Below are 144,179 nucleotides of genomic sequence, written 5' to 3'. Positions count from 1 at the left end.
TAATGTCCAGTGTATTATACTGAAGTTAGATTTTACAATTTTCTGGAATTTTGTTTTTAGTGCTGTGTGGTTGTTTGCCCCCCATAACACTCTATATGACGATGGTAGGGTGTTGTGGGTGGTTGCCACGGCACTGTTCGGTGGTTGCTAGGTGGTCAAAGTCAAAAGAGCACACCCCAAGTCTTTATTGATATGCCGGTCCCTAGTTTTGGCTCAGGTCCCTCCTTGGTTTTCATTAGGTGAAAATTATGAGTCTTACAAGCTAAAGTTTAAAAGGTTAGGGGTTTGTTCAATCCCTAACCCTAAGCATACACAACAATAATAGTGACGCTTGCTTTAGGAAAAAGAAAAACACTAATAATTTAAAAACTAGAAATTACATACTTAGAGAATAATAATCTGTGCGTGGGCAAAACAATTCTGTAACTTGGTTTCACTTCTATAAGGACTCCACTATTAACTCAATAGATGAGATCTTTGCGTAAACCACAGGGCAAGTGCAAACTGCTTTCGCACACAAGCCCATGAAACCTGTCAAATCTAGCCCATCATTAAAAGAATTGGGCTCAATTGGTTTGTAATTACTATGTGAGTGCCGAGTGTTGGGTTGCCTTTGTCTTTGATCGTGGCTGATTGAATGGGAAGCTGGTTAAAATGTGTGCCTTGTTGAGATTCACAGCCCTGGAAATGAGCCTTTGTGAATATGAAATTCCTCTGTGGTTCTCATTATGGCTGATGGATGATAATGGTCCAGAGAAAGTAGACAATACTGACATACTCAGCCGCTTAGCCAAAATAACAATCAGAAGAAAGAGAAGGGAATTAGAGATACACAGTCGTTACCTACTGGAAAAGAATGTAGGTGCTTTTATATTATAAGTTTCACATTTCTGCCTTTAAACCCTCATTCACTTCCAGTGTTGATGGGGTATAACTAGTTTTGAACTGAATGCTCCTTTAAACCAGCATAAGCTGGTTTGCTGTCCTTAGCTGCTTTCTTCATCTGGTCTAGCTGATCTCCCAGCTTGTCCACACTTCTGACAAGCTAAAATGTGCCCCAAACCCCTAAAAACAACCAACTGACCAGCCACACCATGCCTGGAGACCGGTAGGCTGTTTTAAGCTTTTTAATCAGCATTGCAGTTGTGTATTAAGTGGGATAGTCAGAAAAGAGCTTAATATTGCAAAATAAACATTTAGGCTGATACAAGACCTCTGTACGATTGTACATTATCCCTTACATAACACATGCATCCAGCTACTATACGGTTGCTTCCTGTATTGACTGTCATGTTTGGAGTGTACACAGCAAGCGAGCGAGCCCTTAAGTAGACTGAGTCCCAGCCCGATGCAATGAATAGATGCTAAACAACCTCTGTTGGCCGTGGGTGTATTCGCTGGGCACCTCTCCCTCTAATCCAAACAGAAATGCTGTGCGCTAGCCCTATGCTCTTGTTATTAATAGGCAGGCTAAGCATTTCACCTAACAGGAAGCGGCTGCTGGTGCTTCCTAAAATGCCTGGCTGAAATCAAACAAACACTTGCTTATTTCTGAGCGGCGTGTTTATGTAAGGGGGGCAGGTGCTGGATTATATTCACACAGATGGTCTCTTTTTGTTTGTTGTGTCGTAACATTAAGTGGCAGAGAGTTGGGCTGGTGTTGCACTAGTGTGTGTTGGTTTGAAAGATGGGGAAAAAAGATGTGGTTTATGATTGTGTAATTTTCGGAGAATTCAATTTCACAAGACATATGTGAAACAGGAAGTAGAGGGTCATCAGATAATGTCCAGAGTCAGTTTGAGGTGCCAGTGACCCTCTCTGGGTGGTAAACATGAGGTCTGGTCCACTCAGTCCACTGAAACTCATCAAGGCAAAGGCCTAAACACTTTATAAATACTTGAATATTAAATCCTTACACCAACTGGTTCATTGAAGATTTACTCAAAGTAGGTCAAAAAATTGCAACTTAGATGTGAGGTGTTTAATTTCTGCACAGCACTGAAAGGAATAATAGTTCTGGTGTTAACAGTATCTATTCTTTAAAATATACATGATTGAAAACAGACAATGGAAGTGCTTCCAATGTTTACTGAAAACCTTAATAAGTTGACTTTACTCAATTGATTGAGTAAACTCATTCCCTCAGTTGAACTGAGTAATGGCATCTCCAAAACTTGTGTAAATAAGTTCTCTTAACTTGGTGTTCATTAAGAATGAACTTAACTACTTAAGTTAAGCCAACTAGATGCAAGTAGACTTAACTCAGATTTGCTATATTGTTTAGGTCAATCATTAAATAAACTTAATTCTCCACAGAAATGCATATATACCTGTAATTCAGTTGTAAATGCACAAGGTGAACTGAAATAGAGTTAACAGGGTCCAACTTGAGCAAAGGGGACACAGATCACCCCAATGGTGACATCACATAAAACAACTAGTATTTGCAACAAAACAACATAATTAATACTACAAAAGAGCTAAAACCTCTATAAATTCTTAATAACAACTATTTTAATGCCCCATAAGTACCCTTTGACCAAGGAAACATAAATAAATAAAGCACAAGGGATTGTGGATATTCCCCATAGGCTCAATTTTGTACTCAATCGTTTGAGTTATTAACACCTAAAATCTTAAGCCTATAAATTTTTAAGTTAAATAAGTTCAAGGAACGTAGATATTGATTTATGAGCCCAAAACTTGACATTTCAAGTAATGTTTAATTAAGACAACTTGAATTTTACAGTAATGACAACATTAGGGTAACAGTGTAGAAGAAAGTTAAAGCAAAGTTCAAGGAATTTTTAAAAACAGTGACTAGAGGGGTACTGCAATTTTGTTCCTAGATGTTTTTCCTGCATCAGCTATTTAAGTTCAATATTGAGGAAACACACACACACACACACACACACACACAAAATGCTCAGTCTATGAAAATGCAGAATATAGCCTTTTGTACTTTCAAGTTATCAAGAAAAGAAGGAAGGAAGGAAGGACATATAAAAAGAAGGAAAATAAAATAAATCCATACCTGCGACAGAGGCCCCTCACCTGAAGGCCTTGTCATTAAAACCATTTTAGGCCCCAGCTCAACCCATAAAACCAATTGTGAGTCATGCATTGAGATCAAGCAGACAAGCAAACATGAGTGTGCTGTACCCTGGGGGATAGACAAGGCCACCTGAGAGTTATGGAGCAATGAGAAATGACAGTTAGCTGTTGCTGGGTAGAGAATCTCCACCCCTCCATATGACTGGCTGTCACTATGTTTGAAACACCGCCCCTCTCAAAGCTCTTGAATTAGGGCACCGGGGACACACTGATGATGTAAAGGAACTTAAAAGTCAGTGTTACTTGTTATGATCATTGGAATATCCTCTCAAGGGGAGACTACTGCATTCTGTTGCAAATGTTGAGACATGGAAAAGACACACAGATGGATATGTTTAAGGGTGATAAGGTGGCTGAAGGGATAGTTCAGTCAAAAATGAACATTCGATCATCATTTATTCACCTTGTGTATTTTAAACTTTTGCCATACAGCAACAGCTGGTAGTATCCAAGGCTGTCAAGCAACAAAAAGGGAACAAAAAATAAATAAATAATGTAATCCATATGATTTGTGCGCTATATTCCAGGTCTTCTGAAGCCATTTGAAAGGTTTGCATTGGAACAGACTGAAATGTAAGTCATTATTCACTGATAATCGTGCAACCAAAATTTAATAATTGTGCATCTTGTTTGGTCACTACTAGGGCTGTCAATCGATTAAAATTTGTAATCGAATTAATTACATGATATGCCAGTTAATTATTGGAATTAATTGCAATTAATCGCATACATAAATATTTGCTGAGAAAGCCCCTCAAATAACAATACTTCAAAATATAATGATTAAATAGTCATAAATAGTTAGATTTAAATAATTGTAAATATCATATATATTAAAAAAATAATACAGATAATTAAAATGCATTACATTATTGTGGCAGACGAGAAAAGTATTGATAAGATAATGCAAAAAGTGGCCTTAGAAGGCAATATATTGTATATTTCCATTTTATTGAACATAAGCCTATCATTGGCCTACAGTCTTCAGCAATCCATTTTGCTTTTGAATAATTTAATATGTCTGAGATAGATTTATTATAAGGGCTTGTCTAAATATGCGTTAATGTACACATGCGTCATACGGATGCTTTTGGAGCGTCTTACTTTGGTTGCATCACATCATAAACACAGCTTTTTTTGGTCGCTGTATAAAGTTAAATGTAGTTTGAAACAGAAAAACCCGTTTGATATCCCTGCTTTTGGAATTGCACTCCATCCATCTGTGTTTGAATGCAAGAAAGCAGTCTTGTACTGTCGCTAGTGTCAAGCATGCGTGTGGTTTGTTGTCCGTACAGCTGCGCCTTGCCTATACAGCTGGAGTTTTTCTTACTGCCCCCTGCTGAAAACAAGTGGTACTTCAAACTTGAATTGCTCTGATGGTAGGATTATTCAATATTACGGTCCTGGGATATGATTAATTGTGTACATTTTTTAATGAGTTATTTTTTATAGAATAAATTACACTGAATTAATGCATACAATTGACAGCCCTAGTTACAACACAGTTTTTGCTTTGACATCAATGACACTGAAGATCCGTTTTTGAATCTGGACACAGACTAGACGGGCTAGACGCAAGTTTCGCCGGAGGTGAAGATAACTCTACAGTAGTTGTATTAAGTCTACAGTATTTGTTAAACAAACACAAGTATGGAAGTTATGTTAAACACAAGATGTTATGTTGATAGATTTTAAAACAATCATACAGACTACCTGAACTTATTGAATCAAAAGGTTCTGAATGATGATCTGTGCGTCTCTTCTACGCGCAACATTTAAACAGCTGAAAATCAATTTTATAAAAATGTAAAAGCCAATCTAAACTATAACTTTAATTTGACTGCTTTTCTATCTCCCAAATATGCTGTTGGAGCAATGCAGTTTCCCTTGTTTGAAAGAGGGGTTTTACTAGTGCAAAAGTAAGTAGTGATTAGTTGGCAAAGCCATTAGAGAATTTATTCTTCACACAGTGTAAACTGTCATGTCCCATACTATTTGGAAAACTGATTACATAAGAAGCTTTGTGTGCAGTGTTATCAGTATTAAACATGCTGTTAAGTAGTCAGACATCATTTTGAGCAAAGACAGAATGCCCTGAAGAAATAAACAGCGCATGAACATATGCTCTGAATAGTAATTATGTTTTGTAAGTTTAATGAAATAATATTAATTGAACTTCAAGTTAGATAAGAGAGTTTTAAAACAATGGGCATTGCTCTGCATCCAGCATCCACACATTTATTACTGTTGTAATAAAATAAAATTAAATTAAATTAAAAATTAGATTAAAAATTAAATTAAATTAAATTAAAAAAAATGCACTAATCCTATATTTCTGCAGCACTTGTATTATGTTTTCTTTTGGATTAATTATTTTTGCTTGAATAATACTTTTTTGCACATAGTCAAGTCAAATTTATTTGTATAGGGCTATTCACAACAGCCAATTTTTCAAAGCAGCTGTACATGAAATTATGCTAAAATAGAAACTGAATTAATATAATGCCAATATTAGTTATACATGTTTAGAACTATTAGTGGTTAAAATAAGTAAACTAAGTAAGTGTTGTGTGTCAATGGTTAAACAAAATGATTTTGTATGAACTATAAGTTTTAGTGTTTAAGTCCTAGAAGTCTTCCTGAATTTACTAAGGAATACACATAGATGCATTGTTCTTTGATTTTGGCTGATAAAGGCTTCTGTTGGTGGTTATTTCATTTTCTATGTAATTCTTTTTTTTTTTTTTAAAGGCAGTTGACCCTTCTTTGACCAAGCTGATATAGGTATCATTCAGTGAGGAGCATCGCAGTCTGGCTGGAAGCTTATGGCAGGTAATTTTGGTGAACTTCTTTTCTGAGCCCATGCTTCAGACAGTGGCTGATGAAGAATCCCATGTCTTTGAGTTTGCATCAATTCATCCTCTGTGAAGTCTGTCTTAGTAGACTGAAGTAAAGTCTGGCTGACACATGCTGCAGTTGGTCATCATCACTCAGTGACTCGTAACAGTGGGAGTCGGACATCAGGCAGGATTGAAAATGAATCTGGCAGGCTCCAGTAACTTCGGAATATAATCCTGAGGTTTAGACAGGGATTGAAATAGATTAAAATTATCATAGATGCCATTCACTTTAAAGCAGGGTTAAAGAATAAGAGAAGTATTTTCGGTTCCGGCAGACCTAACTAAAGCAGCATAACTATGAATTGAGGGATAAATTAGGTTTATGCCTAGCTGAATAGATAAGTCTTTAGTCTAGACTTAAACTGAGAGAGTGTGTCTGAGTTCCGAACACTGCTTGGAAGACTACTCCAAGGAGCCAAATATGAAAACATTAAAAATATCACTGTAAATTGTAGCAACACCTCCTCCTCGACCTTTCAGATGAGGCTCATGTTTATAACTATAACCTGAGGGAGTACACTCATTTAAACGAAACTCTTTAATCCTGGTTTCAGTCAAACAGAGCGAATCCAAACTATGATCTATAATAATTTCATTTACAATGAGTGATTTGGATGAAAGTGATCTAATGTTTAGTAGCCCTACCTTTATTTGATGTTTATCTTCAGTTTTTTTGTTTGTTTTTTTTTTTAAATTTGACATCAATAAAACATTTTCTAAATGACTTAATGAGGGTTTTGTGTTTGGTAGTTCGGGGAACAGACACAGTCTCTATATGATATATAGGTGATACATTCTCTATTTGTTGTAGTTTATGTGACCTGTGTGATGTTTCAAGGCAGCTAGCAGACATTCGGATTAGCCAGTTTGTCTGCTTCCTGCCCTGGGCCACAGTTAGTCAAATACTATCACTATTAAGACCATATCAAGCCAAATTACTAGAGAGGAGAGTGCCACCTTCCCTGGAGAGATGGAGTCTGTCTCTCTTTAGCAGGTCAGATCTTCCCCAAAAACTGTACCCATATTCCAATTGTCAATGAATCCTTTGCTATTCTCCGGACACCACTCAGACATCCAGCCAGATTTGGATAAAAGTATCTGCTAAATGACTAAATGCAAATGCAAAAAAAATAAATAAATAAATAAATTAAACTGATGGCATACTAGTGAAATATGCACTGGACAAGAAATAAACAATTAACAAATCTGTATGGATACATCCTGCAAAACCTTCGGAATAATGTCAGGTTTTTAAAGCTATGAGATCTTCAAACCAATGCCCAGGCCCAAGACACTCAACATGTTTACTTTACAATGCTCAACAGATATGACAACTTGAGGAGCATGAAGCAGTGTGGGCTGCCATTATGGATGGGTAAACAGCTGAAAGCACAGGGAGAAATAAATTATGAAGACTTTTTTAGCATCTCTATGCTGCAGAGGTCAGTATGCAATGAGATTAGTAAATCTGGCAGTAACCCACACTTTTAGCATAGAAGGATTTCAGAACCATGAAGAGAAAGAATTTTAGACAGACTCCTGCCGAGGTTCAGTTATGTTTTTTACCAGTCACTACAGGATAAGAGATTGATTTTAAAAAATATAATTAATTCCTCTTACAACAATAAAAATTCTAACTATATTTTTATATTTTCTAAAAAAAAATTGTAAGTAAAAGAAGTTCCTATGATGCTAGGGTATCTAATCTCAGCTAATTTTGCATACACTGACTCACATCTATAATATTTTAAAATAAACATGCCTGGTTTATGAATGAATGGGTTCAGTATGAATTAAACCTGTTCAAAAATGGGTTAAATGTCTTGCTGAAACACAACACTACGCAACAATCCAAAAATATCTTCTAGGGTAAAAGTCCGTACCATAGTATGACACATTAAACATCTCTGTCGATTGGTGGACCTCACAAAACACAGGTGTACTCCCACCTTTGGCTTTCAGATGACCAGAAATGGCGAACATGAACTTCTGTAAACCAACAACTGCAGAGTAAACTCACGTATGCCAGTAAATTAACCAGTCAGACAAAAAATCCACACTTGTTAGGAACACCTACTCATGTTAAGGTCACAATGTTTAACTATCACTGTCACAAAAAAAAATCTGTTATTATTTACTCACCCTCAAGACCATTCATATTACCATGACTGATAAGTTCACACAAAATCCCCCAAAAATCACTACAGATATATCTTAAGAGTAGTCCATATAACTTGTTATTTCCATGTCTTCTGAAGCCACACGTTAGCTTCGAGAAACAGACAATTTAAATTGTTCTTCACTGATAATCTTCAGCTCTGCAGACGCTCATGTCTAGCCCATGTTTGAATCCAGAAATTAAAAATGCCGTGTTGCATTCAGGTCCTACATACGTAAAAGCAATGCCATTTCAGCATCAATGACATCGCCGTGCCGTTTTTTAAATCTGGACACGGACGCTGGCAAGACAATAGTGAAGATTATCAGTGAATCACAACTTAAATTTCAGTCTGTTTGTGACGCAAAGCTATCGTATGGCTTCAAAAGACTTGGAATATAGCACTCTGAAGGCATACAATAGGTTTTGGTGGGAAACAACCTGAAATTTAAGTATTTTAAAGTTAAAATCTTGATGTCAGTGCTTTCGTGAGCACAAGAGAAGTTGGTCCAAATTGGCACGCATTCACACAACAACTTGTGTTCTTCAACTTGTGTTGATACTTTTAGGTCCTTTTTCACTATCCACTTATTTTGTATTGAAAAGATGGCTCGCAATATTCATTAAAACATCTCACTTTGGTTCTGCATATGAAAGAAAGTCAAACGGTTTTAAACAACATAAGGGTGCGTAAATTATGACAAAATATTTGCTTATGGGTGAACTATCCCTTTAACACATTTTTAAATGCAGAACAATGAAGTGAAAGCCATTCTCTAAGCAACTAAATGTCAAAGCATATGAAATAAATAAAACCAAAAGGTTGTCACTATCTTATCACAGCCAGTAAAACATGAAGCTGTTCAACAGGGGGTCATTCACAGCGATCTGTGTAAACCATGTGCACTCTTCCTTCATTTTTCCATGCAAATCCAACACCCCCTCCCATCCCTTTGCTCTGGTCCATCCATCTGTTCCTACTCACAGGGGGTATATGGATAATTCTTGAGCGGTACAGGAGGAAAAATCAGCAGGAGTTGGATAAGGACTATCAGATATTTGCAATGCAAACAGCCGGAGCGTGATGTGGTTCCAACCCCTCAGGATTCTGGTCTTTGGCAATCATTTACTAGATTGTAGCGAAAGAGGACTTGAGCTCCTTGTATCTAAAGGGCATTTGGAGTGCAATTAGAATGTCAGCTGCATTTCATGTAACAAGAGTTTAGCATACACACCTGACAGTCACAACGTATACGAACAACCTCGCTGGCAGCTTGCACACAAAACATAGGGAAATTAGTGGTAAATCATTTGTGGTCAGGTTAAAAGGGAAAAGCATATGTAGGAAAAAGTATATAGGCAAGACTGGGCCTAGTTGTCACATGAGAAAGTTGTCACAAGAGCCATATATCTCAGTAACTATTAGGTTTTGAGTCAAAAGTCCAATACACGATACACAAATGCATGTTTTCTTCAGTAGTGGTTTTGTATGTTGGTTTCATTCACCTAGTTCAAAACTGTCATAAATTAGGATATCATCATAAGTATAGTATCATTATATTTTTGTCAAAGCTATTGAAATGAATGGAATAAAATGACACTGGGCTACATTAAGGAGTGAAGGTAGATATTAATAGGAAGGTTTTCAGAACAAGAGTAGTTTTCATAAATGTAAGTTCGGGTCAGTGTTTTTACTCACCCTCTTGTTGTTCCAAACCATATGGCTTTCTTTTATATGTAAAGCACAAATGGATACATCTTAATGAATATTCCGGTCCATAATTTCAATACAATGGCTGTTGAAAGTGACTGACTTAAAAGTAGGTGGCGATATGCACGAAGAATGCGAATCGCCAAAAAACAAAAGAAGAAGAATGTGGAAGTGAAAGTGGAGATTTATAGTAAAAAAGGACTTAAATATTGATCTGTTTCTCACCCACACCTATCATATCGCTTCTGAAGACATGGATTAAACTACTGGATATGGATTACTTTTATGCTACATTTATATGCTTCTTGGAACCTTCAAAGTTTTGGTCACCATTGACTTGCACTGTGTGGACCTACAGAGTTGAGATATTCTTCTAAAAATCTTTGTTTGTGTTCTGCAGAGGAAAGAAAGTCACACATCTGGGATGGCATGAGGGGGAGTAAATGATGAGAGAATTTTCATTTTTGGGTGAACTTTCCCTTTAACGAATGGAAACTTTTTGTAAAGTGTTTCCATATTAACTATAATATGTTCCTTCAAGTGTTGTCATGTCAGATGTGTTTGCAGTAATGACATTAAATAGACTGACTAAGCAAACAACTCCATGACTTTAAATATTTGAAGGGTAGTACATGATTGGCAGTTCAAACGTGGAGACCAGAAAGCAAAGCAAACAGCATTTAAACAGTCAGTACTGGCTATGAATATTGCTTATATACATTGGGAATATAAGACGCGGGCACAGTTATAATTTCCCCAGACTGATTTAATGAGAGCCTTTATCTCACATTTAATGGTACAACTCTGTGGAATTAGCCGAGTAGGATAAATTAATTACTTTGGGTGTTGATCAAGGTTTGGTCTTGCTTGACTGTTCTAGAAACAGCCTCTCTTAGCCCCCTAGTGACACATAATAGCCATAGCACCCCTTTAGTTCCCATGTTAAAAGGGATAGTTTGCCCAAAAATAAAAAATCTGTTATCCTTTAGTCACTTTCATGTTGTTCAAACCCGTATGACTTTCTTTCTTCTATGGGACACAAAACAAGATGTTAGGCAGAATGTTAGCCTCAGTCACCATTCACTTTCATTACATCTTTTTCCATACAATGAAAGTGAATGGTGACTGAGGTGAGGCTAACATTCTGCCTAACATTTGTGTTCCATGGAAGTGTAGGGCATCATTGAGACTAAGCAAAGGAAGGTAGAAGCCAATTGGTAGTCTTAAGTGCAGGGAAAAGGTAAACCCAGGACAACAGTACTTGGGTAGCAGACAAATGAGCCAGGCAAAAGAATATTAGTTGAGACAGGAGGGCTGACAAACTCCTGAGTGTAAGCACAAGCACTGCATTGACTGGCTCCCCGGCGGGAGTTGCGTTGATATTGCAGTGAGTGGCACAGTATAAGCTGGAGCTGCCAGCAAAACTAGGGAACCAAAAAATGTAGAGTGCTATAAAAAAATTATGCAGCACTTTTTAGAGAGCACATTTTTTTCTAAATGTTTCAGCAGTGCTATCCCTTTCCAGAAGCTGAACTAAAAATCACATTGAGGGGGCATTTGTGGTCAATATTTTTGTATGTAGCACATGGAACAGAAAAAAGAGAAATCTATTTTTGCATAGAAACCTAAAATCATAAGTTTGTGACCTTGAAGGAGAAATGTTAAATGACTACAAGGTAAAAAATTAAAATTAAAATTAAAAAAAAGCATCTAAAGGAATTGTTCACCTAAAAAAGAAAATTCTCTCATCATTTACTCACCCTCATGCCATCCCAGATATGTATGACTTTCTTTCTTCTGCAGAACACAAATGAAGATTTTTAGAAGAATATCTCAGCTCTGTTGGTCCATTCAATACAAGTGAATGGTGACCAGAACGCCAAAAATCATATAAGGGCAGCATAAAATAATCCATATGACTCCAGTTGTTTAATCCATGTCTTCAGAAGCGATATGATAGGTGTGGGTGAGAAACAGATCAATATTTAAGTCCTTTTTTACTATACATTCTCCTCCCTGCCCAGTAGGTGGTGATATGCACGAAGAATGCAAATCGCCAAAAACAAAAGAAGAAGAATGTGAAAGTGTAAGTGGAGAATGATAGTTAAAAAGGAGCCACACCAGAGATTATTTAGCAATCCATTTAAACTGAATGGGAGAAATTGGAATGCCCAACGGTCAACGGATGTAGAAATGAAGTCCCGCCTTCAGGTAAAAGAACGAATCACCTTTTACAGACAGACATCACCTGTCAATCAACGAACGTGCATGCGCATTAGCTATACAAGCTGGGAAAAATTCATTGATTAGCATATTCTGAGGTAAAGAAGCACAATTTATGATTCCATTCAAGTAGATTGGAGCTGCACTGGCATGCTGCTTGTTTACATAGAAAAATAGCTCCCCATGAGCATTCCAAAGATGGCCACCGAGTGAACTGACTTGCTATAAAGACTTTGGTCGCACTTATCATATTGCTTCCGAAGACATGGGTTTAACAACTGGAGTCGTATGGATTAATGCTGCCTTTTTGTGGTTTTGGAGCTTCAAAATTTTGGTCACCATTCACTTGCATTGCAATTTAAGACTAATAACAATTTGACGAGTTAAAATAACAAGGCAATGTGAAACGGGAGATGTTAAACAGGTGAGGCAATCATGTCATAGTATATAAGGAGCCTCCAAAAACAGTCTAGTCCTTCAAGAGCAAGGATCATTTGAGACATGTCAATTTGCCAACAGATGCTTCAGTAAATAATCCAGCACTTTGAGAACAATGTTCCCCAAAGACAAATTGGAAGGATTTGGGGCATTTCACTGTCTACAGTGCACAATAGAGTTACAAGATTCAAGGAATCTGGTCAGATCTCAGTGCTTAAAGGGCAAGAAGAAAACCGCTTCTGAATGTGCGTGATCTCTGATCCCTCAGACATCACTGTCTTAAAAAATGACATTCCTCTGTAATGGATATCATGAACATGGGCTTGGGATAACTTTAATAAACCTTTGTTAGTCAACACCACTCGCCACTGCATCCACAGATGCAAGTTCAGACTTTACAATGCAAAGCAGAAGCCATATATCAACACTGCCCAGAAGCGCTGCCGACTTCTCTGGACTCGGTCTCATCTTAGATGAAAGTAGAAGAGTGGAACCGTGTTTTTTGGTCCGATGAGTCCACACTTCAAAAACTTTTTTAAAAACACAGCCGTCGTGTTATCTGGGCCAAAGAGGAAAACGGCCATCCAAGCTGTTATTAGCGTCAGGTCCAAAAGCCAGTGTCTGTATGGGCCAGGGGTGTGTCAGTGCCCATAGCATGGGTAACTTACACATCTGTTAATGCAGACAGATATGTACAAATTTTGGAGCAGCATACACTGCCATCCAGCACAGCACTTTCAGCAGGTCAACTTCAAACCACATACTGGCCGAATAATCAGAGAGTGCGGGTGCTAGATTGGCCTGCCTGCGGTCCTGATCTTCTCCAATTGAGAATGTGTGGCACATTATGAAGCGCACAATAGGGAAACGAAGGCCCTATACAATTGTGCAGCTGAAGACCTGCAGAATTGATGAATGGGGAAAATTCCACTTTATAAAATTTACAAACTTGTGTCTTCAGTGCCCCAATGCTTAAGTGTTATTAGAAGAAATGGTGATGTTTCACAGTGGTAAACACTCGACTGTCCCAAATTTTTTGGAGCATGTTGCAATCATCTGATTTGAAATTACTGTACATTTTCAACAAAAAAAACCAAACAATGAAATTCACAAGGTAAAACATCATATAATGTGTAGTTGTAGTGCTTTCAATATAGCAAAGGGTGAATATAATTTTACATAATGTCCCAACATTTTCAGAACTGGGGTTGTAAATGTATCTTGTTTTAAGGATATTTATACAGTTATACTTGAAAGACAAAAATACTGAGTAAGAAAGGGATTTTTTCTGCAAAAAAAAAAAAGTAATGTTTTGCAGTGAGGTTTTCAAGTTGTTTTCAGTTGTGTTTAATCTTTGTTCAGTTCAGTTCTATTTTATTTTAGATTTTTTTAATGATTTATGATTTTTGCACTTTAGCAAGTCACTTTAGTAAGAAAGCATCTGCTGAAAACATACATGTAAACGTATAAATGTCCGAAATGCTATAGTAAAAAAAAATAATAATTGGATAACAGTAAAAAATATATGATATATTCAACAAAAATGTGTTTTTTTAGATATAAAAAGTATGAATTTACAGTATAATTAATGGTAAAAATTTATAATTTATATACTTTTGAGGTAAACTATTGTTAAAAAATTATGGTGAAAAACAATAATTGGGCATTCCCAGAAGTTCCTGGGTGACCCATAACATTTTATTATATTTTATGGAAATAGTTATTTTTCTTCTTATTTTTGACATCATATATGTACATTGGGAAGTTTTGTTAAATTTTTTGTAGTTTAGTTAATGTTTATTGCATTATTTAAGTTACACATGTGTTACACTGATGGTGTTTTGTGTTTGGGTGAGTGACACTGTGCATTGTGCATACATGTGTATTGGTTATTGCTCATGAAAGGGCCACACTTCATGAACTTTATGTCATCATGTGGCCTCCTGTAGTTACTACGGTTTTTAACAGTACATTTAAAGTGAAAAGCAGTTCTAGTTAGTATATCAAGTTTATATAATTTAATAATATAAACAGTATCATATGGCAGGCATCAAAATAAAACATGGTCACTGTATTGTTTAAGGTTAACTTCTGACAACCACAGCTGCCGGTATTTTACTGTAAATGTAACATTATTTTTTTTTACAGTGCTCGTTATACCAAGTCTGCATGGTTAACTGTTCATTTGAGGTATATTATGCCATCATTTTGACTTTTATTTATTGTCATGACAGAAGTTTTACTTTCTTAGAAAGTTTTAAACACTTTTAATAGTAAAATGACTGTCCAATGATTCTGCTGAAGGTTGTTGTTGTGCACAAGAGATTTTGCTAGTGACCGTGTGGAAATAACACACGGTATTCAAGTGCATGCTTCAAAGTAAAATTTAATAAGTGTATTGTTGGCATAACAAAGTGTGAAGATTGATTGACAAATCCTGGAGTATGGCATGACAAGCTATGATGAAAAACACTAAAGCACAATGTTTTGTGCTGTTGATTTCAGAAGTTTAGATTCAAACCAGGTCTTGTAATTCTTTACACCTAATTAGATAATTGGATGAATTAGGAGTTTGTCCTGGTCACAACTCTTAGAGTGTCATTTGCACTATAAACAATGGTTAAAGATACTCAATGCAAGCACAACAAGGGTAAACGGCTTAACATGGAAGAAGTAGATATTGCTTAAGTTAGCAATATACTATCAGCAGATTCCCAGTAATCGCTAACAGGTCTTTTAACAAGACACAAACATCTTGTCAATGGACTAAATATCCTTAGAAGATGATAGTTTTTTGTCTATCTATAATCTTGAAAAGTCTGAAAGAACATTTGCTAAGAACATTTTGGAAACATTATTTTTAAGTTTCGTCCACACTGGATAACGACCTTCTCACTATTCTCTACCATTCTAACTGAATGCAAGAAATCAATATGAAACATGTCTGATTTTCTAATTACAGGATATCTCATTAAAAGACATTGCCATGCATTATTTAAATTGAATTAAATGTCCTGTAGCTGCCTATAGTGCATGCACCAACAAGCACACGGTAAGATTGGACAGTGGTTATTAGTTGAAGCGTAAATATATGCTAAAGCTTAAGCTAAACTCGTTATTCCATGTTAACTAATATTGGATACAGACCACATTAGCATGCAGCACCACATTACCACACTTAGATTGTGTTGAGGGAAAGCTGACCCTAATCCCTTACTATATACTATGTCTGTGGGTCACAATGGACAATCTTCTTCTTAGGTGGCTTCTATTCACTCCTTAGGCTTGGCTTTCTCTTGATTAGCGCTACTATTCATATATCTTCAAATCCTGGGCTCTGCCCACCGGTGCACAAATCCACTCCGAACTCATCCTGTTCACCAGGTGACCCCTGCTACCCGGCAAGATAAGACCACTTGATCATTTGCTAACAGTACGTGAATAGTTCTATATTTTTGTTTAAGATAAAAAATGTTGATAAGAGACTTTCATAGATTTTTAAATTCCTGAAGAAAAAAAAATGTGAGTGGTGCTTGCCCATAAAAAACTTGTTGCCAAGATGCTAGAGTGTTTTGGTTGGTTAGAAGGGTGTTGCTATGCAGTTGCTAAGGTGTTCTGAGTCATTTTAGTTGGCAATTGCTGGGGTGTTATTGTGGTTGCTAGATGTTTGCTAGTGGTCAAGCTACTCTTTTGAAAAATTAGTTAACGGTAGCTACACTAGAAGTGACTGAGAAAAATGTACATTAAAGCTACACTGAAAGAATGATTTTGTGGTAAATATAGCAGAAAAAGTAAGTACCTTCAACACTGAATAAGTGAGTTAAAGCGTGAACTTGAAAATGTTAAGTAAATTCTACATTTGCACTCAATTCAAGCAAGTAAAATTAATGATCTGGCTTCTAAGTAAATATTATTTTTGAATGGTTTGATATCTTTACAATCTGTCATCATGGATCAATCCCAAAGTAGAAGACCTTGTCATATTTATTCGTTAATGAGTAAATTTTACTTAACCTTTCAAAGCTGGAGTTCCCAACATGCACTTTTTTTTTTAAAGTATTTTATTTTTAATTTTTTTTATGTAAAGTGTGTGAGATGTGTTAGTTTAACGACACTACCCGTCATAGGAGAATATACTTGCTGCTAACCATTTGATAACTTTTAATTTGACATGGAGGAAAGAAACAAAAACTACTTGTTGAGGGAATTACTGCAAGGAAAAAGTTCTCCTTGGGAAGCTTGATAATAATATCACGTCAGAAGGTAAGAGGTGGGTGAATGGGAAAGGGTGGCGGAGGCTGTCTCCGCCGTGCCCAACTCCAATAGGGATGTGGATGGGAGAGAAAAAGAAAAAGCGTTCTAATGTTATTATTATTATGTTTCAATGAACTCTAAAGATCGCGGAGAGAGAGAGCGCTATATGCAGCGCATCCATTAGCATGATTGGTCACCACATTAAGAAGCTTCAAAATAACATTTATTGTTTGAATTTGGTGATAGCATTTACAATATCATGAATCACAAAACAGTCAGAAACGTGTTTTGGTCTAAAATCACATTTCTACATAAACAGCCCATTGCGACTTCAGACTCAACATGAAAAACCCAGTAAATTCATTAAACATCTTACCTTTTAGAATTTAAGACAACTGTGAGGTTATACTAACTTTAAGATATTATTCATGACGATGTTTAAGAAAAAAAATTTAAGAAGTTTTTGCCAACTTCATAAGAAGTTTTTTTGGGAATACACAATATGCTTAACTTTTTTCTTAAGTTAGAAATTAAGAAGAGAATGTAGTTAAGAAGAAATTTCTTCTTAAGAACGTTTTGTGAATCCGGCCCCAGAACGTTAAAATTGCTTACAGCACCTTTTTTTTCTTTGTTTCTCCCCAATTTGGAATGGCCAATTCCCAGTGCACTCTAAGTTCTTGTGGTGGCATAGTGACTTGCCTCAATCCAGGTGGCAGAGGACAAATCTCAGTTGCCTCTGTGTCTGAGACCATCAATCCACACATGGCTTGTTGAGTGCATTACACAAGAGACATAGCACATGTGTGGGCTTCATGCTATTCTCCAGAGCATTCAAGCACAACTCACCACATGCCCCACCAAGAGCAAAAACCACATTATAGCAACCACAAGGAGGTTACCCCATTTGACTCTACCCTCCTTAGCAACCAGGCCAGTCTGGTTGCTTAGGAGACCTGGCTGGAGTTACTCAGCACACCCTGGATTTGAACTCATGACTCGAAGTTTGGTAGTCAGCATCTTTACTTGCTGAGCTACCCAAGCCCACTTACAGCACCTTTAAGTTTCCCTTTGGAAGGCTTCCGGATGTCATGCGGTACACGATTAAATGGGTTTATAAGGAAAGTTCTAAATGTGAAATCGTCTAACAAAATTTTTATTTAAAATGTACTACATTTATTTAAGAAGCATGTACATCAGATTTGTAAGTAAAAGTTGCTGTATTAACTGAAATGATTCAGTTAAATTTACTCACTAACTTTAATCAATATTATTTCTTGAAATTAAGTAGATTTGAATTAATTTTATATACACTACCAGTCAAAAGTTTTGAAACACTTGACTGAAGTGTTTCTCATGATCTTATAAATCTTTTGATCTGATGGTGTATGCTTAAATGTTTGAAATTAGTTTTGTAGACAAAAATATAATTGTGCCACCATATTAATTTATTTCATTATAAAACTAAAATTTTATTTAAAAAAAAATAAATTTTTTGAAATGGATGACTTGGACCAAATAATAAAGAAAAGCAGCCAATAAGTGCCCAACATAGATGGGAACTCCTTCAATACTGTTTAAAAAGCATCCCAGGGTGATACCTCAAGAAGTTGGTTGAGAAAATGTCAAGAGTACATTTCTGCAAATTCTAGACAAAGGGTGACTACTTTGAAGATGCTAAAATATAACACAGTTTTGATTTATTTTGGATTTTGTTTAGTCACAACATAATTCCCATAGTTCCATTTATGTTATTCCACAGTTCTGATGACTTTACTATTATTCTAAAATGTGAAGAAAAAAAATATAATAAAGAATGAGTAAGTATTTTAAAACTTTTGACCGGTAGTGTATATAAAAAAACTGTGTACAAAAACTTGCCAAATAAAATGTAAGTAAATCTTACTAAATATAAACTAATAAAACACTTAAATAAAGCAATAAACAGCAGGAAGTAACTAAATATAAAAAAGTAGAAAGTTCTGGCAAAACTTTCTCTTTATGTGATCTTTATGTGATCTGAACTGTCTGAACGAAACGACCCACTTAAATGAAATGGAGTTCCCAGCGCTGAATTTAAGTGAATCGTTTATTTTAACCATTTCATTTACATGAGCTGTCCAAAAGAACCAATTCACTTAAAGGATTTAGATCACACAACAGTACTACTGAAAATGTAGTTAAGTTATTAGTGGCTACTTGAAGTTATTTACCCCCTAACACTGGTACTTCCTGTTCATTTTTACAGCACAAAATGTTACCTTCAGGTCAAGTCAACCATGTATCCTGCGTTGCAAATACACAAAGCTGAACCAGCAAAACCAGCCAGTGTCTCTAAGTTCTAAAATCTAAGAGCAAGAACGTGCTCTTCCTCCCTCAGCTGATATTGTATTGTATATTTATATATCATGGGAGTTCATTAGCAGAGAGTAAAATAGCACAGGCAAGAGTACATGAGGAGATCCAGAACGACAGGGGCTTTGGGAGCGTCAAACACCTGGGAACATGAGAGTCAGTATTGACTCTGAGCACAGACAAAGGGAGGAAAGGAAGGAGATGCAGTCTGGCCTGCTAACTGTGCAGAGTTGGGTTGTAGGAATCCCCAACTGAGTTCATTAAATCGTCAACACAAGAGGCAATAATAAAGTTTACTCTACTACTATACAAGAGGTAACACTCACTCACACTCTCTTTTTTTCTTTTTTCTTTTTTGAATGTGTTGCCATCACAAGTCTCCACAAATCTTCATGACTTTGTGAACAAATAAATAAAATAAAAAAAACATACACACACACTGCAAGTATATTGTGTTGTACTCCCAACCAGTAGAGGGCTCTAGATTGCTCACAAAAAAGCATTGCCAAGAAATAGATAAAATCATGGATGATATTGTTTTTGGTTCAAGTGTAAGTGCAGTGTATTCTGTTGTATACTTCACATTTTGGCAAATAAGTCATCCGGGTATTTAATGCATACAGAAACGTTACAAACTATACATTGCAGAAATGGTACTAGTAGTACTGTTCTATGCAATTCCGAACATTTAATTTGTTAACAAATTCTTTTAACAATGCAGTTTGTATTTAACAATGCAGTGACTACAGAGAATTTACTAGACCAAATTCAGTGATCTAACCAGTAGTGATAATGCAGTATTAGCATGCTAGTTAGCATGTGTGGTTTAGATGTTATCGAAGGTTATGCTGCCAAGAATGTTCCCAAACTGTTGATATAGCAGGGATCGGCAACCTATAGCACAATGGAGAGAGAGGAGTAGACTATTTTGTTTATATAAATTCCGTATCTGCATTCCAATCTACATCTTGATGTAATCCTTCCTCATGATCATGCAGCATGTTTTCATGAGCTGAATGGGAGGTTAATAAAAAGTTAAAATGTGACGAGACTGCAGTATACCCAACAGACTCCTGCAGCGCATGCAAGCCATTCGCGCATCACGAGCCGACAGCGCTTCACTTTTGGTTAATCGCGCGAGTAAACCCGCTTTGCTTCGGTCAGGCTGCACAGATGACAGCCTTCATTCCGTGTTTCCTTTGTTTCTTTTTGCTTTCAGAACAACACTTGATGTAATAAGGAAAACACCACTATTAATCCTTGAGATTTCCAACCCAGCATACGGGTACACCGTCCTTAAACTGTAGTCACACTCAAAATTACATTAAACGATTAAAAGAGAAAACACAGCCATTGACCAGGAAAATAAAAAACGGCACTCCATTTAAAGGTTGCCAACCCCTGATCTATAGTGTCATCTGCAATATAAATAGGTTGTTGACCCCTTGCATAAATCCAGAGTTCATGGCAAATTTGACGCAAACATGCCGCAAATTCACTACAGATAATTTTCCCATGCAAATGAGCTTTGCGGCAAACTTGCGGCAAATTGTCCATTGTTGCCAAAGGTTTGCTGCAGGACAGGTTCACCACTACTGGTGAAGACCTGCAAACTTCTGGCAAACATTTGCAGTGAATCACAAGCTCATTTGCATGTGAAAATGATGAACGACAACAACAAGTTTGTGGTTAGTTTGCGGCTAGTTCGTCAGAACTCTAGATACTTGTAAAGGAAACAAGGTGGACCTAGATGATAAAAATTAAAAAAATTTTAAAACACGTGCCAAGTTTGTAGAAGTGTTATATTTGTGTTAATGTTGGTTTCAGACATTTCTGAAAAACATTTATACCATTTTCTACCATAAAAATAAAAAAGAATAAATAAAAAGCACTTTAACATCAGTGAATATAAACAATGAGTGACAAATATATTTTTTAAACTTCACACACAGTCATGAGGGTCTAAAGGGTCCTCATTGTTTAATGATTTCTTGTCACATGACAACAAAATGGCTGCTGGCATGTTGGTTTCACCACCTGACTTTGATTTTGTTGACAAATGTTTTTCAAATATTATAATTTTGAGCAAAATTTGCTTCACTGCTTAATTTTAAATAAGATAATTCCAAAATACTTATCTTTTCACTTCATTTTTCAAGAATTTCAGCTTTTATTGAGACTTATTTATTTTACTGTCTGTGGACAGTTACACCTTTTCAACATTTTTTACTTTAACCCCAGAGGAAAAAAAAAATATCAAAATGACTTTGAACTCAGAAAACATGTTCATCTGGTGTATTCATAGGTGTATGCAAATAATATGGAAAAAAAGAACATTTGAAATTATTTATTAAACATTCTAGTTTTACATACCCTCTATTCTTGTTGTAACGGTCACAAACGGAATCCATTCAACTCAAAACATATGAAAAATATGCAAGCTGCACCAGCTGATACATCTCTTGACAACTGCTTGTCCTGCAAAAACTCGTCCACAAGACTTCTCATATTTAATTCAGAACTACATTAAGCAAGAGTCAGCACTGTCTGCTGATAACAATACAGCTTCTTGAAGAAAAGTCACATTCATATACACCCACATACATATACACCAATATACACACTTTTAAATTCAAAGCTGACTTCCCTCCACATCCCATGGGGTCTGATTACCATCCAGATGTCAAATGGCAGCATTTTGTTTAGTTGTCTGATTATTGCAAAGCAGCCAGTATCTAAAGCCACTTTAGATCGGTTTGAAAGAACGGCAAAGACAAAGGAAGGGGAAAGAGAGATAAACTGATGTCTTGCAATGGCACAGCAATGTCAAAACTGCTTTTATATTTCTCTTTCACACCTTTTGCCTCCTATTTTGAGTTTGTATGACATGCAACCTTAGGCAAAACAGCAGATGTGTTAGGAGCCAAATCAAATCTGCATACTTGGTGTGTGAATCATCATAGGAACACTTCTTTATAAAAGCACAGTTGCATTTACTATTTCAGTCAGTGTAACAAATTACTGAACAATTAAAATGCAAATTAACTGTTAATAAGAACTAATAAGAGAACAGCTCAGAAGAATTATCTGTGTAATTAAGAAATGAATCATTATGGGCTAATTCCAGGGCTTCATTATGTAAATATGCTTTATTTGTAGCAAGAAAATTAGGTCATAGTACAATTTTTAATGTTGTCCCAATGAGACCTCCACATTTTTTTTTTGTTTTTTTTTTGTGGTGAAGTAAATATAGCAAAAAAAAAAAAAAAAAAAGATTAAGTACTTTCTACTTGGAATAAGTTAGTTTTAGCATGAACTTGAAAATATTAAGTAAATTCTCCATTCAAACATGTAAAAATTAATACTTTAGCTAATAAATAAATATTATTTATGATTGTTTGTTATCTTTACAATGTGTCATCATGTATCAATCCTAAAGTAGAAAACTTTTCTTATTTCTTTGCAAATTTTAGTACATTTAACTAGTAAAAATACTACTAATAATAATAATAAACTTTTACTTAGCTTTTCGAAGCCAGTGTTCCGAACATGCACTGGGTTTGAATAATTAATAAGTTTGCATGGGTTCACTGTTTGCAAGTTTATTTACACCGTTTGTATTGTTAATTTTGTTGTTACAATTCACCGTCAAGCACCATGTTTTGAGGTCTGCGTGTGCAACTCTATACCTTGTTGCTATCACCAATAATGCAAGGTGATGCTGTTTCACAGACTACGTAGCTTTCATTAAGTTTCCCTGTGAGAAGGTAAATTTACTCACTCACTTTAATCAATATTATGTGATGAAGTTAAGTAGATTTTACTTAATTTTATACCATTAAGATTTACTTTGAAAAACTGTGTGCAAAAACTTGCAAAATAAAAATGAGTAAATCTTACTGGGTTCAAAACAAGTTAAGATCAAATTTTTTTGGAATACTGTTGATTACCACAAAAAAATAATTTCAACTTGTCCCTTGGTTTATTAAACACACACACAAAATGTTGTTTACATAAATGTACTTACAATGGAAGTCTAAGGGTCTCTGCATGGTCCTGACAGGAGTTGAAGATTGGATATAACTTTGCATTGACAAGGTTAGTTAATATTTTTATTTTTTTACACTGGTCTCATGTTAAAACATGTTATGTTTAAGGATTGTTGCTATACTTTTGAAACTGTGTGTATTTTAATGTTTATTCCAGTGTAATGCCTTTACTCATTGACTTTCATTGTAAGTGAATTGCTGAAAAGGTGATTTTTGTTTCATTTTTACAAACTGACGGACATGTACAATTATTTTCTGTGGTAATCCAGTGCATGCAACAGATGCTCACACTGAACCTAGAACTTTTCTTTATCAACAAGTAAGTCTGGTCCAAGGGGTGGCGAATCCAGTAAGTTTAATTGTGCAGGATAATATTGGGACAGCGGTGATATGAACACAGATGCAAAGGTGCTGGTAGATATCTGATATGCTGTCTGCTGAGAGGTCCAGTTCAATCATGGTTGGGGACATCACTTTGTCATTCCCTTCCAGGACCGTTATGAGTCACAAAGGTTCTCAGACTCTGACCAATCACAGCAAACCAATGGGTGAATCTCATGCTCGTAGCAGTGTTTGGCTGCTATCCAAGGTGCTGAAATCACATGAGAGGTGAAAGTCAGGACAATGCTGACATATTCATAGAACACTTGCCATTACACATAATATTAACCGAAAACAAAAAGAAAGTATGTGTGCCTAAAAGGTAAAAAGCTAAATTTCAGCATAACTTCAAAGTACTTCTACATCTAGTTTGAGATTAAATGTAGACGCTTAAAGGCAGACAGCCAGTCGCCCAAAAACAATATGATCATGCAGGAAGTCGACATGTTGCTGCCGAATGTTCTAGTACCCTGAAATTGACCTCATTCTGCCAAGTTATCGACAAGTGCCATCTCCCATAAGACATTTTTGCATCAGTTCAAATATGTTTACCTTTCCCTGGGGTGCTACTGATAATACATTGTGCGAGCAGTCTCTGAGACACAGGTTCTGGTCCCATGGAAACCAGGAAGTAATCGTGTTCACATAAACAATGATGAGCATGATTCAGAGGTTGCATTTTTCCTCCAAGATTACATTTTGACTCCACTGATGGTTTTAACTCACTGGACAATTAAACTCACTGGATTCACCACCCCTTGACACATTAAAACCACCTGCCTAATATTGTGTAGGTCTCCCTCGTGCCGCCAAAACAGCACCAACCCGCATCTCAGAATAACATTCTGAGATGCAATACTTCTCACCACAGTTGTACAGAGTGGTTATCTGAGTTATCGTAGACTTTGTCAGTTCGAACCAGTCTGGCCATTCTCTGTTGACCTCTCTCATCAACAAGGCGTTTCCGTCCACAGAACTGCCGCTCACTGGATGTTTTTTTGTTTTTGCCACCATTCGAAGTAAATTATAGAGACTGTTGTGTGTGAAAATCCCAGGAGATCAGCAGTTACGGTAGTACTCGTACCAGCCCGTCTAGCACCAACAATCATCCATGCGATTATCTAATCAGCCAATCATGTGGCAGCAGTGCAGTGCATAAAATCATGCAGATACGGGTCAGGAGCTTCAGTTAATGTTCACATCAACCATCAGAATGAGGAAAAAATGTGATCTCAGTGATTTTGACCGTGGCATGATTGTTGGTACAAATATTTAGGAATACTCTTACAAAATTACCTGAACCTTTACGAGGATACTGCTGCAGGTGAATGAGTTCAATGCTCAGATACAATCCCATAGGGACATTTAGTGTTGTTCAGATGTAATAAGGTTTGCTTTAAGATGATGTCAATATGTTGATATTGTATGTTTCGGTCTCCATGCAAACATACAATAATTTAATGGTAGAACTGAGATAATAAGATAACGCTGGTACTTCTGTTTAAATTCATTTTAGTCAACTTTTAGGACTACACTAGCTTATACATGGCCTCAAAGCTAACTTTGATTTTGATTTCATTGGATCAACAGTTTCTAATACATATTGGCAGTCTAATGAGATACAGGAACAACCTATTAAGAACCCAAATGAAAATAAACTGTCATATGCTGTCAAAGGGTTCACCCTAAAATGTGGAAACAGATGGTGAAAGTGTTTAGCAGCACTGGTCAGTGATACAGTACTTGATCTCTGATCTTAATTTTGAAGGACTGTCTCTGACACATGGCTAATGAACCATGTGTCTGCATGCCTCTGAGGAGATCAGTGCTAATATAACACACACACACACACACACACACAGCTTCTCGCTCTGCTTTTAGCCCACTCACTATGTAAAATTCAAAGCAGGTGAGCAGCAGTCCCCACAGCAAACTTGTTTACCCAGCTTGTGACGCACATCAGAATGAGTGGGAGAGAGCAAGCGAGCAGGATGGAGCTGATGAAAGGAGGAGGAGACAAATGGGAATAGAAAAGAGAGAGATAGAGATACTGAGAAAGCCAACACAGTGATCCATGAAACGGGATACAGGGTGCACAGGTGGTGAATGTAGTTGATAAATTAAAGGGAATGTTTTGTGATCCAACGCACACACCTGTCCCTCTTAAAGGAATAGTTCACACATAATATACATAATAAGATTTTGTTATCATTTATTCACCCTTAGGTTTTTTCAAACCTGCATTACTTTCTTCTATGCAACACAAAATAAGACACTCTGAAGAATCTTCAAGCTTCTCTTTTCCATACAACTAATGCACACAGTGACTAGAGGCTGTGAAATTTCTAAAAGGACATAAAGTACCTCAAAAGTTCCATAAATATGCGTGTGCATATTTAAATGCATCATGCCATGACACCAAATTCCACTGGTCTAGTAACCGAATGCAACATGCGAAGTTTAAAATGCACATACGCAAATGAGATTTGAGAGCTACGGCAAAGGGACTACCCTTTTAAATTTCGATCTATTTCTCACACAAAGCTATTGTATGGCTTGAAAGGACTTGGAATATAGTGCACAAGTCGCATTGACCTCTATTAGGATAATTTTATGCTGCTTTTTTGTCCATTTATGGTGCTTTTTTGCCACTATATACTTTTATTGTGTGGAAAAGAGCTTGGAGATTCTTAAAAATGTCTCCAGTTTTCCATGGAAGAAAGGAAGTCTTAAAGTTTTGTAACATGAGGATGAGTAAATGATGACAGAATTTTCATGTTTGGGTGAACTCCACAGTAGTCAATAACTACAGACTGGTCTCACTCCTACCTTTCCTAGCTAAAACGCTTGATAGGGTTTATTCAACCAGCTGTCTGCTTTTCTTTTACAGAACAACCTACTCAAAAAAGGGCACTCAACAGAGACTGCCCTCTTGTCAGTGGCTGAAACCCGCGACTACCAAGAGCTAACTTCAAATCATCTGTTCTCATCCTCCTTGACTTGTCTGCTGCTTTCGACACAAAGAACCACCAGATTTTCCTGTCCACTCTCTCTGACCTGGGCATCACAGGAACTGCGCTTGGGAGGTGTGAGTACCTCACAGGCAGATCATTCAAGGACACCTGGAGTGGAGAGATGTCCAAGTCACACCAGCTGACCACTGGTGTTCCTCAGGGATCAGTGCTTGGACCCCTCCTCTTCTCAAACAACACTACACGCAGACCGATTGTAAAGGCACATGGTTTTTTCTACCACTGCTACGCAGATGATATGCAGCTCTACCTGTCATTCCAGCCTGACGGCCCCACCGTCACAGCTCGTATCTTTGCCTGCCTTTTGGGGATCTCGGCCTGGATGAAGGAATGGCACCTTGAGCTAAATCTGGCCAAGACAGAACTACTCGTGATCCCAGCCAACCCATCGGTTGACCACAACCTCACTATTCATCTTGCTTCAATTACACTAACGCCAACCAGGACAGCCCGGAACCTGGGACGGGTGGTAGATGACCAGCTTGACTTCACTGCCCACATCTCATCAACCACCCGTTCTTGCGGATTTGTGCTTTACAACATCAGGAAAATCAGACCTTTCCTGTCTGAATATGTTACACAGCTCCTAGTTAAAGCTCTGGTCATTTCAAGACAGGACTACTGGAATGCTCTGTTGGCCACCCTACCAGCTAGTACGATTAAGCAACTGCAGATGGTCCATACGTTGTACCGCATCTGGTCTTCAGTCAGCCAAAGAGGGCTCACGTCACCCCACTCCTGATTTCACTCCACTGATTACCAGTAGCTGCTCGCATCAAATTCAACTCTTTGAATCTGGCCTTCAGGACAGCCATTGGAACTTCACCCTCTTACTTCAATTCACACCTTCACCAATCAGAGAATCACAGCATACAAATCACGCCAAAAGTGCTCTGCAGTGACAATGACACAATCATGTTTAAGTTCTAAAATTACAAATTTGTTTGTATATATATCTGAATATTTTGCAATAAACTTAAAATATATTGTTTATATAGTAATAATCAACAACTTTAAATCAATAGCTTTATATTTTGCCATAGTTTTTAATTCAATTACATCATTCAAAATGCTTCATGAGATTGTAGTTCAATCCCTCATTAAAGATGTTAAGTACACACTACACAGTCTTATACTTTTGTCTTTTGGTCAGATTTTCAAATACGTTTTTGCTTTGTTTGTAAGATTTTGATTCACCTCAGAGCTGGTTGGATTGGTTCATGGCTTAGCATGCTCTTATTAGGGATTTTATCAAATCCCTATGGAAAAAAATAAATGGGAAAAATACTTCCAGAACCAAGACAGCTGAAAGAGGTGGCTCAGCAGTTAAGGCTCTGGGTTACTGACCAGAAGGTTGGGGGTTCAAGCCCTAGCACTGCCAAGATGCCACTGTTGGGCCTTTGAGCAAGGCCCTTGACTGTATCATGTCTGACCCCAGCTTGGCTAGGATACGCAAAAAAAAAAAAAAGAGAGTTTCACTGTATACGTGCTAATGTATGACATAAATGAAGGCTTCTTCTTAACTGAAAGGCTGGACTTTTTTCCTATAGCCACTAGATTGAACGCTGCAATTTCTCCCATTTATTTTATAATGCAGTTAGCTTTGGCATCCTCAGCTCTGTGACTGGTCCAATCCTGACAGCACTGTCAGATATGTTGTACCACAATAGTAGGGCCTAAATCTATGTGATTGTTCTACCTGTGTGGGTATACAGTGATTGCTTAACCTCAGCTGCCATTTACAGCCAACGGAATCCCTTGTTCCTGGAATAGCTCTAAAAATATCCCTGGTGGGGCACTAAATTGCACCAAGGGTACTTCTGATACTCAAATGCTTTCTTGAGGGTTTGTTTGAGTGGGTCATGACTTTAAATTTCATTCTCCTCCAGGGAGGAATGTACGTTTTTTTTTTTTTTTTTTTTTTGAGGACGTTGGGTTACATGTGACTGGTCTTATGTTCCAAGACACATGTCAACCTAATGAGTACATTCTGTGCTTTGTTAATGGTGCTTGCTAAGACAGGCATTACTATTAGTTTTTCATTACTCAAAACCATAAGTTTTAAACTTTGGCTGTTTGCACCATAGACATGAATGATATCAAAATTATGTCTCACTATTTCTTTTCTGAAGGATTAAAAAATTTAGGTTTTTAGTCTGACTGATGACAGAACAGGTGAAAATTATTTAACCAAAAAAGCATCTTATCTAGTGAATGTCAGACTTTAGATTAGGCTGTTTTGACTTGGGTCAGCAGGCAACCACCTAGCAACCATTCAGAACACCCTAGCAACTACATAGCAACTAGGACTGGGCGATATGTCAAATATTCACTATATAATTGTAATGATTTTCCTGGCAATACATAATTAAGCATTATCATGAATATTGTGATGATTTTAATGTGCTTTTAAATTGGTCACTACATTTCCTCAAGATTGTGTCATTAGTCTAATTTCACAATCCTTCAGAGTGCACAATTAAATCAAATTAAATGCATTTTCAGTTTCTGCTTAAATAAAAGCTCCAGATGAAGGTGCAGTAAATACTTGTTTTCATATATGAAACAATGCTAATCCTCAAAATAATAATACTAATAATCCTTCAGTATTATATTATAATAATAAACATGACTGGGTCCCACAATAATAATTCAGTTAGAATAAATAAGTTAGTGTAGTTGTAGTTTTTGCATACCCTGTTCATTCATCAAAAAAATACATATTTTTTTGTAAATGTATATGTAGGCAAAAAAATTTTTTATATTCACTCTGTTTATTATTATTTAATATAATTCTTCCTTGTGCACATTTAGTGAAAAAAAAAAATGGAATTATCATTATTTTTAACTAGATTTTTACTTGAATCTACATGGCTACAGTGGCTGTCTGGTTGAAAGGATAGCTGCTCTGATTTAAAAAAAATATATAAATTAAAAAAAAAAAAAAAAAAACCTTGCATGCCATTTCCACACAAATACATAATTATTGAGATATATACAAAATATATATATAGTTAATAGTCTGAAAAATATTAAGATAATTTCTGTAGCCATATAGCCCAGCCCTAGGCACCAGAATATCATAGAGACTTTAGGGTGGACTATTTTAACTTGGGCCAGATAGCAACCACCTAGAAACCACCAGAACACCCATTGCAACCATCAAGAACACTCTAGCAACCACACAGCAACATTATAAAACCACACAGACCATCTTAGCAACTGCAGAGTAAGTAGCAACCACATCAACCATAGTATCCATATAGCAACATACTAAAAGCTACTCAAAACATCTTAGCAACCACATAGCAACTCCCCAGCAACCAAAGACAACACCCTTGTTGACATCCTGGGGGCGAGATTTGCACATGCAAGCAGCACACTCACATTTTCTTCAGGAAAAATCTAGTTCCCTATCTGTCACTCACTCGACGTTGTGTCGATGCTGGTATACAACCACTCATTCAGATTTTCTCTTTGGAGCCAAGCGGTTCTATTCATTGAAGCTGAATTCATCCGCGAGTTCATTCACCTCATTTCAGTGGCTTCTCCCCCTCTGCACCTGTGGAGTGCAGAGTACGCCCCTGGGTGCTTCGGCAGAATAAAAAAAAGTATATTTTCATTCTAAAAGAGTGGCACACACAGAATGTCTTTTTAAAGATGCCTTTCTGTTTGTGGGTTATTTCTGGTTGCGGTCATTATCTCTCTGCTTCTAATGGCCACGAACGCTGTCTTACGTGTCTCCGCTGGGTAAACCCCCACGGACCTCCCATTCCCCAGCATGCTCGCTTGCCCCAGTCAGGCTCTCGGATGAGACCGCCAGCTTGTCTCACGGCGAGTTAGACCTCTTATTCGGAGCCCGGGAAGATGATGAGTTATCGAGCACAGCATCAGAGAGTGGGCTTGTCCACTCTGACGTTGATGCCTCGGCTGGGCTCCCTCCTTCGGGTGTGGTCGCCCAGTCTCAGGCCGACGCGGAGATGACGGACATGCTTTCCCGGGCAGCCGCTAGCGTCAGGCTAGAGTGGAATCCTCCACTCTCCCCTGAACGCTCGCGGCTCGATGATTGGTTCCTGGGCCCAGAGCGCCACTCACGGCCATGCCCCACCCTGGTCCCTTTCTTCCGGAAGTGCATGTGGAGCTGACAAGATCGTGGGGGGCACCTTTTACTGCCCGATCCCGATCTTTCAGCTCCCCCGCTCTCACTACCCTGGATGGTGGGGCGGCCAAGGGGTATTCAGTGATTCCCCCAGGTGGATAAGGTGCCCGAAGCTCCCATCTAGGGCCTGTAGGTTTACGTCATCCCTGACGGCTAAGGCCTACGGTGCGGTGGTAGACACGATCACTCCCTCTACGAGGCGCCTGTATGCTTTGAAGTGGCGTCTGTTCGCTAAGTGTTGTTCTTACCGACGTGAAGACCCCCAGAGATGCGCAGTCGGATCGGTGCTTTTCTTCCTGCAGGAGAGGCTGGAGGGGCGGCTGTCCCCCTCCAAGGTGTATGTAGCCGCTATAGCGGCACACCGCTACACAGTGGACGGTAAGTCCTTAGGGAAGCACGACCTGATCATCAGGTTCCTGAGAGGCGCTAGGAGGTTGAATCCCTCCAGACCGCGTCTCATCCCTCATGGGACCTCTCTGTAGTCCTTCGGGATCTACGGGGAGCCCCCTTCGAGCCCCTGGAGTCAGCTGAGCTTAAGGCACTCTCTTTGAAGACTGCCCTCATGACTACACTCACTTCCATCAAGAGGGTAGGGGACCTGCAGGCGTTCTCTGTCAGAGAAACGTGCCTGGAGTTCGGTCCGGGCTACTCTCACGTGATCCTGAGACCCCAACCAGGCTATGTGCCCAAGGTTCCCACAACCCCATTTAGGGATCAGGTGGTGAACCTGCAAGTGCTGCCCCAGGAGGAGGCAGACCCAGCTTTGGTGTTGCTGTGTCCGGTGCGTGCTTTACGCATCTATTTGGATCGCACGCAGAGCTTTAGAAGCTCCGAGCAGCTCTTTGTCTGCTTTGGTGGACAGCGGAAAGGAAGCTGTCTCCAAACAGAGGATCACCCACTGGGTCATTGACGCCATCGTGATGGCATATCACTCTCAGGACGTACCGCCCCCCGTGGCGCTACGAGCCCACTCTACTAGGAGTGTAGCGGCCTCCTGGGCCCTGATCAGTGTCACCTCTTTGGCAGACATCTGCAGAGCAGTGGGCTTGGCGACACCCAACACCTTTGCGAGGTTCTATAATCTCCGGGTTGAGCCAGTTTCGTCCCGTGTTTTGTCAGGTCTGAACAGGTAAGTTCCGGGACAGCTGGCCGGGTGTACCGCTTGCGTATAGCGCCTTTCCCCTCCCATGAGGTGAAGGCGTGCGCCTTTGACTCCCGTCGTGTTCACAAGTTGTGATCCCTGGATGATTTTCCTCCTTAGCCCTGTGGCAGACGAGTTTGCGGAGAAACTCACTGCCGGCCCAGTACATGTGCTAAATAAGCCCTGTACTGGGGTAGGTGCTCCACATGCGCTGGTTCCCCATAGGTGACCCCATGTGATATATCTTCCCTGTCAGTAAACTGCGTCTTCCTTGGGCAGAGGCCCCTCTGCCCCCGGTCACCATGCTTGTAGAAACTCCTCCCCCCTCAGGTAGGACCTACCAGGCGACATCTCCACAGGACATACTTCCAACAAGACTCTGTAAGACCATGTGACGTATTTCCACTCGAAATACCCCCCCCCCCCCTTCTCTGGGTGGGGTGTGGTCTCCGCAGTGTATTCCCCTTGGGAGTGACACCCCCTGACGTAGACATTTATGGCCCCCAGTCGGTTAACAAATTCCACTCTTTTTGGGGAGAAAAAAGAGGAAAAGAGGCCACAGCTGGGCTAGCCTGTCCCTATTTGTTGGGCAGTCGACTTGTTCCCGAAGGACCGTTCGACGCTCATAAGATCGTTGGGGGAGGTTACGTGACGGCCTGGTGTGCTGGCTACGAGGCACACAGAGGTCTGTCCGTCTCGCACCGCTAGTCCACGTAACACAGTTCAGTAGTCGTGGCATTTTATATAGGGACCCCTAGTGTCACTACATTGACACAACGTCGAGTGAGTGACAGATAGAGAATGTCCTGGTTACTTTCGTAACCTCCATTCCCTGATGGAGGGAACGAGACGTTGTGTCCCTCATGCCACAACGCTGAACTACCCACTGAAATGGCCGGGACCTTGTCTCGGCTCCTCAGCACAAAACCTGAATGAGTGGTTGCATACCAGCTCCTTTTATACCCATATGTCCGGGGGAGTGGCATGCCAATTCCACTTGCCAATTCCCATTGGCCTTTTTTCAAAGATCAGAGGTGTTTAGGGCTCCCAAGAGTGACCCCTAGTGTCACTACATCGACACAACATTTCGTTCCCTCCATCAGGGAACGGAGGTTACGAAAGTAACCAGGACGTTTCATCAAACAACCGTTCTGTTTCCATGCCTGAGACATTGTAGAACACTTCTTTATTCTTCTGGAACTATTATGTACTGTTGACCTGTCAAAGTCCTGGACTGAATTTGTTCAGTGTAATTTTTTAACGTCCCATGACAGGCTTTGTTCTAGCGAAGTGTTTCGGCTGCTCTTGTTCCAGTTTGGTATTCCGCAAGCCCCTTTGTGTTTATAAGCACTGTTCTCTCGGCTTTCCCCCAGAGACTGTCAGGATAAATTTAGGGGCGCCTTTGTGAGCCGAGCAAAAAAACATGCTGAATACACACACACACACACGCACACCCATGCTTGCTTGCTTGCTTTCTTCCTCTAAATTTGGAGGACTGCAGTGCAGGGATATTAAAATGCCTGAATCATTACAGCCTTTAGAGTCCTGATAATTACAGACACATCAACGGACGGATAGGTCAACGGATGGACGGTAATGAGAGGGAGAGACAAATAAACAAACTGACTATGAAGTCGCATTTACTTCATTTACAATTAACTGAAACACACTGAATGCCTTAAAGGAACAGTTCAGCAAATGGAAAATTCTGTCATCATTTAGCCTACTCAAATTTCAAACCTGTATGACTTTCTGTCTTCCGTGGAACACAAAAAGATTGTTTGCAGAATGTTCACACAGCTCTTTTCCAGATAATGAAAGTGAATGGTGACCAGGAGCTGACAACCTCCAAAAAGGACCAAAAAAAAGCACAGTAAATGTACTATATATGACTTGGGTACTATATTCCAAGTCTTCGAAAGCCACAAGATAGCTTCCCTTTCAAAAATCCCAACTAGCCACAAACTTGCTCGTTATTTTCACATGCAAACGAGTGTGTGATTCACTGCAAATGTTTGCCAGAAGTTTGCAGCTCTTCACCGGTAATGGTGAACCTCCAGCAAACCTTTGGTAACAATGGACAATTTACCGCAAGTTTTCTGCAAAGCTCATTTGCATGTGAAAATTATCTGTGCCGAATTTGCGGCAAGTTTGTGAATAAATTTGTTATTCACCGATATTCTCTCTAAAATCTTATTTGTGCATACGCATATTCAAATTGGGCGCATCACTATGTGTCCCAATAGGTTTTCACATAAACCAGACGCGATACGCCAAGTTTGAATATGCACAAGCACGAATGAGATTTGAGAGCTATAAGCAACAATTAGTGTGTTTACTATGCTGATAACTACCATAAATCAGCTTGTTTTTTGACGTCAAACAGTAAACAGGCATGCTCGCAACACTTGTGCACATTGGATAAGCCGATAAGAATATTGGTAAAGGTGTTTACATGCAATGCATAATTGGGGTAATGAGCAAAAATACTACCTATAATGATTAGAAAACTGTTTACATTACCACACACACTGATCGTTGCATGTAAACATGCTCGATGACTGCATTTTCATTTTTAGGTGAACTATTCCTTCAATAAATATCCTCTTATATTAAAGGAGCAGCTTGTATTGAAAGCAATACAAATTTCATTGTTATTATTGTTATTGTTTTGGCACAGTGCCTTTTGTGATTCTCTGATAAGAATGAAGGTTTTACACATTTCTAAAGTAATAACAGCAGCACATGCACAAATGACCAAGCGATGATAAACAAAGCTCTGTAGTGTGACACTTGAGCTGAAGTGTGCGTATAAATATAAAGATAATGACGCTGTGAACGAGACCTTCACACTCTTTCCTCAAGCACATGCACACAACCCTGGCCAGACACACTATCATCTCACCTATATATACATCATACAAAAGCACAAGGTTGATAGTAGCAGTTCTATGTATAGAGCTCTCTCCTAAGGGGAAGGACATCCCCTTAAATCTCTTGTGATGCTCTGATTCCATACTTTACGTCTACAGCAGTGGCATAGCCAAGGGTGGGCTGGGGTGGGCCTGGGGCCACCCAAATTAGACCCAGGTCCACCAAGAATATTACAGATTATTATTTGACTTCAAATAGATATTTAAAAAAAGTTTTAAAAATGCATAGATTATTATTTCTGAAAGTGTGAAAGAACTGTTTGAATGTGCCGCTTCTCTGTTGTTAAGGAAAATTTGGTCAAAACAAATTTGGGCGAAAACTTGGCCCATGCATTTTTATTGAAGCCCACTCAATAGTAATTTCCTGGCTACGCCCTTGGTCTACTGTCTCACTCTCTCATCTCGAGCTCCTGTGAGTCACAATTCCTGATAAAGCTACAACAACAACCCTGACATTGTTTCCAGACTGCAAGCATGCAATTATAATATTCACACATATACAGACTTGGCACTTCCTAACCTTGAACTTAATAGAGAATGTGAAATGTTCTAAAACTATTAAATAAATATGTAGTTGTTAAAGGGATAATCTGGAGAAATTTTAAAATCAAAACACACATTGTAAACCATTACAAAAGTGTAGTACAGGTGTACTAAAAGGCGGTCTCTAGTCCGGATCCGGACTGAAGGACAGTTCAATCCGGACCGAGATCTAAATCTTTGTAACAGTTATCGGACACCTGGCTAAGTAATCGTGTAGGCATACACGTGTAGAGTGGGAATAAAGCTCATCCAGCGCTACGCACTTATTCCCGCTGTGAACTTGCTTTATTCCCACTCCGCACACCTTGCATAAAGCCTGAACTGTTCGTAGTTGAATGAGTGGTTATTTTAACAACAGTAGCGGAGACACCGCTACAGATACTGCCATCTTTCGCTTAAGCACACTGCAGAAAACAAAAATGAAGTAAAATGAATCAGCATGTTACGAGCCTTTCATAATAAACAAACAGATTTTTGTTCTAATTTTGTGAAAATTAATCAGAGATGTCATCATGGCATGGGTGGAATTTATACTTAAATTAAGCAAGTTATGTAAATTGTTTGTTTGTTTGTTAGTTAATAGATTCTCACTTTAAGGAAACTATAAAAATGGTCCATTCAGACATTTAAATTTTTATAAACGTTCTCTCAGGGGACACCCTTGAACCTCCATACAGTATTTTTTTATCCATCAAAAGGCTTCCTATGCTACGTCCCATACCTATATTCTGAATGAAAAAATATTTAAATACAAAAACTGGACTGCTGTCATTCAGCTTCAAAACGAATTGTTAATCTTGTTTTGAAGAGACTATTTTGACTGTTTAGGATTTTTTTTTTTTTAACAAAGTACTATTGCTGCTAATGTGGAAAGTTATAAAAACCATTCAGAAATATATATTATATAATTTCAAAGCCATATGACACTTTGTAAGCTACGCATTATTATCCGGACCTTTGCTGGGAAATGTAGAGACCGGACCTCTTTGAACTTTAATTGGAGTAGTAAATCAGATGGTTATACAATTTTACTGAATGATTATCATATTTATATACCATGGTATTCACGTGATACACCATACGAATACTATTTTGCTACTTTTTTGTAAGTGACATTAAAAAAAGAATCAAATTATACCAAAGGCAAAAATTTTATCCCAATAACCAAACATGATGGGGTTGCGGGATTCTATTGTGTAGCAAAGTACATGAGTAGGTGGGTGAACAAACACACACAAACTTGTTTTTATATCATTGTGGGGACTCTCCATAGACTTCCATGCATTTTATGGATTTTATACAGATCTAACGATAATTTCTATCCCCTACCCCTTTTTGTATTTTTACATTTTCAAAAAAAAAACATTGTTTAGTATGTTTAATAATCACTTTCCAAAAGGTAGGTGATCTCAGGTTTTACTTTCCTTATGGGGACATTTGGTCCCCACAATGTAGTATAAACATGTACACACACACACACACACACACACACACACACACACACACACAAAAGCCTCAGAGAGCAGCTGGCTCTCTTATGTAAGTGCTGCAGCTTTGTTTGTGTTGATCAAGCTCTCACTATTTTACCTTCAGCTGCATGTGTAATGCACTATTTGTTGCTGTGGGCATGGGAACAGTGCCATGCTGCCAACTGCTGGTAAAAATACCGTATGACATTTTCCAGTATATAAACAAGAGACGATTTGACCCGAGATGGAGCACTTGTATTAAAATGAATGGGAGAATTTGGAACACCCAATATGGCGGATGTTGAAAGGAATTCCCACCTTACAGGAAAAAGAACCAATCACCTTTTAAATACAGACATCGCCTGTCAATAAACTAGAACACGCATGCAACATTACAGTAGCTAGACCAGTTTAAAAAAAAAAAAAAAAAAGTGTATTTAGCGTGATCTGGGGTGAAGAAGCACAATTTTTGATACTACTGTTATCAGATTTTAAAAATCTGTAAAATTGTCAACATTAGCCATGTTTCCATCCAATTTAGTTTATGCGAAAAACCCTAAAATCGCAAAAACAATGCGTGAATACAGCCGTGTTTCTATCCCATGTGTTCAAAACAACAAATTCTTCACTTCCGTTGAAATTTTAGCTACTGTGACTCTTTTATTAATAAAATACTTGCAGTTCAGGACACGCAGACAAAATACTCTAAAGAACTTCTCATGTCTGGGAGCGACAGCGTGTCACACAGTTCTGTGAGCACTGTGTGTGTGTGTGTGTTTTCCTACATCCTAATGACTTTAAAAATGAATAAAAAAAAGTTTTTAAAATGAATAAATAAATGTATCCATCTCAAGCGAGGGTATTCGTTTTTTATGCGCATTTTGTTGATTTTATTTGAATCTTGGTGTTTCCATCCAGTAGTTTTAATGCGATATCCTAAAATGCACTTAACAATACGTCGATGGAAACCCAGCTAATGGTATCATAAATTGTGCTTCTTTAGCTCAGATCATGCTAAAAAAAAAAAAATTTCAGGCTGGCCAGCTAATGTGCATTCTTGAGTTGACTGACAGGGGATGTATGTATCTAAAAGGTGACTGGCTCTTTTACCTGTAAGGCGGGGCTTCGTGTTCTACATCTGCCATATTCACTGTTCCAATTTCTCCCATTCATTTTAATGGTCCCTTTTCACACTTTCAGGTTTTGGAACGTGGAAGTAAAAGACTGCAGGGTAAACCTTGATAGCAGTGAATGGGAGATATAATATAATGGCAAATATAATTTTTGCTTCTCCATTTGTTCCAGCATCAAAAGAAAAACGCTACTATTTCATTTCCTCAACTTTTCAAATGAAAAAAATTAAAAATAGAGAGCGAAGGATTACAGTGACAAATAAGACTAATTTTCTCACTAATTTTCTCTCAGCAGCTGTATTAGAAGCCTCATCGCATCTGTGTTAACTCGTTTTATAAAACTAATTTGAGTGTAATATAATACAAAGTTCAATGTTATAAATTTGCACAAAACAATAAAAAAATTGCAAATATAAAACAATTTTGCTCGATTTACGCCACTAAATGAGGCAGAAACGCATCATCACAAGTCTGTGAAAAGGGTACATAGACCTTATTCACAGTAGCGTCATCTTTGATTCTGAATGAAAACGAGGCTGTGAGATATAGGCTTACCATCTCTTTAATGGCACACATGGTATAAAGCTGTTTAAAGCACCTAGATCCCATATAATTTTCCACAACTCAAAAAACAAAGTTTTTTTGCCTACTGAATGTGCTTGGAAAGATATTTTTCAATGTTATGTCCACGGAACGATCCAAAAACACTTTAAACTGCAGTACAGTCCACTGAAAAGACGGTACGTCTATCCCTCACAACCTCGTTGTCACTCCCGTCAAAAATCAAAGATGGCGCGCAAGGTCAATAGAAGTGCCCTGTCTTGAGTTAAACAGTCTTTGGTAGAGCCCATTCTATAAAAAAATTTAATTTCCTTTCACTTACTTTTTTTTTAGTTTTTTTTTTTTTATGATAACTTACATTACATTATAAAAAGAGATATTAAAACATTTCATGTAACATTAAATATATTCAATAAATGCTTTCCCCATCAATCTGTGTATATATGAATTATATATATATATATATATATATATATATATATATATATATATATATATATATATATATATGTTTTTTTGTTTTTTTTAAATGAATCAGTCAAACCAACAGGCAACAAAGGAGTCATCGGTCTGACGTCTGAATCGTTCAAACAACTCACTTTCTCACTGAATCGGCTGAGATAACCAGTGTCCGTCTGAATCGAACTGAGCCTTGTTGTTTAGCAATGCTAAAATGCTAATTTGTAAGGTAAGAGAACTTAAAATCAGTCTAATTACTGACTGGTTGTTCACATGTAACGGGAGCCAGCTGGTACGTGATAGCTGTGCAGTGTGTGTAAACATCACTCCCCTGGTCTCAAGAGGCGCAATAGCGATTGACGCCAGGGGCTGTAGCCTTTAGCCTCCTCGTTAGTGCGTGCGCCTCCCATTCCGGCTGATGCCGGTTCGAATCCCGCTCGGAGTGGGTCGAGCAGGACCAGTTACAGTGGTGCCATGACCCGGATGGGAGTTAGGTTTAGGAGAGTGTGCGTAAAGGGAGCCTGCTGGTACTTGATAGCTGATCAGTGTGTAAATCTCACTCCCCTGACCTCAAGAGGTGCACTAGCGACTGATGCTAGGGGCTGTGGCCTTTAGCCTCCTCGTTAGCGCGCCCACCTCCCATGACGTCTGACGCCAGTTCAAATACCGCTCGGTGCGGGTCAAGCAGGATCGGTTACACACACAAAGAATTAAACAGTACCATAAACATATGTTTAAAATGTTGAGACTTCCAGTCAGTAGTAGGCTATTCCAATACTGGAGGTACATGTTTTGCAAATGACTTGGTAGGCAAATGTATACTGTGGGCAAAACAAAATTAACCAAATGTCTGTCAGCTTGCAGCCTCGCTGCAATGTTGAAGTGTCTAGTAAGTAAGGTTCCTGATAATGTCTGTTAAAAAACATTTAAGCCTCTTGTTTTTGACAGTCCTTTTACATTCCCATACCTGAAAATATGGCTACATGACCGTGTAAAAGCAATATTGGCATTGTGAAGTCCGATTCATTTGTAAATTTGTTCGTTCGGACGATTCATTTCTATGAATTGGTTCAACCGAGTCATCAATCAGAAGTGTGTCCAGAACAAGTAACCGTGCTGCATTACATTTCGATTTTGTAGTCACAATGTTTTCAACTAGGTTGTAAAGATAATCTTACAACAAATCTACATTTGTTCCATAGTTTCTGCTAAAACACCAAATAATACTTCCATATTTACATAACTCTATAAATGGGTCTGTGGAGTGTTTTTCAAATGCTTTGCGAATCGGTCTAAACGAATCATTAAGAACCGGTTCAAAAGAACGGCTTGTTCGCGAATCGGACATTATTAGATATCTAAAACACATTTGAGAATAAAACCAACAAAGAATGTAAATTTCCAATTAAAATGAGTTTAATAGATTTTTAAAATAATGCTATGATGCAGTTTTAGCAAAATTTTTACAAGAGAAAACACAATAATGACAAGCTGTGGCATGCACAACAAGTCCAGTAAAATCTGAAGGGAAATAGCGACAACACACGCACACCCACGCATACAAATCCATTCACATTTCCCAATTTGATGCACACACACATATACAACCAACCACCCAAAAAGGTGGCAATAAACAGAAATTTTAATAAACAAACTGCAGTGTACTTTATATAAAAAAAATAAAATAAAAAAAACATGCATAGCTTCATACAATAAGTGGTGATTTCCAAATGATCAACAGAGGTTATATGTCACATGCTGTCTAATGCTGTCAACATTATTAATCAAAATCCTTCAACATGAAAACACCACATAATCGCTTCGTAAAAGTGTCTGATTTAAAAGAAACAATACTGTTCTTGTTCATAAGCATGTAAAAGTTACATTCTGAACCGCAAAGTTCATTACAAAAAATAAATACTGGAATGGCAACAATGATATAAAGATTCCCTTTATGTGTCAGAATAGCAAAAAAAAAAAAAAAAAAAAATTGGAAAAAAACATAGCCCAAACAGTTTTTCCCATTTACACATAAAAACTCCAACATTAACATTGCATTTGTTTCAACAAGACATAAAGATACAGATGAAAGTGTCTTACAGACCAAATACAAAATGAGCACAAAGCTCTGATTAGAATTAGAAAACTGAGAATATAGTGGCCCCAAAAATTATTCGAACATGTAGGTCAGTTAAAAATGACTTTGCATAAGATAACAAACCAAGTTGCATTTACTGTAAATAGAATATGGTACACTTTTAACAAGATTAAAGTTTAAAATGTATAAAACAACAGATATACCATTCAAACTGTATATTTGGACACTTTCTGGTTGTCAAACGTTAGTGGAACATGTCCATAGTTAATGTAATGAACTACACTTTTTTTACCTGTGTGAACTTGATGGGATCTGACTTTATTCATCCACATGATGCCACTTAGTTTGACATTTTGTTACCTAATGCAATGACATTCATGCATTTTGATCTGTGGCCTAAGTGTCAAAATACTTTTAGGGGCCACTGTACATACTGCACACACTCAATTATGGACAAGGGAACACTGGCTTTAAACAAACTTTAGACAAGACTGACATTAATTAGATGCTTAGTGCTGACGCAAAAAAAAAAAAAAAAAGAAAAGAATATTTGACACAAGTTAAACAAATATGTTATACAATCCCTGTCATTTATTTTATTTTTTACTTTTTTTGTTGCAAATTTCATCCATCTGTGTCCATTCAAGAGAATCACATAACATCAAAAAGCCTTGGCAATGCAAAATATGAGAGTTACAAAAATTAGGCTGTTTAGTTTTTGTTATTTCTACATTTCATCCTTTGGTAAAAGGGCAGACCCTCTCAACTGAAATAAATGCTATCAGATGTTGTTCTTTCCAGAAGTTAGCTCATTTTAAAGTTTGTCTATGTTTGTTCTTCAAAGTGCCAGCAAGCTCTAGCATGAGGGAAGCCCTATGCTTCTAACACATTTTACACAAAAGAGCTCCAGGGCTCTTTTTAGGAATGATACAAGACTAATGCAGGCGAGAAATCACACTAGGAGCACGCATACAGATGCACACACCATGCCTTAAGGTGCTGAGACACCACTCACAATATCTATGCCGTACAGATAGCAAAAATAGCTCTCTGAGTTTCTGTATACAAGAACTACACAATGCTCCCACTGCCATAGTGCAGAGAAAATCTCTCCATCTGTCGCTGATCAATATAAGACGACGCAAAAAAGAGGTGATGTGTTTGTCACGATGTAAAAATACTTCCTTCTATCTCAGATTAATATACAGAGACAACTGAAAGCCATTCAAAGACTTTGTTTTGTTTGTTTTTGCATCCTGACCGGCATGAAACAGCAACATTGGCTCAACCAATGGCATGACCTTGGGGTGGGACTTTCTTTTTGATCGACCAATGGCAAACAGAGTAGTGTTTGGGAAACCTGTTTGAAAAAGTCATTATCTTTGCAATTCCATTTGGTGACGCTAGTGGAATGGAAATTACACACTTCACCTCAAAGTAGTGACACACTTGGCCAAGTTGTAAACTGTTAGAACAGAATTTTCCAGACTTTTTAACACAGAAAAAGTGACATTTGTGATACAGTTGTGGACGGACTTGCGCTTTTAGTGTTGTCCTTCAAGTCATCATTTTGTTCCTTCATTTCAGCACTGACTTCTTTTCACTGAGTCCCATTAAGTATAAAAGCCAAATTCATATAAAACAAAACAGTTAAATATACCTTTAAACTAATACTGAAGAACTCATTGTGATGTAATAATAATATCTGTATTAATAAGATGAAAAGTATTTTGTAAAATAATAAGCCCATGTGGGGCTGACCTAGACGTCGAGTTCTCTGTTAAACCCGCAGCAGTGATTTGTCAGTCACTCACTGCCTAATGCCACCTGCCAAACTATAACATAACTGCGCTCAGGTTTGGCAGGAGCCGACTGCAGTTTCAAAGTGGGTTCCTCCGAGTCCTCATCCTCATCTCGCCCCAAACCAGCATCCTCATCACCTGTGAGAAAGAGAGAGATAAAATAACAGAATATCCTGTCAGTAAACCACATACGTATATTCAACCGATATAGATTTTGTTTATGGCTGACACCAATACCGATACTGAAGGAGCTGGGTGACCTACTGCGATATAAAGCCAACATAATTTAATGATAGCAAAATGAGACTTTCACAAACGTACATCTGTTTTCACAGTAATTACTCAATACACATAAAAAAATTTTAAAAAAACAGAAAGAAGCAGAAAATTTGATTGATTGTGGGACTGTGACACAAGCGAAATACCGCATCTGTTAACTGGTAAAGTGGGCTTATTTATTGGCCAGTGTCGATCATTTTAAATTGATAAAATATTGGCCAATTACTTGACCTGGCCGATATATCAGCTGATCGCTACCAAGCAGCTACGGGATATAGCAATGTGACCGATAAAACAGTCTCAATATTTATCAGGGAAAAATCCTCGATATCGGTGATAAGCTTTTGAGTAATTTTCTACATTTAGCCTATGTTCTACATCTAGACGATCAGGTGCGTGCTGCTAAAAACGCAAGCAGTTCAGCAAAGATAGGGGGTGGTTTGAGACGCACAATTAGTTGGCATAAATGTCGTTCTCCTACCAAAGATAAGATGTGTGCTACAGTTGTTAGTACCGCACGTATCCAGCTGTCTCGCTTCACTGCAGCGGTCCATTTTCTGTTGCTTTTTCAAAGATCGAAACACTTTGTTTCCCATTAGTTCCAGGCATCCAGAGAGCATCCAGACACCGAACAACATGGTTCACATTTTAATAATGCCATTTCATGACAATCGTGTTAACATTAGTAACGTGTTAAAGTCACTATGAATGAAGCGCCTCCTGCTGTTGTTTTGAATGGGTATAACAACTAGTAGGAAATGTTCAAGGAACAAAGACGTCACTTCCTTAAACCAATGAACAGTCCTTGAAATGGTTTGTAAACACAAATAATTAACTGAATCAGTTATGAAATCAGCCAGTTAGGACGTATTAGCGGGCTAGTGGCTACCTAGCCCTGGTGTCATGTCAACTAGTAATGAAGCTAGGTAGCTATTCGGCTACTATGATCTCATTGTGTACCGAACAAGAGAGCACTGACAATGCAATGCATCTATCGACTGAACACAACATAGCAATTCCGACATCAACACCATTGCAGTTTATTTATGTACTATATAGTTAAAAGTTTTTTTACATTTATTTTTTATGATCCATAGTGCTGTCATGTCCGCTAATTTTTGACACAGGCAAGAAAGCGTTTCATGGACATAATTGGTGCATCCCAAACCACACACTTCTGCACAATTGTGCATCCTTTTGTGTAAAGTAGTGCGAGTAGTATGTTAAGACTGAAAATGCAACAAAAAAATTATGATGCATTTCTTCAACTGTCAAAAGTGAAAAAGTGTGGAATGTTGTACACTTCATGCACTCAGCGCTCATAGCTTGCCGTACTTAGTGGAAGGGCAGAGTTTCTTGGCTGCATTGCTGGTCTGATAAAACAATTGTAAATAATGGAGAATGTAGCAACTAGCGGAACTTCAGTGAAGACAGAACCTTACAAATGTGAGCTGAATGATTTACAATCTTCCCACGTTGTGTAAATATGTAGGCTACGTTGTTTTGAGATACATGTGTTGAACTGAGTTTGGCTAACGCACTAAAGCTAGCGGCAACACAATATGTGCATTTAAAACGTCACTTCCGTCAGCTGTTAAACGCCGACTGCTTCCATGTAGTAAAAAAAAATGTAAGTGTTCCCATTGGGACGATACTACACCTTCACATTGACATATTACCTAATGAAAATTAATTTTTGTTCGTTTTGGACAAGCAACATGCGACAAGACAGTTTGTTGGTTTCTATGGCTACTTTCACACTGCAGCTGAATGTGGCCCAAATCTGAATTTTCACTCACATGTGACACAGATCTGTTCATTGGATGACAGTGTAAACAGCCAAAAGAGCTTTGAATCTGACATTTTCAGTTAATTTATTTTCTAGTTAATGCATTCAGTTCCTTTTTAAGAAAAGAAAATTATAGGCTTCAACAGTTGGGTTCAGCAGTTCGTTTGAATTTCACATAGTAACATATGCGGATGAAAACATGCAGAGGTGGATTTATCCTATGTACAGCTCTTTGATCATGTCACTAGTGCAGAAAACGTCTTGGTTACATACGCAACCGCGGTTCCCTGAGACGAAGGGAATGAGACAATGCGCTCTGCTAACACACATGGGGAGTGTCCTTCTACACGACCTAGTTGAAACCCCTCTACAATAACGGCAAATCTAATATTGGCTATGGTGTTTGAGCCCCACCCTTTTAGGCGCGAAGCTGTCCACTATAAAAGCAGGCGAGCAAACACCATTCCTCCGAAATTTCTGACTGAGGGACAAAGAGCGCATCGCTCGCACCTCAAAGAGCTCTGAGTCTTGTTGTGCGGCCAGCATTCGCAATGTCTCGTTCCCTTCGTCTCAGGTTATGTACGTAACCGAGACATTCCCTTACGACTCAGTACATTTGACATTGCGTTCTGCTAACGCATATGGGGAACAGAGTCCCATCACGCTGCACTACACGACATAACCTTCCAGAGAGGAAATATGATGCCGCAGTCCCATGGGACGGCAACTGACATGAGTATGCCGCAAGCGAGTGACCCTCATGTTGACCAGGAGGGGAACACTCAGAATGGATATATGAACTATAGTCATATAATATTAATTATATTATTTAATGAATTAAATAATATAATAATGTTATTATAAAATTATAATTAATTAATTATTAAAATTATAATAATTATTAATTATAACCCCTTCACGAACCCAGTCGGGAAGGAAGTTTTATTTATAATGAAAAAGCTTGTGACTTTATGGGAACACAACGGTCCAAATGCAGGCAGTTGTGTAAAGTGACGGAGCCCGTACTTAAAAAAAGCCCTTATTGAATAACTGTGAGTGTCTCGTGCGAGCGCTGTACTCCTTTTGCAATCTTTGTATGTTCATACATGATATAATGCGCTGTTCACCGTTGGGAAGCGGTTGTGCATAATGTGTGGGCTTTGAAGTGGGAAAGCCCTTTATTGAAAAAGTGTGAGCGTCTTGTGCGAGCGCGGTACTCTTTTTGCAATCTTTGTATGTTCATACATGATATAATGCGCCACTCACCATTGGGAAGCGGTTGTGCATAATGTGTGGGCTTTGAAGTGGGAGCAAGCCGGTTGTGATGAAGTACTGCTCCGTTTTGGCATAAAATGTCTCATAGCCTGTGAGTGTTGCTGAGTCATGATGTAGCACTCAGCAAATCTAGCCACTGAGCCTCCGAAAAGGCTGGCTGGAGACACTGGAGCAATCAAATAGAGCGGCTTGTCCCGTGTCATGCATTTCCGTGAGGGTCAGCCAGATGTGACAAAACCACCAGGTTGTTCATTGACTTGCCAACAGCCTGTGCAGTGACTTTCGTGGCTCACAGTGCTAAGTCTGTAGCGGTGCGGAGCTCTTTGAATGTCTCTGGATTGTAGCCTTGCTCGTCCATTTGTTTGAGAATCTTAGCTTGGAAAACTTGGAGCACCTTCATCGCGTGGTGTGCAGAACCAATTTGGCCCACCACTGAGTATGCTTTTCCAGCCAATGCGGACGTTAGTCGACACGGCTTAGAGAGATAAACGGGGCGTGAATTCCATGCCCTGATACTCGCCAGGCAGAGATGTGCCGCTACCGCCTCTTTCAGGGGGGTAGTTGGGCATAACATTTGTCTTCCCCATGGTCCACTTTATTGAGAAAAGTGGAATCGCAGTGCGAGCGAGCTGAATAGGGCGCGCGCCAGGTTTTTGTCAGTTCGTTATGAACTTCCGGGAAGAGCAGGGCAGATCTGCAGGACGCGGTCGCTTCACGGCGTCCGGACTGCACAAACCATTCATCAAGGTGAGATTTTTCAGGTTTCTCTGGAGATTTCTCGAGACCAAGCTCTTCGACCGCCCTTGAAAGAACGCGAAGCATCTCCTTTTCAGTGGTGCATGCACGCTCCATGCCCTCACTGGGGGAAGGGGCGGAAACGTCATCCACTGACCACTCGCCAGATGCAGCGAGAGACATAACGTCATCATCCCCAGCATCAGAACCGCCAAACGTGACTAGGCGGCGTGCTCCTTCAGAGGGCTAAAGCTCGTCACGTACATACTGTATTGGCATAGATGCAGTATATGGAGATTGAGGGGCTCGGGGGGCGTGTGCCGGCACGAGGTCCACCTCAAATTCATCCTACTCGACCTCACGGCCCCGCCGTGCCTCCTTGTGTGATCCCTCAGGTGTCACAGAAGAGGCAAGAGGAGGGCGCGAGAGGCTGAATCGTCCCTCAGAATGAGGGGGATTTGTGAGCAAAGCGTCTTGAGACTCATGCCCTCACAGTGAGGGCAGTCTGTCTCTAAGAGAGCAGTCTCTGAGTGGGCGCGGCCCAGACAGTGAATGCAGCTCTCATGCTGATCTGACGGCAGGATGTGTCCCTTGCATAAGAAAACACTTACGGAACGACATCTTTTAGTTATATATATCCCTCTGAAGGAGCGCGCCGCCAAGTCATGTTTGGCGGTTCTGACGCTGGGGATGACGACGTTATGTCTCTCGCTGCATCTGGCGAGTGGTCAGTGGATGACGCTGCCGCCCCTTCCCCCAGTGAGGGCAAGGAGCATGCACGCACCACTGAAAAGGAGATGCTTCGCGTCCTTTAAAGGGCGGTCGAAGAGCTTGGTCTCGAGAAATCTCCAGAGAAACCTGAAAAATCTCACCTTGATGAATGGTTTGTGCAGTCCGGACGCCGTGAAGCGACCGCGTCCTGCAGATCTGCCCTGCTCTTCCCGGAAGTTCATAACGAACTGACAAAAACCTGGCGCACGCCCTATTCAGCTCGCTCGCACAGCGATTCCACTTCCATCAGGAAGCTGAAGCGGCCTGTTCATCAGCAAAGCGTCAAGGTGGAGTAAATGTTCGCCGGAACACTGCAGGGGAGCGGAGAGTCTTCTCGTTGCTGTGAAGATCCCACCCGCTGACTCGTGTATGTCGACGGCAAAATAGTTGAGGGCTTCTACACGAGAGATGACTCGCTGTCGTGAAAGAAGATAATTCTGAGGAATGTTGTTTGCGCGCCTTCTTTTGTAGCGGACAGCTTTGCGCCTAAAAGGGCGGGGCTCAAACACCATAGCCAATATTAGAATTGCCGTTATTGTAGAGAGGTTTCAACTAGGTAGTGTAGAAGGACACTCCCCATATGCGTTAGCAGAACGCAATGTCAAGTGTACTGAGTCATAAGCGAACTATATTTTCTATATTTCTCAAACTGTATCAAAACGCAAATGCAAGCAAGTCAATGGAAATCTGAAATATTTACAGATAACAACTCTTCCCTTACATATACACTACCGGTCAAAAGTTTTAATTGAAATGTTTCTCATGATCTTAAAAATCTTTTGATCTGATGGCGTATGCTTAAATGTTTGAAATTAGTTTTGTAGGCAAAAATATAATTGTGCCAACATATTAATTTATTTAATTATAAAACTAAACTTTAATAAAAATAAAAAAAAGTTTTTGAAATGGATGACTTGGACCAAATAATAAAGAAAAGCAGCCAATAAGTGCCCAACATAGATGGGAACTCCTTCAATACTGTTTAAAAAGCATCCCAGGGTGATACCTCAAGAAGTTGGTTGAGAAAATGTCAAGAGTTCATGTCTGCAAATTCTAGACAAAGGGTGACTACTTTGAAGATGCTAAAATATAACACAGTTTTGATTTATTTTGGATTTTTAGTCACAACATTATTCCCATTGTTCCATTTATGTTATTCCATAGTTTTAATGACTTTACTATTATTCTAAAATGTGAAAAAAAATTATAATAAAGAATAAGTGTTTCAAAACTTTTGACCGGTAGTGTATATAGTGCAGTTTTTCGTGCTGTCCTTTGATTTTATGATGTCTCGCTCATAATATTGCATTCTAGAGCTTCAAATTACTTTATCCATCTGGTATTCCATCACTTAAGGATATTTTATCAGCTAGTAATTAACTGTCCTATTCTTAAAAAGAATAAATAATGAATATGTCTGGGTTTGTTATACACATGCTCAGGGAGTTTTATATGCATGTGGGTCAGTTAACAAACGTCAGCTGTTCAGACCAGTATCTAATATGGGCTACATTTAAAATGCTGTGTGAACAACCTTACAAAAAATTCAGATTTGAGCAGAAAAATCAGATTTGGGCCACATTCAGCTGCGGTGTGAACGTTGCCTATTTTTAGTGCATAGTACGAGGTAACCCCACCCACAGTAAAATCTTATCAGTACCATGCGTCATGCCAAGTTAGGACACAAATTAGGATACGATTTCATAATCCCAATAGTAGGGAACAAAATTAAAACTGTTGATGCACTATGAGAATCTTTTCATATTAAATAAATATATTTTACTCTAAAAGAATACCCTAAGAATCAATTGGGTATCTCTTGTAAGATTTAATAATTGCCTGCAAAACATGCACCTTTTGGGGGTTTAAGCTGTCAAACTAAACTAAATATTCCTCTTATTGCTCAAGGACTGATGCTAACAGGTAATGAAGACATTTCTATTCATTTCTATACAGTATGTTTTACCGATTCTGAAGTCAATGTATCCTTCTCCTCCGCTCATAATGAGCGTGTTCTTGCTATTTGAAGCATCAGAGTTTTCAATCACACCATCAGATCCTGCAGCTCCTGGCACAATTACCTGACCTGAAGCAGAACACATACATTATAAAATCCCCACATGTTCCCCTGTATAGGCTACATATCCTTAAAGTATACATACTGTATAAATCGACATGCAATTGACCTACAATATTGTGTCCGTAATGTTTCTCTGTTAATGTTAACTTATGATGGAACTTTTAATAATCATAAATTCATTGAATCAACATCATCATGAGGCTTCAAATTTTTCTGTATAGTTTATTAAACACTGAGATGTTTTACTGCCTGATGTCATACCTGGAACAGTAACAAAAAATTTTACAGCGTCCCTATGACCGTGAAAGCAGAGCTGAGCGTGTGCCATGGAGCAGTAAGGTACATACGACCCCATCACCGCATCATCTGCGGTTTCATTGCCGTACACTCTCACTGCCCCACCTGGACGACAGGCGATCGCTCCTACAGTCTTACGAGCTGCTGTAGAAAGACAAATACATTTAACCACAAGTGTTTAACTCTTCCATGGTCTTAACAATCCAGTCCATACTTTGAACCTGCAGGGACAAAGTGACCCCTTTTTTATCTTCAATTTCAAAATCTTGTAATAAAGGCTCTGTTTACTCTATCTCACTACTTTAAATCGCTCCTCTATGTGGCAGTAAACACTAGAAAAAAACATTTTTTCTCTATCACCTTCTATCACAATATACAGATCTGAAAGGCAAGGGACTCCCCAATGCAGCTTCAAAAATCTTGTAATAAAAAAAGCTTCAAAAGCTTGTAATAAAGGCTCTATTTGCCCTACTTTTAGTCTTAGATCATTCCACCAGATGGCAGCAAACACTAGAAAAAATATTTTTTTCTCTATCACCTTCACAATATACAGATCTGAAAGGCAGGAGGGCCCCAATGTGTTTTGTGACTCCTCCCAAAGACATCCAGTCTTTTTTGGGAACCCCGCCCTTCCCCCATGTTTTGTGTAATATCTCAGCCTCTGAATGGACTACAAATGTGACCTCGGTGTCATTTGAAAGCTAAGAACCTCAGGTTTGCCAATAGTCAAGAACATATTTAAACAATTATTTTTTTATAATACTTTTTTTGCAGATCTGCATTTTTTTTTCTGGACATTTGAGACATAACAGTGGATTATTAACTCAGAAAAGTAAAAACAGTTTTATTTTGTAGGAAACAACCTAAGGTAAGAGCTGATATAAAGTTTGTGGCTATTTGGGGCTTACAGAAGCAGTGATCGGAGCAAACATGAGATTTTATTTATTCACTAAGACTAAAAGTAGGGAGATAGAGCCAACAGAACCTTTATTACAAGCTTTTGAAGCTTTTTTATTAAAAGATTTTTGAAGCTGCTTTGCGGTGTCCCCTGCCTTACAGATCTGTATACTGTGATAAAAGATGATAGAGAAACAATGATTTATTCTAGTGTTTGCTGCCACATAGAGGAACGATTTAAGACCAAAGGTAGAGAGATAGAACAAAAAGAGACTTTATTACAAGCTTTTAAATTTGAAGATAAAAAATGGGTCAATTTGACCCTGAGGTACAAAGTAGGTACTTTTTTGTAGCTTTGTTTATAAATGCAAGAGTTTTTTTATTTTAATTTTTATTACATTGTCAGGTTAAAATCACCTCTGTGGAGGATGTCATGAAGTTTCAGGCTGAAAACCTAAAGTTAATATGATGTAAATTAGTGTTAAAAATTCAAAGGGTCAAATTGACCCATAAGTCCATGCAAGGTTTAAAGCAAAATCCCAGACTGAAATTTATAATGGAACACCAGTAGCACAGTTACAGCATCTTTGTGCAGACAGGGTGAAAATTGTTAGCAATTTCAAAGCAGAGAGGCCTGGCTTTGCACATGAAATATTGAACAAAGCTAAGCTAAGCAAGATGCAAGCATAAAGAAGCGAGATAGGTTTGTCTGAGAAAGACAAAGCCGACAATCAATCTTTTGCATTTCCCACTCACCCCTCTGACCTAGAACTCCACTCTGACCTACTGCTAAAGAGACCAGAGAGGAGAGAGAAAGACAGGAGAACAGAAGAACACGGGAGACAGAAGAAGAAAAAGAGGCCAAATACTGAAAACTGGCTGTACTATACTGCTTTACTCAAGTAATGCTGCTAATATTGAAGTACACTGTGTATGTTTTGATATTGCCAAGTCAAGTCATTTTTATTTGTATAGCACTTTTCAGAACACACATCATTTCAAAGCAGCTTTACAGAAAAACATGCTTTAACAGTCTTACAGTCTTACAGTGATCATTGTGTAGCTTGATTAAATATGATAGTAAATTGTGTATAACAATAATTAAGTAAATAAGTAAACAATAATTGTATTTAGAACCCCAGTGAGCAAGCCAAAGGCGACTGTGGCAAGGAACACAAAACTCCATAAGATGAATATTGATATTCTACCTCTGGAGTTCCTCATTGTCCTCTGTCCCATTACTGCTGTCTTGCATAAAGAAGATTTTATTCCATTTAAAATTCGTACTTTCTATTTACAGTTGAAATATTGAAGACTTTATTTACTTATATACTTTATCTTATTATCTCTGTTTAAACACTCTATGTCTATGTCTTGTTTTGCACAATTGTCTCTATTGTTAATGTCCTGCATTCTGAGCCTTGTCTTAAAGGAACAATAACAGTTCACCCAAAAATTAAAATTCTCTCATTTACTCACCCTCATGCCATCCCAGATGTGTATGACTTTCTTTCTTCTGCAGAACACAGATGAAGATTTTTAGAAGAATATTTCATCTCTGTAGGTCCATACAATTCAAGTAAATGGTGGCCAGATCTTTGAAGCTCCAAAAAGCACATAAAGGCAACGTAAAAGTAATCCATATGACTCCAGTGGTTAAATCCATGTCTCCAGAAGTACTATGATAGGTGTGGGTGAGAAACAGATCAATATTTAAGTCCTTTTTTACTATAAATCTTCACTTTCACTTTCACATTCTTCTTTTGTTTTTTGGCAATTCACATTATTCACACATATCAACACCTACTGGATGGGGAGGAGAATTTATAGTTAAAAAAGGACTTAAATATTGATCGGTTTCTCACCCACACCTATCATGTCGCTTCTGAAGACATGGATTTAACCACTGGAGTTGTATGGATTACTTTCATGCTGCCTTTATGTGCTTTTTGGAGCTTCAAAGTTCTGGCCATCATTGACTTGCATTGAATGGACCTGCAAAGCTGAAATACTCTTCTAAAAAAATTTGTTTGTGTTCTGTAGAAGAAAGTCATACACATCTGGGATGGCATGAGAGTGAGTAAATGATTCATTTTTGGATGAACTATCCCTTTAAGCATTTCAGTGCCCACTGTTTAAGCTGTGCAAAGGACAAATAAAACAAATTGACTTGACTTACAGTCTGACAGTGGGATGGAGATGATGACACCATTTCCTGTTCCCACCCACAGCCGGTTACAGGACACCATCAGAGCTGTTATCCTCACGAAAGAGAAGCCAAGTTTTCCCGTACCTGTCAAAAATTCAAGTGTCTATTATTTCCGTAATTTCATACATTTTGGAGACCTATCCTTTTAGCAGTAAGACATTAGCTGTACTGTATATATTTTAAATACTATTTGAATTTCTTGAAGTAAATTGCCTGTGATATTATATAGAATTTAATGCAATATGTTATTTTACATAGCATCATAGAATGTATAAGTTAAAGGAATAGTTCACTCAGAAATATTTCTTCCAAACAAGTAGTATTCTTACCCAGCATTTTGCTGACGTAAGGCTCAATGTCAACGTCTTGCAGATGCTGGAAGGTGTGAGCGTGGAAGAGACGGAGGGTGGAGTCTAGACGGATGGAGACCCAGATACCATCACCTACCCAGGCCAGCTGACGCACCTGGCTCTCCTTACGTGGGTGGGCGTCAAAAGACTTCTGTTTCGCACACACACAATGAAAACTGTACAACTAATACTAGTAAAGACTGCGTTTAATGCATAGTTTTGCGCATAGTGTGCAATTAATGCAGTAACAACAAAAGACATAATAACAAACCTCTATTTTCATGGCTCTTGGCTGGATCACATAGATCTTATTCCTGTAGCCACACCACACCTTATCATGCACCACAGTCATGCAGCGGATAGAGTGATGCGGTCGGCCGAGGTCCAGGAGGTGATAGTTGGTTAAATCCCATTGGTTGTCTGTAATATAGAGATGGCAGATGGTTTTATACAAATAAAAATGAAATTAGGAGGGGTATCTGAAATATCAGCAAGTTGACAGCGTCTTACCAAGACCTCTGTGGAAGATGGCCAGTGTACCATCAGCAAGAGCCACTAAAACACGTCCCCTCACATGTCTATGTAGAGAAACAATACAAGATATTCCCAGCAAACACAGAACGTTCCCCTAACATTAGCGTATGGTTCCCGTTTGTTTTTTGTGGGAAGTGATTCCTAGCGTTCTTTTTTTAGGGTTTATTTTTTATAACCGTAAATTAACGGTCCCAAAATTGTTTTTTGTGTGTGACAAATAATAAGAACTTAAAAGGATAGTTCACCCAAAAATGAAAATTCTCTCATCATTCATGATGAGAGAATCCAGCCCTCATGCCATCCCAGATGTGCATGACATTCTTTCGTCTGCAGAACACAAATGAAGATTTTTAGAAGAATATCTCAGCTCTGTAGGTCCATACAATGCAAGTGAATGGTGATCAGACCTTTGTAGCTCCAAAAATCACATAAAGGAAACATAAAAGTTATCCATAAGACTCCAGTGGTTAAATCCATATTTTCAGAAACGATATTAATAGGTGTGGATGAGAAACAGATAAAAATGTAAGTCCTTTTTAACTCTAAATCTCCACTTTCACTTTTACATCTGAAAGTCACATGTGGTGCCTGTTTAGATTCACTTTCACATCTGAAAGTGAAAATGGAGATTTACAATGAAAAAGGAATTAATATTGTTCTGTTTCTTACCCACACCTATTATATTGCTTCTGAAAATATAGATTTAACCACTGGAGTCTTATGGGTTACTTTTATGTATTCTATATGTGATTTTTGGAGCACAAAGGTCTGATCACCATTCACTTGCATTGTATGGACCAACAGAGCTGAGATATTCTTCGAAAAATCTTTGTTTGTGGTCTGCTGAAGAAAGAAAGTCATACACATCTGGGATGGCATGAGGGTGAGTAAATGATGAGAGCATTTTCATTTTTGGGTGATCTATCCCTTTAACAGAATGTTAGCCAATGGTTATTTTTATGTTTTTATTCCACAAACAAAATCTAATGTTCACGGAACGTTCTGGGAACCAAAAATTGTTAACTGGGTTACAACGCTTCCTGACTCATGTTTGCTGCGCTGGTTTCATTTGTTTTTCACCTCAAGTAAAAAGTAACACAGACGATTCATTTGTATAAAAAAATAAATAAATAAATAAATTAAAAAAAAAAAAAAAAATATATATATATATATATATATATATATATATATATATATATATATATATATATATATATATATATATATATATATACAATTTATTAAAACAGTAATTTAAATCAGATTAAATTGAAAACAAATGTATTTATTATAAACAATATTTTTAGATTTTTCTTATAATCATTAATAATTTTTATGATATTGTAAAAATACAAATATATATTTTTAAGTAAACTTATAATCTGGCTACACTGAGTTCCTACTCAAATATGACCAAATCCTGAGCGGACCAACAATGGATAATTTTCCACTTACACAATATTTAAGATGGAATCCTTCAGCTTGACAGCATGGAGACACTTTCTCCACCGAGCAACGGATGAGTGCACGTACAAACTAAACATGAGAAAATTTAAAACAAGTGTTAAATGTGTAGTTTTTCCAATGGTGCAATACAAAAGACTTATATATCTTATACAAGTTTTTCTACTGAAGCTCAAATAATAGAGCATGGCACAAGATTAGGGGTTCGATCCCCAGGGCACATACTTACTGATAAATGTACACTTAAATGCACTGTAAGTTGCTTAATGTGTTTGCCAAAAAATATGCCTAAATGTGATGCAATTGTCTCTTACCAGCCATTCTGGGCCCCCATCCACATGGTAGGGAGTGTGCTGCTCATCCGCTGGGTCTCCTCTCTCGCCAGATCTGTCTTGCCGCCTTGCGGCGCATCATCCCTGTCCTGATCTGACTCCCTGAAAAGGAGTTAAACCAAGTATGAGTTTGCATAGAAATCTGGCTTTATTTCAACAACGATAAGATACTGGGGATTGCACTGCATGATAATGAATCATGCAACTTGTGTATAATGGTGCCCTTTTTGGAAGGTAAACCATATATAGCTGCTCACTTCTGGTTATCAGTGCCTGTTGAAGCCCCAGAAGACTCTGTTCCCAGTGGGTCGGTGAACACATGTTCTGTGTAGATTCCTGGCTGACTGGTGTCCTGTCCCGGGCTCTCATGGTCTTCCTCAGTGGCCTCCATGGCTTCCTCTGCTGCAGGGACTCCATCTTCACTGGGAGCTCTAGAGAGATTTACTACAAAGAGAAAGTTACAAGAGAGTGGGATGAAATAATTTTCACTCATCTTTCAGTTTGTAAAAACAAACTAAAGAATGTGTTGACAGTCATGCACTTCCAATGGAAGTCTATGGGGCAAGTGTACAACTATAGATGTATTAAATGCTATTTTACAAAGGTTTCACACACAAGGCTTTCACACAAGTTGAACTCTAATTTCTATAAACAAGCATAATCATGAGTGTCAAATGAATCTGGCCTTCAGTCAAAATTATTCAAAGGCTCTTAAATCTGGTCTGGTTACTTATTATTTCTCAGTTAAAAGTTCAACGGACTGTTCTTACCACTGCCTTTGACAGGACTGTGTTCTGCTGATTGTTCATTGGCTCCTGTGCTGCCAGTCTGAGATCCTGAGCTGGACTCCTCAGCACCGCAGCCAACCACTGACACGTCACTCAATACTCCCTCACTTCCCTGTGAGCTGTGACTGGCCAATAAACCGTCTGGAACTGCCTCAAGGTCCTGAGGAATCTCTTCCCCTGCAGGATAGTCTGTTTCCAAAACACCTGAAAAAACATGAGAATGTCTGGACCCTTTTCACGCTTCCGGATTTTGGAACGTGAAAGTAAACAATTGCAGGGTTTCCAAAATGAAATAAAAAAAATTAATAGAGAGCGGTGGATTATGACAGTCAGAAAAGAGAAGGTGGCAAATTTTCTGTCACTCTCTCAGCAGCTGTATTAGAAACCTCATCGCATCTGTGGTAACTCCTAATATAATACAACATAATACAAAGTATGATGTTATAAATTTACTCAAAATAATTTTTAAAAAATGCGACAGCATTTAAGGCATAATGTTGATTACCACAAAAAATAATTTCGACTTGTTACAAGGGTGTGGATGTCTGACCTGGTACACTGGCGATACACAGCACACATGAGTTACAGACATAGAAGCTGTCCAGCAGATCAGAGGGCTGCGTCACATCCATGATCATCACTTTAGTGGAGGAGTGAGTGCTCGTACAGATCCAAACTCGACTGGACATCTCCACCTGCACTGTCTGTTCCCTCTCCTGATCCTGATCAACACAGAGACATCATCAAACACACATGTAGAAAACACACGCAACTAGACTACTCATACCAATACAAATACTGTCATTTATAACTTAATAACATATACAGTAAATGTTACTACTGACATGTGTGTATTTGATCTTGATCATTTTCAGGTGGCCTTTATGATCCTAAATACATATTTTAAAGGGTACATATTCTGCACTATTGTACAGTAGCAGTCAACTTATAATGTTAGTCAAGCAGTCGTAAACAAGTTTTACACCCTCTCTCTGACCTTTAGAATGAAACAGTCTGTCTTTGCTCCAGTGCGAAATTATATTGTACATGTACAGTAAATGGCCTCTGTTATGATTGGTTAACCTGTTCAAATGTGAAATTAGTAGCACTTCCCCTTCCAAGTTGACGATTACTGAATAGGCTCTGATATGTAAACATGGATGGTCATATGTAAATTTGTTTATGATTGTGAAGTCATAACCATAACGACTGACCCATGATTAAACATTATTGCAGCATGTTTTGGGTGGATTTACACCGAACTGTCACAACATTAAAACCACCTGCCTAATATTGTGTAGGCTCGTGCTGCCAAAACAGCACCAACCCGCATCTCACAATAGCATTCTGAGATGATATACTTCTCACCACAATTGTACAGAGCTGTTATCTGAGTTACCGTAGACTTTGTCAGTTCGAACCATTCTGGCCATTCTCTGTTGACCTCTTTCATCAACAAGGCATTTCCAACTTCAGAACTGCCGCTCACTGGATGTTTTTTGTTTTTGGCACCATTCAGAGTAAATACTAGAGTCTGTTGTGTGTGAAAATCCCAGGAGATCAGCAGTTACAGAAATACTCAAATCAGCCCGTCTGGCATCAACAATCATGCCATGGTCCAAATCACTGAGATCACATTTTTTCCCTATTCTGAGTGTTGATGTGAATATTAACTGAAGTGCATGACCTGTATCTGCATGATTTTATGCACTGCACTGCTGCCACATGATAGGCTGATTAGATAATCGCATGGATGATTGTTGGTGCCAGACGGGCTGGTTTGAGTATTTCTGTAACTGCTGATCTCCTGGGATTTTCACACACAACAGTCTCTAGAATTTACGCAGAATGGTGCCAAAAACAAAAAACATCCAGTGATCGGCAGTTCTGCGGATGGAAATGCCTTGTTGATGAGAGAGGTCAACAGAGAATGGCCAGACTGGTTTGAACTAACAAAGTCTACGGTAACTCAGATATGCGCTCTTTACAATTGTGGTGAGAAGTATATCATCTCAGAATGCTATTCTGTGATTCGGGTTGGTGCTGTTTTGGTGGCATGAGGGGGACCTACAATATTAGGCTGGTGGTTTTAATGTTGTGGCTGATCGTTGTACGTTTGTCAAACGCTTCTACTTCAAACAGCAAGGTAAATCCTGTTTTTCATGATATGACCCCTTAAAGAGTTCAGTGAGATCTTACCTTTGGTTCCTGCTCCAGTTGATCCAGACTGTTCTGAGATCCTTTCTTCTGTTTGGAGGCCCTGGTCTCAGCCACAGACATTTCAACACTAACACCGGAGCTTTCCTCACTGGGCCATCCACCCGAGAGATTCACTCCAACTGCACACAAGAGCTGCACAGAGAAAATCACAACTAGATCCATAACAGACCATCAACTGCTTTTCATATCTGCAATGTAGGGTCTCGTGAAAGTTTGAGAACGGACTATTGAAACTATTGCAACAAAATAGTTAGGGGAATTTGCACAGAAAGACACTTTCCGATTTTACTCAAAGCAAGAACTGATGAAGCATTATCATATTTCTGTTCATTTATGATTCTCTAAATCACTTTCCTTCATGTCCTCACCTTCATTGAAGTATCTTTTTGTTCCAGTGGCTTGAGACACACAGGAACAGGCAAGTTAATTTTGTTCAGTGCATGACCTCCATTGGCAACCTGTTAAGAACAGGAGAAGGACACTTTTTGGGCTTTTAGGGGCAACAAAGAGCCCAAATTCAAATCTGAGCAGCAACAGTTTTGAAGGCACAAAGTCACTGCTCCCTTCACAACAGAACATTTGTAACTAGACGACCAAGATGTCGAATTTTACATGAATAGATTCTCGCCTTGTATTTGCCCGGGAGACTCCAGCCGTGAGCCGTCACCCTGCCGTCTTCCTTTTGCACGTGGGCTTTTACATGCTGGTACTGAGCTCGCTTCTGCTCGCGGCGGGACAGAGAACCGCTCGAGTCCCTGCTAAGAGGGAGAGACAGTAGGGAAACAGAAACAGGAACAATTTTTGGATACACTGTAAACTATTTGTGGTAATTGTCGGTTAACCTAAAAATCTGCTTCATGTGGTGACATCTAAATTTACTGGTTATATTCAAGTCAAAATATCTACAGTAGGTTACACCTACAACAGTAATTTTTAAGTTTTAGATCAGGTCTACTCAATTTTGGAAAGTTCAGGGGCCACAAAGCTGGATCTCTTTAGTCTCGAGGGCTGCACTCAAAGTAATTCTTATATATTATATATGTTTATTTATGTAATATACACTATATTGCCAAAAGTATTCGCTCATCTGCCTTTAGATGCATATGAACTTAAGTGACATCCCATTCTTAATACATAGGGTTTAATATGACGTCGGCCCACCTTTTGCAGCTATAACAGCTTCAACTCTTCTGGGAAGGCTTTCCACAAGGTTTAGGAGTGTGTTTATGGGAATTTTTGACCATTCTTCCAGAAGTGCATTTGTGAGGTCAGGTACTGATGTTGGACGAGAAGGCCTAGCTCGCAGTCTTCGCTCTAATTCATCCCAAAGGTGCTCTGTCGGGTTGAGGTCAGGACTCTGTGCAGGCCAGTCAAGTTCTTCCACACCAAACTCGCTCATCCATGTCTTTATGGACCTTGCTTTGTGCACTGGTGCGCAGTCATGTTGGAACAGGAAGGGGCCATCCCCAAACTTGGGAGCATGGAATTGTCCAAAATCTCTTGGTATGCTGACGCATTCAGAGTTCCTTTCACTGGAACTAAGGGGCCAAGCCCAGCTCCTGAAAAACAACCCCACACAATAATCCCCCCTCCACCAAACTTCACAGTTGGCACAATGCAGTCAGACAAGTACCGTCCTCCTGGCAACCGCCAAACCCAGACTCGTCCATCAGATTGCCAGATGGAGAAGCGTGATTCGTCACTCCAGAGAACGCGTCTCCACTGCTCTAGAGTCCAGTGGCGGCGTGCTTTACACCACTGCATCCGACGCTTTGCATTGCACTTGGTGATGTATGGCTTGGATGCAGCTGCTCGGCCATGGAAACCCATTCCATGAAGCTCTCTACGCACTGTTCTTGAGCTAATCTGAAGGCCACATGAACTTTGGAGGTCTGTAGCGATTGACTCTGCAGAAAGTTGGCGACCTCTGCGCACTATGCACCTCAGCATCCTCTGTCATTTTACGTGGCCTACCACTTCGTGGCCGAGTTGCTGTCATTCCCAATCGCTTCCACTTTGTTATAATACCACTGACAGTTGACTGTGGAATATTTAGTAGCGAGGAAATTTCATGACTGGACTTGTTGCACAGGTGGCATCCTATCACAGTACCACGCTGGAATTCACTGAGCTCCTGAGAGCGGCCCATTCTTTCACAAATGTTTATAGAAGTAGTCTGCATGCCTAGGTGCTTCATTTTATACACCTGTGGCCATGGAAGTGATTGGAACACCTGAATTCAATTATTTGGATGGGTGAGCGAATACTTTTGGCAATATAGTGTATATACCTACACCTTAGCCTAATACATTTAAACTCAGTTTTTCACAATTCCTGACATTTAATAGTAGAAAACATTCCCTGTCTTAGGTCAGTTAGGATCACTACTTTATTTTAAGAATGTGAAATGTCAAAATAATAGTAGAGAGAATGATTTATTTCAGCTTTTATTTCTTTCATCACATTCCCAGTGGGTCAGAAGTTTACATACACTTTGTTAGTATTTGGTAGCATTGCTTTTAAATTGTTTAACTTGAGTCAAACGTTTTGGGTAGCCTTCCACAAGCTTCTCACAATAATTTGCTGGAATTTTGGCCCGTTCCTCCAGACAGAACTGGTGTAACTGAGTCAGGATTGTAGGCCTACTTGCTCGCACACGCTTTTTCAATTCTGCCCACAAATTTTCTATCAGATTAAAGTCAGGGCTTTGTGATGGCCACTCCAATACCTTGACTTTGTTGTCCTTAAGCCATTTTGCCACAACTTTGGAGGTTGTGGAAGACCCATTTGCGACCGAGCTTTAACTTCCTGGCTGAAGTCTTGAGATTTTGCTTCAATATATCCACATAATTTTCCTTCCTCATGATGCCGTCTATTTTGTGAAGTGCACAGGAGTCCCTCCTGCAGTAAAGCACCCCCACAACATGATGCTGCCACCCCTGTGCTTCACAGTTGGGATGGTGTTCTTCGGCTTGCAAGCCTCACCCTTTAACCTCCAAACATAACGATGGTCATTATGGTCAAACAGTTACATTTTTGTTTCATCAGACCAGAGGACATTTCTCCAAAAAGTAAGATCTTTGTCCCCATGTGCACTTGCGAGCTGTAGTCTGGCTTTTTTATGGCAGTTTTGGAGCATTGGCTTCTTCTTGCTGAGCAGCCTTTCAGGTTATGTCGATATAGGACTCGTTTTACTGTGGATATAGATACTTGTCTACCTGTTTCCTCCAGCATCTTCACAAGGTCCTTTACTGTTGTTCTGGGATTGATTTGCACCTTTCGCACCAAACTATGTTAATCTCTAGGAGACAGAATGCGTTTCCTTCCTGAGCGGTATGATGGCTGCGTGGTCCCATGGCGTTTATACTTGCATACTATTGTTTGTACAGATGAACATGGTACCTTCAGGCATTTGGAAACTGCTCCCAAGGAAGAACCAGACTTATGGAGGTCCACCATTTTTTTCTGAGGTCTTGGCTGATTTCTTTTGATTTTTCCATGATGTCAAGCAAAGAGGCACTTAGTTTGAAGGTAGGCCTTAAAATACATCCACAGGTACACCTCCAATTCAGTACACATCAGAAACTAATTGGCTAATTGCCTAAAGGCTTGACATAATTTTATGGAATTTTCCAAGCTGCTTTAAGGCACAGTTAACTTAGTGTATGTAAACTTCTGACCCACTGGAATTGTGATACAGGCAATTAAAAGTGAAACAATCTGTCTGTAAACAATTATTGGAAAAATTACTCATGTCATGCACAAAGTAGATGTCCTAATCGACTTGCCAAACTATAGTTTCAGTTTCAAGTTTTAATGGTCACATACATAACCATACACAGTATGACATGTAGTGAAATTCTTGGTACGACTTTTCTCCCCACCGTTTACGCTAAAATTGTAGATTAAAGAAAAAATTAAAGATGTATACATCTAAAACATCTAACAGTTTGCTAATACGAAATCTGTGGAGTGGTTAAAAAATGAATTTTTAATGACTTCAACCTAAGTGTATGTAAACTTCTGACTTCAGCTGTATATATATTAGAGCTGTCGGAATGAACACTTTGTAACGCATTCAATCAATTTAAAACGTTTAATGCCTTAATGTTTCTTAATTGAGAAACGTATTTACCGATTTGACATTTCATTCAGCTTTGTGTGAGTTCTGAACACTGGTTGGAATAGGGCAGAACCTTTGAGATGTGTCCGCCCGGGGTCATTACACTGACGTACCCACCACAAACACACACAACAGTGATTCCATGTTAATGATGAAGTGATGGAGAAAGGACAACTTAACCATATTTTTTGTACAAAACAACCCAAGATGGGACTTGTGAAAACATGACTTGCTGGAATGAAGCATTAGAGTCTCCCTAACACCTTGTTGTGCTTCCGTCTTACTGGACAATTTGGATAAACTATCATTTACATGTGCAATGCCAGCACTAAAAGCAAAAAAGACTACCACTGCAAGCGCTTTTCATGTGGAGTTCAAAACGAATCAGCGAATCATGTGAATGTGACTTGATGATTGCTGTAGCAAAGCGGATAGCCACGATTAATATTGTGGAGGATGAGAGTTTAAGAGATTTAATGCCCATTGCAATGAACACTTAACCTACATTTTTCAATTAGTAAACCTCCCAATTAGACTTTGGAAATATTTTGTTTGGAAAAGGTTAATAAAACATTATTGTAAAATATTGTTTTCTTTTCTTTTCTAAGAAAAAGCTAAATGCATTTTGACAGGAGTCAAATTTAAGCACTTTTGATTAATCGCTATTAACTATGAAAAATCACGCAAATAATTGCAATTGAATATTTTAATCGACTGGCAGCACTACTATACATAGTAAAATGATTATTTTTTTTAGCAAACATTTGATAGTTTTTTCTATAATTTTCTAAAAGTAATTATTTTATACATTATCTACCTGAGACCAGTGACTGCATTTTCCATTTCCCTTTTTGATTTGTAACTAGTAGCCCCTAATAAACATGCCAAAAAAAAAAAAAAAAAAAAAAAAAAACTAATTTTGTTTTTAGAGCAAATCATTTTCCTAAAATTTATGTCCACATATACAGTCAGCGGGACTAAGTTGTGAATTTTCAAATAATACCAAGCTATAGAAAAAGTCCGATTTTTTTTAATCAAATTGTTTATTATGTTTCCAGCAGTGTTGGTTATTGATGTTTTTGAGAGATTACAGACTGTACAGCTGCTTTGGAACAATGTGTATTGGGAGAAGCACAAATAAAAAACTGTGCAAATAAAAATTATTTGACTTGATTTGACTTTGTTACAATGTTTTTTTTTTTCTACTTTGGCAATAAAGTTCTCTCTTTGCACTGTCAAACAAACAAGGGATAGCCAGTGCTGAAGCATTTTACCAACCAGAAATCAGCATAAATAATTCAGATTCAAAGTAATGGCGCCAGCATCATCCAATTACTGCCAACCATGTTAAAATAAAATATACATTATAAACTATCAATCTATGTACTGATTACCATTGTCCAATGTCTGCCAAACATGTTGAGTGGTCCAAACATCATCTGCAGCCTGAAACTGAACTTTTGGTTCGATTTTAGGAGTGAATGCACTTAGCTGCATAGGAAAGCTATAGGATGCTCTCTTGCTCCCTATTTATTACTCCAGTGTGCTGTCTGTCTGCACTGGTCTCAGAACAATTCGAAATGCACCTTTATTTTCATCCTAACTCCGTATAAAGCCTCTGGAAGCAAAAAAAAAAACATTTCTCAATGTGATAATGCACAGTGAATTTAGGATTTCTAAGGAGAAATAGCGCTATTGTCCACTATAGCGGTCATTGTGTTTAACAGAGTGACATTTTGTGATAAATCGTAAAAAAAAATTAAAATGGCATATCAGATGAAACTTGAGACTCTAATCTTTTGACTTAAACAGGTTTCAATGTAAAACCTTATTAGGTTTCTTACCAGATGTAGTTTTGCTGGTCTCCGCTGTGATCGGCGCCATGTTGTTTTGTCACATGACTCCGTACGTCGAAAGTTTAACTTCTGAACTGAGATCATTCGGTTTAAATTAATTTTAATTATGCATTGCGTATACCGAAGCCAAAACACAATGTCCGTGCAGAAGGACGCGGGGTCCCACAAGGTTATTTATGGCCTATAAATTAGGGGTTTAACAGTTCAATTTTCTCATGGTTTGGTTTTCATTTTTCAAAAAGTCGCTTTCTACCACATTCTAATATAGAAAACAGAAATTATCAGTTCTGTTGTCACTGTCCAAGACACTGTCATCTAATAAACACTATGAGTGTTCAACATCACACTCACCGAAAATATGTTCTAAAACAAGAGAGATAAATAACATTATTAATTCCAAAATTGCTCCAGTGAGAAGTCATATAGATTTGTACACCTTCTATAGCGTTTCGGGGTGAAGTGACACAGATCTCTAATAAGCATTTGCGTGAAGGCCTCTCAACACCGTTATTGCAGGATAAACTATTATTTTTTTCCTGTTATGACTGTTCTCATGACAAGCATATATCTCTGTTGAGCTATTCAAATGGGTTTAATACAGATTTGCGCTGATGAGTGACTCTCAAGTTAGATTGAGAGTGCGCACGTTTGGGTAACAGGCCACGTGTGCGAACATATGATGCGTTCAAGTCAAGTCGGAATGACTGTATTTACAAGTTAAGCGCACACCAAAAAGTAGTAATTACAAGTGGGAAACTCTGGATTTTCTTTGAGCCCCGAATTCAGCAATACAGAACTACCGTAAATACTCTTGAAGATGGACACCTCACAATTCATACACATTTGATAGGCTATTGAGAAGTATATTTCTGATGTCAAAATCATAACACGGGCAGCAAAAATGGCTCAAGGGCCATGTGTTGTATAGCGCTGGGTTAGATCAAGTAGAAATAGCTCCTTAAGGTAACACTTTTAACAGCGTATGAATCCATTTGGTAAACAGACAGACAAGAAGTGTAATTAGGTTTCCAAAATAGCAATAAAACATTCAAATGTTTGTTAAAGACAAAGAGAAGTACTAACTCTTCTTTGAGGAAGTCAAAAGCTTTGGACTTTTCTCTGGGGAACTGGGAGAACGTATTGCTCTTTTTCATGATGATGGGTGGGTTGTACTTGACGTTGGACGGGAGAGTCCTCGCTGTGTTGCTCGACGTAGAAGAACTGGAGGAACTGAACAGACGGCTGAAGCTGTGGACAGGACACACAGACAGCTGGTTGTGAACAGACCGAATGGAAGGGACAAGGTTGAACCACAGAGCAGATCTCATTTCTCATGGATGTGTGAGTGTTTTCTGAAGGAGTACTCACAACTGCCTGATGCTTGATCTCTTCTTCTCGGCAACCTCCGAGTTTTCCCTTGAAGCTCTGCGGATAAACAACACACATCACTGCAGGAGAGCTATAAGCAACTAGACAGTCACCATGTGGAGTCCTGATTCACGAGCCAGAAAATCTGGCTTCCTGGAGAGCGATTAGATTCAGAACAGCTCAAGCTGAGCATAAAAATATGGTTTAGTCAGACACTGAGGACAGCTGAAACAAATAAACAACTACATACACAAGACAGTGGTGTTGCACCTATAATAACTGGATAAACATAATTTCTTGAATTCTTTTAATGTTAAATCAGTTTTCCCAAATCTAGATCTAAATCCTGAAATTTATAATGACCAGACAAGTGTGTTTTCCATCCTGGACTTTGAGCATGAGATCAAATCTCCTGATGATTCTGTATAGAATTGTTTTATTTTGAATATGACATATTGCAGCATCTTTTAGAAGAGAGTTTTCAGTAGAACGTTTACCGGATCATCTCGGTCCACCTTACGGCCTCCTGCAGCTCCATCAGTCTCTCTTTGTACTGGTTTCTCTCCATCAAAACGCGAGCCATCTCCACCCGTGTGAACCTTCTCCTTTGCGCTGTGGGAACATCACTCTGTGGAAAAACCCACAAAAGAGGACATAAAGTGACACACCAGAATTAGGCTTTAACAATTATTTTGGGATGTTATAATTTTTATATCATATATTTTAAATTCAAATTTTAAAGGAGAAGTTCATCCATATTTTTTCCTCACTACAATGCATATTTTGTTATTTTGATTTATTAATCAAGTGTTTTAAATTGAAGCGAGGGCATGCAAAGAAAAATGGAAACGTGCCCCATCAATTAACCTTATTCCTCATTAATCCACATCTGGTGAAATATATATATCTATATATATATATATAGATATATATACACATAACCCCAATTCTGAAAAAAGTTGGGACAGTATGAAAAATGCTAATGAAAACAAAAAGGAGTGATTTGTAAATTATATTCACCCTTTGCTATATTGAAAGCACTACAACTACACATTATATGAAGTTTTTCCTTGTGAATTTCATTCTTTTTTGAAAATGTACAGTAAATTCAAATCAGATGATTGTAACACGCTCCAAAAAAGGTTGAGGTTGAGACGGGGCAATTTAAGACTAATAACTATTTGACGAGTTAAAATAACAAGGCAATGTGAAACGGGAGATGTTAAACAGGTGAGGCAATCATGTCATAGTATATAAGGAGCCTCCAAAAACAGTCTAGTCCTTCAAGAGCAAGGATCATTTGAGACATGTCAATTTGCCAACAGATGCTTCAGTAAATAATCCAGCACTTTGAGAACAATGTTCCCCAAAGACAAATTGGAAGGATTTTGGGCATTTCACCCTCTACAGTGCACAATAGAGTTAAAAGATTCAAGGAATCTGGTCAAATCTCGGTGTGTAAAGGGCAAGACGAAAACCAATTCTGAATGCACGTGATCTCTGATCCCTCAGACGTCACTGTCTTAAAAAACATAATTCATCTGTAATGGATATCATGAACATGGGCTTTTCCAGGGATGTCCTGGAATTTTCAGCAGGACAACTTCAAACTACATACTGGTAGAATAAGCAGAGAGTGCGGGTGCTAGATTGGCCTGCCTGCAGTCCGGACCATCTCCAATTGAGAATGTGTGGTGCATTATTAAGCACACCATCCGGCAACGAAGACTCCGTACAATTGTGCAGCTGAAGACCTGCAGAATTGATGAATGGGGGAAAATGACACTTTTTAAACTTAACAAACTTGTGTCTTCAGTGCCTAAATGCTTAATAAGTGTTAGGGTAACGACAAACGTGTACGGTTCACAGTGAAAAACATTTGACTGTCCCAACTTTTTGGAGCGTGTTGAAATCATCTGATTTGAAATTACTGTACATTTTCAAAAAAGAATGAAATTCACATGGAAAAACTTCATATAATGTATAGTTGTAGTGCTTTCAATATAGCAAAGGGTGAATATAATTTACAAATCACTCCTTTTTGTTTTTTTAGCATTTTCCATACTGTCCCAACTTTTTCGGAATTGGGGTTGTGTGTGTATACAGGTGCATCTCAATAAATTAGAATGTCGTGGAAAAGTTCATTTATTTCAGTAATTCAACTCAAACTGTGAAACTCGTGTATTAAATAAATTCAATGCACACAGACTGAAGTAGTTTAAGTCTTTGGTTCTTTTAATTGTGATGATTTTGGCTCACATTTAACAAAAACCCACCAATTCACTATCTCAAAAAATTAGAATATTTTGACATGCCAATCAGTTAATCAACTCAAAACACCTGCAAAGGTTTCCTGAGCCTTCAAAATGGTCTCTCAGTTTGGTTCACTGGGCTACAAAATCATGGGGAAGACTGCTGATCTGGCAGTTGTCCAGAAGACAATCATTGACACCCTTCACAAGGAGGGTAAGCCATAAACATTCATTGCCAAAGAAGCTGGCTGTTCACAGAGTGCTGTATCCAAGCATGTTAACAGAAAGTTGAGTGGAAGGAAAAAGTGTTGAAGAAAAAGATGCACAACCAACCGAGAGAACTGCAGCCTTATGACTGTCCAGCAAAATCGATTCAAGAATTTGGGTGAACTTCACAAGGAATGGACTGAGGCTGGGGTCAAGGCATCAAGAGCCACCACACACAGACATGTCAAGAAATTTGGCTACAGTTGTCGTATTCCTCTTGTCAAGCCACTCCTGAACCACAGACAACGTCAGAGGCGTCTTACCTGGGCTAAGGAGAAGAAGAACTGGACTGTTGCCCAGTGGACCAAAGTCCTCTTTTCAGATGAGAGCAAGTTTTGTATTTCATTTGGAAACCAAGGTCCTAGAGTCTGGAGGAAGGGTGGAGAAGCTCATAGCCCAAGTTGCTTGAAGTCCAGTGTTAAGTTTCCACAGTCTGTGATGATTTGGGGTGCAATGTCATCTGCTGGTGTTGGTCCATTGTGTTTCTTGAAAACCAAAGTCACTGCACCCGTTTACCAAGAAATTTTGGAGCACTTCATGCTTCCTTCTGCTGACCAGCTTTTTAAAGATGCTAATTTCATTTTCCAGCAGGATTTGGCACCTGCCCACACTGCCAAAAGCACCAAAAGTTGGTTAAATGACCATGGTGTTGGTGTGCTTGACTGGCCAGCAAACTCACCAGACCTGAACCCCATAGAGAATCTATGGGGTATTGTCAAGAGGAAAATGAGAAACAAGAGACCAAAAAATGCAGATGAGCTGAAGGCCACTGTCAAAGAAACCTAGGCTTCCATACCACCTCAGCAGTGCCACAAACTGATCACCTCCATGCCACGCCGAATTGAGGCAGTAATTAAAGCAAAAGGAGCCCCTACCAAGTATTGAGTACATATACAGTAAATGAACATACTTTCCAGAAGGCCAACAATTCACTAAAAATGTTTTTTTTATTGGTCTTATGATGTATTCTAATTTTTTGAGGTAGTGAATTGGTGGGTTTTTGTTAAATGTGAGCCAAAATCATCACAATTAAAAGAACCAAAGACTTAAACTACTTCAGTCTGTGTGCATTGAATTTATTTAATACACGAGTTTCACAATTTGAGTTGAATTACTGAAATAAATGAACTTTTCCACGACATTCTAATTTATTGAGATGCACCTGTATATATATATATATATATATATACACACACACACAGTATAAGTACACTCAGTGACCACTTTATTAGGAACACCTGTACACCTACTTATTTATGCGATTATCTAATCAGCCAATCATGTGTCAGCAGTGCAATGCATAAAATCATGCAGATACAGGTCAGGAGCTTCAGTCTTTGTTTACATCAACCATTAGAATGGAGAAAAATTTGATCTCAGTGATTTTGACCATGGCATGATTGTTGGTGCCAGACGGGCTGGTTTGAGTATTTCTGTAACTGCTGATCTCCTGGGATTTTCACACACAACAGTCTCTAGAATTTACTCAGAATTGTGCCAAAAACAAAAAACAGCGGCAGCAGCAGCTCTGCAGATAGAAACACCTTGTTGATGAGAGAGGTCAACAGAGAATGGCCAGACTGGTTCAAACTGACAAAGTCTACGGTAACTCAGATAACCACTCTGTACAATTGTGGTGAGTAGAATAGCATCTCAGAATGCACAACACGCCAAACATTGAGGCAGATGGGCTACAACAGCAGAAGACCACGTCGGCCACTTTATTAGGACAATAATGTTCCTAATAAAGTGCTTGGTGAGCGTATATATATATATATATATATATATATATATATATATATATATATATATATACAAAACTCTTCATCTTGTGAATATATAGACTATAAAGAGCTTAATTTGGTAACTACTTAAAAATAGAGCTTTGCAACAGAGTCAAGTCTCCGTTATTTGAAAATAAGAGTCTCTTGTGTGTTTCAGGCTTGTTTTTAGTTAAAAGTCCTGCGTTGTGCACTAAATCTTTGATTTTTTTCTGGCATTAATTGTGATTTTGGTTGAACAATAAACTGTATCTGGGATTTTGTTCATTTTGGACTCTTTTTTGTTTCTATGTCTTTGCCCGTCACAGTAAGGAAAGACTAAGAAAATGTTTTAACATTCTATAAATCGATTTTGAAAACTATCGGCCGATTAATACGTTATCAGCCTTTTCCTCTACCTTTGTTATAGGTATCTGCAAAATCCATTATCAGTTGACCTCTAGTCTGCTCTTCACACAAAGCTATCGTATGGCTTTAGACTGATTTGGAGTATCGTGCTTGAGTCTTTTTACATGAGTTATTCACAGGAGTTTCTGCAGATGACATTGGACAAAATCCATCAAACATGGAGCAGTTGCTTCATGCAGTAAAAAAGAGAGGGGGTTTAACACTGTGCATTTCAAGTTATATCGACCACAATGATGGGAAATGTTCCCAAGCCACAGATGACCAGCACTGGATTATCAAGGTCCCTGTTTCTGACTGTATTATACTTATACATGTAATTATTTTGATTAATCTTGCTAGATAAAGTTTACCACTGTGATATTATAAGTTTGTATAGTATGACGATTGACGATTCAGCTTCACGTCAAATGTGATAATATATTTCCTAACACTGAGAACCTTACTTAAACCATACCATCTGTCCAATAGTGGCCAATATTAGATCATTTCATTGTAATAATGCAGTAAATATAATTTTCACTTCAGTGAAATAGCGTCCAGTTCACTGCCGAATGGAAGAGAGAGCCCTTATGATGGTTTTTATTCTCTCTTTCTTCGCAGAAAAGTAAATGTAACTTTATATTCACTATAAAATCTTGACATTTGCAGTTTCCTTGGCGCGATCACGATTTAAACCTCGATTGCACTTTCTCATGCTTGATGTATGCGCAGATTGCTGTACACACTTCAAAAGACAACGATTAAACCACTCGAGTCGTATGGTTTGAGTTTGAGACAGCATATGGGTGAGTAAATGATGAGAGAATTTACATTTTCGGGTGAACTGTTCCTTTAAATATCTCTCACTGTATGAAATGTAATGTTTTTACATATGAATACTCACCTCATCTTCATCTTTATTATTATTCTGTTTAGCCACCTCCGACTCTGCTTTCACTCTGCATTAGAAAATATTCTTGTGAGTCACTCAATTTCTGAACAATTACAGTCTGTCCACACACAAGGGCAATTAGGCATCAGCATCTCATGAAGAAGACAAATATACTTGACAACAAGTCATACGTGTAAGTTAAAAACATGACCTGTGGCTGAAGTTTAATCTAAAATCAGGCTACTATCGCATGGCTTGATTACGAGACACTGAACAACAGATTCAGTGAGAGACTAAATTATGACTCACTTTTTGAGTTCTTCCTGCAGCTGTTTGTTCTTCTCCTCGAGTTTGGCTTTGGCCTGCAGAACGGCATCCAGTTCTCCCTCAAGAACCTCCTTCTCACATGACAGCTCATCCACACGAGCGATCAGATCGTTCTTTACCACGTTCAGGGCATTTCTTCACACATAACACAAGACACACATGCAAAGTTACACTTTCAACTGCAATACTAAGTAAATAAAAAATACATTTTGAAAAGCGCATTCATTATTCGGGATTAACGATATCCGTTGAGGCCAAACTCGAACCTGCATTGAGCGCCACAGCTGAATGTTTCCACGACACGGCACCAACAAAAGCACAAACAATTTAAAGGTATAGTTCACCCAAAAATGATCATCATCATTTACTCACCCTCATGCCATCCCAGATGTGTATGACTTTTTTTCTTCTTCAGAACACAAATGAAGATTTTTAGAAGAATATCTCAGCTTTTTAGGTCCATACAATGCAAGTGAATGGTGGCCAGATCTTTGAAGCTCAAAAAAAGCATATAAAGGCAGCATAAAAGTAATCCATACGACTCCAGTCTTCTGAAGCAATATGATAGGTGTGGGTGAGAAACAGATAAATATTTAAGTCCTTTTTTACAAAAAATTCTCCTACCTGCCCAGTAGGTGGCAATATGCATGTAGAATGTAAATCGCCAACAACAAAAGAAGAAGAATGTGAAAGTGGAGTTTGATAGTAAAACAAGGACTAAAATATGTATCTTTTTCACATCCACACCTATCATATCGCTTCTGAAGACATGGATTTAACCACTAGAGTCGTATGGATTACTTTTATGATGCCTTTATGTGCTTTTTTGAGTTTCAAAGTTCTGGCCAGCATTCACTTGCATTGTATGGACCTAGCGAGCTGAAATATTCTTCTAAAACCTTCATTTGTGTTCTGCAGAAAAAAGTAAGTCATATACATATGGGATGGCATGAGGGTGAGTAAATAATGAGAGAATTTTCATTTTTGGGTGAAATTTCCCTTTAAGTTCTATAAAAAATCTTACTTTGTCTCTAACAATTGCACATTTTCCTGAATGAGGTTCTCCACCTCACGACTCATGCCTGAAAAAAACAACAACAACAACATTAAAAATATATATATATATAATTACTGTAAAACAAAAGCAAAATGATTATAATCCATTGCAGTGAATCAATGATAAACATCCCATCACAATGTGCAAACTTTCCAAAAAACGACTGAGTTGAGGTAATTTGTAAGTGCCCTGTGATTTAAGTTAGACAAGTAAAGGTGAGACAGCTGGTCAGGTATAAATGAGTGGTCTTACCGGACAGACTCGGGTGTGAAAGTGCATGCACTGCATGTGTTCGACAGAGAGACAGACACATGGAGAGTGAAACAGGAATGGACAGCTGTGAGGTGAAAGTTAACAGGTCACAGAAAAACCAACAGATGCTGGAAAGAGTGGAGAGACTTTGGAGAGATCAGCAAAACTAAGCATATTCAAATAAGCTGTGCTATATCTGAAGAGAAAGCAAAAAGATTCATAGCTCACCCAAAAATCATTTACCCTGATGTTGTTTCAAAACTGTTGTACTTTCTTCTGTGAAACACAAAAGCAGATGTTAGGCAGAATGTTAGTTAGCCTCAGTCACCATTCACTTTCATTGCGTTTTTTTTTCCGTATAATGAAAGTGAGTGGTGACTGAGTCTAACATCTCCTTTTGTGTTCCATGGAATTAAGTCATTCAGGTTTGGAACAACATGAAGGTGAGTAAATACAGTAATGAAAGAATGTTCATTTTTGGGTGAACTATCCCTTTAAGTCTTAACCCACAATATTGGTAACATGAGCCACTGTATGTTGCAGTTAAAGGGGGAAAAGTGAAGAACGAATATGTTCATGTAGATCAGTGGTTCTCAATTTTTTCGGTTCACCTTTGAAACAAGAAAAACATTTGTCGTGATTGGCCCATCCTGGCCAGCGTTGAAAAAAGTAACAAGTATCACGTGACAGCGCTGTCAACGTGCCGTTTCAGTAGCAGTCCGGACCCCCGGACAATAATTTACACCTGATTAATGATACTGACAAACTTTAATAACCACTGAAATAAAAAAAAACTGACATTTCTGACATAATTTACTCACCCTGGTCGTTCAAACCCATTATAATATATATAATGTATATAATAATATATCCGTGAAGCACAAGATTGAGGGATGAGAGGATCGTGTTTGTGGCTGTCTTCTGAAGCCATATGATAGTGTTGTGTGAGGAACAGACTGAAATTTGAGTGTTAATTCACCTCTTCACCCATTTGAAAATGCCGCACACGAGTACATCTTTGTTTACATAAGCGCTGCGAGCTCACCTGACACGCTTTGGGCTGTCGAGAGCTGCGCGCGCAGGACGCGCTGCCAGGCGAAAGTTAAAACACGACAGGGGAAAGGTAGAGGAAAATAAATTGTGCACATTGGTTCTTGTGTGTATTATCAATATTTTTGTTGAATGTGTGAAAGTGATAGAGATTGGAGGACAGGTCAGTCTTCCGCGCCCCCCTTTCAATACCTCCGCGCCCCCCCTGCCCCCCACTGGGCGCGCCCCACACTTTGAGAACCACTGATGTAGATATAAGACTGAGAAGTCTCTTAAAGTGAGAAAGAGAGACACTTTGATGGCACTGAGATGTTAATTAGACATGCAACAATATAGAAATTTTACAAATATCAATATTGCAGACAATTATTATTATTTATTTGTTTGCATGATTGCAGATATGATGGACAATAATTATAAATCTATGCTGTCAAGTAACCCAAAAATGATTTAATGTGGTAACATCTAAATTACCTGGTTTAATTCCAGTTAAAAATGTTATTTAATATGACTTTTAAAAATAAAACAGCATTCACGCTAAAGCTTCAATCTACAATTTCACATGCTTCAGGTATTTAAATGACAGTGTATGGTAGAAATGCACGAAAATAGGCCCTGAGATGCTATCTGTTTGCTAAATCTGCCTATTTAGACTGATTAAGACTATTTAATGCTGCTGATAATAAAGAAATGCTAGTATTGGCTGATACCAATATGGTAACCAGTATATTGTGCATCTCTAACAATAAAAAAGGAAGACAGAATGGAGGAGGAAGGAAGGCCGTCATACACACCAGAGTACTCCACTGGTTAGAGGAAGAACAGCATAACAGGGGCAGGGAGAGAGAAATCTGGGTTAGTTTTACATGCAAACAGAGAATCTAAGGAAAAATTATTATATTTTTACATTATACATATTTGATTGTAAAAATCGAGCTGTTTCTTCATACATAATCTATAAGGTAAAATGTATTTTATAATGTCATGATTTAATCACTATATATTGAAGGACAAATTAAAACTAATTAATCTTAAAATTAGGGCTGTCAATTTAACGCGTTAATTCAGTGTGATTATTTAAAAAATAACATGTTAAAAAATTACCGCAATTAATCACGTCATCAGACCGTGATATGGAATATGCCTACAATCAAATGAGCAATGAGCAATTCAAGCTTGAAGTACCACCTGTTTTCAGCAGGGGGCAGTAAGTGAAACTCCAGCTGTATAGGCAACCCGCAGCTTATACAGAGAACAAACCACAGGCTAGTGATGGGAAGATCAGATAATTTTACTGACTTGAATCTTTGAGTCTCGTTCAGCAAAATAAATGAATCTTTATTCAAGTCATTTCGTTCATTTCATTCATTTGAGCAGAATTAAATTAAAATGTTACATTTTCAATAGACAAATCCCCCCCAACAAGCCTACTTACGCAAACTTTGATTATAGTCCCAATAAGGAAAAATGTATAATGCAGCCAAGGACAAATTATGAGAAACAGAAATGATTAGTTCACCTCTGGAATCTTCTTGTCCGAGTCGTTCGTTCTTTTGTCACGTGACAGCCGTATGTACATAGTGTATATGCGTGACAAAAGAACGAACGACTCGGACCAAAAGAGTTGAAATGTGAACTAATCATTTCTGTTTCCTGTGTGAGTAATGCATAGCATATACGGCTGTCACGTGACAAAAGAACGAACGACTCAGACCAAAAGAGTCGAGCGGTTGCGCAATGCACATGCGCGGCCAAAACAATGAACGAATCACTCTCTGAGACTACTCGTTCTTCTGAGTCACATAAAAGATTCGTTCAAAATGAACGAATCATTCATGAACGACCCATCACTACCACAGGCATGCTTGACACTAGCGACAGCACAAGATGAGAACGTGTTCTTGCGTTCAAACACAGCTGGACAAATGCAGGGATCTCAATAGTTGTTTTTAACTTGACATTTAACTTGACACAGTGTCCTAAATGGCTGTGTTTATAATGTGATGACGGAACGAAAGTGAGACGCTCCAAAAGCGTCAGTCTGACGTGTACATTGACACGTCCTTCGACAAGCCCTTATAAAAAAAGATTTCGGGCGGATTGACGAATTCAATTGCAAAAAGGATTGCTAAGGACTGTAGGCCGATGATAAGCTTGTGTTCAATAATGTGGTCTTCTAAAGCCACTTTTTGTATTGTCTTAGCAATGCTATACTCATATGCCACAATAATGCAATGCAGTTCAATTATCTAAATTATTTCATTTTTTGTACATATATTATGTTTATAATTATTTAAATATAACTAATTATAATGATTTACTAATTATATATTGAATTATTGTTTTTTGTGGGTCTTAGCAAATATTTATATATGCTGTTAATTCATCAGCATATCATGTAATTCATTTGATTAAAAATTGTAATCGATTGAAAACACTACTTAAATCATAAAACTTTAAGTTAAAACTATCCTTTGTGCAGTTCATAAAAACATTACCCAAGTTTCAAACTTTTTCACATTTTGTTGTCACAACATGAAATTACCTACCTATCATATTTATTATTGACATTCACTATATTTTCAGTCATGTTGACCTTGCTTGAGTAAAAATATGTGCTTTTAATACACGCAGTTAGTACTGAAAAACTGCTGCTACAACTACTAAAATATACTAAGAGAGACATAAGTTTTAAGATAACAGACAGTTTCATACAAATTAGTTCTTTTACTTTTTTCGAGTCATTCAAGTTTCCTGATATATAAGTCAACTAATTAGGTTTTACAGTTTAGTAGATTCCCTTAAAAATAAGTCATACTATGGGGGTTTCTTCTACAGTATGATGATGTGAGATGTGAATAATAGAGGTAGATCAACATATCGGTTTTACCGATTAATCGGTGCCGACAGTTGCATTTTGGAACTATCGGTTATCTGCAAAAATGTATGCAGATAGTTGCTGATAGTTTTTTTTTATTATTCCTTCATGTTACTCTACAGTTACTCTACAGATTCTACAGTATAACAGCAGCCAATAGAGGTGAAATAAAAAAAAAATCACTGACACCTCGTTGGGATTTGCTGTATCTAAATCTTTCATCATTGACAATTTTCATCCATATTTTTATCCGCACTTCAATGCATATTTTGTTATTTTGATTAAATAATCAAGTGTTCTAAATTGAAGGACATGCAAAAAAAAAAAAATTGGACAATATCGAAACGTGCCGCATCAGCACGTATATTGTGTCTCCGACTTCATATCTTTTCAATAATAATAAACCATATTCCTTTTTAAACATCATCTGGTTAAATGTATACAATATATACAAAGCCCTTCATCTGGTAAATATAAAGGCTATAAAAACCTAAATTTGGTTAATACTTAAAGGTGCTATATGTAAGATTGACAACAAGCGTTTGAAATGGGTACTGCAGTCCAAATTCAAAGTATTGGAGAGTTGTCTGCCCCGCCCCAGACTTGAAGCTCATGCGGGTTGCCAAAATGTTGACAGGCAAATTAGCCAACTCAGCATCCGTTTTAAAGGACTTCTGGGCTTTAAGCTGTCTCCATCTTCCAAAGGCATCTCCAATATTTATGCTTGTTTTACTACACCTCTGGTCATGGTGGTTTTTAGACGGATGGCGATTTATGTCGGGTGGAATCTGCTACACTATATTGCCAAAAGTATTCGCTCATCTGCGTTTAGACGCATATGAACTTAAGTGACATCCCATTCTTAATCCATAGGGTTTAATATGACGTCGGCCCACCCTTTGCAGCTATAACAGCTTCAACTCTTCTGGGAAGGCTTTCCACAATGTTTAGGAGTGTGTTTATGGGAATTTTTGACCATTCTTCCAGAAGCGCATTTGTGAGGTCAGACACTGATGTTGGACGAGAAGGCCTGGCTCGCAGTCTTCGCTCTAATTCATCCCAAAGGTGCTCTGTCGGGTTGAGGTCAGGACTCTGTGCAGGCCAGTCAAGTTCTTCCACACCAAACTCGCTCGTCCATGTCTTTATGGACCTTGCTTTGTGCACTGGTGCGCAGTCATGTTGGAACAGGAAGAGGCCATCCCCAAACTGTTCCCACAAAGTTGGGAGCATGGAATTGTCCAAAATCTCTTGGTATGCTGAAGCATTCAGAGTTTCTTTCACTGGAACTAAGGGGCCAAGCCCAGCTCCTGAAAAACAACCCCAAACCATAATCCCCCCTCCACCAAACTTCACAGTTGGCACAATGCAGTCAGACAAGTACCGTTCTCCTGGCAACCGCCAAACCCAGACTCGTCCATCAGATTGCCAGATGGAGAAGCGTGATTCGTCACTCCAGAGAACGCGTCTCCACTGCTCAAGAGTCCAGTGGTGGCGTGCTTTACACCACTGCATCCGACGATTTGCATTGCACTTGGTGATGTATGGCTTGGATGCAGCTGCTCAGCCATGGAAACCCATTCCATGAAGCTCTCTACGCACTGTTCTTGAGCTAATCTGAAGGCCACATGAACTTTGGAGGTCTGTAGCGATTGACTCTGCAGAAAGTTGGCGACCTCTGCGCACTATGCACCTCAGCATCCGCTGACCCCGCTCTGTCATTTTAAGTGGCCTACCACTTCATGGCTGAGTTGCTGTCATTCCCAATCGCTTCCACTTTGTTATAATACCACTGACAGTTGACTGTGGAATATTTAGTAGCGAGGAAATTTCACGACTGGACTTGTTGCACAGGTGGCATCCTATCACAGTACCACGCTGGAATTCACTGAGCTCCTGAAAGCGGCCCATTCTTTCACAAATGTTTGTAGAAGCAGTCTGCATGCCTAGGTGCTTCATTTTATACACCTGTGGCCATGGAAGTGATTGGAACACCTGAATTCAATTATTTGGATGGGTGAGCGAATACTTTTGGCAATATAGTGTATCTCTGATCCAGTTCGTTTGCTAGCTTCCATGGCTGCAACATGCAGTGTTGTTTGCCTGCGAACATGTGCAAATCTGGCAACCTGGCGGTGTCGAAATACTATTGGTGAGTGGGCAGTGGGCGGGATCACACAGGCCAAAACATAAACAGAAATTCCGGCCCGGAATTTAAACTTCAAAGTAGAATATACTGGCTGTAGTATTGTTATCGGAGAAGCCAGTATTTCAACTTAGCATGTTTCCTAATTCTCTAATGACATATTATGGTCATTTTATGATTTAGTACAGTAAAAATATTACATATAGCACCTTTAAATAAAGAGCATTAAAACTATCAGCCAATTAATCGGTTATCTGCATTTTCCACCACCTTAGTTATCGATATCGGCAAAATCCAATAACCTACGACCTCTAGTGAATATGTAACATGTTTGTGTAACACATGTTTTTCTTAGTCACCTGTGAGAATAAACAGCACTGATAATAACATACTTACCCAACAGATCTGCTCCCTCGTCCACATCTCCAATCAAACCCGAGCCCGCTGACGACACCTCTTCAAACAGAGAGTCTGTGTTCCGGTCAAACGCCATGTTCTCAATACCTCGGTTCGGAGTGCTTCAGCACATCATAAACATCATGTTAATATACATCAACATTCATTCTAGCATAGAACTCAAAATTTGAGAAAGAGTATCACTGATCATAGATCATTCTGTCAAATCATATGAGTCAAATGAAGAAAAGGGGTCTTTCTGAAAATAGTTCAGTTCAAACTGTCATCATCATACACTGTAAAAAAAAAAAAAGGGGGGGGGGGGGGGGTATGAACATGAATACACTAGGTTACACCAACAAAACTCATTTTAAGGGTTCAATCAGATAGTAATAGCTCCTTGCAGATGATAACTTCCTACAGTGTAGGTGCATTTGAATGTTCAAACTGAATAGTTGAACATCCCTTGGTGCCTAAAATTACTGTCTAGGTAGGCAGCTCACTTGATATTAATTTCATTATATTGCACCATTTGGTTACCTTGCTCCTTTGTATCCACTAAGGTCCATGTCCAGCTCTGGTGTGGACTCAATAATAGCCTGAACATCTGACTTCTCTTCATTATCAGCCAGACCTTAATAATCACAATTGACAATTACTAATTCATCTGTTTGCTGCCAGATTATGTATACATAACAACTGAAAATGCTCTGGTGACAAATCCCATTTAAGATGTTCATTGCATGGAGTCATACATTTACATTTAGTCATTTAGCAGATGCTTTTAGCCAAAGCAATTTAAAAATGGAAACTGGATCTGGTACCTTACGATCAGCAATACTATACCGACTCACTGACATGCGGCATTTCACAAGACATATTTTCATCGCTTTCAATGTGTTCACCATCCCACATGGCTCTACCAGTAGCACGTTATGTCAACTGCGTGAGAGACCTGGGTTCATATCCATGTTGAAACCAGGACGTAATCGTGTTTGGATAATCAGTGATGAGTGCGATTCAGAGGTAGCACTTCCCTCTACCATTTCATTTTTCTCCACTAAAGGTTAGGTTTTGGGTTTGGGCTGGGGGGTAGAGTACATAAAATATGCATTTCCCTTTACGGTATTAAATACTGTACAGCTAAAAACAACTCGCTTCAGAACTCGCTTTTGGCGCCCCTCCATGGTCATAAATGGAGCTCACACATGCCTATACACCCCATAACACTTGGGGCTTCGGCCACTGGGTGCAGTGTTTTAATTTTAGTCAGCATATACCCATTTTTTCTAAAGAAAAGTCGACCTACACTTTCCGATGTCACTGTGAGATCAGACTGAAGAAAGAGTGTTTTTTAAAATGTGCCTTTATTGTTGTGGTCTGGTGCACGTGGAAGAGATATGTCTTCAGCTATTTCTTGAATAATAAAGCAGGGACTAACCCGCGGAGACGTTCCTGGTACCTGGAACAGCCTGAACTTCTGTGTTCTTCCAGAATCCATCTCCATCCTCTCTATGGGAGTCCAGGGCCAGATCTGAGGCCGTGGTGGACATTGGCGTGATGGACTTTGAACCCCCCTGGCTGAGGTCAGAGAGCTCATCCTGAAATCATCCAATGCGCAGTTGTCACAGATCACATTCTCAAATCATATATTCAGAGAAGAGAACGCACATGTCAAAACATAAAGTAGTATGGTTATTTTGCTTAACTTCAGCCCTGCACGTTTGACAAACCAATGAGCACTGGACATACACAGAGGACAAACACAATGAAATCTACAATCTTCATAAATGCTGAAATTATAGTAGACATCAAGCTTGTATGCAACAGGACAGGAGTTATGAATTTAGTGTTAAATAATAACCAGAACAAAATCCTGTGTCAGTTCAGACTGAAAGAAATTAAGAGACTGTATAGACACGAGAAAGAAAAAGAGAACTTTATAGCTCACTGAAGCAACTGTATGAAGACAATGTACATGACACCACAAACAACTACTACAAAACACATAGATGAACACATGGATATACAAAGATATTTTTCATTTACACATCAAACCCCAAATAACAAAGCAAATATATATTTAGAATGAATGTCAAAATAAGTTAAAAACATTACTGTGAATGCAGTGATTTAGTGAAAGGATAATGTTCAAACCAAGTGTTGAGGGTAACATGAAACAAGTAATGTGTTCCAAAATCGATACTTTTTGAAAGTAATTAGTCACTTTTTCAATTTACACTGTAAAAATATTCAACCCACTAAAATGTAAAACTTAAAGGAATGTTTTGGGTTCAATACAACTTAAGCTTAATCGACAGCATTTGTGGCATAATGTTTATTATCACAAAAATACGTTTCCACTCGTCCCTCCTTTTCTTTAAAAACAAAATGCAAAAATCTGGGTTACAGTGAGGCACTTACATTGGAAGAGAATGGGGCCAATCTGTAAATGTTAAAATATTCAGTTTGAAAGATGTAAACAATGTGCATGTTAACATGATTTTAGGTTTCACTTACAAACCTTTTCTGTGTAAAGAAACAACTGTACAGCTCAAATAATACATGAGTTTTTACAGAAGAATTAATGTAAATGCTTTTATAAATTTAAGCTTCTCATTTCTTCCTTTAACCCCTCCAAAACATTTACCCCATTCACTTCCATTGTAATTGCCTCACTGTAACCTTGATTTTTGCTCTCTTTAAAGAAAAGGATGGACAAGTCGAATGGAATTTTTGTGTTAATCAATATTATCCCACAAATGCTGTCGATTGAGCTTGTATTAAACCCGGAATATTCCTATGGGTTTAATTGTTGTCTTAGATTTATGTTAAGAAAAATGCCTACCCACACACTTTTTAATGCAAAAGCAATAAAAAATGAATTAACACATTACTTTGTTTATATATATATATATATAAACACTGTAACAGTAACTTTTATTAAAACTTAAGTAACACAATGATGTAACACGTAACTTTTAAAATTAGCATTCTCCAACACTGGTTAAAACCAAACAACTATATTAAAAGTATACAAGTGAAACTATGAGCTACGATTTTAATAAAACCACAGTCTAAATAAACTGTAAAAGAACAATGAAGCAAATCTAAGACAGTGTGAAACTGAAATGACATGCAATGAAAGCTAAATGAACTAGCTGTATGCAACTACAGATGCAGACTGTAAAATCTTAAAGGGATAGTTCAAACAAAAATGAAAATTCTCTCATCATTTACTCACCCTCATGATATCCCAAATGTATATGATTTACAGTTGAAGTCAGAAGTTTACATACACCTTAGCCAAATACATTTAAACTCAGTTTTTCACAGTTCCTGACATTTAATCGTAGAAAACATTCCCTATCTTAGGTCAGTTAGGATCACTACTTTATTTTAAGAATGTGAAATGTCAGAATGAAAGTAGAGATAATTATTTATTTCAGCTTTTATTACTTTCATCAAATTCCCAGTGGTCAGAAGTTTACATATACTTTGTTAGTGTTTGGTAGCATTGCCTTTAAATTGTTTAACTTGGGTCAAATGTTTTGGGTAGCCTTCCACAAGCTTCTCATAATAAGTTGCTGGAATTTTGGCCCATTCCTCCAGACAGAACTGGTGTATCTGAGTCAGGTTTGTAGGTCTCCTTGCTCGCACACGCTTTTTCAGTTCTGCCCACAAATTTTCTATCGGATTGAGGTCAGGGCTTTGTGATGGCCACTCGAATACCTTGACTTTGTTGTCCTTAAGCCATTTTGCCACAACTCTGGAGGTATGCTTGGGGTCATTGTCCATTTGAAGACCCATTTGCAACCGAGCTTTAACTTCCTGGCTGATGTCTTGAGCTGTTCCTTCAATATATCCACACAATTTTCCTTCCTCATGATGCCATCTATTTTGTGAAGTGCACCAGTCCCTCCTGCAGCAAAGCACCCCACAACATGATGCTGCCACCTCCATGCTTCACGGTTGGGATGGTGAACTTCGGCTTGCAAGCCTCACCTTTTTTCCTCCAAACATAACGATGGTCATTATGGCCAAACAGTTCAAATTTTGTTTCATTAGACCAGAGGACATTTCTCCAAAAAGTAAGATCTTTGTCCCCATGTGCACTTACAAACTGTAGTCTGGCTTTTTTATGGCAGTTTTGGAGCAGTGGCTTCTTCCTTGCTGAGCAGCCTTTCAGGTTATGTCGATATAGGACTCGGTTTACTGTGGATATAGATACTTGTCTACCTGTTTCCTCCAGCATATTCACAAGGTCCTTTGCTGTTGTTCAGGGATTGATTTGCACTTTTTGCACCAAACTATGTTAATCTCTTGGAGACAGAATGCGTCTCCTTCCTGAGCGGTATGATGGCTGCGTGGTCCCATGGTGTTTATACTTGCGTATTACTGTTTGTACAGATGAATGTGGTACCTTCAGGTGTTTGGAAATTGTTCCCCAGGATGAACCAGACTTGTGGAGGTCCACATTTTTTTTCTGAGGTCTTGGCTGATTTCTTTTGATTTTCCCATGATGTCAAGCAAAGAGGCACTGAGTTTGAAGGTAGGCCTTAAAATACATCCACAGGTACACCTCCAATTCAGTACACCTCCTATCAGAAGCTAATTGGCTAATTGCCTAAAGACTTGACATTATTTTCTGGAATTTTCGAAGCTGCATAAAGGCACAGTTAATTTAGTGTATGTAAACTTCTGACCCACTGGAATTGTGATATAGTCAATTAAAAGTGAATCAATCTGTCTGTAAACAATCGTTGGAAAAAATTACTTGTGTCATGCACAAAGTAGATGTCCTAAACGACTTGCCAAAACTATAGTTTTCTAATATGAAATGTGTGGAGTAGTTAAAAAAATTAGGTTTAATAACGTCAACCTAAGTGTATGTAAACTTCTTCTTTCTTCTGCAGAACACAAATGAAGATTTTTAGAAGAATATCTCTGCTCTGTAGGTCCTCACAATGCAAATAAATGGTAACCAAAACTATGAAGCTCCAAAAAGCACATAAAGGCAGCATAAAAGTAATCCATATGACTCCAGTGGTTAAATCCATATCTTCAGAAGTGTTATGATAGGTGTGGGTGAGAAACAGATCAATATTTAAGTCCTTTTTTACTATAAATCTCCACTGTCACATTCTTCTTCTTTTGTTTTTGGCGATTTGCATTCTTTGTGTATATTGCCACCTACTGGGCAGGGAGGAGAATTTATAGTAAAAAAGGACTTAGATATTTATCTGTTTCTCAGCCACACCTATCATATCACTTCTTAAGATATGGATTAAATCACTGGAGTTGTATGGATTACTTTTATGCTGCCTTTAAATGCTTTTCTGAGCTTCAAAGTTCTGGTCACCATTCACTTGCATTGTGAGGACAAACAGAGCTGAGATATTCTTCTAAAAATCTTCATTTGTCTTCTGCAGAAGAAAGAAAGTCATACACACCTTGGATGGCAAGGGTGAGTAACTGATGAGAGAATTTTCATTTTTGTGTGAATTATCCCTTTGACATTGATTACTTTATTTATTGTGTTTGTATATGAATCACTTAATTATAACATTCTATTATTCATTACAGTTTATCAATAATCTGGAATCACTACATTTTTGTAGTTGCATTCAGCTAAGACTCTGAACAATGTTTTGTGAATGTTGACATGGAATTTTTTGAATATTAGATCACAACGATTTAGACAACACACTGTCTGTCGACATAGAGCCCGGCTACCTTGCAGTGGTTCGCCAGCGCATCCCAAGCTTCCAGAATATCCTTACCATCCCTTTTCTTTGGAGTGCTCTCCGACTCCAACTGCTTGGACAAGAAAATTGGGATGCGGCATGTTTTATTTGTTTGCTTGTTCTTTACAACACTGGCACAACACAAAACACAACAGCTCTCACATGCGTTCGTGTTTTTGTGCTGTGAGCTGGGATCCAGCATTGCTGGGCACAGAAATACAGTTTATGCATCATGAGGATACATGAGAACATTTAAAGCAGAGATCCACAGTGTACTTAAAGGAACAGATAATCCAAAATTCTGTTGTTGTTTACTAATCCTCATATTGTTCCAAACCAGCATGGCTTTCTTTCTTTCATGGAACACAAAAAGAGATGTTAGGCAGAATGTCAGCCTCAGTCACCATTCACTTTCATTGTATGGAGAAAAAAAAAAAAAGATGCAATGAAAGTGAATAGTGACTGAGGCTGTCAAATCCCTAACATTCTGCCTATCATCTCCTTTGTGTTCTATGGATGTCATTCAGGTTTGAAATGAAATAAGGGTGAGTAGATGATGTTAGAATTTTATTTTTGGGTGAACTATCCCTTTAAAATTGTGATTACTACTTGAAGAGTATCTACTGCATGGAGGTGAACATGGATATTGGAGCATTGAATCAGGACTGTGATGTTAAAGGAATGATCGCTCTGTGTGACTGAATGTCCTTAAACTGAAGCTATTTGTGATATTATTTATTTATATAATGCAATAAATATTGAGCCTAATTCAAACTGTTTCTTTATGAAAATATTTTATATAAAATTTAAATGTGGTTCTAAAAAACAGAAAAACTCCTGCAGATAACAAATCCAGAACTTCCAACAAGCTTACAACATAGCCTTTCATAAAAATCAGAAAGATGAATGGTATTAGTTCAGAAACTGTAACATTAATATTTAAAATCTTATTTAAACCATTATTTAAGTTGAAACAGTGGGAAAATGGTTCGTATTTACTAATGTTACAAGACTAGTACTTGTAATGCGTTGTCAGTGCCTCACGTTTCCGTGGCAACATCTGTCGACCAACCATAGCTCATATTTTCTTCCCTTTTCATCAGCCAACATCTATGATGTGCGGCTTGCCAAAATAGACAAACAGCTCTCAACACGAAAAACAAAGATATCAACCCAAAATATATATATAAGATCCTATATACTGTGTGTGTGTGTGTGTGTGTGTGTGTATATATATATATATACACACACACACACACACACACACACACACAGTATGTATATAGTATACAGTATATACTGTACAGACAGACAGACAGATAGATAGATAGATAGATAGATAGATAGATAGATAGATAGATAGAGAGAGAGATAGATAGATAAGAATCAGTATCAGAATCAGAATCAGTATTAGAATCAGAATGAGCTTTATTGCCAAATATGCTTACACATACAAAGAATTTGTCTTGGTGACAGAAGCTTCCAGTGCAAACAATACAACAACAAGACAGAGATAATAAAAAAAATTAAAAAAATAAAAAGCAAATAGAAAATAGAAGTATATCTAGATATACACAATAAGACAAAAATAATAATAATAATAATAATAATATATACACACACGTATGTACAAATACAATTGTTTTATACCGATAGTGCAAGGGAATGTAATGGCAGAAGAGGTAGGATATGTTGGACAAATATAAATAGACTAAGCTGTGTATTGCACATAATTATTGCTCAATAGGGCAGTTTTAACTGTTCATGAGGTGGACAGCCTGACGGAAAAAACTGTTCCTGTGCCTGACGGTTCTGGTGCTCAGTGTTCTGTTGTGCCGACCAGAAGGCAACAGTTCAAAAAAGTAGTGGGCTGGGTGAGTGGGGTCCCCAGAGTGCTTTTTCCAGCCCTTTTCCTCACTCTGGAAGTGTACAGCTCTTGAAGGGAGGGCAGGGGGCAACCAATAATCCGCTCAGCAGCCTGAACTGTCCTTTGTAGTCTTCTGATATCTGATTTCGTAGCTGAACCAAACCAGACAGTTACTGAAGTGCAGAGGACAGACTCAATGACTGCTGAGTAGAACTGTATCAGCAGCGCCTGTGGCAGGTTGAACTTCCTCAACTGGCGAAAGAAGTACAACCTCTGCTGGGCCTTTTTCCACAGTGGAGTCAATTTGGGTCTCCCACTTCAAGTCCTTTGAGATGGTAGTGCCCAGGAACCTGAATGACTTCATTGCTGCCACAGTGCTGTTTAGAATGGTGAGAGGGGTCAGTGTTGGGGTGTTCCTCCTAAAGTCCACTATCATCTCAACTCTTTTGAGCATGTTCAGCTCCAGGTTGTTTGATTGCACCAGACAGCTAGCTGTTCAACCTCCCTTCTGTATGTAGACTCATCATCATCCTGGATAAGGCCGATGACAGTAGTGTCGTCTACAAACTTCAGGAGCTTGACAGAGGGGTCCTTGGCGGTGCAGTCATTTGTTTACAGGGAGAAGAGTAGTGGGGAAAGCACACATCCCTGGGGGGCACCAGTGCTGATCATACAGGTGCTGGAAGGAAATTTTCCCATTCTCACTAGCTGCTGCCTGTCCGTCAGAAAGCTGGTGATCCACTGACAGATGGTGGGAACAGAGAGTTGGTTTAATTTAGTCCGGAGAATAGCTGGTATGATGGTGTTGCAAGCCAAACTGAAGTCCACAAAAAGAATCCTTGCATATGTCCATGGTCTGTCCAGATGTTGCAGGATATGATGCAATCCCATGTTGACTGCATCATCCACAGACCTGTTTGCTCGATAAGCAAATTGAAGGGGGTCCAGTGATGTCCTTCAGGTAGGCCAACACCAGTCTCTCAAATGACTTCATGACCTCAGATGTCAGAATGACAGGTCTGTAGTCATTAAGTACTGTGATTTTGGGTTTCATTGGGACAGGGATCATGGTGGAGCATTTGAAGCAGCAGTGAACTTCACACTACTCCATTGATCAGTTGAAGATCTGTTTGAAGATGGGGGCCAGCTGGTCAACACAGGATTTTAGACAAGTAGGTGAAACACCATCTGGGCCCTGTGCTTTCCTTGTCTTTTGCTTCCGGAAGCCCCGGCACACATCCTATTCACTGATCTTAAGTGCAGGTTGATTAGCAGGAGGGGGAAGGAGGGGGGTTGCAGGAGGTATTAATTGCAGGAGGTGTTAATGTTTGTGTGAAGTGGAGTGTGAGACTGGGCTTTTCAAATCTACAGTAAAACACTTTCAGGTCATCAGCCAGTTGTTGATTCCCTAAAGAGTTGGGGGATGGTGTCTTGTAGTTAGTAATGTCTTTTAGACCTCTCCATACTGATGCAGGGTCGTTAGCTGAAAACTTGTTTATCAGCTTCTCAGAGTAGCTTCTTTTAGCCACTTTAATCTCTTTTGTCAGTGTGTTTCTGGCCAGATGGATGGATGGATATACACTGGCAGCCAAAAGTTTGGAATAATGTACAGATTTAGCTGTTTCTGAAGGAAATTGGTCCTTTAATTCAATAAAGTGGCATTCAATTGATCACAAAGTATAGTCAGGACATTACTGATGAAAAAACAGCACCATCACTATTTGAAAAAAGTAATTTTTGATCAAATCTAGACTGGCCCCATTTCCAGCAGCCATCACTCCAACACCTTACCCTTGAGTAATCATGTGAAATTGCTAATTTAGTACTAGAAAATCACTTGCCATTATATCAAACACAGCTGAAAGCTATTTGGTTTGTTAAAGGAAGCTTAACATTGTCTTTGTGTGAATAGTTGTTTGGACACCATGCGAGAAGCAGCCGTGTGAGCGGCTAGCTCTGCGCACCTTGCTGTTTTTTTTATTAATTTCATGTTATAACCGGTGAGATTCGATACACCTAGTTACATATTTTCTCTTTGAGGTAAACATGGCAAAGAAGTCAAAATCCTCAGACTCTGGAGACATTAAAAGACACTTACGTGTTCAAGCTGAGGCCTCTGGCAGCCCTGCGAGCCGGGAACTCGATATGGAAAGCATGCCGGGAGATGAAATCCAGCATCAACTTTCCAACATCTCGGTGATGCTGACGAAGTTTGTTGCTGACTTGGAGGATCTCGCAGTAATACGTCGATCTATTACGGCGATGGAAAAAAATTCTCTGAGTTGGTCACAAGAGTGACAGAAGTTGAGAAACGAATCGATTATCTGGAATCATCAGAAAGGGAATTATCCACTAATCCGCCCACGTCCAAAACAGATTTAGAATTTATTTTTGAAAAACTGGAAGATCTTGAAAATAGGGATCGAAGGAACAATATTCGAATTGTTGGAATTCCTGAGCGTGAAGAGGGTAGAGATAATGTGAAATTCCTAGACGAGCTCTTCCCGAGTCTGCTCGACATAACAGGCCATAAGCTGGAAATCGAGTGAGCTCACAGAGTCCCGGCTGGCAGATCTGCTGAGGGAGACAGGCCCCGGTCAATTCTGGCCAAATTTCTGAGATCATCCGATAAAGATCTCGTGTTGCGCCAGGCGAGGAGCAAAGGAAAGCTTTCTTGGAAGAATCACAATATTTTCTTGTATCCGGATTTTGCGAATTCGACAAGAGTGAAACACGATCGGTTCAAGGAATGTAAGAAACTCTTACATCAACGGAAGATCGCTTTTGCACTGATGTTTCCGGCCAAACTGAGAATAGACACCAAGGACGGCAGCAAAGTATTTTTATGCCCCAAAAAGGCACTGGCCTTCATACAAACTATGGGTGAGTAAGTCATTGGGCGTTTCTTATGTGACTTGACTGACTCGCTGTTCAGTGTCTCAACTGTCTGAGGAAGTTGGGTGCCATTTTTGTTTCTTTCCGCGTTGGCTCCACCTAACGGCTGGAGTTTGTTTTGTGGCATGACACTCCAAGAAACTTTTGCATTGACGGAAGATTGCTTTTACACTGAAGTTCCTGGCCAGATTGAGAATGGACACTATGGATGACCACAAAATATCTACACGCTCACATAAAGGACGTCTTTTATAAAGTTGAAGGACTGAGTAAGTCATGGTGTATTTTTTTTTACACAGCCTTTAAGTGAATTTGATTCTTGATCATCTGAGGAACCGGGATGCCTGTTTTGTTTCTTTAGGTGCTGGCTCCGCCTAGCGGCTGGAGTTTGTTTTGTTGAATAATACTGCCTCGGGTCAGCTGTGGATGAATCTGATCATTTTTTGCGCTTATGCCTCCTGTTGGCCGGAGTTTGTTTTGTGGAGTATTTTTAAGGGACATTAGAATGATTACGTCAGCTGCTGCACTCATAACAGCCGGCTCACTGAAAAATTGTCTGTCTGCCCAAGGAAACTGAACGGCTTTATATCAGCTGGAGTTTGTTTTATGGAGGAACACACCTTCAAGAAAGGTCCGTGAATGAATCTACATGTTCTTTGTGTTTATTCTGCCTGTTGGCTGGGGTCTGTTTTACAAAGTATTTTCTGTTATTAAATTTTGCCTCACAAAATTTGTGCAGAAGCACCGGACTTGAGCAATCCAATGGCAAAGTTGTCGCGGGGGTTCTCAATGCATACATGGACCTTTTGAGTTTAGACGGATTGACGCCGGTTGGCGCTGTCATGCGCGGGGTTAATGCGCACGTTTTTCTTTTTTCTGTTAGTTTTGTTAGGGGGAAAGTTCGGGGTTTCATTGTTGCATTAATGGGGAATGTGGTCTGTATAATCTTGCTTTTGACACAATTTATTTTTTTCATTATATCAATAAGTCAAATGTTAATATGAATGGATTGTCTCTCTCCACATGGAATGCGAATGGGTTGGGGCACCCCATAAAAAGTGGGTAAAAAAATGGGTTGGGGCACCCCATATTTCTTTTTTTAAGCATAAGAAATATGACATAGTCTTTCTTCAAGAAACACATCTTTCCCTGCAGGAAGCTGAAAAATTTGGGAAGATATGGGGTGGGCATGTTTTCTTTAGTGCTGGCTCAAGTAAGAGTAGGGTGGTCATTATACTGTTCAATAAACATCTACAATTCAAATTTCTCAGTCATTATTGTTTTAGCAGACATTCAGGGGCAAAGGTTGATTTTGGCTAATATTTATGCACCTAACACTGATGATCAGGGCTTTTTTTTAGATCTTGAGGGGATGTTGCAAGCTGCTGGCACCCCTCCTGATATAACATTGGGAGGAGACTTTAATCTGTTGCTGGATTCAGTCCTTGATCATAGTGAAACAAATGTGTTTAAGCCCCCTAGAGCAACACTGACGCTTCACAGGATGTGTAAAAATCTTGGTCTTGTAGATATTTGGTGACTTTTGAACCCATCTGGGAGGGAAAATAAAAAATTTTCATCAGTTCATAAGATTTATTCTAGAATAGATTTTTTTTAAATGTCAAGTCCCTCATTTTATCTGTTGTTGATTGCTCAGTTGGAAACATCTTAGTCTCAGATCACGCCCTGGTGAGTTTAGAGATGTTGCCACACACAGAGGAAAAACAAAATCATATAGTTGGCGCTTTAATGTATCCCATTTGCAAAATCCTGATTTCCAACAAATGTTAAAGACTGAAATCAATGTTTATATGGAGACCAACTGGTCTTCAGTATCCTCTGTGGGTGTGGCTTGGGAGGCACTTAAGGCGGTTCTTAGGGGTCGGATAAAACAATATGCCTCATTCATCAAAAAATCCAAAGCATGAGAACTAGTGGAGTTAGAAGGGAATATTAAAAATGCTGAGGCAGAGCTGAAGCGCCAAATGTCATCTGATGGCCTCAGAGAATTGACCCAATTGAAATACAAATATAATACTATTTTGTCGCGGAAAGAGGTTTTGGTTATTCAGGGCAAGACGGTTATATTTTGAGTCAGGGGACAAAGCAGGGAAGCTTTTGGCTAGATATATAAAGCAGAGAGAGTCTTTTTCTACCATTCCCTCAGTGAAATCTGCTGGTGGTGAAATCTTTACCTTGGTCATTGATATTAATAATGCTTTTAAAGAATTCTATATTGATCTTTATAGCTCCACGTCTTCGTCTACTGATGAAGACATTCGAAAATTTGTGGAACCATTAGAACTTCCTAAACTGACGACTGAGCAAAAAAATTCTCTTGATTCTGAGATAAACTTGGAGGAGCTTGATGAGGTAATTAAGTCCTTACCTACAGGCAAGACTACCGGGCCAGATGGCTTTGCCGCTGAATTTTTTAGATCTTATACTACAGAATTGGCTCCACTTTTGATAGAAGTTTATACAGAATCATTAAAGAATGGAAAACTTCCCCCAACATTGACAAAAGCCCGGATCAGTCTGATTCTTAAAAAGGACAAAGATCCAAGCGAGTGTAAAAGTTATCATCCAATTTCCCTGATACAGCTAGATGTAAAAATGTTGGCAAAAATTCTGGCTAACCGATTAAGTGAAGTTATGACATCTCTTATACATATAGATCAGGTGGGGTTTATTCGGGGATGTAGCTCTTCTGATAACATTAGGCATCTCATTAATATCATGTGGTTAGTGGCGAATGATCAGACTCCGGTCGCTGCCATCTCACCTGATGCCGAAAAAGCATTTGATATGGTAGAATGGGATTATCTTTTTAAGATTTTGGAAATGTATGGGTTCGGAAATACTTTTATTGGATGGATTAAGTTACTTTATAGACACCCTGTAGCAGCGGTACAATCAAATGGATTAATTTCAGATTATTTTACTCTGGATAGGGGCACTCGGCAGGGTTGCCCTCTTTCCCCATTATTGTTCTTTCTTGCCCTGGAACCATTAGCAGCCGCAGTAAGAAGGGAAGATGATTTTCCAGGGGTGATGGCGGGAGGTATGGCGCATAAGCTTTTACTTTATGCAGATGATATTTTATTATTCGTCTTCGACCCCATTAGATCTATGCCTTGCCTCCACAGAATTATCAGTTCCTTTTCTACATTTTTGGGATACATAGTCAATTGGTCTAAATCCGAAGCTTTGGCTCTGACAGCGTACTGCCCAGTAACAGCTGTCCAGCCGGGCATCTTCCAATGGCCCAAACAGGGCATTAAGTATTTGGCCATTTTATTTCCAGCAAATTTGTCTGATTTAGTTAGAGTTAATTTTGACCCCTTAATAAAAAGGTTTTCGGGCGATGTGGGCAGGTGGGCTTCATTACATTTATCTATGATTGGGAAGGTTAATGTTATTAAAATGAATTGTATTCCAAAATTCAACTATCTACTACAGTCTCTCCCCACTGAAGTTCCCCTCTTTTATTTTAAACAATTTGATAGTATTGCTAAATCCTTTATTTGGAATGGTAAACGTCCTCGGATGCATTTTAACAAGTTACACAGGCCAGTTGACAAAGGTGGGTTAGGTCTCCCCAATATTTTGTATTACTATTATGCTTTTGGTCACAGACATTTGGCACATTGGTCACTTCCACCTGAGAGAGCCCCTCCCTGGCTCTTTATTGAACAGGAGTTCCTTGCCCCTATCTTGCCATTGCAAAGTCTTTCCACCAAACTGTCCAGAGAAGTAAAGACACATCCCGTTATCTCACACATGCATTTAGTGTGGACAAAAGTTTCTCGCGTATTCAACTCTGACATTTATCTGAACATTGCTGCAAGTATTTGGTTAAACCCGAAATTGAGCATTAACAAGTCCCCTTTCTGCTGGACAGAATGGATTGAGAAGGGTGTTACTATGCTGGGCGACCTGTATGAAAATGGAGCATTGAGATACTTTGAAAATATTATACAGCTGTTTGGGATTCCCAGATCTCAATTCTTCAGGTATTTACAGCTGCGCCATCTACTCTGTACCACCTTTGGTTGTAGTACGCAGCCCCCTAAATCGGCAGACACTCTTGAGATGGTGCTTGCTGCTTTTAGAAAAGATCACGAAGCTTCAGCGTACTATTCCTGGCTAATTCAGAGTTAAGGGGAGGGATTCTAACATCTCTTAAGAAGTTATGGGAGAGAGACCTGAATTTAGTACTAGAAGATGGAGAATGTGGTAGGATTTTTAAAAATGTCAAGTCTATGTCTAGGGATTCAAGGGTGCACCTCATTCAATTTAAGATTCTGCATCGTCTTTATTGGACCCCCTCTAGACTGTACAGGCTTGGCCTTAAAGACACACCTACTTGCTGGTGATGCCGGTTGGAGGATGGGGACGTGGCCCATGTTTTTTGGTCCTGTGTTGAGATTCAGGAGTTTTGGTCTGAGGTTCAGAGATTTGTTTGCGAGGTCTTGAACACGAAGATTTTATTTTGCCCCAGACTTTGTATTTTGGGTGATGGTGTGGGAATTAATATTATAAATAAACATATAAAAAACTGGGTCCTTACCTGCGTGATGATTGGCATGCAGGTGATACTCAGGGGATGGAAGTCGCCGGGTGCACCAAGTTGGGCAGAGTGGCAGCTTTTGAGGAGCTATCATATAGACTACTGGGCAGGTTGGGTGATTATGGCAGGAAGTGGGGCACTTATTTGGCCTTCCTGGGGGGTTGAGGGGAAGGAGTAGTGGAGAGGGACAATTGGATAATTTCTGTAATTAATATGTGGAATCTTTGTTCTTTTTTTTTTTTTTTTTTTTTGGTTGGTTGGTTGGTTAATTTCTTTATGTCTTTTTATGTCAGAGTATTTTCTTTGAACTGCATGTTTATATGTGGGTTTGTTGCTATTTAATGTCTGACCACTGGGATGTATGTTGGGTGATGGGAGGGAGGGGGGGGGCATATATGGATAAAAGTTGATTCCGTGTTTTCATGTGTTGTCTGTGTTAATTTTAATTTTGGAATCAATAAAATTGTTAATGGCAAAAAAAACAAAAATATTGTCTTTGTGTTTGTTTTTGAGTTGCCACAGTATGCAATAGACTGGCATGTCTTAAGGTCAATATTAGGTCAAAAATCAGTCAATCAGTCATCAGTCAATCATAGTTTTGAGGAATGAAGGCTGTACAATGCTTGAAGTTGCCAAAAAATGAAGATTTCATACAAAGGTGTACACTAGAGTCTTCAAAGACAAAGGACAACTGGCTCTAACAAGGACAGAAAGAGATGTGGAAGGCCAGATGTACAACTAATCAAGAGGATAAGTACATCAGAGTCTCTAGTTTGAGAAATAGATGCCTCACATGTCCTCAGCTGACAGCTTCATTGAATTCTACCCGCTCAACACCAGTTTCATGTTCAACAGTAAAGAGAAGGCTCAGGGGTGCAGGCCTTATGGGAAGAATTGCAAAGAAAAAGCCACTTTTGAAACAGAAAAACAAAAATAAAAGGTTAGAGTGGGCAAAGAAACACAGACATCGGACAACAGATAATTGGAAAAGAGTGTTATGGATCTTAACCCCACTGAGCTTTTGTGGGATCAGCTAGACTGTAAGGTGCGTGAGAAGTGCCCGACAAGACAGCCACATCTATGGCAAGTGCTACAGGAAGCATGAGGTGAAATGTCACCTGAGTATCTGGACAAACTGACAGCTAGAATGCCAAGGATCTGCAAAGCTGTCATTGCTGCACGTGGAGGATTTTTTGATGAGAACTCTTTGAAGTAGTTTAAGACATTCTGAATTTTTTTTTTCAAATTGTAATAGAAATTTTTCACGTTATTTATGTCCTGACTATACATTGTGATCAGTTGAATGTCACTTTGGTGTATAAAAGTAGCAATTTCTTTCCATAAGAGCAAAATCTGTCCATTATTCCAAACTTTTGGCCACCAGTGTACATACATACACACTATATACAGTATAGATATACCGAGTTCTACTATATACATTATAAATATCAAGGATAACCATAGGATTACTGTAACGATGTGTGGTGTTTATCCAGTTACCTTGAGGCTAGTGTTGGAGCGTTGATGAGTGAGTTGGTTGAATCTCCACCCCTCCATCCCAGGAGTCTCTACTCTTCCCTGGGCATCAGACGTCAGTGAACTGCCTCCACCTGACATGGGAAAGATTCCCAGAGACAGGGGACGCTCTTTTCTGTTTCATGAGAAAAATGCGAACAAAAAAAAACTGTCAATCGAATAAGATGCCTCTTTTTTCATCCTTTGTCCTCATCTAATTTGATCTAAATTCTAAAACAATAAAACATAGGAAGCAATCTGCTTTTCAAAAGCCAATTCTCAATCATGTCAAAATATCTTCTATTGCAGACAAAGGCACAGTGCATTGGAGTCAACTCACAAAGAAATGTGGAATAGGACCATGCAGCCAAATATGTATTCTTACCGAACTCTGCCCATTGTTCCTGTGTCAGAGGTCTCTCCTCCGGTCTGCTGCAGCCTGTTGCGTTCAACATGTTCCATGTAGTTATGGATCATCTGACGATGAAATAACAAGAGGGTGAGTTAATTTGTATTAAAGAGTATGACATGCAGCTGTTTGTAAAACCACTGAATATTGGATTCAAATCATGCATTTGCTCTCTCTAACCTCTGTGTGCCGCAGATGAAGGGAATTATATTCTCTCTTGAGTTCAGCCTCTCGCTCCTCTAATCGACTTACTAAAAAAAAGAAAGAAAGAAAGAATGTAACTGCAGTTAAAGTAAGGCACTTACTGTACAATGGAAGTGAATGGGGCCAGTCCATAAACATTACACAAACATTATGGGGCGAATTCACTAAGAATGAATTGCGCCCGGTAAAAGCGCCTCCAAGTAGGATTTACCTCAGGGCCCCCATATACTGAGAAACAGCCTTGACCTCGCATCTGGATATATGCCAAGTTATAACACTCTTCTGCATCATTTGATGATTATTTGATGAATTACTGCTAGTATGATCAATAGAAAATGTACACAAACATATATTTTCTATTAAATGTAATTTACCGCCTGCTTTCAACTGACAGTAATAGCGCGATGCAAATTGCGCTGGGCCTTTTTCAAATCAAGCGCAATCTATAATAAGCCTAATTTACATAGAAAGTAGCGTGTTTGCACTGAAAGGAATGACAATGACTTAATTTAAATAATCAAGATGCAGAACAATTTCAGTATTGATTGCATCTGCTTAAACCAGATTGTGGGTGGTTAGTGAATAAGACAGGTTTTTGCGCTGAAAAAGTGGCACAGCCATTTAAAGAATACACCCCTCTATGTGTTAATATGATTTTGGTGAGACAGAATTAGGGATTTACTGGCGTTAGGGCATTTACCAGATTATAGGACTTACCAGTGTTACATTGATATTTACATTTATGCATTTGGCAGACACTTTTATCCAAAGCAACTTACAGTGCCCTTTTTAAAGGGACAATCCCCCTGGAGCAACCTGGAGTTAAGTGCCTTGTTCAAGGACACAATGGTGGTGGCTGTGGGGATTGAACCAACAACCTTTTGCTTACCAGTTCAGTGCTTTAGTCCACTACGCCACATGATGTGACAATAAAGTTGCAATTTTATCACACTAAAATCATATATCATATATTAACACGTATAATGTTTTGGTCTTGTGGTTATACTTTTGAAACAGTGAGGATTTGAATGTTTATGCTCTGGTCCCATTCACTTCCGCTGAAGTGCCTTATGGTAATCATGGTTTATTTGTGAAATAATTTTGGTGGTAATCAACATTATGCCACAAATGCTGTCGATTAAGCTTAACTTGTGTAGAAGCTCTGCTAAAGGGCCTAGAACAAAACGAGGTCAGAAAAATTAGGCTAATTATCCAAGTCATCATCGCAACACAGGTTAGAATGTCCCAAATGGCCAATGAAGATCTGCCATTCATTGGAAACAGTGCTGTTAAAGAATAATGGGAGAGCTTGCCACTTTAAATAGGCCTGAAACCAGATTTACACTTTAAAGGAGACCTATTATGCCCCTTTTTACAAGATGTAATATAAGTCTCAGGTGTCCCCAGAATGTGTCTGTGAAGTTTCAGCTCAAAATACCCCATGGATCATTTATTATACCATGTTGTAAATGCCTCTTTTTGGGTGGAATCAAAAACACGCTGTTTTCGTGTGTGTCTCTTTAAATGCAAATGAGCTGCTGCTCCCCGCCCCCTTTCCGGAAGAGGGCTGTGCCTTTACAGCTAGTGCTTCGGATACTATAGCAACAACAAATCAGAACCAATATGACTGACACCGTAAATACCGGAGTTCAGCCATATATGTATGAGCAACTGTAAATGACGCAAAACATAGGCATTTTGAGTTTGTGATAGTGCTTCTTATGTAGAAAATCACTTCCTGCCCTCCATCTGCATTTCACGCCACAGCAACGCAGTGACGTGTCGTCATGTGCAAACAAGCTATAACGACATAGCTCTGGTCTCTGTGAATACAATCAGAGACAATGGTAACTTCAGCAGCATTAGCCGTGGAATCAGCTAACAAGCACATTCGGAAAGGCGATTTGCAAACATTCACAAAATATAAAGTGCGATACTTACATCTTCAGGATATAAAGCTGGAACACAAACAGTTGGTTCTGATCCATGCTTGAGAGTCAAATTCTTTGAAAATCCTGCTTTATACTGACCCTCATTCACAAAGCAGTCCAGTGTAAAATGATTTGCACAAACATACACAAATTCTGGTATGTTTTGGGGAACATTTTCTTCAAAAACAAAACTTGTCCACTGCGTCTTCAGTGGCTCTGATGCCGGGAGTACATGAATATGACGCTTACGAAGTTGAGACATTATTCTTCTCACTGTAGCTGCTCCAGCGCGGAAAAAAATGGCGGACTGTGTGTCGATCACTCAGGGGAGGATCTATGATAATAGGGTGGAGTCCGTCACCAGTCGTGGCCGTGGCCTGCTCTAAAGTGACGTCACTTTAGAGCGGATACGAAAACCAGTCATTTTGAGACACTGTTTTTGATTAACAGAAATATAAGAAAGAGGAGTGGGTGGACTTCTAACATTGTAGGGTGGTTGTGTACAAACACTGCCGACTCACATTTATGTTCAAACACCACGTAAAAGTGAATTTTGCATAATAGGTCCCCTTTAAGTTAATAATTTGAATGGACAAAACTGATGCTCAGCTTCAGTGAGGTCTGTAGAAAAGCACCTGCAGTACTGTAAAGTCCACGGAGGATATTAAACAAGCTCAATTCAAGAGGTGACACAAACACATAATCCACTTTTTAGCTGTCTGGTTTAAAGAACAGCTCAACGCAACCGGCCAACAGAGCGACTAAATTACGGGCTATTTACGGTATATATTTTCACATTCTAGTAGAGATTCTGATACCCATTTCAAATCTCAGATGACTGTATTCACGCCATTAAACTACTAATTACTGCCAGAATGAATTTATTAGTGCCAGATTAAAGACCAGACATCCATAATTAGCACATATTGGTGCTTGACTAATGTCATTATCACCCACGGGCAACTTGTCGAGTACAGGGTGATTCTAGCAGACATTCAGTCTGAACAGACTGTTTATGTCCCTGAATTAGTTGCACATTACTGCAAACTTTAGTGAACTACATACCAGAATAAACTGTTAAGCCAGTGACTACTAGGACTGGAAGTATCTGTTCTGATTCTATTCCATTTGAATGCTTTACTAAATCATGTAATGCATCTTGAATTCTGAATTTCGGCTACGGTTTAGTTTGATTTGATTATTTTGGTACAATTAAAAAAAAAAAATAAATGCTAAAGACTCAAATGTAATTGGAGGGGCAATTTAACGTAGTGAAATATTGACAAAAACAATACACTAGGTTTTATATTCACATCCGCAACGGAATTAGATTGGGGGTGTGAATTTTACGTTTTTTTTTAATAACTAAAAATATGCCAAAATCTGTATTTTGCAAAGAAATTAATGTGTAATACACTGGGTTAAAATATAGCAATTACAATTTTATTTTTATTATTATTACGCTTATTTCGATAATAACTGAAAAAAAAAAAACCATTTGTTTGCTCAACAACCATGACGTATGAAAATAAATAGCTTCTACACAGAAACGTACATATTTATAACGTTTTTACCTTTACTTAATTTGCATTAATGTGTACAACACAAAATATCAATTATAAGGTTAATGTTAACGAAAACTCAAACAAAAACTATATGAAAACATTTTCGTTAACTGAAATAAAAATAAAAACTGAAACCACTGGAAAAAAACTCAACTGAATTACGTTTTCATAACTCCAAAGCTAACTAAAATAAAAATTACATTGAATTAATTTTAGTTTTTTTATACACAGTAGGGTGAATATGTGCAAAGTGGGACACTTTAGGAAATGTTATTTTTGTTTATGATCCAAATGCCACATAACCTGACATTATACCTTTATAGAAATCTTAGGATGTCTCCTACCTTAGTCAAAAGCATAAATTAAGAAATATTAATACTGGGAAGATGAACCTTTAGAGACCCTCTTTTGAACCAAATCCCAGATTCTTTTTTTTATTTCAGGCAGAGTTGGTAAAGTGGGACAGAGGAAAAATGATTCTATAAAAAATATCTACAAATTATTTGGAATAAGTTTTTATATTTTCTTACACACTTTCACATCATAAATCATCATATGTAACAGTTACAAACATTAAGTCAACTTTTTTATAACCTTTTTTTATAAAAAGGATTTGCGTGGTAAGTTGTGCATGGATTGTGGAGAATAGCATGAGCCTCCACATGCTGTGAGTCTCCGCAGTGTCATGCACAGCGAGTCACGTGATAAGATGCGCGGATTGACTGTCTCAGAAGCGGAGGCAACTGAGACTTGTCCTCCGCCACCTGGATTGAGGTAACCGTGCCACCACGAGGACCTACGATGTAGTGGGAATTGGGCATTCCAAATTGGGGAGAAAAGGGGATAAAAAAATAAAAAAATAAAAAAATGGTTTACTTCTCAAAGATTAGATTAGAAATCATTTTTAACCATTTAAGGAAATGCATATGGATGCAATAGTGGTCAAGCTTAACTGTTCCACTTTATCCATCTTCACCCTATATTATACAGTTTAAAAAAATTACAATCTACCTTAATTAAACAGGAAAATGTCACTGGATAGAGGTAACACAACACTGCCCTGAGAAATGTAATGACGTTAGACATTTTAAATGATACCAGCAAATACTTTAGATTTGGCAGCCATAAAATACTAAAACTAAAATAAAAATGAACTATAATGAAATGACAAATTTAATATAAAATAGAAATAAAATCTATAACCCAAAACTATAATAACCCTGCCTTGAACTTCTTTGGCTTAAAAATCCATAAAATTAAGATTTTAATTATTACTAACTCAAACGGTCAAGTACAGAACTGAGGTTCTAGGGAATACCCATAAACCCTTGAGCTTGTATAATTTAAGCATGTTTGTTTGGTCAAAAGGAACTTATTGGGGCATTTAATTAATTGCTATTAAGAATTCATAAAGATTTGAGCTCGTTTTAGTATTACTGATGTTGTTTTATTGTAATTAGCCGTTTTAATTAAAGTCACCATTTGGGTGTTTAGAGTTCCCTTTGGTAAAGTCGGATTCAAGTCAATCCGTGTAATTTATCCATGCACATGTGAATGTGCATTGCTGAAGTGCAGCTTCAAGTTTAAATGCCTGACCTCAGTTATTATTTTCTTTTGAGACAATTAAATTAGATCGAAACAATAACAGAAATGTTCATTTGAAACAACGTGCTATTAGACGTTAAAACTTATTCGTGTGACATACCTTTAAGAAAATAAAGTTGAATGAACTGATACATTTGTGTATATCTAGCAAAGGTTTTCTAATTATGCTAATTACACAAAATGACCATAAGTTGAATTTACTTAAAAAGCATAATGCAAAAATGCTACATATATATTTTAAGTAAATCCAACTCATCATTTTTTTTTTTTTTCAGTGTGCATTTTCACACTCCTAGTGACTGCCTTCAGATAAATCACAGCATTAGATAAAAGAGTGAGACCTGTATTTTCTATATATCTCCTCAATATCATAGTTCTGATCCAGGATCATTACCTGCAGTTTTTATGTCTATGCTGATATCTTAATATCTGTGTTGAACAGCAAAACCGATCCAATTAAGACACAATGCTTTAGTAAAGATGCTTCTGTTGAGCTCTAAATGGTATGTATCACCACTAATAAACCCTATTTATTCAGTCTCTAAATGTGAATGACTCCATGCAAACACTCAAGGCCAAAGAACAGGGCCAGCACCAACCAGTCATGGGCACATTCAAATGGACAGTAACAGCCTTCAGTCTATCATCACCGAAGGACTAGGAACATTACAACTACTGTATTATGAATGGAAATAGGAATGGGAATTATATCAGAATGAGAGTGAGGAAGTATTGCAGACACTATTTACTGGTTTGTTTTTTCGAACTACTGACAGTTGTGTTGATATAGAAAGATCACTGAGAGAAAGTCTTTGTGGTTTTGAAAGTGTAAGAGCTGGACTATGATCTAAATTAATCTAGTTAACACTGCAGCAAATTGACAACAAACGCCCTGCAAATCATTGTTTATTAGTGTAAGACTGCACATAACTAATTCATTTTCAAATTGAAAATGCTCCTATTAGTGACTCACAGTCCATATGAAATCAAACAGTTATATATTAAAGGAGCCAAAGAAAATGTCTAATTTTTCCTGTGCAAATGGGCCACCATACATTATCAGTGCTCCGCTAATGGGGTCAGTAGAATGAGTTGATAGAAACAGAATGGCACAGTGGTACTCCATTATGGTTTGTGTGTAAACCAGTATGTCACACGGACAGCTGCAGTATAATAACCTATGCATTCTACCCATTGCATTCAATAAAATGTGACTAAAATGAAGTCATACAACAGTCTAGAATAGATTGAATATGCATTTGCGAAGTTTTTAAGACTGGTCAGAAAAGAAGGATTAGAAAGGGCAGTTCACAAGATGTTCGGTACTGATAGCCTCAGTCACTATTCACTTTCATTGCATCTTTTTTGAATAGTGAAAGTGAATTGTTACCGAGATTGGACATTTTGCCTAACATCTCCTTTTGTCTTCCACCGAAAAAAGAACATAGTAAGGGTTTGGAACTACATGAGGGTGAGTAAATGATAACAATTTTCCTTTTTGAGTATCCCCTTAAGCAAGAAAAAGCTAGTAAGGGCTGGTAATCTACTGAGAAAGGGGGAGAAGACTACTGTGGGAGTGAATGTGGAATAAAACGCAGGTGGTTCTTACTCTGGTCAGCATAGTTCTTGATCTTCAGCTCCAGTTGATGGGAATGTGACCCCAAACTCTCCAGATGATTGTGCAAATCTTTTTTCTCCTGTTCCTGAGAATCTTCAAATTCAATGAACCTCTGCTCACAGCAAACACACAAAGAAAAGTTCAGTGTATAACATGATAAAGAAACATTTGTCCAAAACATTGCAAATACAGTCATTCAGGTTAGGGTTAGGGTTAGGGTAAGCAAACTCTCAGGAAAGCAAGATTCTGGCACTTTCTGACTTCAACCATTTTTCCAGAACAGGATTAATGCAAAGCTGAAGCTTTATGAATCTTTCCAGATGTTCTTATGCCTTATTAATAGACTGAAGAAATCCATTAAGACTCATGAAATGCAAAAAAGGTTTTCATTTAAAGGTCTGTATCCAAACTTTTAAAAAAAGTATAATACATTTGTAACCAAATCAATAATGTGAAATGTGGATAGTGGTCAAATGACATGAGTTTTTCAATGGCTGATGCAAATATCTAAAGTGTGGGGTGGCCAATGACTGATATTACTGGCATATACATACGTAATTAATATGAAGAAATCGATATTGGGTAGGTAGAAAAGACCTCATTCTATAGTTTTAAAGAGTCCCAGTAAGTGCTGTTTCGTTGGGTTTCAGTCATTGAATGTAGAAAAATTAGTTCGATGCACTTCTTCTGGTACCAATGTATAAAAGCCTTTATTTTAGTTTGGCTTGTCAAATATGGACATTAAAACAGTTGTTTTGGTTGGACTGGCTTTTAACTTTTTTAATGTTCAAATGTGGCTAGCCAAACTAAAATAAAGGCTTTTTAATATAAGTATCAGAAGTGCCTTGAACTACAATTTTTTTCTCCATGCATATACATAAACAATGTACTAATAGCAAAAGAGTTGTGAACAAAATTGCTGACATTAAAGGGATAGTTCACCCAAAAATGTAAATTCTCTCATCATTTACTCACCCTCATGCCATCCCAGATGTGTGACTTTCTTTTTTCTGCAGAACACAAACGAAGATTTTTAGAAGAATAACTCAGTTCTGTTGGTCTATACAATGCAAATGAATGGTGGCCAGAACTTTGAAGGTCCAAAAAGCACATAAAGGCAGCATAAACTTAATCCATAAGACTCTAGTGGTTTAATCCATGTCTTCAGAAGCGATATGATAGGTGTGGGTGAGAAACAGATCAATATTTAAGTCCTTTTTTTTTACTATAAATCTCCACTTTTACATTCTTCTTCTTTTGTTTTTGGCGATTCACATTATTTGTGCATATCGTCACCTACTGGGCAGGGAGGAAAATTTATAGTAAAAAAGGACTTAAATATTTATCTGTTTCTCACCCACACCTGTCATATCAATTCTGAAGACATGGATTAAACCACTGGAGTCGTATGAATTACTTTCATGCTGCCTTTATGTCTGTCAAAGTTCTGGCCACCATTCACTTGCATTGTATGGACCTACAGAGCTGAGATATTCTTCGAAAATTCTCAGTTTGTGTTCAGTAGAAGAAAGAAAGTTATACACATATGGGATGGCATGAGGAGGAGTAAATTGAGAGAATTTTAATTTTTGGGTGAACTATTCCTTTAATGATCATCCATAATTTTGATCATATTTACTCACAATTATTGATGAGAAAATGTGCATTATTCATTAACAAAGCTGTTACTAGTAGATTTTGGAACAGTTACATGATTGAAATAGCACTTCTGTTAAATGGTGGACATAGTTATTGGTCAATGCATTCAAATATTATTCATTTTCAGTGCAATACAAACCCATTGTTCAGAGTTATCAAGTTAAGGAAGTATACATAGGACATACATAGGAGTTAGTGCTCAAAGTCTAGGGATGCACCGATACCACTTTTTCATTTCTGATCTGATTCCGATTCCTGAAATCTCAGTATCAGCCGATACCGATCCTGATCAGATGCCAGTGTTGTTTTCTTCATAATCAGTTTAGAATATATATACTTCACTGAGTGCTACTAACTGGGGGTATTCTTTAATATGTAAAGAAACACAATCCTCTAACTTCACGTTATTTCAATATAAATGTACAGCCTATTCAGAAAAACTTTACTGTTAACTTATTATTATTATTATTGACTTTTAGAATTTTAAAATACAAGAGTAATATATTTCAGTCATGCACTTTTAACTTTAAAACCCGCTGCCTTTTATTTTGATGGTCAGAACACTCCAGGAAATCCTGTAAGCATCTGTATTAGTTTAATTCACTTCTTATTCAAAATCTGGTGAAATGCTCCTCTGGTGCTCTTCTAAATGCATGATATAAGCGAACTGAACTATTGAGCATCTACACCTGAAATGTTGTTTGTGTGGAGCTCTCACATATTGCACGCCGCCCTGATAGCTCGAGTGCATCACCAACCTGTGCGTGCAATATATGTGTCAACAAAGCCACGTCATTCACAAACACGCTGCGCATGTGTACTATACATGTATATTTACTTATTAAACACAGCCTTTTGTGATTCACAAAGCTATTGCATGTCTTCAAGTGGCTTTGAATAAAATGCACATGGAGTCATATGGACTACTAAATGGTGCTTTTATGGTTCTTTTATGTCATTTTTGAAGCTTGACAGTAACCAACATGACTAACACGCAGTATCGGAGTTTGATCGGACTCGTTGGACCGATACCCAATCTGTCTTAAAACATCAGTATCACAGCAGATACAGATCCAGGTATCAGATCGGTGCATCCCTATCAAAGATAGCAGCCTATAGAGCACAACAGTGCCCGCTTTTTCAGCGTTCTTGGTTCCGGAAATATATTTCCCAAATTCCCACTTATTTTTTTCCATAGGGTTTTCAGAAAATCCTTCATTATGGAGTTCTAATCCATGAACCTAACCAAACCAACCAGCTCCGAGGTGAATCACAACATTACAAACTTTGATTTGAAGCAAAAAAGTTTTGAAAATCGCACAAAAAGACAAAGGTACAAGACTGTGTATTTAACGTCTTTAATGAGGGAATGAACTACAATCCAATGAAGAAATGCAATTGAGATTAAAAATATATAAATACAAAATTAGAGACAAATATAAAACTATTGATTTAAAGTTGTTGATTGCAAGTATAGTAATAATATCATTTCACTTCATTTTAAATTTTTCAGATATATGCAAATATATCAGCAGATTGTAGGTGGAATGACTGGATTGCATCATTCACAGTGCGTCATGGGAGTGGGTGGTCGCTGCAGAGCTCTTTTGGTGCACTCTGTTTGCAGCGATTCTCTGATTGGTAAATCTTTCTCTGCAGGATCCATCTGGAGTGTAGTTATTCAACAAATTCAATTAATAATGTGATTTTTAAGTAGAAGAAACAAAGACTTATGGCTTCATTGAAGCATTTATCTTCGATTTGCTCACAGTACGTCTCTCTTTAAATGTTTAGAAGCTACCGTTAAAAATAAATTTCCCTATGCAGAAAATGAGCGGGATTTTTACTTCCGGAACCAGACCATTGAGTTTCATTTTCATTTTAAATAAGAGCAGAGCGACTTCTGGTGACACAAGCGACAGAGACCATTGACGACAAGATGTGGGCTTGGCGAGCAATATGACAAAGTTAAGGAAAGTTTAACTTTATGCAAAAGATGAGCGACATTCGTCTCCTGTGAGATACTGGTGTGGAGTGCAGTTAAGACAGAGAAGTTATAATGTTGTAAGGGATTTCACTGTTTAGTATCATTTGTCTGTATAACCACATGAATGGCTATAATAAAACAATGAAGAGTGGAAAAACATGTCTGAGAGAGTTTGATTCAAACATTGATAGATCGTTCGTCTTGTTAATGATATGATGCAACAAGCACTGCTGCAGGTTATATAAAACACTTTCTCCTGCAGAATGTAAATTTTTAGAGACAAATTAGAATGATCTCTTAGTTTTACCAGCAGAACATCTCATCTGTGATCAGATTTTCTAAATTTATCACCAGTAGTGCAGTCCACCAATAACGTTAGAGCAACAGCGGTAAGAACGCCCACCGGTGACTTCACAGTACAGAGACTAGCGACATCCAGCCACAAAGTCACCGGCGGTGCGAACGGGGCTTTATAGTTGTCAATCCAAATTAAGCTGGAACAGGAAAAAATTTTTAAAGGAATGTTCCCGGTTCAAAACTATTTAAACTCAGTTAACATAATTTATTGCATAATTTTTATCAAAACAGAAAATTATTTATTGGAAAAAGCTACATTTGCGGTTCCAGTAAGGCACGTACAATGGAAGTGAATGGCACCAGTCCATAAACATCAAAACACACTGTTTCTAAAATATTTTAGTGTGATAAATGCAGGGATTTACCGCCGTTAATAATAATAATTATATTTATTTATCACACATTATACATTTGCACATATACAGTGAAATTCTTTTTTTTTTTCACATATCCCAGCTAAGCTGGGGTCAGAGTGCAGGTTCAGCCATGATACAGCGCCCCTGGAGCAGATAGGGTCAAGGGCCTTGCTCAAGGGCCCAACAGTGGCATCTTGGCAGTACTGGGGCTTGAACCTCCAACCTTCTGTTCAGTAACCCAAAGCCTTAACTGCTAAGCCCCACTGCCCTAAACCTGTTATACTGTTTACTAGATTACAGGGTTTATCTGTTATGTCATCATGACAACAAAGTTGTATTATTGGATATAACTTTACACAGATAAGATTAGCAAGCGACTTTATCACACTAAAATCAAGTTAACACGTATAATGTTTATGGCTTGTGGCTATACTTTTGAAACAATGTGTATATTAGCATTTACGGATTGGCCCCATTCACTTCCATTGTAAGTGCCTCACTGTAACCACGATTTTTTTTTTATTATTCAAAATTAGATTAAATTATTTTTTGTTAATCACCATAATGCCACAAATGCTGTCGATTGAGATTATTTTGTATTAAACCAGGAACATTCATTTATCATTGAAACAAAAATTACACACAATTTGTGACTTCTATACTTTAAAATTAATTAGGCCTGAAACTTGATCAACACTTTCCCAAATAGGCTCTTCTCTAGTTTATCAGTGAACTGTAACATGAGTAAAGATCAATTTCCATTATTCAGTATTGATCACAGCCTTATGTCAGTTTTGGTGTAGGTGTAACCTGTGATAATAGGATGCATCCCAGATCCCAGATCAGTACACATGGATTAATACAGTTTATGCATGACTCATTTGTGCTTTTGGTTTAAGAATGTGCCAGGCATTTTGCACATAATCCCAGTTAACTGTCACTGAACACATACAGTCATTGAGCAGCCTTAATCTGTCCAAAGTCGGTTTTACACATGGTAATTTTATTTCCAAAACAGATTAAAGCCACATCAAAGTATTTACTCATGCATATCAATCAAAAAAGGTTTACATCATCATAATTTATGACAACAACAAATGTTGATCTTAAATGGGGTCTAACTCGTGCAAAATTAAAAGGTTGCAATTGGTTTCTACAGGACATCAGCTAAAAGTTACAGGTAAAGTCCCTCAAGTTAGTCAAGTTAGTTAAGGAAAACAACTTTGTATGCATAACTCTTTTGAAAGAGGGGGAAACAAACTGCAGTTTAAATGCATTTAATGCTAATGCAGTGTAAATAAATGCATAGCTGCAGAAAACAATCCTGCACTGCCTTTTGTGCGTTTGCATGTGTACACAAACTGTAACTGTGCCTGTCAAAATCCAGTCATATATGATTCTGATACAGAACAAAAGTATAGTGTGCATTGTTTGTTTGAATGTGTAATTTGCCAATAACATCATGGTGCCAACATGTAACAATCTGTATTAGACAAACACATGCTTGCTTATGTGCTTGTACATTAAGTTGTAAACAACACCAAGGGCAAGACAGCATCAGAGGGCAAAGCAATAAATCTTGGGGATGAAATAATACACAAAACATGCATTGCTTATGCTTCCTTGAATTTATTTATTTATTAACGAAAGACTGATTCATCATCAAAGGGCAGCTCTGGCTAAACTAGGCATGACAAAGTCACCTATGCACGTGCAGGTTGATGCGTGGCTCTGATGCTGCAACAAAACAATGATGCCAACGTCTTGTTCTCGTCCTTCTGTTGATGCTGATGAGAGATGCTGCTGTTATCAATGCACTAACTCACCTCCTCTGCGTGCTTCCTGAGCGCTTTCTCGCGTTCATACTGAGTGATCAGCTGCTCGTTGTCCTCCTTGAGGAGCTCGAGCTCCACTTCGTGCTCCTGGTTCTCGGCGAACACAGTGTCCAGGTTCTCCAGTACCGCCACGACCAGCGGCATGAGCTCTTTCACCACGTCCTCGTCGTATTTGCGGATGAGTCTCTCGAATTCGAGGTAGATGGAGTTGGCCAGGCCCGAGACGCGCTCCGACATAATCGCCGATGTCACCGGGTCGTCCTGGTACACAACTCCGTCATCCAACTCCATTTTCCTGCCCCTCGTAAGACTGTCCTAGACTGAAACCTCCTCTATTCCGACCCAACGCGCCTTGGGTTATTTCTGAAGAATTATTGCGAATATATTTCCGTTGTATTCTGTGAAACGTGCTCCCGATGATCCCACGCAAGTCCAGAGTCCCTCCCTCCCTGGAACTGGCCGATGTATTACGTGGAATATTTTCCCGCGGTCGCCCCACTCACAACAGCTGAGCTGTTGACCAGACAACAGCGCGGTGACGTCACGCGTTCTATGAGCTTTGACGGAACAATCAAGAGAACAATGTTGCAGAAAATTGTATCGTAAACATTCGAACTCTTGGTCGCTAAAAACGTGTATGACAAGCCGTTTAAAACTTTATTCCTGAAAACGTACATGTATCTGTTCTTTTATGTTATGTACTTATTTTTAATGACTGATTACAGTGTTGCAGAAAATTGCTTCTTAAACAATCGAACCGTTTGTCGCAAAGGAAAACGTGTACAACAAGCTGTTTTAAGAAAAACATTTTTTATTTATTTTTTTATCCCCTTTTCTCCCCCAATTTGAAATGCCCAATTCCCACTACTTAGTAGGTCCGCGTGGTGGCGCAGATAATCACCTCAATCCTAGTGGCTGAGGTAATGTCTCCGTTGCCTCCACTTCTGAGATAGTCAATACACGCATCTTATCACCTGGCTCGCTATGCATGACACCACGGAGACTCCCAGCATGTGGAGGCTCATGCTACTCTCTGCAATCCACGCACAACTTACCACATGCCCCATTGAGAGCAAGAACCTCTAATCGCAACCACGAGGAGGTTACCCCATGTGACTCTACCCTCCCTAGCAACCCGGCCAATTTGGTTGCTTAGGAGACCTGGCTGGAGTCACTCAGCACACCCTGGATTCAAACTCACGACTCCAGGGGTGGTAGTCAGCATCAATACTTGCTGAGTTACCAAGAAAATTGTTTCTTAAACATTCAAACCATTGGTCGCTAAGGGAAATGTGTATTGCAAGCAAATTTAACATTTATTCCTTAAAGGTCCAATATGTAAGTTTTTACTAATTAAAAGGTTTTACACATGAAGACATGAATAGCATTTTTTGGAAATATGTTGAAAATGAGATGAGATGAAGACTCCAGTCATATCGGAAACCCAATAAAAACTGTTTAATTTTACATGGAGGTGTCGCCGCCTCATGGTCGCTGCCATGTTGACAGCACATGACAGTGTCATGCAACTGACTTTACTACCTTCGAGTTACTACCCCTAATAATGACAATAATAATAACATATGTTTACTTTATATTGTGCTTTTAGCCAATGCACAAATATAAAACTACATGTACACAAAACAATAAAACAAACACAATATACTTACTACAAACAACAAACAGAGCCCAAGTCAACAGTACAGTCCAGAGTGATGGTATGGTATTGATAAACAGGAGTGTGATTCACCAGACAGTCTGAACACAATGAGTGCAAGTGGAAAGATACAATGTTCAAAAAACAAGAGGTCCCTGCTGGAGTCATGAAACAAACCACTACTACCTACAGCTCTCACGGTGCGGATCACAGATAAACGCTCAACATCACACTGCATGCACGAGCACACGGTGGCAGAGAGCGTCCCCAGTCACAGTCCAGCATGCAAAATATCATTTGGATTGAAGACAAGAATGTCCATTGTGTATAATGAGGCAGACTAAAAGAAACAAAACAGAAGACAAACAAACATATTCAGTGTAAAATGGCAGCACTCAGTAAACAAACTTCCAGTATCCAAGACGACAAGTGTCAGTATAGAGTCCAAAACCACAGGTACTACTGGGACTGATGGGATGAGGAAGAGCCAGCTAAAATCTTACAGAGTGCACCTTTAAAACGTACAAGTTACCTATTTATGTTAGTACTTATTTTTAATAAGTAATTACAATACAGTGTTGCAGAAAATTGTATTGGAAACATCAAAACTCCTGGTCGCCAAGGAAAACGTGTATGACAAGCCGTTTTAACACTTATTTCTTAAAACATACTATTATCGATTTTCATACTGGTACTTAATTTTTAATAATTAGTAAGTACAGTGCATCCAGAAAGTATTCACAGCGCTTCACTTTTTCCACATTTTGTAATGTTACAGCCTTATTCCAAAATGGATTAAATTCATTATTTTCCTCAATTCTACAAACAATACCCCATAATGACAACGTGACAGAAGTTTGTTTGAAATCTTTGCAAATTTATTTAAAAAAAAAAAAAAAAAAAAAAAAAAAAAAACCCCACACATGCACACAAGTATTCACAGCCTTTGCTCAATACTTTGTTGAAGCACCTTTGGCACCAATTACAGCCTCAAGTATGATGCTACAAGCTTGGCACACCTATTTTTGGGCAGTTTCTCCCATTCTTCTTTGCAGGACCTCTCAATCTCCATCAGGTTGGATGGGGAGCATCGGTGCACAGCCATTTTCAGATCTCTCCAGAGATGTTCAATCAGGTTCAAGTCTGGGCTCTGGCTGGGCTACTCAAGGACATTCACAGAGTTGTCCCGGAGCCACTCCTTTGTTATCTTGGCTGTGTGCTTAGGGTCATTGTCCTGTTGAAAGATGAACCATCACCCCAGTCTGAGGTCCAGAGCGCTCTGGAGCAGGTTCTCATCAAGGATGTCGCTGTACATTGCTGCATTCATCTTTCCCTCGATCCTGACTAGTCTCCCAGTTCCTGCCACTGAAAAACATCCCCACAGCATGATGCTACCACCACCATGCTTCACTGTAGGGATGGTATTGGCCAGGTGATGAGCGGTGCCTGGTTTCCTCCAGACATGATGCTTGCCATTCAGGCCAAAGAGTTCAATCTTTGTTTCTCATGGTCTGAGAGTCCTTCAGGTACCTTTTGGCAAACTCCAGGCGGGCTGTCATGTGCCTTTTACTGAGGAGTGGCCTCCGTCTGGCCACTCCAATCAGGCCTGTATGGTAGAGTGCTGCAAAGATGGTTGTTCTTCTGGAAGGTTCTCCTCTCTCCACAGAGAAATGCTGGAGCTCTGTCAGAGTGACCATCGGGTTCTTGGTCACCTCCCTGACTAAGGCCCTTCTCCCCTGATCGCTCAGTTTGGCCAGGCGGCCAGCTCTAGGAAGAGTCCTGGTGGTTCCAAACTTCTTCCATTTATGGATGATAGAGGCCACTGTGCTCATTGGGACCTTCAATGCTGCAGACATTTTTCTGTACCCTTCCCCAGATCTGTGCCTCGATACAATCCTGTCTCAGCGGTCTACAGACAATTCCTTGGACTTCATGGCTTGGTTTGTACTCTGACATGCACTGTTAACTGTGGGACCTTATATAGACAGGTGTGTGCCTTTCCAAATCATGTCCAATCAACTGAATTTACCACAGGTGAACTCCAATCAAGTTATAGAAACATCTCAAGGATGATCAGTGGAAACAGGATGCACCTGAGCTCAATTTTGAGTGTTATGGCAAAGGCTGTGAATACTTATGTACATGTGATTTTTTCGTTTTTTATTTTTAATAAATTTGCAAAGATTTCAAACAAACTTCTTTCATGTTGTCATTATGGGGTATTGTTTGTAGAATTTTGAGGAAAATAATGAATTTAATCCATTTTGGAATAAGGCTGTAACATAACAAAATGTGGAAAAAGTGAAGCGCTGTGAATACTTTCCGGATGCACTGTATTACAATAGTGACTAGTATCTTTTTCAATTTTACTAGTAACTGTTCAATAGATAGATTATTGTGTACAGTGCCATTGTGCATGGATCGGGAGATCATTTTGACTAGTGCTTTGTAGTTGTAGTATTTTCAATGGCTTTACAGTCACGTACTGATCTATAGAATTACAGCTAAATATAAAGAACATGGTCAGATCAGTTTTTTTGTTTGATCCACAAAATTGTGTAGTGTATAAACATGGGGGAAAATAGTACAATGAATACAGAACAATACTTTGGTTGCCAGATTTAGCCACTTTGGTTGCCAGATTTAGCCCCTTTGGCACTTGCTAAGGATCTGTATGTTAATTTTTATGGGTATATGGACTTTTAAGTGAAAGTGAATATTTTACCCTTTTCCTCCTTGCAAAGAGGCCAGTTAGCCATGATGTTATGTGCTTACCAAATGATTGTCCAAATTATTCACATAGTTGTAACTAATCATTACAACTTTTTATATTTAATTAGTTACTTTTTGTATTGCAAAACAGGGGTTTTCAAACTTTTTTGATGCCATGGACCCCAAAATATGATTATCTATTTGCAAGGGACTCACAATTAAAAGGCAGCAATGTATTTTTATGGTATAGAAAAATAGTAAGTGTGAAATAATGACAATAAGTTGATGGAAAATTTTAATTATTGGCTTTTAAATGATCATTGTGCTAAAGCTAAAATAAATGATTGTTAAATTTTCTGGAAATTATTTGACCACATTCGTTTTTTCTACCTAGTATTTAAGTACCTTTAGATGTTTAAACCCAAAGAAAAACATTTTTAATTCAATTGAAATCTATTGGTAGTCATTGGAAAAAAGAATGTAACAGTAATAATGTCAAATTATGTAAATGCTTACTCTTATATTCAATTATTATAAAAACTACATTTTATAGAAATTTTTAACAGACCCCTTAGTGGCCTGCTGGACCCCAGAATCAAATTCTTTACTCCAAAACAATACCGTATATTTTTTGGTTTGTGCACAAATTGTAGTCAGTGTATATAAATGTGTACATTAATACAAATATTAATAAAAACGCATGTTAATTTTTTTCTGTAATTAATGAAAAACACAATTATGTACAGTTTAATAAACAAAAAATTAAAAATAAACAGTTTTAGGAAATGCTTTATCTTTAAGGTAAAATCTTTCAGTAAAAAAATAAACATACAAAATCTTGTCCCTTAAAATATTTATTGGCGACTGTAACGTAAAAACTAGAAAAATAACTGTAAACCCTACTGGAATGACTCGAGTGGGGAAAATACCTGGGATGTTGAACCTAACGGGAAAAACAAAATACTACGTTACAAAAATCATGTCATTCATAATGTGCTTTGACAGTATCCACACCACAAAATTTAATGGCCTTACCATAACTTACTGCAACTCAACAAGTTGATCTGTTTGCAGGTAATAACTGAATATTTAAACAATCTTACTGTAATATCACATCATATCATTGATAATTGTCAACCTAAAAAAAAAAAAAAAAGTGTGAAGGATAATGGAATATGAAACAGTCTCTTATTTACAGTTTACAGTGCTGTGGAAAAGTATTTGCCCCATCCTGATTTCTTATATTTTTTACACTAAATTATTTTAGATCTTAAAATGAGATATAAAACAAAAGGCAACCTGAGTAAAAACAAAATGCAGTTTTCAAATATACATACATATATATATATATATATATATATTTTTTTTTTTTTTTATTGAAGCAAAAAAAGTTATCCAACAACTATCACCCATGTGAAAAACTTCCCCCTTAAACTTAATAGCTGGTTGTTTTCTGGTAGAGAGCAGAATTCATGCTTCTCTCAAAGTCACGCTGGCCCTGAAGTAGCAAAGCATCCCCACACCATCACACTACCACTAGCTTGACCTTAGGTATGATGTTCTTTTTGTGGATTTCTGTGTTTGATATACACCAGATGTAACAGGACCCCTGTCTTCCAAACAGGTCCACTTTCAACTCATCAGTCCACAGAACATTCTCCCAAAAGGTTTGAGGATCATCAAGGTGTGTATTGGCAAAATCCAGACAAGCCTTAATGTTCTTCCGGGCTAGCAGCCATTTTTGGCCAGTCTCTTTCTGATAGTGGAGTCATGAACAGTAACCTTTAATTATGCGAGAGGCCTGCAGTTCCTTGGATGTTGTCTTTGGCTTTTGTGACTTCCTGGATGAGTCTTCACTGTGCTCTTGGAAGAATTTTGGAAGGTCGGCCACTTCTGGGAAGGTTAACTACTGTGCCAAGTTTTCTCCAATTGGTTCTTTGGCATTCCAGAATCATTGATATAGCTTTGTAACCCTTCCCAGACTGATGTATTTCAAACATCTTTTTCCTCATCATTTCTGGAATTACTTTCAACCTTGACATAGTGCGCTACTGGGTGAGACCTTTTAGCCAACTTCATACTGCCTGAAAAGTTCTATTTAGGTGTTGATTTGATTGAACAGGGCTGGGAGTAATCAGGCATGGGTGTGTCTAGTCCAGCTGAACCCCATTATAAATGCAGTTTCATAGATTTGGGTATTTAGTGACTAAGGGGCAAATACTTTTTCACACAGGCCCAGTTGGTATAGGATAACTTTTTTTTCTTCAATAACTTAAATTATCCTTTAAAAACTGGATTTTGTGTTCACTCAGACTGCCTTTGTTTTATGTTAGAATTTGTTTAACAATTTAGTATGAGAAATACACAAAAACAGAAGAAATCAGGATGGGGCAAATACTTTTCCACAGCACTGTACTTGTTTCCATGGGGGCATCAACACAAATGGTTATGTACATAATCTGAAATAAACATAAGGCATTTTTGTGAACAAATGAAAAACTAAATTTCTGATAGAGGGTTTTCTTTTTGAAAACTTACTGGTGGCTAAATCACTTATTGAAGGAAAAGAGCTATATGGCCACATGTACATGGGAAAAAGGGGGTGGGATGTAATCATTTGAATTTTTGAACATACAAATTTCATTTTTTCCTCTTAAATTATGAAGAAACCATAAACTTATTCAACATTCTCATTTCTAATCTTGGACAAATTTACAATGATTTAATTAATAACTGGAGTTAATGTGTACAATGCACCATTCAATCTTTTCAATACACCTTGCATATAGAAAAGTTTTTTCTTCTTTTTCTTTTTTTATAACAATAAAAAAAAAAAAAAACTAAATCGCAAGATGCTAAAGACAGAAGAACAGTTTGCAAAAACGTCCTCGTTTCTGTAAGGGGATGGTTGATGCTGTCCAGGTGGAGAGGAAATCAGTGATTGAGCTGGCGTTATGCGTTCTGTCTTGGGCATCTTGCAGTGGCATCATTGGCCTGTGCCCCTCTATAAGTCTGATAGAGACACAGTTCTTTGGCACTTAAGCTGGTAGACTCAGCTTCTTTCCTTTCAAAACTGTGGACCACATAGAACATGTCAGAAAATGAAGCATGAAGATTGTTTGTCTTCCTGGTCTATTCTCTGTAAATAACCTCTAAAGAAAGCCAAATCCTCTGAACTAATGCCAAACAAGTCCCTAAAGTGTAGACAATGTAGGCATTAATGTTAGGAGAGGTAACTTTATGAAGTTTTACCATTCTAAAGAACAGAAAAAATGCCCTGAAAAACCTTTAAATCATCACACAATAAGAGCAAACCAAATGGTGACAAACCACATTTCTACAATGGCATCTGTAACTGAAATCTATTGATTTTGAATGATGCTGCATCCACACCACTAGGTGTCAATGTAAGTCCAAGATGACACAAACAAAAAGTTACTGAGTGCACCTTTAAAAAGTATAAAGGAAAATTCTTTATTTCATGTGGACCTTTTATTATCTGAAGGGCAATATTAGACAAAGTTAATGTTGTTTGACACCCATGACACAAAGATTTTGACACATAAACTCACCTTTTGTGACGTAAAGGTAGAAGAAGTCACAATATAGAATAGTCTGGACAACCCCAGCCACGATAGCGATCATGTCAAAGAAACCCTCAAAGTAGAACCTCCAGATCCAGTTGAAGAGGTAAAGGGCACGGTAGACCCCCAGACAGAACAGATAGTGGGTGGTGATGGTCTCAGCCTCGCCGGTCTTACTAATCATAAAGAGTTGAGGCAGGATGGCCACTGACTCAAGATAGATGGAAAAGGTCCACATGATCTGTTATCAAAATAAAGAAAAAAAAAGAATCATTTATTACTTCCTGATTTGGTAACCAATGAGAGTAGCAATAACAGAATTATTACATTACATTACATTAATTACATTACATTATTATGTTAATATATTACAAAAAGGCCATTCCATGTCAATTAAACCCAAGGTCATAGGCTCAAATTGTATTTTTGGTCAGATTTTTGCTGTTGAACAAAATTATGATGAAAGCTAAAACTCTACATGCCATGAATCACTATTTACTGAATAATCCATTATTTTGTAGAGGTGGGTCAAAATGACAATTTTCACCTATGATTTTGGAACAAAAATACAGGTAAAAAAAATAACCTTAGAACAGTGAAGACATTATTTCATTTTTACACAGAGATAGATAGGTCTATAACTAAAATCAGTTGACTTCAGCACCCCTTGTTGCATTTTTTGTAAATAGTGAGAGTACAAAAACTTTTCTTCTGTGTCTTTATGCCTAAATGGTTAAATCCCAGAGATATGGGGCTCTCAATGTTATACCATCTGTAAATTATTATTATTATTATTCCTCCCCTTTTCTCTTCAATTTGGAATTCCCAATACCCAATGCACTCTAAGGCCACATGGTGGCGTAGTGACTCGCCTCAATCCAGGTGGCGGAGGACAAAACTCAGTTGCCTCCGTGTCCGAGACCATCTTATCACGTGGCTTGTTGAGCGCGTTAACGCGGAGACCTAGCGCATGTGGAGGCTTCACACTATTCTCCGTGGCATCCACGCAGAACTCACCACCGAGAGCGAACCACATTATAGCGACCACGAGGAGGTTACCCCATGTGACTCTACCCTCCCTAGCAACCGGGACAATTTGGTTGCTTAGGAAGCCTGACTGGAGTCACTCAGCACGCCCTGGGTTCGAACTTGCGACTCCAGGTGTGGTAGTCAGCGTCTTTACTTGCTGAGCTACCCAGGCCCCCCTATCTGTAAATTGTTACATTTTGCCCATTTTCAATTCAATTGCAAATACCAATCCATGGCATTTAATAGTTCATCTTTCATCATCATTTATGTTTATCTTTCATCAATAAAAGACTTTAGCCAGGACATTTCAGAAATTTGGCTGATTTGACACTCCAGTGGTTTAATACATGCCTTCTGAAGCAATCCAATTGATTTTAGACAACAGCATACCAAAACGTAACTCCATTTGCACTATAAATCTTGACATCATGAGCAATTTTGCACATGCGTCAGGCACTAGGAAGTGTAATTGAGCTTGAAATCATGATCGTGCCAAGAGACTGCAATGGCAAGATGTACAGTGAAATGATGAGTTATATTTGGGTCTGTTCATACCCAAAACCAGTTGGATCACTTCAGAAAACATGGATTAAACCACTGGAGTCTTTTGGATTACTCTTATGTTTCCTTTATGTGATTTTTGGAGCTACAAAGATCTGATCACCATTCATTTGCATTGAATTAACCTACAAAGCTGAGATATTCTTCTAAAAATCTTCATTTGTGTTCTGCAGAAGAAAGAAAGTCATTAACATCTGGGATGGCATGAGGGTGAGTAAATGATTTTCAGTTTTGGGTGAAGTTTTCCTTTAACATTAGTTAACTACATTTAATTACAGACACGCTTTTGAAAATCTCTTTGGACTCATTATTTGAATCGACTGCCAAAAGTAAAGACAGTTGCTACTTTTTCATGGCATAATAATGCAGCACACTACTACTTTCTGAAATGTTTATCGTGGAATAATAGTAGAAGGCAGAATATAAAGTATACTGAACAGTGCACAGTATTCAGTTAATAGTAAGCTAGTACCTTATTCCTAACATAGTCTAAATACAGTAATAATAGACAAAGAAGGCAAATGCACAGTAAAGTTTGATCAAGTGTCTCAAAGTTTGCTTGCATCTTTCAATGTCTCCTACCTCCAATGGAGAGAAGTCGTGGTTGACCAGAAAGGAAAGGCCTCCCACTGGAACCACTAGGAACTCCACTCTAAAAGTGTCATGGTTTCCATCATAGGTTGCTCTGAATTTGACATAGATCAGGTATACGGTGGCATAGGCACATCCAACGTAGATAATCTGTTTTAATAAAATAAAAGCAAATAGACTAAATTAACCATGCAACGTATCCATATGTAATTGCATTCATGTTTTCTTTACACACACATTCACAATGGTTTCGTTTCAGACTGTTCATGGAAAAGTTCTTTCCTAGCCTTACCTTCATGGATGTGTTATAAAGAGAGATGAAGGACGTTAGGAGATCCAGGTATCTTGTGGTGAAAACCAAGGCGAAGAGTATTTGGCTCTTCCCAGAGATCCCTGGGGGGCAAAAACCATTTGCAATCAGCCCTTTAAACAATTTTTTAAACTGCAAACTATGGCACAATACTAAGATAAGCTAGTAAACCTTCCAAAAGAGTTGCTATATCTCTGCAGGGGCGAAAATCCATGTCAATGCAGTAGCATTGCCACACAAAACTACATGCACTGCCACGTCAAAGCAAGGAATGCATTGCATTTTAGGAATGTATAGCGAATAAAAGGAGGAAGATCTTTAGATGCATGACATTTTGCAGGCATAACAACACTTTAAACACATCCTTAGCGCCTTTTTGACCCTCAGATCAGTTTTCATGCAAGATCTGAGCATGCAAGTTATATTTAAATTACTTAATATCATGATAATGCATGATCTCGATTACAAGATATTGCTGAATACGGTTTAATCTGCTGTGTACAGTACACTATACCTAAATTGCTTAAGTTAATAACTAGGCCTAAACTTTTCAGCAATTTTAGTGACTTAATTGAAAGCAACAAGCCTGGGACATGCATTTTGAAGGCAGCCTTAAAATATACACGGCACAACCTTCTACATATCGACAAATCTGCACATTTAAACTTTAAATGCATTTTTAATTAAACAGCAAGATTGAATTCAGCAGCTCTCAAGTCAAGCTAACCCACTGGCTTGCTTGCTAAACAATCTGCACTTCGCTTTAAATGCTTTATGCTGGTAGATACATTCATAAGACTTAGCCTGACAGCTCCACACAGTCTAAAAACTTTCTTGACATTCAAAACAGCACAAGTAGCGTTTGAAGAATGTGAGAAGAAATGTATATTTTGTGTGAGTTGAGCTCACCTGCGCAGGACCTGCTCTTCCATATCTTGAGCAGCAGGATGATGATGGCAGCTAAATGAGACAGATCTCCGGTCAGTCTAAAGACATTCATGATGTTTGTCAGTCTATGGCTGTTTTGTTTTTTTGTGCGGTTAAACAGAGCACAGGGTGTTTCAAATGACTGTAAACCGGCTCAATGCCGCTCTCCTGCAGCGCATTCCTCCACGAAATATGGCGAATGAGGGGCGACGTGGCCTGTGGACGTGACGTGGCCAAGAGCGAAACCACTATGAATGCTGGGAAGTGTAGTTCACGCGGAGTTTGACCACGCCTATTGATTCTCTTTACACAAATTGCTGTGATGGTAACTATAGTTTCCGTAAATAAATAATAATAAGATTATATGGCTTTGGCCATTACTGACAATTTATTGCATTATTCATGTAAGTAAATAAAACAGATAAAACCAGGCTAAGCTGGTTGGCTGGTCTTAGCTGGTCACACGGCCTGCAGCTGCTTGGGCCTGGTCGGGTTGGTCGGTTGGCTTGTTTTAGAGGGGTTTTGGGGCACTTTTAGCTGGGAGATCAGCTGGCCTCTCAGCAAAACCAGCTAAACTCTAGATTGGCTGAGCATAAACCAGCTAAAACCAGTTTAGACCATTTAAAACAACAAAACCATCTTACACTGGTTTTCCACTATCTGGTCTCACAGACTGGTTTTGGGCACTTTTAGCTGGCCAGCTAAAAAAGTGCCCAAAACCAAAAATGTGCCCAAACCCCTCCAAAACCAGTCTGGGAGACCAGCTTAGACTGGTTTTAGACCAGCTAAAACCAGTAAACCATCTTACACTGTTTTAGATGTTTTTAAAAACAATCCTAGCTGATCTCCCAGACTGGTTTTGAGGGTTTGGGGCACTTCTGAGCTCTCAGCTAAAGTAGCAGAGCATCAGCTTGGCCAGGCTGGGTGACCAACTGAAACCATCTTACATTAGTTTCAGCTGTTTTTTATACAATCTTAGCTGGTCTCACAGATTGGTTTTAGATGGTTTTTTTGCACTTTTTAAGCTGGTCAGAGACCAGAATAACTAGCTAAGCTTTAGTTTGGCCAGGCTGGGTGACTGGTTAAACCAGCTAAGACCAGTTTAGGCCAGCTAAAACCAAAGACTAGTTTTAGAGGGTTTGGGGCCTTTTATAACTGCTAAAGTAGCAGAGCATCAGATTAGCCAGGCTGGATGACCATCTTAACCCAACTAAAACCAGCTCAAATGGGTTTTTAGCAGAGTTTATGTATATACACACAGTGCATCCGGAAAGTATTCACAGCGCTTCACTTTTTCCACATTTTGTTATGTTACAGCCTTATTCCAAAATGAATTCATTATTTTCCTCAATTCTACAAACAATACCCCGTAATGACAACGTGACAGAAGTTTGTTTGAAATCTTTGCAAATGTATTAGAGAAAAAAAAAAAAAAACATGGCCTGTGGACCTGAGGTGGCCAAGAGCGAAAACACTATGAATGCTGGGAAGTGTAGTTCACGTGGAGTTTGACCACGGTAACTATGGTAACTATAGTTACACATTGTCATTATGGGGTATTGTTTGTAGAATTTTGAGGAAAATAATGAATTTAATCCATTTTGGAATAAGGCTGTAACATAACAAAATGTGGAAAAAGTGAAGTGCTGTGAATACTTTCCGGATGCACTGAATATATATATATATACATACAGACATACAATCTTAACTGGTCTCTCAGACTGGTTTTAGAGGGTTTTGGGCACTTTTTAGCTGGTCAAGCTGGGAGACAAGCTGGCCTCCCAGCAACTAGCTAAGCTCCATTTTGGCCAAGCTGGTTGACCATATCAAACCAGCTAAAATCAGTTTAGACCAGCTAACACCAGCAAACCATCTTACAATAGTTTTTATTTTTTTTTATTTGATTTTTTTTTTTTTTTTTTACAAACTTAGCTGATCTCCCAGACTGGTTTTAGAGGGTTTTGGGCACTTTTCAGCTGGTTAGGAGTGCAAAACCAGGCCAGACTGGGGCATATTAAGTTAATTTGGGGCCCATGGGCTCACTGTTCCATGGGGCCCCCTGTCAGTTGGGGAATGGGAGGTGGGGCACCATCTCTGTGTTTATTTGTTTTTGTTATATTCGCTCCTCCAGCGAACGTTGATAGGGAAGAATAGGGTGGTGGACACCACGAATGGGGCCCCCCTGGGAGTTGTGGGCCCCTGGGCTTCAGCTCGTGTAAACCTTTGCATCATGTGCCCCTGAGGATGGTTGACCAGCTAAGACCAGTTTAGACCAGAAAAAAATAGCAAACCATCTTACACTGGTTTTACCTTTTATTTAAAAAAATCTTAGCTGGTCTCCCAGACTGGTTTTAGAGGGTTTGGGGATTTTTTTAGCTGGTTAGGCTTGCCTCCCAGCAAAACAAGCTAAGTTCCAGTTTGGCCAGTCTGTCTGGTTGACCATGGCAACCATATTAAGACCAGGTAAGACCAGTTTAAACCAGCAATCTATGTTAGACTGTTTTTTTGTTTTTTTTAACAGACTTTTGGGCACTTTTCAGGTCTCAGCTAAAGTTGAAGAGCATCAGCTTAGCCTGGCAGGGAGACCAATTTAAACCAGCTAAGACCAGCAAACCAACTTAGGCTAGTTTAAGTGTTTTTGTTGTTGTTTAACACAGAAGTTACAACAGGTTTAATGTAGGAACAATAACTGTAGTAGATTTGGTGTGAGGTTACGATAGTTAGCATGGTAAATTGTAAGGGAGAGGAGATGAAAGCATTTCTTTCTATCATTGAGTGTTTCAATTATAAGACCAATAAACAAACATTGTATGATTCTGTACATCTATAAGGATGCTTAATGTCATCTAAAAACCTAGACTCAAATGTTGGGTACCTACATAACATTCAAAAATGCATACACAAGCTTCTCTCCTCTGTTAAATATTTTGTTAAGGCAAGGCAGAAATCTAACATGCAATATTTTTTTGCACAAAAAAATAAATAAATAAATAAATAAAAGATTATGGATATATTATATTATATTAAACTAAGAATTATATTCATGTTTTAGAAATTATATATATATGTGTGACCATTTTAAAGCATTTTTATCAAGTACCACTCTTGGGAAGACAAAGAAATACACATAAATATTTATGAGATCGCAATATGCAGTAGATGAGACTAATGGTGACAGACTGGTCACACACAGAGAGTCTGATAGAAAGGAAGGAAGACAGCGAGGGGATGGGTCTATGTCACTTCTCATTTTATATGTCATTTCAGTTTTTATTTCTCCGTTAGGCGTGAGACCTTTGTTCCGATGACTGTCCAACAAATTGCAAAACAAAAACAAAAAGACAACAATGAAAGGACCCACAAAATATCGTGATATCAGCTGGAACCTCTTAACCATCACATTTCTTATCTTTATCTCAGGTGAGTAGAGATACAAAAGTTTCCGAATGGAAGCTGTGTTTTTATTTTATTTGTTATTTTTTATGCTCTATCAGTAAAATGATATCAAATTAAAAGGTTAACGGTAATATTTAAATACTCTCTTTAATATAATATAAGGATGAGTTTGACAATAATGGCATGAAATATCAGCAATCAAATATTTTTATTTCAAATGAATCAAAAGGAAGGTTCTTACTTTATACTTTCCTTCTGTGTATATATACTGTATTTGCATGTATAGATGTACAATATGTAAATATGCATTGATACTGTTGCAATACACTATACCCAATTTGAAATTTCCAAGTTTTTTCTGTTTACTCTATGTTTATTCATGTTATCTTCTTGTATACAATATACTTTATGTAATTGCTCAGAGCTCCTGTAAACTACAACAAATTATTGTGTGTTAGTACAGCTCGGCCAATAAAGCTCTTTCTGATTCTGATGTATTTTTCCAGTTCTTTCCTTAAGTGGATGCAAGGTAGATGTCCAACAGTCAAAAAATTTGATGAGGCGAAAAGAGCAACAATTTGTCTCTATTCCCTGCTCTTTGAACATAACAAGCTGCCCAGGTCACAGACCTGACAAACTGAGCATCTCTTGGCATGTGTTCCGGAAAGACTCTCGCCACCAGCTTGATTTAACAAACCGATCAGTCAAATATACACTGGAAGATCAGAATTTGAAAATCAACTCATTGTCAACACAAGACTGTGGTGTGTATTACTGTGCAGCGGCTCTGCGTTATGTGGTGCATAACGGGGCGCAGGCGATTGGAAAGGGAACCACTTTAAAAGTGTCAAGTAAGTCTAGTTATATTATTTAGAAAGCACATTTAAAAACAACAGAGATGAATGAAAGTGCTGGGCAGCTGAGACAAATAATAGCAATAATAAAATAAGAAATTATGGATACAGGAAAGATTTTATTAGCTTTGATATGGAGAATAAATAGAAGACAAATAAATAAAGTCAACAGGATAAAAAAAAAACACATTTTAAATGTTTAAATGTATCTGTGACTTGAACATGTTTAAAAATATTCAAATCAAATGCTAAACAGGCCTTTAAACTGGATTTTAGAAAGGTGAGAACACCTTGAAAATGATTGATGTTTGGATATTTTATTTATTTATTTATTTATTTATTATTTTAATGAAACTGTGCTTTGTATCCAGAGAGGGGCTTTAACACCCGTCAAGTACTTTTACTGACATTGCTTGTCCTACTGATTGTGTACAGTCTCTTCGTCTTGGGCATTCTTATCTGCATAAAGGTACATTTAAAGTTACATACTTTTTCTGGACATTTTAATGTTACAATATTATGTAACACAACCATTAAATTGTCCCTCCTTTTCTTTAAAAAAAAGAAGAATAAGCAAACAATGAGGTTACAGTGGGGCACTTACAATGGAAGTGAATGAGGGCCAATTTTTGGAGGGTTTAAAGGCAGAAATGTGAAGCTTATAATTTTATAAAAGCACTTACATTAATTTTTGTATTATTTGAACTATAAAGTTATTTCAATTGTCATTTTAGGGTTTAAGGGTTTACAGCATTACGTTATTATGGCAACAAGGTTGGATATAACTTTATATTTACATACTGGCCCCATTCACTTCCACTGTAAGTGCCTTAATGTAACTGCAATTTTTGCTTATTATCAAATAAAGGATAGACAAGTCAAAATTATTTTTTAACCTGTTTTGAACCCAGAACATTTCCTTTAATATATTTCTTTGAATTGATAGACTGGACAAATCAAATCAGTCTTTAAAAGAAGACTGCGGCAAAGTGAGACGAAGGTATAGTTTGAGTTTAGACCTTACCGTGCTTTTTTACAGTAAAATACTGGCAACACTGTTGCCAGCTAATTACTGTAAAAACCTTATAACAGTAAGCTACTGCAATTGTTGTTTACAGCAATTTACTGATTAGTACTGTAATTGGTATCTGAGGTATATACTGTAAAAATATAAATTGTGCAATAACTTACTGTAATTGGAAAATGGAAAAGATGTTGTGGGTTCCACACCGATGTACAATTACAGTAGTTTGCTGTTGGATAAAGAGTAATTTACTGTTATTAATGAGTGATAGCACATGTTGCAATGCATATTACAGTTAAATATTGTACGATTATATTATAGTAATTTACTGGTCATTTTTACAGTTATTTACCCTATTAAATGCATAGTTCACCCAAAAATTAAAATTCTCTCATCATTTACTCACCCTCATGCCATCCCAGATGTGTATGACTTTCTTTCGCTACAGAACACAAATAAAAGATTTTTAGAAGAATATCTCAGCTCTTTTGGTCTATACAATGCAAGTGAATGGTGACCAGAACTTTGAAGCTCTAAAAATCACATAAAGGCAGCATAAAAGTAATCCATATGACTCCAGTGGTTTAATCCATATCTTCAGAAGTGATATGATAGGTGTGGGTGAGAAACAGATCAATATTTAAGTCCTTTTTATTATAAATTGTCCTCCCTGCCCAGTAGGTGGCGATATGCACGAAGAATGTGAATCGCATAAAACAAAGAATAAGAATGTGAAAGTGAAAGTGGAGGTTAATAGTAAAAAAAAAAAAAAACAAACAAAAAAAAATATGTATCTTTTTCACACCCACACCTATCATATTACTTCTGAAGACATGGATTTAAACACTGGAGTCATCTGGATTACGTTTATGCTGCTTTTATGTGATTTTTTGAGTTTCAAAGTTCTGGTCACCATTCACTTGCATTGAATGGACCTACAGAGCTGAAATATTCTTCTAAAAATCTTTGTGATCGGCAGAAGATCACAAAGATCACCTCATCATAAATGATGAGACGATTTTCATTTTTGGGTGAATTATCCCTTTAACTACAATAAGGGTTAACAACAGTGATTTTTATTAAACTTGAACGATATAATAGTCTCAAAACGTGTTTGTTTCAAAAGTCTATATATGTTAAAAATGGTATTCATGTTGTTAACAGGACTCAGATAAACTAGTGATTTTCAGTGGAGTGGTGCAAGAACTGTGCAAGAGGAACCTAGTCAGTGACAAAATTCAGGCTCACTCCAAAGTTTCGCAAGAAAAGGTTTTCACATTATTTTTTATAACATGCAGGCATTTTTTTTTTTTTTTTTTTTTTTTTTTTGAGCAAACACGCATTTATTTGTACTAAACACATCCTAGTGCAATTTCTAGCTGACAAGTTTGCTGTTCAATGTGACAAAAAGTGCTTGCTATGATCTAAATTGGCTTCAAATCTCCCCTAGTATAAAGATCCTCAAACCCAGGACAGGAGTGAAGATATTTACCAAAATCTTGATGAGTGAAACACAACTAAACCTCTGATCCATGTTTGTCCCCCGATCTGCAAAACCATCAGCTTGAAAGCAAAACTGGAAACTTCCACTTCAGGAAAAGGACTGTACAATGCAAATTCAGTTGACTGCATTATTGTACATGACATTTCATAATAATGCTCATGCTTTTACTCATGTGTGTTATTTTTAGTAAAGAAATAAAGTCCATTTTGTAAAATTGTGGCTGGGTAACACAACATTGCAACATGTTGTGATGCCTCTGTTGGTGACAAGAGAAAGTTTTCCACTCTCATACATTCCATAAGTGTGTGAGTCATTTTGTTTTGCATTGATAAATTTGAGACTACGTTGATAACTGACTTAATTTGCTATGTGGAAAGTATTTAAACTAAGCTACTGGAGCTATTGTTATTTGTAGGGACGGTTTCATATGGAGGCATTTTACCCCCTCAGTTTTTGATTTTGTGTTGTCTGTTCTTCAAGGGAATAAAAATAATTTCATAAGAGGGGGGGCAGATGGTTTAGTGTAATAAAAAAAAAAAAAAACTGTTTTTCTGACCATTCAACAAGTGACCATGTTTTATTTTCTCTTGTTTCTCATCTTTATCTTGATTTCATTTAAAGCTACTTGTACTATTGGGTGTTTTGAAGGCCTGTTTTCATTGAATAACAACAGAAAGTGACCGGTCATAGTGGAAATCGAGGTTGCAGCGCCAGCGAGGCACTTACAATGGAAGTGTGAATGGGGCCAAATTTTGGAGGGTTTAAAGGCAGAAATGTGAAGCTTATAATTTAGTAAAAGCACTTACATTAATTCTTCTGTTAAAACGAGTGTATTATTTGAGCTGTAAAGTTGTTTAAATTGTCATTTTAGGGTTTTAGGGTTTACAGTGTTACGTCGCCATGGCAACAAAGTTATAAAATTGGATATAACTTTATACAGATAAACCTAGTAAGTGATTTTATACAGCTAAACTCATGTTTACATGTATATCCTTTATGTCTTTTGGCTATACTTTTCAAACAGTGAGTATTTTAATGTTCAAAAAGTAGCCCCATTCATTTCCATTGTAAGTGCCTCAATATAATTTGATTTTTGTGGGGGCCTGGGTAGCTCAGCGAGTATTGACGCTGACTACCACCCCTGGAGTCATGAGTATGAATCCAGGGTGTGCTGAGTAACTCCAGCCAGGTCTCCTAAGCAACCAAATTGGCCCGGTTGCTAAGGAGGGTAGAGTCACAAGGTTTTCGCTCTCAATGGGGCATGTGGTAAGTTGTGTGTGGATCGTGGAGAGTAGCATGAGCCTCCACATACTGGGAGTCTCCGCGGTGTCATCCACAGAGAGCCACGTGATCAGTCTTTAAAAGAAGACTGCGGCAAAGTAAGACCAAGGTATAGTTTCAGTTCACATACACTATTAGACCTTACTGTGATTTTTACAGTAACATACTGGCAACACTTTTGCCAGCTAGTTACTGTAAAAACCTGATAACATTCATAATTTGTTTCCAGATAAATACAATGCATCAGATTGCCATAGATGGTTAAAAAAAAAACTCATTAACAAATTGGCTATTTAGTATTTATTTACAAATTATACAAACAGTACAATCCAATTCAGTTTTCCCCCCAGTTTCTTTCTTTTTTTCTGTTGGTCTTTTCTCAAAGTTTCTTTTCTAACTCTGATAATGTAGCCTATTAAATAAAATACATTAATCTGAGCTTATGTCTTTTGCTTATAAGATAAGCATGAGTGCTGTTACTGGCATTCTCGTGTGGAATTATGTGCTAATTATCTTTTAAATTTGAAAACTTATGCTTTGAGTCAGAGTTCTGAGGTTGTCATGACAACAGCTGACACGAAATATCGCGAGGATTCGCTCCGAATAAGTACCTCGCGAACTCACGCGCTGTCTTCTTCTTCCTGAATACATCACGTAAGTGATCACGGGCAGCAAGGATTGCTCAGCTTTATCTGTTTAAATCATCGGAATCTCAAAGTAAAAAGCATAATAACTATAACGGAGTTATGTGTGTGCCGTTTAGTAACACTTTAATACTGATATTAAATCAATGTATTGAGCAGAAATGACATTTTATGGCGTTTGTGAGGAGATTGTCTTAAGAAAAATGGCGGCACCGGTGAAGCCAATCGTTTATTACTAATATTTGCATTAGTATGTGATAAATGTTAATTGTAGTATTACATGTCATTCTTTTTATACATGAATAAGCTGCCTTATACCATGTCATGTTGCCTGAGAATTTAGGATGATTTTAGCATCTTCTCCCGATGCATCTGTATTTAACATGCGTCTTATATTAAACACGTTTGTATTTTTGTGTCGTGTAATGTATTAGTTGTTAATTGGACTCGTTATGGTGTCTCTAGCAAATGGCGGACGACGCCGGTGGTAGAGGAGGTTTTCGCGGAGGTTTCGGCACTGGCGGCCGGGGTCGCGGTCGTGGTCGCGGCAGAGGCCGTGGAAGAGGCCGCGGTGCCCGGGGAGGCAAATCTGAGGATAAGGAGGTAAAACATCCACATATTTTGCATTTCTTTGAATTGTCATGGGTTAATGCTTCATCAAAGATAACAAAAGTGCAAATGCATTTTATACTGAAAGTCTCTTAATTTATATTTATTATCTGCACATTATTTTGTGTATTTTATGTTTGCACATTATGAGCTGCAAGGTTTTATTGGTTTTCAACTGTACTTGCATGTTGGATATCCACTAGTCCATTTTTGGTTGATTAATTTTTTGAAAGCGCCATAGCACAAACTAATAATTTACTATTTTTAAAAAAGATTTTCAAGAAAATAAAATGTTTATTATGCCCATAGACTACTCGATAACACAAACATATGCAACAGTTAATGGGTAACATGTTGCAATATGGAATTGAGTACACGTGTTTGTGCTGGTCTCCATAAAATTACTTAATTTTACAATTGAACATGAACAAGTTCACTTCCCTTTTGGGCTGGGTGATATGTACCAAATATAAACGATGCTCACCTTAAACAAATATCCGATTATATCGTCTACCCCCCTGCTGATGGTCAGTGAATATTTTTGCTTTATTGATTTTGCTTTAAAAATTAAAGGAATTTATTGAAACATGAAAAACGTAAACAAGACATTTCTAAATTCAAATTGCGCTTTAAATGAAAAAGCAATTAAAATAACGAAGTGATCAACAAATCTTATAACCACCTCCACAAATCCAAACATTTACAGTCTCCAATGACCCCATTTGCCATCACGCAAGGATCCGTCAACGACAACAGGTGGAAAATTGCTTATAGCCTACAAATTAAGAATTAAAGACAATTATAAATGTAAAGATGATGATAATCATAATAAATAAGCCTAATAAATTCCCATATGTTCCCAAAAAAATGCTGCCAAATGTGTGTTGTTATCGAATGTATTTGTATTGCGCTTTGGTAATACAGTTAATGCTGCCTAAAGAAAATAAAATGGAACTCAATTTTAGGTTCAAGGTGTCTTGTATTATTTTATGATTTAACCACGTTCGTCTTTAATACAAATATATATATATATATACGTGTGTGTATATATGTGTACACACATGTATATGTTACTAAACCTTCAGAGTTGTGTTCACAATGCGTAAGGGCGAACTGCTCCGTGGAAAAAGCGAAACTCACAGCACCTCCTGAGATGATCTGAGATCATTTGCAGCGTTCTCATAGACTACATTCTTGCAAACAGTTTTCAGACGGGTGAAACGGAGGAAAAAAGAGACAGGGTCCAGGGTCCCTCTGCACACCTCTGAACAAACAGCGAATCTGACGCACTCAGTGACTGCTTTTCTTTTGTCTGTTTTTGTATAATAAAATATAATAAAGTTTCTACAAGTGCGTGTCTTTTTGGGACTAACAGTATTTCTTGTCATGTGTCACTCAGTTGTCTTACAGGTCACCCGCCTGTTGCGAGTAGATGAGCAAAATTACTCACAAGAAATACCTGCTTTTGAACGAGAAGCTTGCGAACTGGATTGAGCCTCGTTGCATTTGGGGGGTGGCAGGTGCTGTTTCACACCCTGAATGCACAAAAAATAACGTTCGTAAAATTGCTCATAGAAAATGCTCTTAACTGCTAAGATCAATAGTTACTGGGAAATGAGACCCAGAACTCTATACATGTGCTTGTCTTGGAGAAGCGCTTTCATTGCACTCGTGAACAGCGGAGCTCACTGTGCACATCAAATCAGACGTGCATCGGCGGCTTTTCTTTCATCCGTTCTCCAAAATATAATCACACATGTTTTGTCAAACTTGCATCTGTGTCTAATTACTTGTCATATATCACTCTGAGATGTCATGTTACAGGTAACCCTCCACTGTGGCTGGTACATCAGCAAAATACTCAGCATAAAAAATCTGCATTTTGTTCAGCTAATGTAATTTCAGACCTTGTTCACCAGGAGTAGGCTGTATGACAACAGTGTCATTGACTTCAATCTTTGCAGTCGCACCCACACTTTCTGCAGGAAAATTATCTCTAGAAAGTTTTAGTGTGGTGAATAGTGAGACACACGGCGAGCCACTTGATTTTTTTAACAAAGAGCCACAGGTTCCCGACCCCTGCACAAGATTGTTACTAATAGGGCTGTGTATTGATACAGATTTTTTGATTCCGATTTACAAGCTTTCTATTCGATTTGAATGGATTCATATGGGTAGATTAGTTATAATGTCCCTTTTGCTTGCATAAGTAATTCTCTCTCAGCTAATGTTGTTAATTGTACAGGGGACCTTCTATCTAGGTACATTACAAAAATATAACTTTTACAAATTATGTTTTATAGTTTTTGTCATTTTGGTCACATTTTTCCATTTAAAAAGCAAATCGATGTATTCATTCAATCAATAAATAAAAAAATTAGTGTTGGTTTAATTGCGTAATTTGCATTATTTATAAATATTTACAAATAGTTGTTGAACACGTGCTAAAACCGGTACTGTCTCTTTAAGAAAACCGGCATTTCTGTAAAGAGCGTCTGTAAACGAGCGCATGTTAATGACACTGGAATTGCTTTATTTCATCTGTGCTATGCATGATTAGAATTAAAAATTGTTTTGTTTTTTGATCAACAACTGACTGTAGAGTACCTAAATGGTATTATAAATGACGTTATTCAATGCCAAATGGGTCGCATGGATCTGGTTTTTTAACAAGCATTACACGGAACAACTTTTACTTTCAACACGCAGTGAAAGGATCTCGGTGCTGAATACTTCACCACTAAATTACACAATTACTGGTGAGGGAAATCTAATCATTTACCAGCTCGTTGCCAAATATATACATTTTAGCTGCATGGCACAAAATTTGGTTGCATACGTGGGTGATTCCTTTTATTTATTTTTTCTTCCTTTTTCTCCCAATTTGGAATGCCCAATTCCCAATGCGCTCTAAGTCCTCGTAGTGATTCAGTCCAGGTGGCAGAGGACGAATCCCAGTTGCCTCAGAGACCGTCAACCCACGCATCTTATCACGTGGCTTGAGCGCGTTGCCACGGAGACATAGCGCTTGTGGAGGCTTCATGCCACCCACCGCGGCAACCACGCTCAACTCACCACGCGCCCCACCGAGAACGAACCACATTATAGTGACCATGAGGAGTTTACCTCATGTGACTCTAACCTCCCTAGCAACCGTGCCAATTTGGTTGCTTAGGAGACCTTGCTGGAATCACTCGGCACGCCCTGGGATTCGAACTAGCGAACTCCAGGGGTAATAGCAAGCGTATTTTACCACTGAGCTACCCAGGCCCCTACGCAGGTGATTCCTTAGCATTGTAGTGGAGGATGGTGCATAGAGTATAAGGTTGATCTTGGGATGTAAGAATAGAGATCGTTCAAATGAAGATTGCGATGTATTGGAAAATAGATATTTTTACCCATCCTTATTTACTAACGTGTTGCATTGCTGTACTTATGACTACAATTTACACTGGCTATGTCCTATGATGACAACTATTTTTCGGTTTCATTTAGTGGGTGCCCGTGACCAAACTTGGTCGCCTGGTAAAGGATATGAAAATCAAGACCCTGGAGGAGATCTACCTGTATTCTCTGCCAATCAAGGTACTAAATTTGCAAGTCTCGAACTCCACAACGTGTTGTGATGATGCTTGGCTCTTTCTGAAACTCAGCAATTGTATTTTTCATAGGAGTCTGAGATCATTGACTTCTTCCTGGGATCAGCACTGAAGGATGAAGTTCTGAAGATCATGCCCGTCCAGAAACAGACCAGAGCTGGGCAACGCACCAGGTTTAAGGTGACTTCCTATTTTTGCCCTATTGAATGTTCAATACTTGTCATTTAACTTGGGCCCTGACACATTTCCTCAAATTTTATAGGCCTTTGTTGCTATCGGTGACTACAATGGCCACGTTGGTCTGGGAGTGAAGTGTTCCAAAGAGGTAGCCACAGCTATCCGCGGAGCCATCATCCTGGCCAAGTTGTCCATCATTCCAGTCAGAAGAGGCTACTGGGGTAACAAGATCGGCAAACCACACACTGTGCCATGCAAGGTAAGATGTCTGTTGAAGCCTCTGTTTGAATTTGAACATTGTTTTGTTTGACTAAACATGATGTTTCTGGTTAGGTGACTGGTCGCTGTGGTTCAGTTTTGGTACGGCTTATTCCCGCCCCCCGAGGTACTGGTATCGTGTCTGCTCCTGTACCCAAAAAACTGCTGATGATGGCTGGTATCGACGACTGCTACACCTCTGCAAAAGGATGTACCGCCACCCTGGGCAACTTTGGTAAGAGCCTTTTATAGAAGACTGAAGTACAGGTTCTCCCTGCTTTATTAGCAAAAGTAGGCTAATAAATATGAACTAGTGTTTCAGAGTTGACAACTCTTGTGTTGTCATTGCAGCCAAGGCCACCTTCGATGCCATCTCCAAGACTTACTGCTACCTGACCCCTGATCTCTGGAAGGAGACTGTGTTTGCCAAGTCTCCTTACCAGGTATTACATTTGTTGTATTTTTATAGTTTTCAAAATGTATTTGATTCTTTGAATTAAAGTTTATCTCTCTTCTTTCAGGAATTTACTGATCATCTGGCTAAGACTCACACCAGGGTCTCCGTTCAGAGGACCCAGGGAGCTCTTCCGGCAGCCTCCTAAATTTTGTACAATGGCTTGAAATAAAGTCCAAACAGAAAACCATCTATGAATGCGTGTTCCATTGTTTGAAACGACCCAACTTCAATCAAAAATATATGTTGAACTTCTCTTAAGATCTGCATGTTTGATATAGCCAATGTGGCTAAGAGTAATTGAGTCTGAAATGATTCTAGAATGGGTTTTGGATTTATAATACCTAAAGTTATTAATATGAGATTTCTGATTTAGCCCTCTTGTCACATAATGGCCTCAATGTTGAGACAACTTTCACAAGGTTAGGATTCTGGTAATCTCTGAGGCGGAAAAACAAATGTGGTCTCTGGTAGAGGATGACAGTGGATTTTGCTGATACAGATAAATAAGGTGGTGGAAAAGGCGGATAACCAATTAATTGGCCGATTGTTTTTAAGATCTATTTATAAAATGTTGCAAGTTTTTCTGATGGGCATTTGGAGGCTACAAGATCTTGTAGTGTGTATATTGTATGTATTTTTTTATATTTTAACAGATGGGGTTTTATTGATTAATAATGGAATAAGGTTTGTTGTTGAACAGATCAAGTCTGAGACACAATGAATGTGCTGATGGAGCATGTTACCAAACCGTAAAAAAAATAATAGTTTGCATACCCTAAGCTTCCATTTATAACACTTGATTATCTTATCAAAATATGCATTGAAGTTAGGTTAAAAATATGGATGAATAATGTCAGTGACGAAAGATTTAGATACAGCAAATCCTCCTGAGGTGTCAGTGATTGTTTTTATTTCATCTTTAAGAGGCTGCTGTTCTACTGTAGAACCTGTAGAGTAACATGAAGGAATAATCAAAATAAAAAAAATTGATGTTTACATTTTGGAGATAACTGATAGTTCCAAAAAGCAGCTATCGGCACTGTTTAATCGGTAAAACCAAAATAATGATCTACTTCTAGTGAGTCTCTGGTTTTACATCTGCTGGCATTATGCCAGATTTCAATTCTGCATTAAGTTAATGTTGGAAGTATGATTTGTCCAATTTCTGTTATATCACCTAAAATATAGACAATCCCATTTCATTGCAATGATCATTCAGGATTTGACACATGGTTTGATTAGCTGGGTTTAAATTCTGGACCTCAAATCTATAGTCAGTGAAAACATGATCTAAAGGTGCTCAACAAGTAGCCCATTTATTGTCGCACCATTAAAAATCAAAAATGTGCTAGGCAAAATTCTTGCCTTGTATACAACTATCGCCTGTCCCCTCCATATTCTGATCCATAAAGTAAAATACAATGTACAAGTACAGCAGCTTTTCTGCATCGCAAGTGAGTGTGTGTAATTTAAGCATTTCTTCAAAAATTACATTCTTTTACCATTTTTACTGTTTAAAAGTTTTAGCAATTATCTAAAATAAAATACTGACTTGACCTTTACAACAATGTAAAATGTGTACCGCAGATCTTAAGTACAAAGTAATAAATTGTTCTGAAAATGAAGGGGATTTTTCTATATCAAACCAAGACAACCACTGCAAAGTCACTTTGGAATACTTTATTTTACACTTTGATACATAGATGAGAGAGAGACAGAAAAGCAGAGGAAATGTTATGCCTTTTCTGTTTCTTCCATCATTCTCTCCTTCTGTTTCATCAAACACTTTCTTGCACTGGCGTATGCACCAAGATCCCCATCTAGAAGATAAAATAATGTTAATAACCTGAAAATGAGCCACTGTACATTGAAATAAGCTAACGTCATTTTTGTTTCATTGTCAACTGCAAAGCATTCCAGAAAAAGCATCATAACGTCTTTTCTCACGGTCAGGTTTCAAGTGATATTTGAAATACACTGTAGTATAAAATATTGCTCTAAGAGTTTTTAAATCTGCATGTTTCAAACAGAACTTGGTTTTGCTTGCAGATTACATGTATCAGAACGATAGTAACTGACACTCACAGCGTGATTGAAAGGCCTTGGAAACTTGATTAAACTGCTGCAGTTCTGTGCCACAGTTCTGTCTGTAACTGTGTCCCTCTCGCTGCTGGCAGGCCCTGAGACGCTCCTGAATCGCCTTCACAATCTCCTGATCCACTTTACTGCAGAAAAAATAAAAGATTACTTCTTGTGTGCCAGTGCAGGAAAGGTGTACCTCATAATATATGAACTTGATTATATCATACTATGCATCTAAACTTAATACTAGGTTTGCATTTCCTCAAAATATAACAGTGTTTGCAAGGCTTTAGGCTTAAAGGTGCTGTAAGCGATTTTAGCGTTCTGAAGCTTTCACGTGACTGACCTGTTGAATTAGCCCCGCCCTCCAAAGACAATTTTGAGAGCAAAAGAGCAGCTGTAAGTAAGCCATTCATAGGTAAATCTTCTTGAAAACTGGAAACACTGTGTTTCTGTGGCGCTATGAAAATTCCTGTTTGTTTGTTTTTTGAGCGACCCGTCTCAAGAGAGACAACGTCATTGACCTGACCAGTGACGTGAGTTGGGGGCGGGACTATCTGTTTGATCAGAGGCAGATGGGGGGTGTATTCGGAAAGCTGTTTTGAAAACAACCTTTATTTTTGCAATTCCGTTTGATGGCACAGAAATGACATATTTCAGCTTTTAGTTCTGCATCAATATTTGCCACTCATGATACTCAGCATGCTGGGTATGAGTACCAACAAACAACTATATGATTAAATAGATGCAATAAAAAGAAAATCAATAGGAATCCAGTATGCAAATACTGCAATGTAGGCTTTGGGATCGATAATCAGAAAATTTTCCCGATGATTATCGATATATAATATCTGCATTTTTCAGATATAAATAGGGCTACTCATTGCACATCTGTCTTTGTCTCTTCGAATATATTTCTCAACACAACTTTGGTAAAGTGTGAGCAGCAGGGTAACTTAACAGGGGTTGCACACCAGACGCTTCTGGTGGATGACATGGCGCATTCTAAAATTCGAAACAATTATTTTTTATGAAGGTCTGCACGCTGCCGCTTGCCATCTGTCCACGGTGCCAAGCTACAACTTCGGAGCCTGCTCAAAATTCTGCAGCGCCATGGAGCACAAATCGCAAAGCTTGCCATTAAATTTGACCCAAATCATTATCAAAGGACACAGATTATTTACTCTAGCCATCACTGGATAATATATTGGTTTATTTGAGTTTCTTTCATATAGCCTACACAATGTATTTTCAGTACAAGCATGTCTTTTTTGGTTTGACGGCTTGAATGAAACCTATTCAAGGCATCTGAAATGTTGCTCTGGTCATCCTGAAAGAACGGTGTCCTGAAAATCCAAAGCCTGCAAAGAGTTTGCAAAGCAAACGAATCAAATACAAACTTGAACTGTGTCGAAGAGCAGGTTTATTGACACTTTTGAAAAATATCTTCTAGATTCGCAAGGTAAAGACATAAGGGAGGAACGCACATACATAGTGCTCCCAGAACTGTGTGACACGCTGTCGCTCCCAGACATGAGAAAAAGTTATTTCGAATGTTTTGTCTCTGTGATCTAAACCGTGAGTATTTTATTAATAAAAGAATCACAGTGGCTACAATTCCTCTGGAAGTGACAGTTTTGTTCTTTTGAACACATGGGATAGAACCGCGGCTTTATTCGAAAATTGTTTTTGCAATATTTTGATTTAAAAGAAATTCGCAACTTGGATGGAAACATAGCTATTGTGGGTTACACATTGCTGTGAATGGCAAACATCTGCAAAACAAAGTTTCAATTGAGTTTTTATGTTAAGCGGTTGGGGCTGAATTAATTGCCCTGCTAACATTTTCACTGGCCCCACCACAAAAATAGGTACATTTTTGTCAATGCATTTTTGTATGATGTGACAGGGATATTGTTTATAGGTTTTATTAAATGTTACGTTTTCTTTTCAAAAACTAGCTTTGCTAAAAAATACATGCGCGAATCTTCACTGGCCTCACAATTCGATTACGATTCAAAGGGTAACGATTCAATTATAAAATGATTCTCGATGCATCACGATGCATCTTGTCCGCCAATTTCTTTTCTTTTTTAGTTTCATCCAAAAAAAAAATTTTTACTCTCTATTTTTTTCCCTTTCAGCTTATTATTTAACAGCTGTTTTCAAAAATCTGAATGAGTCACATTACATAAACTGGCCTTTTACATTCAGTATGAACTGTGAACAAAACATGGAATATCCACAAGATTAAATAAATGGTTTTATAGTTTAGAAGAGTATCACAATTTTTCAGTTTACTTCTTTAGAACTCTTAAAAGCACAAGAAAAAAAAAATTGGTTCAAAACACACTGAATAGGCTACTATTAAATAATACGTCAACTGATTATAGTGTGTGTACATACAGCACTGTGCAAAAGTTTTAGGCACTTGTGAAAAATGTTGTTTAGTGAGGATATCTTCAAAAATAATAAATAGTTTTCATTTATCAATTAATGTCATATAAAGTCCAGTAAACATAAAAAAGCTAAATCAATATTTGATGTGACCACCTTTGCCTCTAAAACAGCACCAATTCTCCTAGGTACACCTGGACACAGTTTTTCTTGGTTGTTGACAGATAGGATGTTCCAAGCTTCTTGGAGAATTCACCTATTTAGGCTGTCTCAATTACTTCTGTCTCTATATGTAATCTCAGACTGACACGATGTTCAGTGGGGGGCTTTGTGGGTGCCATGACATCTGTTGCAGGGCTCCCTGTTCTTCTATTCTAATCTTTTCTATTTGCAAAAGGAATGTTTGGGAGTCTAACATTTATATTTCCTATTGACACGCTACAGCTGAAGATATAAATAATCATCTTAAGACAAATGCTTTTGTGAAACATCTTATGTGCCTAAGACGTTTGCACAGTACTGTACATATATATATATATATATATTGTTTAAAGCATTGTTAATCATTTAATAGTCTTTAATTATCATTTAAAATTAATCTATGCCATGCCTATTCATTTTCATTTTTAACCACAACTGGAAGTTGCTGGTCCAGGATGAAAGATATATCTCTATGAGAGTGCAGCTGTCAGATTCTCCTCTCCTCACCTGCACTGGTGACAGTAAAGCGGTTTAAATAGCGTGGTTGTTGCTTCAGAAATTTATCAAGCATCTCATATACACTGTTCCATCTGTTTTCTCTGCGAGTAGAAGATCGCATGACCCCGTCGCAAACGCTAAGATGGATTTCAAACCCTTATCAGCATGTGTGTGCACTGACCCGACAAGCGAGTGACCGGCAATAAGCAGAAGTATGGAATTAAATATCTGCCATTGGGACTTGAACTTAAGTTTTAGGACTTGAATTTGAACATATTTACTTGAAATTGAAGTTGCAGTTTGAACTTGATTTACATCAAACTTGAAATTCAAATGTATGTAGCACAAATTCAGATTGTTTTTTTTTTTTATTGTTTTTGTTCTCCCCAATTTGGAATTTCCCAATTCCCAATGCGCTCTAAGTCCTCGTGGTGGCATAGTGACTCAATCCGGGTGGCGGAGGACGAATCTCAATTGCCTCCGCGTCTGAGACAGTCAATCCATGCATTTTATCACGTGGCTTGTTGAGTGCGTTACCGTGGAGACCAAGCGTGTGTGGAGGCTTCACGCTATTCTCCGCGGCATCCATGCACAACTCGCCACGTGCCCCACCGAGAGCGAGAACCACATTATAGCGACCACAAGGAAGTTAACCCAATCGATTCAGGTTTTATATTCTGATTTGGGTAAATTTGATGAAGACATCCGATGAAGACATCCGGGGTACTCAGAAAGAGCAATCAAGCTTGTATGTAATCAAACTCCTTCTTGACCAATCACAATGTAGCTCACAGTTCACATTTGAAAGAGGAAGGGTCTGCTATGAAATAGTGACAATGTGGGATCATGACTGAACGAGAGCCACCACCTCTCTCTAGTGTAAGTTACTTGTTCTGCCTTGATGCAAACTCCAGACGTTATTAGTGTGACTGGTAAACATGTTGTTAGATGCATGAAATAGATGTTTATCAGTCATCTGATATCTGACGTGTTTACTTTTCATTATCAGATCAATGTTTGCCACCAGTGTTGTAACAAGGCAGTTAGCTTATCTTTGCTGCTGTTTTTTTATTATTACATTTTTTATTAATGCTCTACATAACATCCAGGGGATACATTAATCTTTTCTGACCGTCCTTCCAGTCCAGACCTGACTTATGTTATTTCAAGTTGGATGTACTTCAAGTTCAAAACTGCAAATTCAATTTCTCAAATTCAAGTTCAAGTCCCAATGGCACATATTTCATTCCATATAAAAGCCAATGAAATGAAGAGCACGCAAGAGTAGAGAAAGGCTTCAGAAAAAAAAGAATTAAATGAAAACATCACCCACGTCTCATGAACCGCTGCCTGTGCAAATCAGTGCAATAACGGGTGCAAGCTCGTTTTTCATGTTTTTTTTTTGGCATACTATCACGAATAAACTCTCCCGTTGGATCGTAGTTTCATTCGGACACAAATGGTCATGTGTTTGATATACCTAGTCTGCAAACAGTTGTGTTTGTGCACTTGACTTTAGTGCATGCGCTTAACGCATGTCTTTGTTTCTATATCTGTCTCTGGCGCGCGTCACTGTGCTGCCGCAATTTAAACTGAACTCAGAATCAATTCTATTTTTTAGAATCGATTCAGAATCATTTGAGAAAGAATTGAGATGCATCGCTGAAACTACTTTTTCTCCCACTCCTACTAAAAAGTAATACAATGCAGAACATAGATTTTTGTCATTTTTAGCCCATTCTTACTAATGTTATTATGACTATTTCAGCAAAAACTTGTATGTTAGCCCGCTAAATACTCTGGTTACCTGTGGTGAGAAGTTTGAATCGACAGAATTCGCCAAAACTATGTTTAATACATAACAGAATTCCAAATATTTGAGTTTGCATGGCATAACAACACATTTACAAGGAATGTAACATTTAGCAACAACGCAGTACTGGCCCAAATGGGCAAGTAACTTTTCCATCAACTGGCCCGAAACTTTCTCACAATGGCGCTGGGCCATCCTTATTGTTGAGTCCTGTTTGGGGTCGGAATTTTAGAACAAATCCTAACCAAAGTGTGAAGAATAGTGAAACTTTCCATCCCTGTAAATATAGTAGCCTACTATGTATATCGTGTGAAGTATCGCACTGCCATAGGCATTTTTGTGGATGTAACATACTAGTCTCTCCTCCACTGCATCTCGGCTTCATAGTAGCACAGGTAATCTCCTTCCTGGCATTCGGTCAGCTCTGGAACACGACGGAACTTCTGATGGTAGTATTGGGACTTATTACCCTGGATGCCCTCGATAACACCTGGTAGAACATGAAACAGAATCACAAAATAAGAATCAGGGGTTACAATCTGTATGTGGTATCCTGTCATTTATTTGGACTTTGGACCTGGCGAACAAAAAAAACAAAAAAAGTTCCATTAGCTAGAATGACAATAAATAATAAATAAAGTGAAATTAAGTGAGGTTTATACAGAACGCTCTCTAATGGTTATTTTTAGGTTTTTATTTTATAACCACAAACTAACGTTCCCAGAACGTTGCAGTGAGGTTTACACAGAACGTTCTATAATGGTTATTTTTAGATTTTATTTTTATAACCACAAACTAACGTTCCCAGAACGTTGCAAGAAGGTTTACACAGAACGTTCTATAATGGTTATGTTTAGGTTTTAGTTTTATAACCACAGACTAACGTTCCCAGAACGTTGCAGTGAGGTTTACACAGAACGTTCTATAACAGATATTATTAGGTTTTATTTTTATAACCGCAAACGTTCCCAGAACGTTGCAGGGAGGTTTACACAGAACGTTCTATAATGGTTATGTTTAGGTTTTATTTTTATAACCACAAACTAACGTTCCTAGAACGTTGCACGGAGGTTTATACAGAACGTTCTCTAATGGTAATTTTTAGGGTTTATTTTTACAAAAAAAACATACCTTACTTTTTTTTATGGGACCATCTTTCAGTACAACTAATACTCTAATACTACACTATATTAAACTGCTCTATATCATCTGGTGGATCAAAGTCGATGTAAACACTATTGTACAGAGGGTCTTACCTCTTAATGTAGTTACTGGCAGATCGACAGAGTAGTAAAAGAGCTTTGACAATATTAACGCTGGATTTGGCAGTGCCGATTGCTTATCCACCACTGGAGTCTGACGGGGAGGCTCGGGATAAGCGTCTTTATCGTGATCTTGCGGCATTTTCAGACATAAACTAGAAGGGAAATTTCAAAACACCTTTACTCGACCTTAAATCTCGCTTTTCTCTCCTCCACAGTGCGCATGCGCGCTTCACACAACATGGTGAAAGGTCACTGAACAGCGACGAATAAACGTGAAGGAAAAAACGTGTCTTTATTGTTTTTGTGGTTCTATGTTGTAAATTTAATGGTTTTATATGCAAAATCGTCAAATATTGTTTTTATTCTTTATTTCATTGATAAATGATTAGGTCAAAGGTAAAAGGTTACACGCAATTTTGTCTGCCACTAGTTTTCATTACATTGACTTTACTCATTGAATTAATGAAATAAATGTACAACGGTACATTTGAATAAAACTAAATAAACAAAGGCATTTACTTGTCTGACATCATCACACCTTTAACTAAGCTGACTGAACATGAACGAGAAAGCACTAAAACCTCAGTTGACCAAAGCTGGTTTAGGTCAGCGATTGTTTTGTACCGGATCAACAATAAGAGAGAGCGTAACTTTCAACTAGCATGTT

General features: G+C 38.2%; 5 protein-coding genes across 12 annotated transcripts; 2 read left to right on the top strand and 3 right to left on the bottom strand.

The window, feature by feature from the left end:
- Positions 1-40,414: 40,414 nt before the first annotated feature.
- LOC127450215 (C-Jun-amino-terminal kinase-interacting protein 4-like) lies at positions 40,415-110,595 on the bottom strand. 8 transcript variants are annotated; one of them, XM_051714103.1, is made up of 32 exons: positions 110,074-110,595; positions 103,880-104,000; positions 97,146-97,216; positions 96,942-97,033; positions 96,542-96,692; positions 85,696-85,776; positions 81,401-81,560; positions 80,500-80,593; positions 79,960-80,081; positions 73,208-73,265; positions 72,166-72,318; positions 71,869-71,923; positions 66,775-66,905; positions 66,278-66,334; positions 65,993-66,157; positions 59,559-59,688; positions 59,299-59,388; positions 58,910-59,062; positions 57,261-57,432; positions 56,693-56,914; positions 56,180-56,366; positions 55,905-56,024; positions 55,582-55,662; positions 54,103-54,170; positions 53,864-54,012; positions 53,572-53,743; positions 53,213-53,326; positions 52,242-52,277; positions 51,790-51,822; positions 50,101-50,280; positions 49,726-49,845; positions 40,415-43,048 (listed from the first exon to the last, which is right to left on the bottom strand). In XM_051714103.1, exons 1-32 carry the CDS (start codon positions 110,371-110,373, stop codon positions 42,915-42,917), a joined length of 3,972 nt encoding a protein of 1,323 aa, XP_051570063.1. In that variant the 5' UTR covers positions 110,374-110,595; the 3' UTR covers positions 40,415-42,914. The 8 variants fall into 8 exon arrangements, with proteins under 8 accessions (XP_051570063.1, XP_051570064.1, XP_051570065.1 ...); XM_051714104.1 differs by lacking the exon at positions 52,242-52,277 and having other exon boundaries at positions 85,696-85,779; XM_051714105.1 differs by lacking the exon at positions 52,242-52,277 and having other exon boundaries at positions 50,101-50,277; positions 85,696-85,779.
- A 4,138-nt stretch (positions 110,596-114,733) lies between these two features.
- Positions 114,734-121,648, bottom strand: LOC127450283 (ER lumen protein-retaining receptor 2). Its single transcript, XM_051714252.1, has 5 exons — positions 121,436-121,648; positions 120,509-120,609; positions 120,208-120,366; positions 118,024-118,276; positions 114,734-117,524 (listed from the first exon to the last, which is right to left on the bottom strand). Exons 1-5 carry the CDS (start codon positions 121,524-121,526, stop codon positions 117,490-117,492), a joined length of 639 nt encoding a protein of 212 aa, XP_051570212.1. The 5' UTR covers positions 121,527-121,648; the 3' UTR covers positions 114,734-117,489.
- Positions 121,649-124,705: 3,057 nt separating this feature from the next.
- LOC127450276 (immunoglobulin superfamily member 6-like) lies at positions 124,706-128,779 on the top strand. Its single transcript, XM_051714243.1, has 6 exons — positions 124,706-124,873; positions 125,356-125,700; positions 126,075-126,172; positions 126,650-126,703; positions 127,892-127,996; positions 128,178-128,779. Exons 1-6 carry the CDS (start codon positions 124,801-124,803, stop codon positions 128,235-128,237), a joined length of 735 nt encoding a protein of 244 aa, XP_051570203.1. The 5' UTR covers positions 124,706-124,800; the 3' UTR covers positions 128,238-128,779.
- Positions 128,780-130,591: 1,812 nt separating this feature from the next.
- Positions 130,592-135,445, top strand: LOC127450272 (40S ribosomal protein S2-like). The gene is made up of 7 exons (XM_051714238.1): positions 130,592-130,759; positions 134,261-134,350; positions 134,437-134,544; positions 134,627-134,800; positions 134,875-135,034; positions 135,151-135,242; positions 135,321-135,445. Exons 1-7 carry the CDS (start codon positions 130,625-130,627, stop codon positions 135,399-135,401), a joined length of 840 nt encoding a protein of 279 aa, XP_051570198.1. The 5' UTR covers positions 130,592-130,624; the 3' UTR covers positions 135,402-135,445.
- Positions 135,446-136,921: 1,476 nt separating this feature from the next.
- On the bottom strand, positions 136,922-143,737 carry LOC127450286 (NADH dehydrogenase [ubiquinone] 1 beta subcomplex subunit 10-like). The gene is made up of 4 exons (XM_051714257.1): positions 143,504-143,737; positions 142,602-142,737; positions 137,342-137,481; positions 136,922-137,076 (listed from the first exon to the last, which is right to left on the bottom strand). Exons 1-4 carry the CDS (start codon positions 143,649-143,651, stop codon positions 136,991-136,993), a joined length of 510 nt encoding a protein of 169 aa, XP_051570217.1. The 5' UTR covers positions 143,652-143,737; the 3' UTR covers positions 136,922-136,990.
- Positions 143,738-144,179: the final 442 nt, after the last annotated feature.

Source organism: Myxocyprinus asiaticus, chromosome 13, assembly GCF_019703515.2.
Source record: "Myxocyprinus asiaticus isolate MX2 ecotype Aquarium Trade chromosome 13, UBuf_Myxa_2, whole genome shotgun sequence".
Taxonomy (NCBI): Eukaryota; Metazoa; Chordata; class Actinopteri; order Cypriniformes; family Catostomidae; genus Myxocyprinus; species Myxocyprinus asiaticus.
The sequence above is the reverse complement of the archived record's forward strand: the minus strand, read 5'-3'. Positions and strand labels throughout refer to the sequence as shown.

Coding starts and splice junctions, on each gene's coding strand:
- LOC127450283 (XM_051714252.1), bottom strand. CDS start 121,526: ATGAATGTCTTTAGACTGACCGGAGATCTGTCTCATTTAGCTGCCATC. Junction 118,277..120,207: donor ACGACTTCTCTCCATTGGAG/GTAGGAGACATT, acceptor TTTTGATAACAG/ATCATGTGGACCTTTTCCAT. Junction 117,525..118,023: donor CTACCTTTACGTCACAAAAG/GTGAGTTTATGT, acceptor TGTGGTCCACAG/TTTTGAAAGGAAAGAAGCTG.
- LOC127450286 (XM_051714257.1), bottom strand. CDS start 143,651: ATGCCGCAAGATCACGATAAAGACGCTTATCCCGAGCCTCCCCGTCAG. Junction 137,482..142,601: donor ATGCAGTGGAGGAGAGACTA/GTATGTTACATC, acceptor TTTTTTCTGCAG/TAAAGTGGATCAGGAGATTG. Junction 137,077..137,341: donor CAAGGCCTTTCAATCACGCT/GTGAGTGTCAGT, acceptor TTTATCTTCTAG/ATGGGGATCTTGGTGCATAC.
- LOC127450215 (XM_051714103.1), bottom strand. CDS start 110,373: ATGGAGTTGGATGACGGAGTTGTGTACCAGGACGACCCGGTGACATCG. Junction 59,063..59,298: donor AAAAAGATACTTCAATGAAG/GTGAGGACATGA, acceptor TTCTCTGTGCAG/CTCTTGTGTGCAGTTGGAGT. Junction 53,327..53,571: donor TTACGTCAGCAAAATGCTGG/GTAAGAATACTA, acceptor AATTTTTGACAG/GTACGGGAAAACTTGGCTTC.
- LOC127450272 (XM_051714238.1), top strand. CDS start 130,625: ATGGCGGACGACGCCGGTGGTAGAGGAGGTTTTCGCGGAGGTTTCGGC. Junction 130,760..134,260: donor GCAAATCTGAGGATAAGGAG/GTAAAACATCCA, acceptor GGTTTCATTTAG/TGGGTGCCCGTGACCAAACT. Junction 135,035..135,150: donor CGCCACCCTGGGCAACTTTG/GTAAGAGCCTTT, acceptor TTGTCATTGCAG/CCAAGGCCACCTTCGATGCC.
- LOC127450276 (XM_051714243.1), top strand. CDS start 124,801: ATGAAAGGACCCACAAAATATCGTGATATCAGCTGGAACCTCTTAACC. Junction 125,701..126,074: donor AACCACTTTAAAAGTGTCAA/GTAAGTCTAGTT, acceptor CTTTGTATCCAG/AGAGGGGCTTTAACACCCGT. Junction 126,173..126,649: donor GCATTCTTATCTGCATAAAG/GTACATTTAAAG, acceptor TTGAATTGATAG/ACTGGACAAATCAAATCAGT.